Below are 144,179 nucleotides of genomic sequence, written 5' to 3'. Positions count from 1 at the left end.
AATCACGATGGTGTGATCATTCACCTAGAGCCAGACATCCTGGAATGTGAAGTCAAGTGGGCCTTAGAAAGCATCACTATGAACAAAGCTAGGGCAGGTGATGGAATTCCAGTTGAGCTATTTCAAATCCTGAAAGATGATGCTGCACTCAATATGTCAGCAAATTCTAAAAACTCAGCAGTGGCCACAGGACTGGAAAAGGTCAGTTTTCATTCTAATCCCAAAGAAAGGCATTGGCAAAGAATACTCAAACTACTGCACAATTGCACTCATCTCACACACTAGTAAACTCATGCTCAAAATTCTCCAAGCCAGGCTTCAGCAATATGTGAACCGTGAACTTCTAGATGTTCAACATGGTTTTAGAAAAGGCAGAGGCACCAGAGATCAAATTGCCAACATCTGCTGTATCATGCGGAGAAGGCAATGGCAAGCCACTCCAGTACTATTGCCTAGAAAATCCCATGGATGGAGGAGCCTGGTAGGCTGCAGTCCGTGGGGTCGCTAAGGGTTGGACACGACTGAGCGACTTAACTTTCACTTTTCACTTTCACACATTGGAGAAGGAAATGGCAACCCACTCCAGTGTTCTTGCCTGGAGAATCCCAGGGACGGGGGAGCCTGGTGGGCTTCCGTTTATTGGGTCACACAGAGTCGGACACGACTGAAGTGACTTAGCAGCAGTAGCAGCAGCTGTATCATGAAGAAAGCAAGAGGGTTCCAGAAAAATATCTATTTGTGCTTTATTGACTTCACCAAATCCTTTGACTGTGTGGATCACAACAAACTGTGGAAAATTCTGAAAGAGATGGGAATACCAGACCACCTGACCTGCCTCTTGATAAACCTGCATGCAGGTCAGGAAGCAACAGTTAGAACTGGACATGGAACAACAGACTGGTTCCAAATAGGAAAAAGAGTACGTCAAGGCTGTTTATTGTCACCCTGCTTATTTAACTTATATGCAAAGTACATCAGGAGAAACGTTGGGTTGGAAGAAGCACAAGCTGGAATCAAGGTTGCCGGAAGAACTATCAATAACCTCAGATATGCAGATGACACCATCCTTAGGGCAGAAAGTGAAGAGGAACTAAAAAGCCTCTTGAGGAACGTGAAAGAGGAGAGTGAAAAAGTTGGCTTGAAGCTCAACATTCAGAAACTAAGATCATGGTATCTGGTCCCATCACTTCATGGGAAATAGATTGGGAAACAGTGGAAACAGTGTCAGACTTTATTTTGGGGGGCTATAAAATCACTGCAGACGCCGATTGCAGCCATGAAATTAAAAGACGCTTACTCCTTGGAAGGAGAGTAATGATCAACCTAGATAGCATATTAAAAAACAGACACATTACTTTGGAAACCAAGGTCCATCTAGTTAAGGCTATGGTTTTTCCCGTGGTCATGTATGGATGTGAGAGTTGGACTGTGAAGAAAGCTGAGCACCGAAGAATTGATGCTTTTGACCTGTGGTGTTGGAGAAGACTCTTGAGAGTCTGTTGGACTGTGAGGAAATCAAATTAGACCATCCTAAAGGAGATCAGTCCTGTGTATTCATTGGAAGGACTGATGCTGAAGTTGAAACTCCAATACTTTGGCCACCTCATGTGAAGAGTTGACTCACTGGAAAGACTCTGATGCTGGGAGGGATTGAGGGCAGGAAGAGAAGGGGATGACAGAGGATGAGATGGCTGGATCGCATCACCAACTCAATGGCCATGAGTTAGAGTAAGTTCCAGGAGTTGGTGTGGACAGGGAAGACTGGCATGCTGTAGTCCGTGGGGTTGCAAAGATTTGGCACCACTGAGCAACTGAACTGAACAGTGAGAAACACATGTCAAAATATGTGAGAGGCTGAAAGCTGGTCCTCTGATGCTTAACAGTTAGTCAACTTGTAGACTCAAAGGGAAAATTCTTGAAGGAATTTAAAATTGCTCCTCCCTGAAACACACAAATGGTATGAAAGTGCATCAGTGTTATTGCTGATACAGAAAAAGTTTTAATGGTCTAGATAGAAGATCAAACCAACCACAATATTCCCTTAAGCCAAAATCTAATCCAGAGCAAGGCCTAATTCTCTTCAGTTCTGTGAAGGCAGAGAGAGGTGAGGAAGCTGCAGAAGAAAAGTGTGAAGCTGTCAGAAGTTGGGTCATGAGGTTTAAGGAAAGAAGCCATCTCCATAAAAGTGCAAGATGAAGCAATAAGTCTGATGCAGAAGCTACAAAAAGTTGTCCAGAAGATTTTGCTAAGACAAGAAATGGAAGTGTCTACACTAAAGAATAGATTTTCAATATGGATGAAATAGATTCCTATTTGAAAAAGATGTCATGTAGGGTTTCCATAGTAAGAGAAGAAAATCAATACTTAGCTTCAAAGTTTCAAAGAACAAGCTGATTCCCTTGTTAGTAAATGACACAGCTGGGGACTCTCAGTGAGGCCAATGCTCAAAATATCAAAACCGAAGAATTGATGCTTTTGAACCTGTTGGAGAAGACTCTTTGGAGTCTCTTGGACTGCAAGGAGATCAAACCAGTCAATCCTAAAGGAAATAAACCTTGAATTTTCTCATTGGAAAGACTGATGCTGAAGCTGAAACTCCAATACTTTGACCACCTGGTGTGAAGTACTGATTCATTAGAAAAACCCTGATGCTTGGAAAGATGGAAGCCCAGAGGAGAAAGGGATGACAAAGGATGAGATGGACATGACTTCGAGCAAGCTCCAGGAGATGGCGAAGGACAGGAAGCATGGCGTGCTGCATCACAAAGAGTTAAACATGACTGGGCAGATAAACAACAACAAATGCTCGTTTACTATTCTGCATATCCTAGGGCCCTTAAAAATTGTGTTAAATCCACACTCTGCCTGAGCTCTGTACATGAAACAGCAAATATATTGAGACCTGCTTCTCAGCTTCTCAGAAAGAGATCTATTTTGAAATATTACTGCTCATTAACAACATCTCCAGAGAACTCTAGTGGAGATGTGCAGGGAGATTATTGTTGTTTTCATGCCTACTAAAGTAACATCCATTCTTCAGATCATGGATCAAGGAGTGATTTTTACTTTCCAGTCTTTTTATTTAAGAAATACATTTATAACTCTATAGCTGCTATAGTGAGTCCTCTCCTGGATCTGGACAGAGTAAACTGAAAACCTTTCAGAAAGGATTCACACTTCTAGATTCCATGGAGAATATTCATGACTCATGGGAAGAGGTCAAAACATCAACACAACAGGAGTCTAGAAGAAGCTGATTCCAACCCTCATGGATGATTTTGAGGGTTTCTAGACTTCAGTGGAGGAACTAACTGCAGATGTGGAAATACAAGAGAACTAGAATTAGAAGTGTAATCTAAAGATGTGACTGAATTGCTGCAATCTCATGGTAAAACTTTAACGGCTGAGGAGTTGCTGTTCATGAATGAGCAAAGAAAGTCTTCTAGATGGAATACACTCCTGGTAAGATGCTATGAAGATTGTTGAAATGACAACAAAGGATTTATAATATTACTTAAAAGAGTGGCAGGGTTTTTAGAAGATTTCCTCCAATTTTAAGAAAGTTACACTGTACAGAAAATGCTATTGAATAGCACAATACATATTTCATGAAAGGAAGAGTTAATTGATGTAGCAAACTTATTGTTGTCTTTCTTTAAGAAATTGCCACAACCATCCCAACCTTCGACAGCCCCCACCCTGAGGAGTCAGCAGCCATCAGCAACTTGGCAAGAACCTTCACCACCAGAAATATTATAACTCGCTGAAGGCTCAGATGATGGCTAGCATTTTTAATAATATTTTTAATGGTGTATGTATACCATTTTTAATGGTATATGTATAGTATTTTAGGCATAATGCTACTGCACACTTATAGACTACAGTATAGTATAAGCATAACTTTTATAGGCACTGAGAAACCAAAGAATTCATGTGATTTGCTTTATTGTGATATTCACTTTATTGCAGTGATCTGGAATCGAGTCTGCAATATCTCTTAGATATACCTGTGTAGGAATGCAAGAAAGAGTAGCAGATGACATAAATAGAAGGGAATTCCAAGTATAATGGGAAATGAAGGTCACAGAAACAGCAGCTATGTACCAGGCATAGATGACAACAATAAACACTGGAAAGGGCCTTGGGAAAGATCTCTTCAGAAGATAAGATTTATAAATAACTGAATTATCTTAACATTCCTATACATCTTTGGGCCAAATTTATAATAAGTGTTTAGAAAATAAAGATATAAAGACAGTAAAAGACAGAGAAATAAATATTATAGGATTAAAAAAAGAATGGATAGGAATGAAGAAGCAATTGTGGTATATGCTTACCTGGTGATGGCACTTGTACAATTATAATAATATGTAATTGAGTAGGTGGAGTGGGAAGGGTGGTGAAAGAAATAAATCTCCTATTGAGATAGTGAAAGGCAAATGCACAATTCCTAAAACTGAAAAAGTGATACAGAAATAAAAGCATTGTTTACAAAGAAGCAAAAGCAAATATCAAAACAAAAATAAAGAGAAAATAGCTAAAGACAAAGTAAATCAATTCCCCCTGGAGAAGAGAAAATTGGGGAAATGATGGAGAGAGGGATTATTCTTTTCTTAATAAGTTTATAAAACATTTGACTCTTTAAATATGATAAAACTAATTAAAGGCAGTATTTTAATTACCACGTTAATCAATAAAGATGAGTTTGTTAAATGTTCCTCCTACATCTACATAGGAAAAATTCCTTGGAGCAAGCTTACTGTCTTTCTCTCAGTTCAGTTCAGTCGCTCAGTCGTGTCCGACTCTCCGCGACCCCATGAATCACAGCACGCCAGGCCTCCCTATCCATCACCAACTCCCGGAGTACACTCAAACTCATGTCCACAGAGTCGGTGATGCCATCCAGCCATCTCACTCTCCGTCGTCCCCTTCTCCTCCCGCCCCCAACCTTTCCCAGCATCAGAGTCTTTTCCAGTGAGTCAACTCGTCGCATGAGGTGGCCAAAGTATTGCAGTTTCAGCTTTAGCATCAGTCCCTCCAATGAACATCCAGGATTGATCTCCTTTAGCATGGACTGGTTGGATCTCCTTGCAGTCCAAGGGACTCTCAAGAGTCTTCTCCAACACCACAGTTCAAAAGCATCGATTCTTCGGCGATCAGCTTTCTTCACAGTCCAACTCGCACATCCATACATGACCACGGGAAAAACCATTGCCTTGACTAGACGGACCTTTGTTGGCAAAGTAATGTCTCTGCTTTTTAATATACTATCAAGGTTGGTCATAACTTTCCTTCCAAGGAGCAAGCGTCTTTTAATTTCATGGCTGCAATCAGCATCTGCAGTGATTTTGGAGCCCAAAAAACAAAGCCTGACACTGTTTCCACTGTTTTTCCATCTATTTCCCATGAAGTGATGGGACCAGATGCCATGATCTTTGTTTTCTGAATGTTGAGCTTCAAGCCAACCTTTTCACTCTCCTCTTTCACTTTCATCAAGAGGCTTTTGAGTTCCTCTTCACTTTCTGCCATAAGGGTAGTGTCATCTGCATATCTGAGGTTATTGATATTTCTCCCAGCAATCTTGATTCCAGCTTGTGCTTCTTCCAGGCCAGCGTTCCTCATGATGTACTCTGCATAATGTCACCTTGCTTATTTAACTGTCTTTCTCTATGCGCTTCTAAAAACCCTATAAATTCCCCCACCCCGGCCTTAGTGTGCCAGAAAGCAAAATATATGAAATTAATTGCTTGGATGGCCTTGCCTTATTTTATCCATTCATTCATTTTATACTCACTGTGTTCCTTCCCTGTGCCATGCATTGGGCAAGGTCTAAGAAAACCAGACCCTTAAATAGATGGATAAATATATGTGTGTATGGATAGATAGATAATGAATGGGTGATTTCTGTGTATGTGATAAGGTGAAGCAGATGCTCTACGTAACCCACCCATGTGCCTCCAACCTTAGCAATTCTAACGAGTTCAACACTTTCCAGCTGCCAATAACTATTTCTATAACCTGTGTCTTTTTCCAGAATTTTATGAGGCACTCTACCCAGAGTGAGGCTGTTGACACACACATATGTGCACATGTACAGTCCTCAGCCAGTGAATATCAGGAGCTGGTGGACAGATACCCCACCTTGGGTAGGAAAACTCTGAGTTTATTACACTAGCTCTCAGATGTGATGTGGGGTTAAGTTCAAATTGCCCAATGTTGCCTGATATAATAATGCATCTTTAATTGGCTGCCTTTCCTCCCCATCATCCTCACACTTCCCAAATAAACTGTTGGACTTGAGTCTTTGACTTGGAGTCTGTTTGGGTGGAATTCACTGTAAGACAGATATGAAAGTTAGGACAGTAACAGAAGTTCACTGGATGTTCAGAGAGCTCAGAGGAGAGCACTGAACTCATGCTGGGAATGAGGAAGGTGGGGGAAAGTGATTGGACTCAATGACAGCCCTTGGGCATGACTCATGAGTGAGAAATTAAAGCATACTTAGCAGTTCACAGGCCCTCTGCTAGGTACAGGGTATCAGAAGCACACAAATACAGCCCCAACTATGGGGCCTGGAAGGATGGATACTGAAGCAGGTAACCACAAGATGAGAAGCAGTCAGATGGCTCATGCACCACGCGATGTGGGGAGCTGAAGAAGCTACTCTGTAAGAGAGTCCACCTGCCTGGGCTATTTGTCCACTCCCTTCTTCTTCATGCATTCTCTCCCCTAAGCTCCATTCTTCATTTTTTAAACTTTTATGTTGGAGTAGAATTGGTCAACCATGCTGTGCTAGTTAACACTTCTCCTCCTTCCTCTCGAGTTTCTCTATCCCTGCCAGTCCTCCCATGCTGGTTTTCCTGGGGTTTCTGTCCCAGCCATGCTCATGTCTTATTTATGGGTTTTCTCCAGTTGACTCTACTCTTTCCATTACTTCAAATATCATCTATGGGCCAAATCCCAGAGCTATATTTCATGTTCCAAGCACAATTACCCAACACCACTTCTTTCTGAGAAATCTTACCTAGCAGCTTGCTTTATATCATGGCAGGTGCTTGAAATGAATGGCTACTGGAAGGAGCCAGGCATCCAGTCATGGCATCCAGTCCCATCACTTCATGGCAAATAGATGGGGAAACAATGGAAACAGTAACAGACTTTATTTTCTTGAGTTCCAAAATCAGTGCAGATGGTGACTGCAGCCATAAAATTAAAAGACTCTTGTGTCTTGAAAGAGAAGTTATGACAAACCTAGACAGCATATAAAAACCAGAGACATTATTTTGCCAACAAAGGCCTGTCTAGTCAAATCTATGGTTTTTTCCAGCAGTCGTGTATGGATATGAGAATTGGACCATAAAGAAAACTAAATGCTGAAGAATTAATGCTTTTGAACTGTGGTGTTGGAGAAGACTCTTGAGAGTCCTTTGGACTGAAAGAAGACCAAACTAGTCAATCCTAAAGGAAACCAGTCCTGAATATTCATTGGAAGGACTGATGCTGAGGCAGAAGCTCCAATACTTTGGCCACCTGATACGAAGAACTGACTCCTTGGACAAGATCCTTATGCTGGGAAAGTTTGAAGGCAGGAGAAGAAGGGGACGACAGAGGATGAGATGGTTGGATGGCATCACTGACTCGTTGGACATGAGTTTGAGCAAACTCCAGGAGTTGGTGATGGACAGGGAGCCCTGGCATGTTGCAGTCCATGGGGTTGAAAAGGGTTGGACACAACTGAGCAACTGAACTGAACTGAACAGAAAGGAGGTGGGCTTCATGGTGCTCCTCGTGCACAGCTAGCTGTCTTTTAAATCCAGCACTTTTCTTTTCTCTGGTTCCCCATATTGTTCCCTCTCCCTGAAAAACCTATCATGTTATGCCTTAGGGTGACTGAGTTTCTCTGCTCCAGGAGACACCATTCATACACTGTCAAGTGAATTATCTAGGCAAAGCCTAGATTATTTCTGCTTCCATTATTACCTGAAATATACTTCATGATAATGGCTTATCCCAAGTTTTCAACACAAATCAGATCTCTTTAACATCTTTGTACTTTCTTCTCAATAAAACCATCACAATTCACTGTTATATATTTACTTGTGTGACGATATGGGACGATATCTACTTTATTCACTGCCCTATAGAGAACATTTTCCCGGTGTTTATCATATAGTCAATAAATATTTGTGAAATGAACAAAATGAACTGAACTTAACCCTCAAAACACTAAGTGCTTATTCTGCACCTGACAAGCTACATATGCAGTGCTAGAGAGAGGAGGATAGAGGTGATGGAGCCACATGATTCCTGTCCCCAAGAGGCCCACAGTCAAGTGCAGTGTGGTACAGTCCAACCACGCAAATATGCTCAAGATATAAAGATAGCAGAGACATAATGAGAAAGAAGGTGGAGGAAGGAGTAGGTGTGGGTGCCCGTGGCAGAGAAGTAGGAGTGGGAGAGAACATGTGAAGGTTCCCAAGCCAACTTGACTCACTGCAATGTCTCAGGAGTCTTGGGCAGCCCACACTTTCTCTCAGTACATAAAACAGCACTGAATAAATCTGAGTCCTAAGATGCTACAGCATTAATGATGACATCAAGGTTTTATGGGCAACATGAGCAGTGAGGCTGTGACCAAAGTCTCTCAATGACAAAATCAATAGAAACAGAATTGTCATGATAAGAGCAAGCATATCATCAACTTTCAGTGGGACCATTATGGCTATTTATAGCTGCTAAAGAAAAGAGTTCACTTGAAAGTGTTTGTGAGAAACACTTATTTCCTTTTGGAAGTGATTTTATGCTTGAGACTGGCAGAACCATGGTGAGAGAGTCATGAGAATCCTATTGATGACTGGATATAAAACAAGGGGAGTTTATATATTAAATCTGTTATTTCTGGCTCAGATGGGAGATTATGATTATTCCTGAAGCTTTTTGACATGTTGAGGCAAATTTATAAACTGATCCTAATAGGAGACAACACTTTGAACAAATGTATATATAAAATAGATAGTTTTTGCAGCATAACAAACCACAACAAAACTTTGCAACTTAAAACAACAAACATTTATTATCACTCATTATAATGAGTTCCGCTGAGTGTTTCTGACCTGAGCTGACTAGGCTGGAGCTAGATGGTCTAGGGTGGTCTCATTCATATGTACATGTCATTTAAGACAATGGGAACAGATTCTCTGTGTGTCTTTCATCATCCATTAGACTCGCCCAAGCTCACTTGGCGGTAGACACAAGTTCCCAACAGTAGCAAGAAAAATCAAGGTCCAGTGTGTAAACACTTTTCAATGCTTATGACCCATTTGCTATTGATCTTTCAGCAAAGCAATTTATATAGCTTAGTCGAGTCATTATGAGAACAGACTACCTCAGGATGGAAAAAGGAAGGGAAACTGCTTTGAAGCTACTTTTGCAAACAGATCACTACAAAGATAAATTAAGGTTTATCTTGAGGAGTGTTGCACTGGGAGTTTGGTATTAGCAGATGCAAACTGGCATACACAGAATGAATAAACAATAAGATTCTACTGTACCACACAGGGAACTATATTCAATAACCTCTGATAAACCATAATGGAAAAGAATATGAAAAATAATATATATGTATAACTGAGTCACTTTGCTATACAGCAGTAATTAATACAACATTGTAATTTGACTCTACTTCAAGAAAAATAAATTTAAAAAAGGTAAACTAAGAATATGCACAGTGAGTGTGATAGAACATGCTAGGGTCTACATATCTGATCTAAGAAAAAATTATATCCAAAGATCCTCTGGTGCTTGGGATCCTACATACAAAAATAAATTTCATCACCCTGCCAAAATGACAAACACAGAGTTGCTGCTCTGTAATTTTGACTAAAGGCAGCCGAGATTTATCGGAACCTAACACAAGATCATTTTTATTCATCTTTATTCAGAACTAACCGGAAGAAAGTCATAGGAGGAAGTGGAGAACATGGTTGAGGTTTGCTGCCTAAGTGTGCTAGGTAACAAGCCCACAGCCATGTGCCTTTCTGGTGGGCTGCCCCTGAGAAGTCCACAGTACAGAGAAGCATAGAGTGGGATTTTCATAGGAAGACCCTAGAGGGCAAGAGGAAGGGTTGATTTAGGAATACTCAACTGCTTTTTTCAAACTGGCAATTAAGAATCCTCCTCCACTCACTGGGTACTGCTTCCACATCATACCCAACCCCAATAATCATCAGGTTTTATTTTCTTAACATAATGGACATATCATGAACTTGCAACCAGACACTCATGTGACTTTCAATATGGTCTTGACCCTAAAAATGACAATACTTCTTTGTGGACACTGACAGGCCGTAGGCACTTGTCCCCAGGAGACTCCAAAACAGAAGGAAATTCCAAGGCCCCTTAGACCCAAGATTGTAAATGAATTTGGTTTTCCATTTGCCATTCCAAAATAGCTCATCAAAATTTTATAATGGTATTAAAAACCTAGAGATATTCTACTCATAAAATGCCAGCAACATATTGATAGATACCCCAAATTTGAATACAAAATCCCTCTCAATATGAAGTTCCCAGGAAAAATTAAAGTTCAAAGTATAAAGAAGTCAATGAAATTATGAAATTAAAAGATGCAGCCATGAAATTAAAAGATGCTTGTCCTTGTAGGAAAAGCTATGACTAACATAGACAGCATATTAAAAAACAGAGGCATTACTTTGTTGACAAAGGTGTGTCCAGTCAAAGCTATGGTTTTTCCAGTAGTCATGTATGGATGTGAGAGCTGGACTATAAAGAAAGTTGAGTGCTGAATAATTGATGCTTTTGAACTGTGGTGTAGGAGAAGACTTTTGAGAGTCCCTTGGACAGCAAGGAGATCCAACCAGTCAGTCCTAAAGAAAGTCAGTCCTGAATATTCACTGGAAGGACTGATGTTGAAACTGAAACTCCAATACTTTGGCCACCTGATGCGAAGAACTGACTCATTGGAAAACACCCTGATGCTGGGAGAGATTGAGGGCAGGAGGAGAGGGGATGATAGAGGATGGATGAGATGGTTGTATGGCATCACCGACTCGATGCACATGAGTTTGAGCAAACTCTGGGATTTGGTTATGGACAGGGAAGCCTGGTGTGCTGCAGTCCATGAGGTCACAGTCAGACACGACTGAGCAACTGAACTGAACTAAACTGATAAAGAAATCAATCTCGAAAATCTAATTTTGTCCTCAAATTAATGTCCAGACAATTTTAATTAAAAGTTTCCATATGCATTAGATTTGCATGCAGTTGTAGCTAATAATATAGAGAGGTTCAGTGTATCCTTTACAGAGTTTTCTCAAGTGATGTAATCACTTATAAAACAATAATACAATTTCACAATCAGGATATCAACATTGATGCAGTCAAGATACAGAACATTTTCATAACCAGGAGCATCCTTCAGACTGCCCTTATACAGCCACACCCCATTCACCTCTCTTCTACCCTCATCCCCTCTTTAACCTTTAGCAATCACTAATTTGTTCTTAATTTCTATAATTTTATCATTCAAAGGATGCTATATTAGTGGAATCACATATAGTGTGTGGGTTTCCCTTGAGGCAGGTGTAGGGCTGCGCAGGTGGCACAAGTGGTAAAGAATCTGCTTGCCAATGCAGGAGACCGGGGTTGATCTCTGGGTCAGGAAGATCCCCTGGGGGAGGGAATGGCAAGCCACTCTAGGATTCTTGCCTGGCGAATCCCACAGACAGAGGAGTGTGGCAGACATGTGGTCACAAACATTCAGACACGTCTGAAGCATCATAGTACCCAGGCATATAGTGTGTAACATTTTGGGACTGGGATATTTCAATGAACACAATTTTCTGGAGATTCTTCCAAGTCTGATACATGTTTCAACATGGTACATTTTATTGCTGAATAGTGTTCCATGGCATGAAGGCACCACACCTTGTCTAACTAGTCAGTCACATGTTGAAGGACATGAGTTGTTTCTAGCTTTTGGCTATTGCAAACAAAGCAAAACCAAAAAAAAAAAAATTGTTTATACATTTTTTGTGTGAACATCAGTCTTCATTTCTGTGCAATAAATGCCTAACAGCACAATCGCTGGGTCAGTATGTTTAGTATTTAAAAAATTTGAAGACTCTTCCCAAGTGCTTGTACCATTTTATATTCATCCTATTAACAGTGTTTTTCACAAAGCAAATGTTTTTAATCTTGATGAACCCCAGTTTATCATTTTCCCTAGAATTGTTCATTTGATGTCAAGTTTAATAACTCTAACTATCCCTAGGGCCCAAAGATTTTCTCCTCTGATTTTCCTAAAGTTTTATAGTTTTGCACTGATGCCATGATCCATTTTGAGGTGTTTTTTTTTTTTTTTCAAATATTTATTTATTTGTCTGTGTCAAGTCTTTCTGTGGCATGAGATCTTTCATTGCCACACATGGACTCTCTAGCTGTAGAGTGCAGGCCCCGAAGTGTGCAGACTTAGTTTCTCTGTGGCATGTGGGCTGCTAGTTCCCCGACCAAGGATCAAACCCATGTCCCTAGCATTACAAGGTAGATACTTAATCACTGGACTGCCAGAGAAGTCCTCATTTTGAGTTAATTTTTGTATAAGATGTGAGACAGGTAGAAGTTTTGTTTTTCCTGAGTGTCTGATTGCTCCAAAAGCAATCAGATAGTAGTTTTTTGTTGTTGTTGGAAAAGCTAGCATTCCTCCATTGAATTGCCTCTACATTGTCGTGAAAAATCAGTTGGGCATTTTTGTGTGGATCTACTACCGGGTTCTCTATTCAGTCCCATTCAAGTTGCTTCTAGCCTTCCTCCAAGACTATACAGTCTTTTCTAGAGTTATATAATTTTCAAATTAGTTATACTATCTTATTCTCTTCCACAATCATTTTAACCAAGTCCCATTGCCTTTCTATATTTTTTGTAATAACCTTTCTAGCTACAAAAATATCTTGCTGGGACTTGAAAGAACTGGGTTAAAACTATATCTCAATTTCAGGAGACTTTACTATTTGGATCTCTCATTCAAGAATGTCTTCTCTCATCTTGCTTAGATTTCTTTGATCAATTATTTTAGTTTTCAAAATACAAGTTATATACATGCTTTTTTAGATGTATAACTATTTCATTTCCTTTACAGATTTAAACTGTTGTATTTTAAATTTTGGTGTCCATGAGTTTATTGCTGTTATGTACAATACAATTTATTTTTGCATATTTATCTTCATTCCTATGATTTTGCTGAACTCATTTCCTAGTTCTAGTGTTTATTTGTAGATCCCTTGGAATTTCCTACATAGACAATGATGTCATATGCATGTATGGACAATTTTATTTCATTCTTTCCAATCTACATATCTTTTCATTCCTTTTCTTGCCTTATTGCAGTGACCAGAACACAAGCACCTCTTTGAATGAGAGTACTGACAGTAGACAATTTTATGTTTATTCTCAATCGTAGGAGGAAAACATCCAATTTTTCTCCAACAAAAATAATGTTAACTATTGGTTTTTGTAGGTGTTCTTCACCTATTTGAGTAAGTTTTCCTCTGTTCCTGATTTACTGAAAGGCATGCTAATCAGATATAGGTGTTGAATTTTGGCAAACTATTTCTCTGCACTTATTCATGTGCTCATGTGTTTTTTATTTTTTCTTAACACAGATTACTTTTCAAATACTGACCAGCTTTGCATCTTTGGAATGAACCCTATTTTGTCTGGTATATAATTAATTCTTGTTTATATATTGCTGAATTCTGTGTTTTAATATTTGTTAAGAAGTTTGCTGCTGCTGCTGCTAAGTCACTTCAGTCATGTCCGACTCTGTGCGAACCCATAGACGGAAGCCCACCAGGCTCCCCCATCCCTGGGATTCTCTAGGCAAGAACACTGGAGTGGGTTGCCATTTCCTTCTCCAATGTGTGAAAGTGAAAAGTGAAAGTGAGGTCGCTCAGTCGTATCCGACCCCCAGCAACCCCACAGACTGCAGCCTACCAGGCTCCTCCATCCATGGGATTTTCTAGGCAAGAGTACTGGAGTGACTTGCCATTGCCTTCTCTGGGTTAAGAAGTTTGCATCCATATTAATAAGGATTATAGGTCTATAATTTTCTTTCTCTTTTTTAAAATTATCTTTTTCTGGTTTTACAGTCAAGGTAATTTTATCTTCATAAAGATGAATTAAGAAGTGTTTCCTTCTCTTCCACAATCTATGAGAAATGCTCTAGATTTGGAGTTAATGCCTCTAACATCTGGGAAAATCCCCAGTGAAATCATATGATCTTGGAAATCTTTGAGTAGAGGTTTTATGTTTTTAATTGGACTTAATTTCTTTACAACTTTGTTAGTTTCTGCTGTAATGAAGTGAATCAGCTATATATACATGTATCCCCTCCCTCTTTGACCTCTCCCCAGCCCTCCTCCCCCTGCCAAGGGCACTTAGCTGAGATCTTTGAACAGAGTTCTTTAATTAAGAATTCAATTTCCTTCATAGTTATAAAGCTATTCACAGTATCTATTTCATATTGGTTGAGTTGTGGTATTTGTGTTTTTTGAGGAAATAACTTATACCTTTATATATTTATGTCTGGAATTATCTGTGGTATTCCTTCACTATCCCCGTGAGTCTGAAGGAACCGTGATAATATACAGTTTTATTTCTGATTTAGCAATTTGTATCTTCTCACTTTTTGTTAATTTTGGAACATATTTTTCTTTTCTTTTTTCTTTACATTTTTTAAAATTTGTTTATTTTAATTGGAGGCTAATTACTTTACAATACTGTATTGGCTTTGCCATACATTGACATGAATCTGCCCTGGGTATACATGTGTTCCCCATCTTGAACCCCCCTCCCAACTCCCTCCCATATCATCCCTCTGGGTCATCCCAGTGCACCAGCCCTGAGCATCCTGTATCATGCATAGAACCTGGACTGGCGATTCGTTTCACATATGATAATATTATATGTTTCAATGCCATTCTCCCAAATTATCCCACCCTCGCCCTCTCTCACAGAGTTCAAAAGACTGTTCTATACATCTGTGTCTCTTTTGCTGTCTTGTATACAGGGTTATCATTACCAACTTTCTAAATTCCATATATATGCGTTAGTATATTGTATTGGTACTTTTCTTTCTGGCTTACTTCACTCTGTATAATAGGCTCCAGTTTCATCCACCTCATTAGAACTGATTCAAATGTATTTTTTTAATGGCTGAATAATACTCCATTGTGTATATGTACCACAGCTTTCTTATCCATTTGTCTGCAGATGGACATCTAGGTGGCTTCCATGTCCTGGCTATTATAATCAGTGCTGCAATGAACGTTGGGGTACATGTGTCTCTTTCAATTCTGGTTTCCTCGGTGTGTATGCCCAATAGTGGGATCTCTGGGTCATATGGCAGTTCTATTCCATTTTTTTAAGGAATCTCCACACTGTTCTCCATAGTGGCTGTACTAGTTTGCATTCCCACCAACACTGTAAGAGGGTTCCCTTTTCTCTACACCCTCTCCAGCATTTATTGCTTGTAGACTTTTGGATAGCAGCCATTCTCACTGGCGTGAAATGGTTCCCTATTGTGGTTTTGATTTGTATTTCTCTGATTATGAGTGATGTTGAGCATCTTTTCTTGTGTTTATTAGCCATCTGTATTTCTTCTTTGGAGAAATGTCTGTTTAGTTCTTTGGCCCATTTTTAAAGAATCACTTTTATTTCATTGTTTTTTTCTATTATTTTAGTTTTCAATTTCATTGATTTTTGGTCTTTTTTTTTCCAATCTATCTACCAGCTTTGGATGCAGTTTGCTCTTTTTCTGTGTTCTTGAGATTGAGAATAGATCATTGATTCATGATGTTTCCTATTTTCTAGTGTATGAATCTAATGCTATAAATTTACCTAAAAGCATTGCTTGAGCTGTGTCTCACAAGCTTTCATGTGTTGTATATATTTTCTTTCAGTTTAGCATGTTTTTTAAATTCCTTTGAAACACTGATGATGAATTACTTAGAAGTGTGTTGCTTGTTTCCACATTTTTCGAAACTATCCTTTTATTTCTATTGGAGATTTCCAGTGTGGTCAGAGAACATACTTTGTATGATTTCAATTTAAGCTTTGCTGATTTGTCTTATGACTCTAGATAGTGTTTATTTTAGTGCATATCCCATGTGCAATTGAAAAAATAATATTCTGCTGTTGAGCAGAATACTCTATAAATCCTTTTCATTGGTGATGTTGAGTTTTCCTACATCCTTGCTGTCTTTCTGTTTAGCTGTTCTATTAATTGAAAAGAGAAGAATCTTAACATCCCTTAACTATAATTGTCAACTTGTTCATGTCTCCTTTTATTTCCATCAGTTTTTGCTTCATATATTTTGCAGCTCTGTTGCTTGGTGAAACAAATTTAGGATTACTTGGTTGATCTTGGTTGAATGACCATTTTATCACTGTATAATGTCCCTCTGTGTCTTTCATAATTTTATTTTCTCTGAAGTCTACTTCATCTGACACTAACTTAACCATTTATGTTTTCATTTGATTAATATATGTATGCTGTCTATTTTTTAATTTTTTCACTTTCAACCTGCAAAATTCATGTTTGATGTGAATTTCTTGTAGATAGTTTATGATGGATCATATTTTATAATCTATTCTGCTCTTCTAATCTGTATCTTTTAATTGGCATACTTAAACCATTTACATTCAAGATAATTTTTAACACATTAGGATATAAGTCTGTGCCCATTGTGTGGGATTTTCACAAGTCTGTTATACATAAGGTCTGATGTACATTGCCAGTCTGCTCTCTTCTCTCCAGTTCTCAAAATCTCCCTGTTTGCTTTCTATAGAACATCTAATATTTTTAGTTTTAATTAGCAAAAAGAATAAAGAAAATATGTCTTTTGCAATTTCCAGAAGCAAAACATGCAAATAATTTTATGTTATCCCTCTACTTCCAATTATTCCAATTCAGATCTATGGCTCATATTTATCCTCATGCTAAGAATTCCTTAACGTACGGACAGTGTTGGGATTCTTCAGTAGCTGGACTGCCTACAACCAGGAAATTGTGTCACTCCTCAAGCAAGTCCAGAGTTGAGTTGATCATCCCATAATCGCTGGCGTAACTTTTATAATGAGTGAAACAGCTAACAGAACATATCCAGATCTTGTTCACTCCCCCCATTCCCTCTCCCACTCCATCCCTCTACCACCCCCATCAGGGTCCGCTTCACCCCTGGGCCATCAGGAACAGTAAGGAGGTGATTCGGGGTTCTGGCTCCCTTTCATCTGAACAAGGAACAGCAAGTACCACAATATTGGCTTCACACCCACAGATTGAAAGGAAAAAGAAAGATATTCCTCAGAGAGAAACCAGATAGTGTGTGTACCATAGAAAAAATGCCATCCCCCATGTAACACGTGCCTGAAAATTCAATGGAGTCCAAGGGAAGGCAAGTATAGGGGTAAAATTCCTCTTTGTTTCAACCTATCCAGTGCCCTGTGCTGACATCTAAGATCCAGAAGCTGTGCACCCAAATACAATTTGATGAATATGGATAAACATGAGGTACAGTGAGCATAGATTTAGTGAAAATTGTGATATGAGTCAGTTGGAAAGATGGGGGCCTCTGAAGGTAAAGAAGCAGGGAAGAGAGAGCTAAATCCTAACCTCATGTATCAACAAATGATACTTGAAAATGATAATCGCAGAAGCAGTAATATTGGCATTATATTTAGAAATATGATGGTAAAGGAAAGAAGAAAGCCAAAAATCTTGAAACTGAAGTTTGGGGAGTGATGCAGTGAGAGGTCAGCTGTTTTATTGTGTTCTCTCTTAGGGTTGTTTGATCTTTTAAGTACATGCACGCTTTATAGTTCAAGTATAAATACTAACAGATTGATCCTGTGGCAACCCCTCTGCCTGTATCAGCTAAGGAGTTCCCATCTGTTCTTTCCACCCACCTCCTTTTTGTGCATATTGACCTAGCTCACACCATATCCCAGCCACAGTGACCGACAGGCCAGAACACAGGTCAAGATTAGGCAGATTTTCTCATTCTGTCTGGTTCTGATCTTGGCTTTGAAGTCAGCTTTCAAGTCCAATGAAATAAATCAAGTCAAATCCAACCAAATCAGCAAAGGCTCCGGGCACCTCCACTGAGAAGTGTGGAAAGGAGTGTAAACCCATCCCTGATGTATAAGGGGCTGCAGTTACAAAGTAAACATTAAGAGACAAGGATACAAGAGTCTCCGTGAGGCCTTCGCCATGCACATTGTCATAAGAAGTGCCAGTCTCAGAGCTGCAAGTGCGCACTGGAGATGGTCTGGTCCTCCTTTCTCATGTCACAAAGTGGGAAGCTGCAAGCCAGACAGAGAGTGCGCCCTGTACCCAGCCTGCTGTGACTCAGGGCTCTGGGGAGCTACGTAAAAGTAAAACCAAAGCTTTCACACATTCGAAGGGCAGGCCTTGGGGCTGAGTTTAAGAACCCACCTGGATGCCAGATCTGAGTGTGCAGAGCTTCTCCCTGGCTTCAAGCTGCTCAGGAGGCCTGTGGGAGCTCTGCTCTGGCCAAACTGCTCTCTGCATAAACAGATTTTATCTCCTGAATATCTTGCAAATCCATCCTCTTTTCTTCACTGGCACCACAACCATCACCTTCCTTTTCCCCTGGACTACTGCAACTGTCTTTAGACCGGTTTCCTCAAATCTTCTCTGACCCATTGTAGTCAGCTCTTTGAACCACAGACAAAGTAATTATTAAAATAAGCAAACAAGTGTGACAATGTTGATGATTTGCTAAAAGCACTTTAATGGATAAAAGCAAAACAAACAGAAAAGCAACCTTCTGAATATGGGGTTCAAATTCTGCCTGGTTGCATTGCCTCCTCCCCCATCTCCTGAGCCTCCTGGGAGCCTCTCTGTTCCACCCACACACCGTCTTGAGATCTTTCCTAGTCAGCATACTCCTACCTGCCACAAGGCCTTTGTGCATGTTTCTTCCTTTATTCGCAGTGTTTCTCTTCCTCTCTGAGCTTAATTCAGTCAGATATCACCTAAAGAGTCATGTTCTCAGGAAAGCTTCTCTTGACCCCTCCAATGACTACACCAAACACTTGGCTAAAACTTTAAAAAGTTCACACTCAAGTGTATTCTTTAATTACTAGCTATCTCTCCACCAAGCTGATGCTACTAGAACAAGAATCATTTATTTTCTGTATGATGATTATAACCTTAACCTAAGTTCACTATCAATTACTTAGCAGATGGCGGGTTAATATTTTATCAGTGACTGAAAAAATGATTGAATGAAGAATCTGAGACAAACCAGTTTTAAATTAATGAACAAGCCATTACTGAGAACCCTTCCCCAGTACCCCATCCGGGAGAGGGCCAAGAAGGGCCCAAGGATTCCTCAGAGACTTGGCAGACAGAGGCTCTGCAGTGATCTTTCTGAAGTCCTGCCAAGAAACCAAGAAGACCTTACAGGACAAGCTTTCAGAATAGACAGGAGGTACCCACAGAGGCCACTCCTTGCTGGGATGTCTTGGGCTTGAGGGTCCCAGCAGCTGGTGACCAGAGCTCAGCCAGGTAATTGCAAAAACCCTGTCGCCCAACAGCAAGATGGCACAGCACAACAGCATCACAACAGTGACGAAATATTCACAGACATGCCTAAGGCACAGTTTACCAACTGTATGACCCAGATGTGTTTTTGCCTAAATCCGAGTTTTCTTGTCCATAAAATTGTTGTAAAAATATGGGAGCCATCACTGTGAAATGAGATTGCCCATGTACAGCGCTCAGGAAAGCAGCGGGCACAGAGCAGCCCTGAATCAGCGTGGTAAGATACAGACGACAGAGTGGGTGCCTCGAGTTCAAGCACCAGCTGGTTGTCTCAGCACTGAGACCATGGGCAAGTTACTGGAGTGGGAAACTGGCCCTGGTGTTGAAGAGGATTGCAGTGGTGGAGGTGGAGCAGCCAGGCCCAGCCATGTCTGATGGGGAGATCCACAATCAAAGCTGCTGTTTATGAAGCCCGGACTCCGTGCACCTTCCAGGTACTCGCTCCGAACTTTCTATTCTCTCTTGTTAACTGTGTCTCTGCTTGAGTCTGCCTTGTTTTCTTGTTTTCAACAAACAGGAAGTCAAAAAAAAACCACCTGTCCAGGATCCTGAGGCAGCGAAATTCTGGGGAGCCAAAAATCCTCCAACATGCCCCATACTGTTCTCAGGCACAGGAGCCCCTTTCTGTTATCATATCTGCCAGTAGGTTTCTCCATGCCAGTTCCCTTAGACTGCAAATCTCTGGTTCTTGCAAACATTGCAGGAGGGGAAAATAATGAAGAAGGCAGTTTCCTCCCTTTTGCCCAGGCTCTGTCTCTCCTGCTAGAACGGATTCTAAGTGCAAAGACACACAGCTAATTCTGCTCCCCCACTCCGGCAGGAGGTTCTGGGAAGCATAAAAAGTAGGTCACCTCATCAGAGTCATTTGTCCCAAGGGGATACATGACCAAGCAAAAGAAAAATGTGTTAATTTGGCCAGGAAAAAAAAAATCTCTCAATGAATCATTGTTGCAAAAGGAGTTTGAATTCAAGCACTCCAATTTTACATTATTCATTCATCCATTTAGCCATTTAACACACACTTAAAATCAGACCCTATGCAGGACACTGGAAATACCAAATTGAAAGGGACGTCCATGTACAGGAGAAAGTTCACAGAGCTTTAACATCAAACTAACCTAGGTTTGAATTTAAATTCTGCCATTTACCTGCTGAATGACTTGGAGTTAGCTACTTAACATCTCTGATCCTTAGTTTCTTCATCCTTAAAATGGGAATAATAAACAGCCACCATCAAGGGTGTTGTACAGTATCAGTTCAGTTCAGTTCAGTCACTCAGTCTTGTCTGACTCTTTGTGACCCCATGAATCACAGCACACCAGGCCCCCCTGTCCATCACCAACTCCCGGAGTTCACTCAAACTCATGTCCATTGAGTTGGTGATGCCATCCAACCATCTCATTCTCTGTCGTCCCCTTCCTCCTGCCTTCAATCTTTCCCAGCATCAGAGTATTTTCCAGTGAGTCAACTCGTCGCATGAGGTGGCCAAAGTATTGGAGTTTCAGCTTTAGCATCAGTCCTTCCACTGAACACCCAGGATTGATCTCCTTTAGAATGGACTGGTTGGATCTCCTTGCAGTCCAAGGGGCTCTCAAGAGTCTTCTCCAGCACCACAGTTCAAAAGCATCAATTATTTGGCCATCAGCTTTCTTCACAGTCCAACTCTCACATCCATACATGACCACGGGAAAAACCATAGCCTTGACTAAACGAACTTTGGTTGGCAAAGTAATGTCTCTGCTTTTTAATATGCTATCTAGGTTGGTCGTAATTTTCCTTCCAAGGAGTAAGCGTCTTTTAATTTCATGGCTGCAATCAGCACGTGCAGTGATTTTGGAGCCCCAAAAAATAAAGTCTGACACTGTTTCAGTGTTGTACAGTATAAATGTGTCAAATGTCTACACAGCGCTACTATTATTATCGTTATCATGAGTATTGCTGCTACTATTATAAAGAAATAGCAAACTGCCCTTAAGGAAACCAAAAACAAATAAGTCAGTATTGGCATTTCTTATTATAAACTATTATTTTATAGAACTTCTTTCCGGAATGAGAGAGAAATATAAAAGCTTGGAGACAGTCATAATACAAAAACTCAGTAGTCTTTGTATCAGGGGTGCATAGGTTATCTTTTCTCCTGCCTCCATCAGCACCCATCACTAACAATATCTTATTATTTATTATTCAGCTTTGTGGGCTTCCCTGGTAACTCAGTCAGTAAAGAATCTGCATGAAATGCAGGAAACCCAAATTCAATCCCTGGATCAGGATGATCCCCTGGAGAAGGGAATGGCAACCCACTCCAGTATGTTTGCCTGGAGAATTCCATGGAAGAGGAGCCTGGCAGGCTACAGTCCATGGACTTGTAGAGTTGGACATGAGTCTTGTAGACTGAGTCCACAAGAAGCACACTTTCTTGTGAGCCTGAGCAAAAAAAAAAAAGTTTAGTAGGTGACAGGGAATACCCCATTCACACAGGCAGATGGCTGAGAAAGAGGTCAGGTCAGAGTGCACCATGAGCTGTTCAACAGTCAGCAATGGGATACTGTGAATACAGGCTGAGTGTGTGGGAAAGTACAAACGAAACGACAGCCTGTCTCCTCCACTGGGCCCTGAATTGGCCACAAACACATTTTTAAAATAATATCACTAATATACCAGTGAAGTGAGATCACACTTGGGTGCTCATGAACTGCCAGACATATTTGTTATTAAAATAACCATTAAAAATGTTCTATTAGTAACAGAACAGCCCCATTGAGCCCTCATCATCCTCATTTTACAACTGATGACAGATCAGAGAACATGCTGAACTCCCACAGCTGGTGAAACTAGTGTTGGATCATAGAGCTCTCTGACTCCAACCTATTCTGATTTGCTACTGACACAGACATTTCTGCATCGTGGACCATTCTGCTTGGCCATTCTGTTTCATTGGATGAGAGGGGAGGGAGTACTTGATACACCACAAAGGTGCATCCTGACTTGAAAGAAAGAGGTGACCCCTCTTATGGAATATCTCAATTAAAAAAAGAATAGTGACATAATTATTCTGATCCTCACTACTACTAGTTTGAGTGTTTGGGTGGAAATGATGCTTAGAAAATGCTTCAAAAAAGAGCTGTAGTCATCTAACGTACATAAGAAGGATCAGTTATACCACTAATCTTGGTTGTTGCCCAAACTCCTTTTCTTTCATGATTTTTTTCACTTCATTAAAAAAGATGAATTCCAAATCCTACTTGAAAGTGTCTATAATTTTATGCAACTCTATGTTATTGCCCAAGATACCTTCCAAGTTCAGCATTGTATAAACAAAAGAGTGTCCTCACAAACTAGATCAGTACAAAGTTTGTATAAAAAACTGTGGAGCAAGAGTAGCCCCCACTCCATTTTACAGATGAGGAGGTCAAGGTTTATGGGCTTGAATGTCTTCCAGAAGAGATTCAGATCTCATGAATTTGCATTTGAATCCAGAATAGAAAGAACATTTCCACTACCACACAGTCTTCCTTCATATATTACTGGTTTTCTTTATCAGGAATTCTTGATAAAGTCTCAGAGCCATAATGTTCTATAAATACTATTAAACTTGACCTAACTTGTAGTTACACATCCTGCCTAGTAACAGTGACAATCATTGGTCTGACCACAATCCTAAGACACCTCAGGTGGGAGGCAGAGCCCACCTCACCTCTTGGGACCTTTGGGAAAACTATGGCAACTTGACTTTTGCTAACACCCAAGGCAAGTTATATACAGCTGCCAGCTGGGGGGCCGACAACACCTATTAGAACAAAGCCCTCTTTTCTGTGCATTTCCTAGGACAGATTTCAGAATCTCTTGCCCCAAAGCAGCCATGCTTCCTTTGCAATTTCCTCCCCTCTTCTCTCATTCTGGCTCATTGTGGAGTGGGGCCTGACTATGGCCACCCTGGTTATCCATGGTGCTGACAGTCATCCCTGAATTGTATCTCAGGGATATGGATAGAAGTGGGCACTCCGCTTCTTTATGCAGGGCCATGAAGGCTAGCCCGTCCTCCTCAGCGTGTTTTGCTGAGCTGTGGTTTCCGGGGAGCACTCTGCTCTGTTGACTTATTTTTCATAGTTGCCCAAGGAGACTGCAAGGCCCAGAGAGCACTCACCCTCCTCACAAGGACTCACGCACCCCTGCACCCACTGCAAGCTCCCTGTCTCCCTTTCTCTCTCTCTGTGCAGGGCTGTTCTGGAAGGCCTGTTTTGTTGACAGTCCACACTCCATGCTTGCCAGCTCTGCTATCGGAGACCAGACTGGCCAGAAGTTCTCCAGACTGTGGCCCTAAAGGAACAGGGTTCCTTGCAGAGTGAAGGCAAAGTAAAATAAATGTGATGCCCATGCATGTGTGCATGCTCAGTAGTGTCCGACTCTTTGTGACCCCACAGACTGTAGCCTGCCAGGTTCCTCTGTCCAAGGGATTTCCCAGGCAAGAATACTGGAGTGGGTTGGCATTTCCTTCTCCAGGCAACCTTCCCAACCCATGAATCGAACCTGTATCTCTTGCATCTCCTGCATTGCAGGCAGATTCTTTACCGCTGAGCCCCCACAGGAAGCCCAAATAATAAGCCAAAGAATAACTGTGGGAAATATTCATAACTTCATAGGCTGGGGTAGAAGGTGAAGCAACGAAGGGCAGCTGACAGGCCTCAGTCCTGACCCTCCGGGGAAGCAGCCCCTACCCTGAGTGCCTGATGGACTCCACACCTCCAGGTCCTAGTTCACCTCCCTCCCCTCCTTCTGTGAATACAGACCTGTTTTCTCTCTCAGGGCCTTCAGCTCTTTGCTCATGCACTGATGCTCTACTCCCATCTTTCATAGGGGAAGTGTCTTTTTCAGGTGAAGCCAATCCATTTGGCTTTACTTTCTGCCCTTTCTCTCAAAAACAATCATTCCCCAATTAGTTGCTTTGCCACAATATATGTCCATGAGCAGTAAAAAAAACCATATGCTGTGCTGTGTGGAATGCCAAGGCTTGCCCCACAGTGCAGTTCCATCATTATTTATCAGACAATGACTATATGCCAAGACATACCTAATCTTTGCTTGACTATTCAGAGGATCATCAGACACAGTCACTGTCAAAACAAACCAAAAAATGGTCTAAGGTAGGTATCTTAGTCAGCTGGACCCACTACAACAAAATACCATAGACTGTCTCACAGTCTTGGAGGCCGGAAGTCTGAGCTCAGGACACCAGCATGGTGGGGTTCTGGTGAGAGCCCGTGTCCCAGCTGGCAGGTGACAGCACTCACCGTGATCTCACATGTGAAGAGAAAGAGAGGGGGCGCTCCCCGGCATCTGCTCTTGTTGTTCAGTCACTCATGTCCAACTCTTTACCACCCATGGACAGCAGCACGCCAGGCTTCCCTGTCCTTTGCCATCTCCTGGAGATGTGCAGTTGTAACAGAAACGTCACTGACTCAATGAGTCAGTGATGTTATCCAACCATCTCCTCCTCTGTCGTTCCCTTTTCCTCTTGCCTTCAGTCTTTCCCAGCCTCAAAGTCTTTTCCAATGAGTTGGCTTGTTGCATCAGGTGACCAAAATATTGGAACTTCTGCTTCAGCATCACTCCCTCCAATTAATATTGAGGATTGATCTCCTTTAGAATGGACTGCTTGGATCTCCTCGCAGTCCAAGGGACTCTCAAGAGTCATCTCCAACACCACAGTTCAAAAGCATCAATTCTTCGGTGATCAGCTTTCTTCACAATCCAACTCTCACATCCATACATGACCACTGGAAAAACCATAGGATGACACTAATCCCATGATGAGGGCCTAACCTCATGACTTCATCTAATCCTCATTGCTTCCCCAAGATGTCGTCTACCAATGCCATTGTGGTTGGGACTAGAGTGTCAATGTATGAATTTTGAGGAAGCATGAATATTCAGTTTATTATACCCTACCCTCCAAAATTCATGACCTTCTCACATACAAAACACATTCATTCCGTCTCAAGAGCCCCCAAAGTCATTCTAGCATCACCTCTAAAGTCCAAGATCCAAAATCTCATCTAAATATTTTCTAGTAAGACATGGGTGAGACTTGGGTGCAATTCATTCTGAGGCAAATTTCCTTTCTGGCTGTGAACTGTGAAACCAGATGAGTTGTCCCCTTCTAAAATAAAATGGTGGGACAAGTGTAAGACGGACATCACCTTTTCAAAAGAGAGAGAAGCAAGCGAGAAAAAAGAGGTAAATTAGAGAAAAAAAGAGAGAAGGAAGGAAGTCCAAAACCTAGCAAGGCAAATACCATCAGATCTTAAAACTCAGAAATAATCCTCTTTGACTTAACGTTCTATCCCCCTGGCTCCCATTCATTGGCCAAACACAAAACTGCAGTGAGCCAAATTTCAAAACCCAGGACCCCTGTCTGTCAGTAACGCAGAGTATGGGGCTGCCAAGGTGTGCGCCCTTCCTTTGTCAACAGTTGTTCCTGCATTATCTAACATTCACACATTAAAATTCAATTGCATAAACCAGACAAGGAATAATTAGACCAGTATTGAGTAGGCTACCAGTGTAGGTAAGGACGATGCAGACAGCTCAAGGAAACAACGCTGCACAAATGCAAATCCACTCAGGTAACTACCTATCTCTGGGTAAGTCAGAAAGAATGAAGGTGAAAAGAGAGACTTTAACACCTGCTGTCTATCAGCAGGCTTTGTGACATTTCTGTTAGAATTGCACATCTTTGTATACTTCACATCTTGATTAACAGTCAGGGTTGGACTCACTTATGGCATGGACCAAGTCTTAATTGCTTCTAAGTAAGCACATACTCACAGCAACCCTCTGAGTTAGAATGTATTATTAGCATTGTGCGAATAAAGGAGGAAGCAAGATGAAGGCGCTGTTCAAGGTCACATAGCCAGTAAGTGTCTCAAACATATTTTCTTTCTCAAAAGCCAGTTTTCAAACATATACTCCCTGTACACTATCTATCCTGTGAAAATGGACCTATAGTTACTGAATCTCTTCTTTTCTGGTTTTAAAGGGAGCATTAGCATTGAAAAGGCTCAGAAAAGTCCTACAGTAAATACCTCCCTTACCTTTGTTTAACCCAGATCTCATCAACCCCATGTGACTACAGAGAGCCTTTATCACAACAAATGCACCTTGAAAGACTCTGAACCAGTGTCTAGCTGCCTCCCCTTCTTCCCCAGATAAAGTCTGTTTATCTGGTCTGTGAGCATGAAAAAGCAACCCAAGATTTGACCAATGGATGAGTGAAAGACCAGGATTCCATCCAAGGAGAAGCAGTGAGCTCAGGCCAGAATCACCAACCACATGTGGTCATGTGAATGTAACTTTAATGCAAAATTAAATAAAATAAAATTCCTTAGTCACCTCAGCCATGTTTCAAATCACAAAAGCCAGATGTGGCCAGTACCATATTTGACAGGAGATAAAGAAGGTTGGCATTATGGGGTAAAATTCTATTGGACAAATGGAGTTGAAACTTAGATTCAAAGTCTCTATATGGATGGGAGACCAGTTGTAGAATTAGCCCCATTGACCTGATTGTCAAGATTCCGGGCTTTGTCCTCTAAGCTCTGTGGCCAGTCTCAACCATGGAAAGGGCCTAAATGTTGGCTTATTTTCCTTCTCTGAAAATGACACTATTGCCTACATATCTTACTTCTTAAGGGTGATGGGAATAAAATGTGATAATATATACAGAAACAACTTCAATTCATATAATATCTTTCTGGCTAAAATTCAAAAGTATCATTATGTCCCTCCGAGCACTCTACTTTCTCCATATTTAGAAACATAAATATTCAGATACCTATGTAATTCCTTCTGAATGAAGATCAACATTTATAAGTAATGACTTCTAAAAAATCCTACTGCTTTTTACTGGTTCCATTATCAAAATGATGCTTTTATAGCTATCTTATTGGCCAGGCAAATTTTCCTAAAATATCCATTTTCTACACCCTCCCCTGCTCAAAAGCCACCAATGGTTCCCTAGTGTGTTCAATTCTGACTCCTCCTTACTCAGGCTTTTTAACCATCAATATGGTCCACACCCTTCACTCACTCAGCCTCTCTGACCTCTTCTATCAGTTCAGTTCAGTTCAGTCGCTCAGTCGTGTCCGACTCTTTGTGACCCCATGAATCACAGCACACCAGGCCTACCTGTCCATCACCAACTCCCAGAGTTCACCCAAACTCATGTCCATCGAGTCGGTGATGCCACCCAGCCATCTCATTATCTGTCGTCCCCGTCTCCTCCTACCCCCAATCCCCCCTAGCATCAGACTCTTTTCCAGTGGGTCAACTCATTGCATGAGGTGGCCAAAGTATAGACCTCTTCTATAAACAGCACAAAAAAACCAAAGTCATGGACTTTATTCCCTTAGAAGTTCAAGAGTGAATGGGAACCATGTCTCAGAGAACAGGAGGGGAACTGGGGCATGTCCCCAAACCCATGCCCTGTACACAGCCCTCATTTTTGTGATGTTGCCCACGTTTATCAGGCTGCACAGAGAGTGGGTCTGGAAACAGGAAGTCTGAAGGCAAAAAGAGCCATATTTTCTCCAGTTGTCTCCCTAAGGTGTCTTATCAAATATACAGTTTTGCTAAGCGCCAGCCTTCTCAGTTCTAAGGGGTAACATATGTCCTCTTTGCTCTAGGCCACACTTCACACACTCTCAGATTGATATGCAAAATCTCTCTTTGCTCAGGTGCCTTTCTCCCCTTTCATCCTTCAGTAAATTTCCTTGCCCTTCTGGGTAGTCTCAGACTCTGAGCCTGACAGTCAAGGACCTTCCAGGACCTGTCTGTCATGCACATCCCCACGTCTTCTGTTCCTGAAATTGCAGTAAGACTGAGGACTCTTTGTCCCACAGGTTACCTTCCCCCGAGCACACTGAACATCCTCCTCTTTGATTTTCTGCCTCCCGCATCAAGGACTGCACTGGCTTTCTTTATGTGTGTGAATGCTCAATCGCTAAATTGTGTCCAGCTTTTTGCAACCCCATGGACTGCAGCCAGCCATGCTTCCCTGTCCATGAAATTTTCCAGGCAAGAATACTAAAGTGGGCTGCCATTTTCTCTTTCAGGGGACTTTCTTTATACCTAGAATGAAAATCAAGCTCCCAACCATGGCCTTTAAAGCTTTCATGGCTGGGTCCCTTGACTTAATTGGTCTCATTTCATGCAACTCATCACTGCCTTGATCATGAGGACATAGCCACGTTGACCTTTCTGTCCTTGACTGAACTGAACTGTTACCACGTCAGCACCTCAACATTTCCTGCCATCACTGATTGACATGATTCATTTATTGTTTTATTTGTACATGGTGTGTGCTAACCCCCTTCAAAGTTAGAAGTTATAACCTTTGCTGTATCTTAGGCCAGCCTCAGGTACATGATACGTAAGTGCTTAATAACAATGTAATTAGAAATTGAATTAGACTGCAATGGACATGGCAAAGAGCTCCTTTTGGCCTTCATTTACCTATTTAATAAATGCTAAACTCTTCTTAAACCCCTGGTGGCTCAGACAGTAAAGAATCTGCCTGCAATTCAGGAGACATGGGTTAGATTCCCTGAGTCTGGGAAATCCAATAGTGACAGTCATCACAGTAATTATTGGGCTTCCCTCATGGCTCAGCGGTAAAGAATTTGCCTGCAATGCAAGAGACATGGATTCAATCCTTGGGTTGGGAAGATCCCCCAGAGAAAGAAGTGGCAACCCACCCCAGTATTCTTGCTTGGGGAACCCCATGGACAGAGGGGTCTGGCAGGCTACAGCCCATGGGGTTGCAAAAGTGTCTTACATGACTTAGTGACTAATGAGTGCATGCATGCTAAGTTGCTTCAGTCCTGTCTGACTCTTTGGGACCCTATGCACCCTAGTCTGCCAGGCTCCTCTGTCCATGGGATTCTACAGGCAAGAATACTGGAGTGGGCAGTCATGCCCTCCTTTAGGAGATCTTCCCAACCCAGGGATTGAACCCGTGTATCTTATGTCTCCTGAATTGACAGGTGGGTTCTATGCCACTAGGGCCACCTGCGAAGCACAAACAACAACATATTTAGCCCAACTGTGATAGTCATTGCACTACTTATTGCCTGTGGGCACCTTAGACTGAGCGCCTATTAAAGCTAAGACAATGTGCTGGTTCCATCTGCATTCACATTGGCTGCACAGTGCCTGACTCGTAGGAGAGGAGCACGGATCACAAGGTGTATGCTTGAAAGAAAAAATGACAAGCAAAAAAATCAACTATTTTGAAAAGTGACATGGTGGTAGCAAGGATGAGAAAGTGAAAAGAAAGAAGTAGTCATATATAAAAGATGTAAAACTTGATATAATCATATATTATGGATATTTTTCAAATATTAGAGTTTTCATGAGCAAAGTCAATCAGATAAAAGGTACACACTGTAAGAGTCCCTTTATGTAACTGTTAGTTACTCAGTTGTGTTTGATTCTTTGAGACCCCATGGACTATAGCCCACCAGACTCCTCTGTCCATGGAATTCTCCAGGCAAGAATACTGGAGTGGGTTGCCATTCCCTTCTCCAGGGGATCTTCCCAACCCAGGGATCGAACCTGGGTCTCCCATGTTGCAGGTAGATTCTTTATTATCCGATCCAACAGAAATTCCTCCTTTACATAAAGTTCAAAAGTAGGGAAATAAATGTATGGTGTTTAAAATCAGGGTAGCCAGGTAGAAGGAAACTGTCCAAAAATGAAACTCAGTTTACTGACTATCTTTTCTACACAACAAAGCTAATACTTCACACAACCATGTATATAAATCATCAGAAGTGATGGGATAAGAAAGGACAGCCCTTAGCAGGAGCATGCTTAGCCTTATGGAGCAGTGAAGAGTGAAATGTGGAACTGATTCACACAATCACATGTAAAGCTTCTGTACAAATATGGTACAACACTCCATGCCCGAGGCCAAAATCGACATAGTGGTTATGAAGAGTTATAAATATTATGCAATCGTCAGATACAGGAGAGTGATTGAAGAGCAACACAAAAGGTAAATCTAAATGATTATTGACTAATACAAACAAACACAACTCCAAAAATCTGTTTTGAATAACTAAACATTATAGACAATGTAAATACTAAAGAGCTATATAATAAGAGTCAGGCAGAAGGCTGAGTAATCCAAAGTCTCTATACTGTCCACAAAGTGAAAAGAACTAATTTTGTTAATGTCTAGTAAGTCTAGAATTAATATTGTAGTCTCTATGGCAATGGTTAAAGTAATAATTAAAATATTTAACTCACACAAACATAAGATGAAAGTATAACAATAGAAATGAATTTAAAATAAGATTTTAAAAAAAGAGTAAAAAAGAACAGAGATGAAGAAGGAGAATTAGAGGAGCAAACAAAAAGAAGATATATCAAATACTTCAGGTGTTATTATACCAAACATTTCAAGGCAAAGATGATAAGCATGGGTGAAAAATAACAAAAATATGTTGTTTGTAAGAGACTCAAGTTGAATAGTAAGAACGCAAAATGGTTGAAAGAAAAAGTATGAAAAAATGCTATGCAAATATTCAATACAAATCAAGAGAAAGGTGTTATGCCTTTATTAATACCAGGCAAACCAGACCCTAAGGCAGGAAGCATGACTAGAGACAAAAAGAATAGAAGTGTGTTTTAATTCACCAGAAGATATAACAAATGCAACTCTGTATGCACCTAATGTCCTAGCCTCAAATACATGAAGTTAAAACCAACAGACCTAAAAGTAGAAACAGAAAAATATATAAGTATACTGACATCTTTCTCAGTAATGGGTAAAACAAATAGATAAAAATAATCAACCAGTATAGAGTAAATTTCAACAAAATTACCAAATTTTGATTCAAGAACACAGAATACTAAACAGAGTTCCATTCAAAATTAACCATTAAGTGAGCCATAAAGCAAGTCTCGATCTTATACAAACTCTCTCAGAAAACTGAAGAAGAAAGGAAGACTTCATCCCAACTAATTTTATGAAATAATATACCCTGGATGCCAACATCTGACAAGGACATTATGAAAAAGGAAAATAACAAGTAAATATCTCTCATGAACACAAATACAAAAGTCCTAAGCAATGTACTTGAAGACCAAAATTAATGAAACATAAAAAGGAATTATTATAACAATGGTAATTTTATTCCAGCAATGCAAAAAAAAAAGTCAAATTTGATTCATCATTCAAAAATCAGTTTAATGAACTACATTAAGAAAATAAAGGAAAATAATTATATAATGTCTATAGATTTGATAAAATTCATCATTTATGATAAAAAAAATTCTTTACAAACAAGGAATAGAAGTGAAAATAATGTGTCTGATACTTTGTACAGAAACCTTGCCCAGGTATATTATTTATTAGTGAAATGTCAAAATTTGGGGCTTCCAAGTGGTGCTAGAGGTAAAGAACCTGCCTGCCAATGCAGGAGACATAACAGGCACAGTTTCAATCCCTGGGTCTGGAAGATCCCCTGGAGTAAGGCATGGCAATCCACTCCAGCACTCTGTCCTGGAGAATCCCATGGACAGAGACCAGTGGGCTACAATCCATAGAGTCGCACAGAGTCAGACACGACTGAAGTGACTTAGTGCACACATGTGTATGATATCAGGAATAAGTCAGGGATTCTTGCTATCTAACATTACATGAGGCATTCCAGTTAACAAACTTCAGGCAAGGAAAGAAATAAAATTATAGGAATTTGAGAAGAGAAGAGAAGCAGTCATTATTTGCAGATGGCATGACAAAGTAACCAACAGATAAATGCACAGAATTTATAAAGTAAGCTGAGCATCAAAGAATTGATGCTTTTGAACCATGATGTTAGAGAAGACTCTTGAGAGTCCCTTAGACAGCAAGGGGATCCAACCAGTCCATCCTAAAAGAAATCAGTCCTGAATATTCATTGGAAGGACTGATGCTGAAGCTGAAATTCCAATACTTTGACCACCTGATATGAAGAACTGACTCACTGGAAAACACCCTGATGCTGGGAAAGATTGAAAGCGGGAGGAGAAGGGGACAACAGAGAATGAGATGGTTGGATGGCATCACTGACTCAGTGGACATGAGTTTGTGTGAAGCTCCAGAAGTTGGTAATGAACAGAGAAGCCTGGAATGCTGCAGTCTATGGTGTCGCAAAGAGTCGAACACGACTGAGTGACTGAACTGAACTGACTGAAAAATAAATTTAGCAGAACAATGGGATGGATTTTGTAAATAATTAAAATCAAGTGTATTTCTCCATACTAGAAAAGTTATAGTACACAATGAGTATACTGTAATTTTAGAATATTACCATAAAAATAATATTAAAAGACATAAAACAGATAGATATAAATACAGCAAAATATCTGCAAGATCTAAAAACTGAAAATTAGGAAACATTCAGGGAAATTAAATGCTTTATCAGTCTGTGTTTGACTAAAGAAACAGAATTGAATATATCTTTGATGCATTATAAGAAATTGGCTTATGCAATTGTGACTAAACAAGTCCAAAATCTGTAGAAAATGCAATTAAGAAAGGAAGTTCATGGGCAGGGCTGAGGCTATCATAAAGTTAAAATTTCTTCTCCCTAATGGGGAAATGTAAGCTCTGCTTTTAAAGTCAAAAAAACATATCCAGATTATTCATGATAATGTCCCTGACTGTCAACTGATTAGGGCTTTAATCACATCTGCAAAATTCTTTCACAACAACAGCTGGACTAGGCTTTGAATATTGGAAGACTGCAGTTTAGCCAAGTTAATAAACAAAGTGAACACAAAAGACCAAATAAATAGAACTCCACTCACAGATTGGAAGATTCTGTATTGTACAAATATCCATTCTCTTCAAAAATAGATCCAAAGATATCTTAATATTCTTGCAAGATCTGGAAACTTGCAAGTTGATTCTAAGAAATTTATATGGTAACTTAAAATAACAAGTCTAGCTGAGTCAATTTTGAAAAAAGAAAAAAATGGAAGATTAAAACTAACAGCCAAGCTTACAGAAAAGCTACAATAATTATGTTGTAGATAAACAGACCAGTGAAACAGAATAAAGAGTCAAGGATAGATTGACACACAAAGAATTGATGTATGACAAAGTAGGCAACAAAGAACATTTGGAAATGGGAGGTTTTATTCAGTGAATACTAATGGATAAACAGGGTAACAATACTCCCACTTCATACAATTTACAGATATAAGCCTAAATGCGAATAATATAATAATAATAATATTTCTAGAATATAATACTAAGGAAAATAGCTTCATGACCTTGAGGTAAGCAAAGAATTTCTAAATAAGATTAAGAATAATCTTATTAAATGTAAAGGATAAAACATAAAATTGGATTTAATTAAGACTAAGAAATTAGAGTCATCAAAAGAAACCACTGAGACAATAAAAACTGAGGTCACAAAATGGGAAAAATTATTTGCAACATGTATGACAAAAGCAGTCTATATGCAGAACGTGTAAATAATTTGTAAACACACCCAAACGGTGAATAGTCATTTCGCTAAATGAAATACTAAAAAACTACAAAGAACATGAAAGTTGCTCAATGTTATTTATCCTCAACAAAAGCAATTAAAAGCATAATTAGATACCAATACACAGGAATTAGAATGCCTAACTCTTCTGCTTCATTGACTATGCCAAAGCCTTTGACTGTGTGGATCACAGTAAACTGTGGAAAATTCTGAAAGAGATGGGAATACCAGACCACCTGACCTGCCTCTTGAGAAACCTGTATGCAGGTCAGGAAGCAACAGTCAGAACTGTACATGGAACAACAGACTGGTTCCAAATAGGAAAAGGAGTGTGTCAAGGCTGTATATTGTCACCTTGCTTATTTAACTTATATGCAGAGTACATCATGAGGAACGCCGGGCTGGAAGAAGCACAAGCTGGAATCAAGATTGCTGGGAGAAATATCAATAATCTCAGATATGCAGATGACACTACCCTTATGGCAGAAAGTGAAGAGGAACTCAAAAGCCTCTTGATGAAAGTAAAAGAGGAGAGTGAAAAGGTTGGGTTGAAACTCAACATTCAGAAAACAAAGATCATGGCATCTGGTCCCATCACTTCATGGGAAGTAGATGGAAAAACAGTGGAAACAGTGTCAGGCTTTGTTTTTGGGGGCTCCAAAATCACTGTAGATGCTGATTGTAGCCATGAAATTAAAAGACGCTTACTCCTTGGAAGGAAAGTTATGATCAACCTTGATAATATATTAAAAAGCAGACATTACTTTGCCAACAAAGGTCCGTCTAGTCAAGGCTATGGTTTTTCCCATGGTCATGTATGGATGTGAGAGTTGGACTGTGAAGAAAGCTGATCGCCGAAGAATTGATACTTTTGAACTGTGGTGTTGGAGAAGACTCTTGAGAGTCCCTTGGACTGCAAGGAGATCCAACCAGTCCATTCTAAGGGAGATCAATCCTGGGTGTTCACTGGAAGGACTGATGCTAAAGCTGAAACTGCAATACTTTGGCCACCTCATGCGATGAGTTGACTCACTGGAAAAGACTCTGATGCTGGAAAGGGTTGGGGGTGGGAGGAGAAGCGGACGACCGAGAATGAGATGGCTGGATGGCATCACCGACTCTGTGGACATGAGTTTGAGTGAACTCTGGGAGTTGATGATAGACAGGGACGCCTGGCGTGCTGTGATTCATGGGGTCGCGGAGAGTCGGACACGACTGAGCGACTGAACTGAACTGAACTGAAGTGATTCATGGGGTCACAAAGAGTCGGACATGACTGAGCAACTGAACTGAACTGAACTGAACTGAAAGTTTAAAAAGACTGACATCATCCAGTGTATCAAATATGTGGAGCAACTCTAGACAAGCCTATTGGGGGTGTAAATCTGTACAAATTTGGGAAAATATTTGGAAGAACTTTTTAAAGTTGAACATACTGTATCAGTTAGCAGTTTAATCCCTAGGTGTGCATTCACTGAGATACATATGCATACAGAAAAACCCATCACATGTGATCATAACAGCGCTATTCCCAAGACCTTCAAACTGGAAACTAGCCAAATGACTCAACCAAATGGATAAACAATTAAATATTATAAATATGAATACCTCATTAATATAAAGCTGAGAGAAAGAAGGCAGAGACAAGTATGACCTGATTGTTTCATTTGTGTAAAGTCCACAAAATTTAAAATTAATTTGTCTTGTTAAAAATCTGTTAAATGGTTACCTGAAAAAAGGAAGGAGGTTAAGATCAGAATGGATTGTGGAGAAGGCAGCTGAGTTGTTGGAAATGTTTATTTCTTGTCCAGAGTATATGTGGATTTACTTTTATTTAATTGACAAATATATTGAGATAATTATAAATTCACATGTATTGGAAATAAGATTAATTAGCAAATAATACATAAGAGATCAAATCTCAGGTGCCCTTTACCTGGTTTCCCTTAATGGTAACATCTTGCAAAACCATACTACAATGTAACAGTAGATACCTACACTGGTACAACCCCCCTTTCAGATTTTCCCTGTGCATGTATTTTTATTATTTGTGTTTGTGTGTGTATGTTTGTGTGTGTGTGAGTGTTGTGTTTTAATTCCATACATATTTACCATTTGTTGTTAACAGATTTAACATCTAGAGGTTTGTGTGTCCATCACTTCAGTAAAGACACAGGACAGTTCCATGACCATAGACACCCCATTTCCCTTTCATAACAAGAGCCACTTCCGTCCACCAAAACTCCCCTAGCCCCTGGCAGCCACCAATCTGTTCTCTATTTCTAAAATTAGGTAATTTTAAAATGTTATATGAATGGAATCGGGCAACATGCAACCTTTTGGAGTTGGCTTATTTCTCTTTCTGAGAGAGCATGATTCCTTTGAGACACATCCAAGGGTCACTAGCTCTTCCCCTTACACTTCCTTGCCTCTACTCCTCCTGCCTCCTACTCCACTTTCTTCTTTTTCTGAGTACCGCAGTTTGATTTTTCTTAACCACTCTACCTATTAAGGGATGTCTAGCTTGTTTCTAATTCTTACTATTATGAATAGAGCTTTTATATCATTAATGTACAGATTTTTGTATGAATATAACTTTTTACTTTAAAAATATTGTAATATCTTTTTTCTATTTTCCATGTGTTCTAATTAGATATTCACTTTTATTCAAATTTGTGTTACTCTAAAGATGCTGCAAGGAGATCCAACCAGTCCATTCTAGAGGAGATCAATCCTGGGTGTTTATTGGAAGGACTTATGCTAAAGCTGAAGCTCCAATACTTTGGCCACCTCATGCGACGAGTTGACTCACTGGAAAAGTCTCTGATGCTAGGAGCGATTAGGGGTAGGAGGAGACGGGGAAGACAGAAAATGAGGTGGCTGGATGGCATCACCGACTCTATGGACATGAGTTTGAGTGAACTCCGGGAGTTGGTGATGGACAGGGAGCCTGGCGTGCTGTGGTTCATTGGGTCGCTAAGAGTCGGACACGACTGAGCGACTGAACTGAACTGAATTGAAAGATGATGTATAATTTCTCTCCAGCTACTTTTAAGATTTAAGTCTTTAAATTTTGGATTTTAATTATTACCTGTGTTGGTATGGGTTTTCTAGAGTTTATCCCATTTGGGATTTGCTCAGCTTTCTGAATATATTGGTTTGCGTCTGTCACTAAATTTAGTAAGTTTCAGCCGCTTTAACTTTGAATATTTCTTTGTCTTGTCTTTGTTTTCTTTGTCTTTCTCCCCTCTTTCTGGGGCTTTGCATCCTTGTCATGATACAAGGATAGATCTACTATTATTTTTGCTATTATTATTGTTATAATCATTGTAATTATTATTACTCTTATTATCGTCCCACATGTCCCGGAGGCTTGGGTTATTTATTTGTTAGTCTGTTTGCCATAAGTCATTTAGATGGAGTAAATTTTGCTAGAAGGCGCCCAAGTTCTCTGACTCTATATTCTGTCATTTCCACTCTATTCTAAGCCCCATCAGGAGGTTTTGTTTTACATTTCTGTTATTTTATTTCTCATATTATTTTTCCCAGCTTTATTGACGTACAACTGACAGATCAAATTGTATCTACTTAAAATGTGCAATGTGATCATTTCCATTTGATTATTTTTTCATAGTTTCTATTTCTTCACTGAAGTTTTCATTTGTTTCAAGATAATATTTTTGAAATTTTTTAAATTATGGCTACCGTAAGATCTTGTTCAGATCTTTCTACTATCTGATTTGTTCCTGTTAGTATCAATTGATTGTCTTTTCTCATTCAAGCTGTGATCTGTCCTAAATGTTGCTATGGTGGGTGGTTTCCTGTTGTATCCTTGAGATTGTAACTGCAATGTAGAAGACTGGATTCTATTTAAATTGTATAGTTTAACACTGTTTAGATTTGCACACAACTACTAGCTACTTTGTGGGCTGTGGTTCCACAGATAATTTAATGACCAGAACCTTTGGGATGTTTCTTTGGCCTGCCTGATTTAAATGGGACCTTTGGGGCAGCCACTTGGCAGCCTGAGAGGTCAAACCGGATTTCTGCAGGACAGACTACTTGATGTCTTTGCGAGGAGAAGTAGAATTTGAAGCCCACAGGAACCAAGATTTCCCTGGCTGGGTGTTTGTTGTGGTTGGTTCCACCTTGCCTTGGGGGGACTGGAGAGCATCCTCTGTGCTGGGCACGTCATGCAGCAGGATCCCACCCGCAGATGTCCCTTAGTTACCCTGATTTATTAATTAACTAATACTGGCTCTGATATGCTAACAATATCTAGTGATGATAGGCACTATTTAAGTGGAAAAGTTGCAGGTTAAACACAAGATACCCTGACACAAGTACAATCTATTAATCGTATCAGAACACGTGTGTCTGCTGCTGTTGCTGGTGTTTCCTACGGACATCTTTCTGAGAATAAAAGCTTGAAGTCAGGAAGACAAACCCTGCCTTTCAGCACTGCTTAAGAGAGTCTTATTCCACTGAAACTTCAAGACTTGGTGGCAGACTGCTAAATTTGAGACTAATTTAGTTATCTTTGATAAACATTTTTCTCTGAGTTTTGATAGAGTATCCTCTTCACTTGAGACTCACTATACAATATCATTATTTAATGGACTAGAGGAAAGAAAATACTTCCTCTCCTCTCCTATCTCATAGTATAACTAACATCAGCAGGGACTGACCACTTGCTACTTGGACAGCCCTGTGCTGTTCCTTGCACCCAGCCAAGCACTGATGAAATCCCCCAGAGAGCTGCACAGACCCATATTCCCTGTTTTAAGGGGTTCACTCAGTGATTAGAAAAAGAGAAAATGACATCTGGCCAGGGGACAAGCTGACCTTTGTGGAAGTGGCTGGGCTTCAGCTGGATGCCGGCTCTAGCTTCCTTCTCTGGGCCAAGTGTTTTATCTTCCTGCTGTGTTAGAGAAACAAGCATGCTCACATTAAAGAGTTAAATAAAATTGTAAAACAGTCCATCAGTAAAGAGTTCAGAAGGGAGCTGTAGTTTGATTTTTGAAATATCTAGATAACACACACATACGCATGCACACACACACACACACCATTTAGATATTGTGTGTAGTATGAAAATGCTTATTTAGTTAAGCTCTATTATAAAGTATGTTCAGTTGTCATAAGACTCTTTCAGTGGTACTTTTGTCTAGTTGGTTTTCACAGAGAAGTTTGGAGGCAAAAGTCCTGGGTTTGGGATTCCATCCAACCTGCCTCTTAATAACCACGTGGTCTCAGGTAAATCATTGAAGATCACTGTACCTCAATTTTCTCCCTTGTGAAGAGGAACATTAGCACATGCTTTGTCAATATTACAAAGTGTTGGCAAGCTCAAATCTGCTAATTCAGGTGTAATCTCTTAATAAATTATTAGATAAATCATAGTAATTTATCATTGCTCTTCCTAAACACCCAATTCCAACATCATTGTCTTGTTCTCTAGTTTTCTAGGATAGAAAGGAAAGATTGACAATTTGAGTTCTGAGTCCTGGGTTGCTATCTGGTCTGGTATTAAGGAAAATACTACTATGTCACTATAAAAGTAGAGTGGGGACAGTTTGAGGTGCTTCCATGCATGCATAGCAATGCTGGGAGCCTTTTAGTATAAATGAAGAAGGAGAAAATAAGTGAAAGTGAGACATTTCCAAACATGTTTTCTTCAAAGGAAGAAATCACAAAGCCTGGCTGACAGCTGTTGATCTTCTTACCAGAGCAGTAGATCTTCCCTACTAAATCCCAGTATAAATGTTATGAATTTAGCCCAAATAGAGACATACCAGTGACAGCTCAGTACAAAAATTGTTCTTTCACTCTCCGTGACTCTCTGCACTGAGGCAGTAAAGAGTATTATATCACCTGCAGTGGTCCTGCACTGCTTGGCAAGTATAAAATCAAAGCGAGTCCGACAACTGCGTACATCACTCCACAAAGAGCAGGCTGTCTTGGCAGTAATCTGGGAAAGCAGTTTGAGTGGCTCTGCTGTGTCCTGCAGGGAAACCACCGGCTGCTTCAGGGAGCTTGGACAATGAATCATGATTTTCTCTGGCACCTATTTTACTGTCCTTTGGAGCAGGCTCTCAGTCACCCTGCACCATCATTTATAGAGTCCTTTACAGCTCATTAGATAGCTCTGAGAGCAAATCCTATGCAATGCTGCCTTATGACCCAGGTGCCTTCTAACTTGGGATGCAGTGAAGGGCAAAGATAAATAGGCTGTAGAAGGCCCAGCTTCTGCCATACAAAGAACTATGGTGTGGGGGTGGGGAGGAGAGGCTGGGCGGACATTAGGCCCAAGTTTCACAGGCAAGGCTTTGGGTAGAACCAAAGTAGTCTACAAGTAAAGTGTGGTCTGCACAGGAAACGGCTCCCAGGATCCCTGAGGGCAGCTCTTCTCTTTATCCATCGCCCTCTTTCCTCCTCTTCAGGCACCTCATTCTACCTTCCTGACAGCTTCTCAGGTGGCTGCCATGTGCTCAGCCTCACACCCAGAGAATCTGAAGGCACGTCTCAGTCCATCTAGTGTTCCTGAGTTATTTTCATAAAGTTAGTTGTCAGTTAGCAGATAACCAGCTTCATGTCCTGTTTCTCCACCTTACACACCTTCTATACTACAGACATCTTCTTGCATATATGACAAGATGAAATGACTACTGTGGATTGTTCAGATTTTGGCCTCCCCCCAATCCTCTGTGAAAATATTGAAATTGTTGGTCTAATTTTCCCTGCCCCTTTCCCTCCCCTACCTCTGCCTTTCAAAGGACTCTTGCTCTCTAGCACCTGTTGTGTGACTTTGATCCCTCAGGCTTATAGGATGGAGACGTTCAGCAAGAGTGTTCAGACAGGAAGTTAATACTGCAGGAAGGTAGGTCAATGCTCCCAGCACAGAAACATGAGATGGAAGAACACCCAGAAAGTAAGGTGCCCTGGCTGTGGACACCAAGGAGATGACTTTTACATTTTATATGGGAGTGAGTTTGGTGAGTGGAATGTCACTGGAGACAGTAAGGTTTAGAAAATAGAGGATTTTTAAAAGGAAGGATACATGGAAAATACTATGGTAAAGAACTTTTACTCCTCTTAATACTCTTGAAAAGGAACTGAATGGGAAGTTTTGTGTTGCTCTGCATTACAAGCTGAGCTGCTTTGACCTTGATACCACTCAGGACAGAGTACTGAGGTCTCAGACCTACATTTTCTATGCAAGTGGTAGTATAGGTTTGGGAAGACGCAGCTCTCTCAGCTGAGTCCAGACAAGAAGGGTCTAGGACAGTCTCTGAGGGCCCACATCACCCCTGCCTACAAGGAACTGCCTAGGCTGGAGATCGCCTTTCACTCAGACTTGAAGTCTCTTCACTGGATCTCCAGCCTTCTGACCTATCTTACAGATTTGGGACCTGCAAGCCTCCATCAGGGCATGAGTCAGTTCCTTAACACACATTTCTTTCTCCTTCTCCATCTCTCTCAGTGCCGGAGGTCTCAAGTCTGCAATCAACCTGTTGGAAGCGTTGGTTCTTCCTGAGGCCTCTTCCCTGTGTCTCCACCTGTTCTTCCCTCTGTGCGCGTCTGTGTCCTAACTCCCTTTTCTTCTAAGGGTACCAGTCACGTTGGATAAAGGTCCACTTCAATGGCAACATTTTAACTTAATCACTTCTGCAAAAACCCTGTGTCCAAATACGACTGTGCTGAGGTGCTGGGGGTTAAGGCTTCAACATATGAATTTGGGGGAGACACAATTCAGTCCATAACAGCAACTTTTTCAATAATCCACAGCCTAAAGAGGTTGATGCTTGTTAGTATTTGGACAGCTGCTGAGCAGTACAGGAGGACTTGAGCCAGCCGCCCAGTCTTTGCAGAGCTGTCCATGGTCTTTCTCATAGCTGCCTTACTTTGCCTCTTTCCAACTCCTGACCTGGTTGCATGAAGGCTCCTGTTGTCATTGGTCCTGCAGAGAATAGTTGTAATTACTAGCTTCTGAGTTAGCCCAGAACCTGTAACTGCACAGACCACTCCAGCCTCTGGTGAGAACCTGTTTGGTGCTTCTCCTGATGACCTCAATGAGAGATAGAGACCCAAGGCCCTGGTGGAGGAAAGACTGCACAGGTCATGTGAGGTATCCATAGCGTTCTTACAACTGATTTCTCCAGTTTTGTTCCTGTCTCAATCTTCCCCTATTTCTTTCTTTTCTCACTCCTAATTCAGTAACCATGACAGTCCTTCCAGCACCCTTGCCCATCCAGCAGAACTGGGACTCTAACCTTCCCCCAGTAACCTTGACAGGGTGACACCATAAGATAGAGATCAGCTTTCACCCAGGCACAACCATCCTCCTGGCCCCATGCACAGCCCATCTAGCATACAATGGCCTTTGGGCCGCATGCAGCACTTGTGTTTGTGTTAGCAGCCCCACAAAGAATAGACCTAATTTACAGCCTCATGAAACTTTGCAAAAGGACTTCCAAATTTCAGCCAGTCATATTCCAGACTAATGAGAGTTTGGGAATGTTAATCATTTTAAGACATACGCTGGTGTCCTTGCTACTATATTATCATTACCATGTGGTGCATATGACAGGGCTACAGGGCATTGCTCAGAAGCAGCCCTGCTTCATGTGCTGACTGGTGCAAACAGGTGTCATCTTTCCTCTGCTGTGGTGGTGGTGGTTTAGTCACTAAGTCACATCTGACTCTTGCAACCCCATGGACTGTATCCTTCCAGGCTCCTCTGTCTATGGGCTTCTCCAGGCAAGAATACTGGAGTGGGACACCATTTAAAAACAAGTATTGGAAACTAAGAGTAGAAAAGGACTTATGTTTTAGCAACATCTACAACACTTTCGCAATGTGATGATTTGTTGCCCTTTGCTGTGGAGTAGGACATCGCTCTCCATCTCCTCTAGCTCTTCCCTAAATATGCGCAGGAGGTGAGAGAACTGTCTGGAGTCACAACCTGAAATTTACTTCTCAGAGCCTGAGATAAAGACAGAAACACATTTGAACCAGCTTATCCATGGGGGATACACTGTCCAGTTGCTATTGTTAAGACTTAATGAGTACATTCCAAACAACTCTCTGGCAATTATTTATCAATGATGTATGACAAGTTGCTGTTTGTACAGGCTTATAAAATTCTACAGAGTTTCATTACTTTGACCTTCATTAGCTATGTAATTTTGCTAATGATCTCATCTACACAGTGCATTCTGCTTTCAGAGATGCCAGCTCACTGACAGAGACTTATGGCCAGCAGCACATTCTGCCTTTGCCCATATGACTCTGGACATTGCTCAGCCTTGATGCCTCCCCCCAGCTGTTTTCCAACTAATTCTTCAAAGTGGAGCAATCTTATATTGATAAATGAATAATAACCTCACATATGAAATGAAGCTGTACATTTATTAGAAAGGTAGGAATTATAAGATTAGCAAACCTATTAACTGTGTGTGACTGCCTGAGTAACGAGGCTATTTGTCATTTATTGCCTTTCCTCCAGCCTGGCTCAGGCGCATCTTTGCCATCAGCATGTCTGCTTTGCTGATCCAATTTGACAACACTGACAGTGAGGACCACTGACCTCAGAGGAAGGAGCAGTGGGGGCAGGAGATGTTGGGAGGAGCAGGGTGTTGGAAAATGCACAGAACTGAGTGAAGAATTATACCATCCTGGGGAGAATTTCTGGACCTGCTCCTTGCTGGATGACTACATGGGTCATTTTGCATTTTTTGAATCTTTGTTTACTCATTTTGGAAATAAAGACAGGATTACACTTTTCACAGGAATGCCACACACTTAAATGATATAATTATGGAAGGTACTTGGTAAAGAGCAGAGACCAACAGCAGTAACTTGGCTCTTCATTATTGGGGTAGAAAAAATAAACAGTGAATCTAGTCCCTGAAAGCAAAGAACCAAGGTGGGAGCAGCCTGGTGGGGGTAAAAGGTAAGCTTCTCATAAGTCCCCAAACCTGAAATACAAATAAAAGCCTTTTTTAAAAATTGATTCTTCATTAAAAAAAAAAAGATTCCCCCCAAAAAATGAAACAAGGTCAGCTCTGTTTGCAGACCCTTACCTGTAACACATGATTGTAACCCTCCCATCACCAGGTGGCCTGGAAGCACTGGTCTCAATGGCAGCACCGGTTGACCCCCCGGGAGATGGCCAAGAGCATCCCTGAGGTCAGCTGAGTTCAACACACATTCCCTGAGTTTTGGACTGAGTTGTGGGTGGAGGCGGAGCTCAGCCTTCAGCATGCTCTCAGTCTGCCCAGAGGGACACACGCATGGAGGATCACAGACTGCTGTGACAAAGGAGCAAGCACTGAAAGTGTGGAGCAATGTGCACAGAGACAACCAGCCCAGCTGTCAGGAGAGGACAGGGAGCCTGCGGCAGGAGCAGGAGGACGGCAGAGTGAGGGGCGCACATCGTGTGTGGTTCTACAGGAGACTCACACGGTGAAAGCACAGGTGCTCTCTGAGGGAGGCTGTGGACAAAGGTGAGGCTGAAGGGGGTGGCTGGGCCACATCACAGGGATTGGCGTGCCCACCACAGCGGCCGGCTTCATCCTACAGCAGCCGGTTTCCTCTCTTCTCTTTCCTGGGGCTTGTTAGGAAGTATCTCAAGCTATCGAAAAGTAAGGTGAGTATGTGACAAACGAGTGTTGACATATCTCTGTCAGATTTGCTTCATGTTCTATTTTACGTGTACAAACACCTTAAATTTTTGCAATATCCTTCACACACCTACCATATCTTTTACATGTCCTCTTCCCTCTTCCTTGGGGGAGTCACTATAAAGTTAGTGTTTTTACACTGGAAATCAATCCAGAATATTCATAAGAAGGACTGATGCTGAAGCTGAAGCTCCAATACCTTGACCATCTGATGTGAACAGTGATTCGTTGGAAAAGACGTTGATGCTGGGAAAGATTGAGGGCAGGAGGAGAAGGGGACTACAGAGGATGGCATCACCGACTCAATGGACATGAATTTGAGCGAGCTCCGGGAAATGGTGAAGGACAGGGAAGCCTGGCGTGTTGCTGTCCATGGGTGGTAAAGAGATGGACATGAGTGACTGAACAACAAGAGCAGATGCCGGGGAGCGCCCCCCCTCTTTCTCTTCACATGTGAGATCACGGTGAGTGCTGTCACCTGCCAGCTGGGACGCGAGCTCTCACCAGAACCCACCATACTGGTGTCCTGAGCTCAGACTTCCGGCCTCCAAGACTGTGAGACAGTCTATGGTATTTTGTTGTAGTGGGTCCAGCTGACTAAGATACCTACCTTAGACCATTTTTTGGTTTGTTTTGACAGTGACTGTGTCTGATGATCCTCTGAATAGTCAAGCAAAGATTAGGTATGTCTTGGCATATAGTCATTGTCTGATAAATAATGATGGAACTGCACTGTGGGGCATTCCATGGGGTCATAAAGAGTCAGACATGACTGAGCGACTGAACAAGGACCCCAATTATAGGAATTAGTAAGCAGCAGATAACATTTTTTGGAATATTTTAAATTTACAAAATGGTATACTCTGCTTTTTCAGTAGCAAGCCTTCTATCATTTGGTTTTATTTTCTGAGACTCATCACTGTGTATCTAACTGTACATTTAAGCCTGCATGACATTTAATTGTATTAATACATTACAACTTAATTTTCCATTTTCTTATTGATAAACATATATATATATATATATTTACTTTATTTCAAACAAGTCTCCAATGAGCCTCTTTGGCATGCCTTTGACATGCAAGAGCATCTGGAGAATATTTCCCTATAATTAGAGTAGAAGAGATCGCCGAAGAATTGATGCTTTTGAACTGTGGTGCTGGAGAAGACTCTTGAGAGTCCCTTGGACTGCAAGGAGACCCAACCAGTCCATTCTAAAGGAGATCGATCCTGGGTGTTCATTGGAAGGACTGATGCTAAAGCTGAAACTCCAATACTTTGGCCACCTCATGTGACAAGTTAACTCACTGGAAAAGACTCTGACGCTAGGAAGGATTGGGGGTGGGAGGAGATGGGGATGACAGAGAATGAGATGGCTGGATGGCATCACCAACTCGATGGACATGAGTTTGAGTGAACTCGGGGAGTTGGTGATGGACACGGAGGCCTGGCGTGCTGTGATTCATGGGGTCGCAAAGAGTCAGACAGAACTGAGTGACTGAACTGAACTGAGAGTAGAAGAGACCTAAGGAAAGTGCATTTTACTGTTACAGACATTGTCAACTGGCTCTCTAAAGCAGTTAGACCAATTTTCATTTCACCAGAAGAACCCCGCAGGCCTGCATTCTCCCTAACACATTAAACTATCAGAGTTGCTGTTTTGTTTTGGGGTGGGGTGTTGATTTCCACTCTGATGAGAATGAACTACCACCCTTACTTTGTTGTTTTCACTGAGCTTTCCTGGTTTCTAAGGAGGTGAAGCGTCTTACTAACTGTTGGTGGAGCAAATGTTTTTCTCTCCTGCATATATTTTCTAACATTCTCTTTGTTGTACTGTTGGTTTTTGTCTGGATTTGCAAGAGTTCTTTATGTATTCTGGCCACCAGAATTTGCTTGGCAAATATCTCTTCTTACCCATAAGCTTTGCACTTATTTTGACTTTTTTGGAGCCTAAATATTTTGTTATTCTAGTAAATAAAATTTATCAGTCTCTTCCTCTATATTTTATTCTATTTTGTAGCTTTTAAGAAGCTGTGTCCTACTCCAATGTAGTAAAGATGTATTTTCTTTTAAACTTTAATGCTTTTATTTTTTCCATTTTTTATATTTAAATCTTTAGCCCATTAAGACATATATTTTGTGTAGAGTGCACTTTTTTTTTTCCAACCAAAAGCAAGTCAACTGTCCCAACACAACTGAAGAGGCTAGACCTTTCTCCATCATTTTGCAATGCTGTGTTTTTACATTGTCTATATTCCTGGGAGTATTCATCAAGCTGGGATTTTTGCTAAGCTCTAGGGTGCAAGGAGATACAACCAGTCCATTCTAAAGGAGATCAATCCTGGTTGTTCATTGGAAGGACTGATGCTAAAGCTGAAGCTCCAATACTTTGGTCACCTCATGAGAAGAGTTGACTCCCTGGAAAAGACTGATGCTGGGAGGGGTTGGGGGCAGGAGGAGAAGGGGACAACAGAGAATGAGGTGCCTGGATGGCATCACTGACTCTATAGGCATGGGTTTGATTGAACTCCAGGAGTTGGTGATGGACAGGGAGGCCTGGCATGCTGTGATTCATGGGGTCGCAAATAGTTGGACATGACTGAGTGACTGAACTGACTGACTGACTGAGGGTCCTATAAGGTGTCTTTCAAAATCCATGCAGTTGGAGTGAGGTCAGCGGAAAGACAGGGTTAATGATGGGCCTTTTTTTAGTTAAAATAGCTGCAGGCACTTCTGTCTGTCTTATTTATCATAACACAGAGGTGGCAACCATGTGAAAATCTTCAGCCTCTGTTCCTCTCCCTGTCAGGGGGCTTCAGCTAATCCCTTTCTCCCAACCCCCGAGAAAGGAGAGATTTCCCTCCTAAACTGGTTATTTTAACTTCTGTGAAGTAGAACGGGGAAGCAAAGAGAAGATAAGAGGGACAAAAGATGTTTTAGATGAGAGCTGACTGAAGAATGTTTCTGCATTTGGAAGAGTGTATGTAGCCTTAGAAATGGGAGTAGAAGAGAAAGGAGAGCATGAGAGGTGTTGAGGAGCAGGTAAGTGATCATGACCATTTGTCACTTGATGCCCTCCAAGAGGCGCAGATGAGAAACAGAGTCCTTTAAGATTGTTTCATTACTTGTTTTTGGTGGCGGATTGCACTTCAAGTGCAACAATGCTTTGGGTCTGAACCACATGAGAGGTTGATTCCATGGAAGATCTCATTTAGAGGAAAAGTCAGAAGATGACAGATCCGAAGTATAGTTCTGTAGTAAAACTAGCCACCAGCAAGCACAGATGACTGGACTTATACTGTAACACACTAAAAAACTGCAAGAATTTGTGACTAATGAGAAGAATATACCATTCTAGAATATCTGGAAGGTGCTGAAGGTCTCAAATATTCATCTTGTTCCCACAGCCCAGAAGCCTGCTGATCATGAAAACTTGCATAGTAACCCCAAAACTGAAGAGACACAAAGTGAGTAGTTTGCCTTCTCATATTCCCCTTGTTCTTAAAGCAAATCGATAGTAGGGTGGGGAGAAGTGAGTTAGGAGGAGAGCAGTGCAAAGCCGGACTAGCTCTGTCTGGACACTGAGGCCCCGGTGAGCTCTCCCTCATGGGAGTGGGATTTACACCTCAGATGGCGGGCTGAGGGATCTTAGTGTGAAACATAAAAGAAACTCACAGGGAGAGCTACACCTAGGCCACCCAGCTAAGGCTGTCTACAATTGGAACCTAGATCCCTTCAAGTGCTCACCATACCTCCAGGCTACCAAGATCTGCCAGAAATCTGAGCACCCAATGCCTGCCTTCCAGTGGTTACAAGGAAAAGGAAACAAGCTGGCCTCAGACACTGTGTGGCGAAAGGGAATGAACCATTCACACTACACCATGGAAAAGAGCAGGAGAAAAAGAGTCAACATGACAAGTATGCAAACTCACTAAAACCAAAATATAGATAGATAGATGGCATCATGCCAAATCCAAAGCAACCTAAGCAGAGAAATACAGGAAAACATGTTAATATACCTTTACTCTGTGGAATAGGTTAATAAGAACAGGAATTCAAAATTCAAAGAAGAGGTGATAAAAACCATAGAATGAGGCCAAAAGTAAGACTGCAGACCTACGTTAAATTGAGAACAAAAGTACTACCATGATTATACTATCTCAGACCCAGTGAAAAGAATTGAATCATCACCACTGGCAACTAAATTTCAAGCAGAAAGCCTTGATTTTAAAATAAATAAATTAACTAGAGAGAAAATGATCAATGTGAAAGAGAGACAAAGATATACTCTAAGGGTGACTAGGTCATTGAAAAGGAACCTCCAAGAAATAGAACTAAACACACAAACTTGTACACAAGAAGAAACTTTCCCAGAGAGAAAACTGTTTTAATTCTGAGGATCAAACAATTTACCTCATTGTAGCTTTAATCTGCATTTCTCTAATAGTTAGTGTTGTTGAACATCTTTTCATGTGCCTCTTGGCCATCAGTATGTCTTCTTTGGAGAAATGTTTATTTAGATCTTCTGCCCACTTTTTGACTGGGCTGTTTGTTCTTTTGTTATGAACTGTATGAGATGTTTATATATTTTGGAGATTAAACCCTTGTCAGTTGCTTTGTTTGCAAATATTTTCTCCCATTCTGAGAGTTGATCTTTTTGTAACAGTTATGGTTTTCTGAATGAATAAAGAAGATGTGGTATATATGTACAATGGAATATTGCTCAGCCGTAAAAAAGATCAAAACTGGGTCATTTGTAGAGACATGGATGGATGTAGAGTTTGTCATACAGAGTGAAGTCAGAAAACAAATATCATATAATACATATATGTGGGATCTAGAAAAATGGTACAGATGAGCCTATTTGCAGAGCAGGAATAGAGACACAGGTGTAGAGAATGGGCATACAGACATGGCAGGGTAGAGGGGGCGGGGGCTGGGATGAACTAGGAGATTGGGATTGACATGTATACACTATTGTGTGTAAAATAGATAGCTAGTGGGAATCAGCTGTACAGCACAGGGAGCTCAACTTGGGGCTCAGTGATGGTCTAGAGGGTGGAATGGGCAGGGGAGTGAGAGGAAACTTCAAGAGGGGTGGGATATCCATTTACATATAGCTGATTTACATCACAGTACAGCAGAAGCTAACACAACATTGTAAAGTGACTAGGTGTACTAAGTTGCTTCAATCATCTTGATTGAACATGCGTCTCATGTTTCCTGCATTGGCAGAGGGCTCTTTACACTAGCACCATCTGGGAAGCCCAAAAAGCAACTATACTCCAACAAATATTAATAATGATTTTATCAGAATCCAAGAAGGTCAAGTAAGCTAATGGATATCCATTCCCTTCCCAAATACCCCTTTGTAAGCAATCTCCTTCATGTTAAGTAGTTGACACAGTCTGAGCACTTTACGTGAACTAACCCGTTTACAACCCTTGGCCCACCTGTTGCAACAGACCCTGCTTTGCAGAGATGATCACACCATTGCCTCCCCTCCCATTAGTAAGTGTAGCATGAGACTTTGATGTTCCTCCCTTGAAGAGGTGGCATGTCCTTGAGATTGGGGCTGTTGTGACTTCCATCAACAGAGTCTGGTGGAGTGACTTCTGAGGCTGGTTCTCTGAAGACAACACAACTTCCACTTTGCTTGCTAGAATACTCCTCAAAACCTTTAGCTGCCTTATTAGCAGCTTGACTGCCATGAGGTCCCCATGAGAGATAATATGAGAAAGCTCTGAGGCTTCCTGGGGAGATATTTTCAAGACACTTTGTGAACTTTTTTTGACCAAGTTTTGGTGGTTTAGTGTCATTACATAGAATCCTGATTTTTTTTAACATAACCAGGATTTCACTGTATGTCATTTTCAACTGAAGTATGACACTTCATTAATGTATTTCAGTATAGTCATTCATTTTAAGCTGTACATAGGATAAGGACAGATCTGATACATGGACATGTCTTAAGTAGGTTGCTGTATTAGATTTAAACATTTTTTTTTATTTTTGGAAAGTGTAATGTGGACCTTTTGCAGACTTGTTTAGAACCAAAACCACCACCATGACCTGGTTTTTATAGTGTCTGTATATTTGTGATGCAATGGACTTGTGAAGGTTGTTACTGAAAACTACCATTAGCCAACGTGTATTGTATTAAAGTTGCAGGAAACCAAAGACAAAGAAAAAGAGTAAAAACCCAAAGTAGAAGCAGGATGCTGGAGGGGATTATATACAGAAGAACATGGATAAGAATTACAGTGGGTCCTCTGGGAAAATCTGGAGGGATAGGGTGGGGAGGGATGTGGATGGGGTTCAGGATGGGCTTGCACATGTATACCTATGGCTGACTCCTGTTGTATGGCAAAAGTCATACATTATAAGGTACCACCACTACATGTGAGGTGCTACGCTGCCATTTATTTATTTATTTACTTGTTGCTATACTGTCATTTAAAACTAGACTTTTATCAGTTAAAAATGTATATTGTGAACTCTACTGTCACCACAATTTTTAAAATAATGTTTGACATAGCAAGACATGACATAAAATGAATTTATAAAAAATGCTCCAAACAGAAGAAATCAAAAGGAGAAAATAAAACAAGAAATAAATGCAATCAATAAAAAGCAGTTACAAATATAAACATTAATACATCAAGACAAAAGTTGTCAGAGTTGAACAAAAAATAAGACAACTGTAAGTTGTCTGTAAGAAATCCACTTTAACAGACAGGGCAAAAGTAAAGAAATGGTGAAAATATGCCATACTAACACTAATCAAAAGAAAACTGCAGTAGCTTTATTAATTTCAGACAAAACAGACTTCAGAGCAAGAAATATTATCAGGGATAAAGAGGCTTATTACCTAATGACAGAGGATTTAATTCACGAAACAATAATAATAATAAACATATTTACTTAAAAATAAAAAGCAAAAAAATACATGAAGTTAAAAACTTATACATCTGAAGCAGAAATAGACATTCCACTATTATAGTTAGAGAGCACGACATCTCTTTTTATTTTTTTCCCCATCTCTTTTAAAGTAATTGAAAATGATGCAAACAGTAAATCTGTAATGATATGTTGAAAGTTGAAAGTGAAAGTCATTCAGTCAAGTCTGACTCTTTGCAAACCCATGAACTACACAGTCCATGGAATTCTCCAGGCCAGAGTACTGCAGTGGGTAGCAGTTCCCTTCTTCAGGGAATCTTCCCAACCCAAGGTTGGAACACAAGTCTCCCACATTGCGGATGAATTCTTTACCAGCTGAGCCACCAGAGAAGCCCAAGAATACTGGGGTGGATAACCTATCCTTTCTCTAGTGGATCTTCCCCACCCAGGAATTGAACCAGGGTCTCCTGCATTGCAGGCAGATTCTTTACCAGCAGAGCTACCAGGGAAACCCCAATGATATAGCTGAACTAAATGTCAATGGTTGAACTAGATGGCAACATCAATCAGTCAGATCAAATTGACATTTATAGAACAGTTTATTCAACAATGTCATAACATATGTTACTCTCAAACTCCAGTGAAATATTCACCAAGATCAAACACACTTTAACAAATTAAGAAGAATAATATCATACAAAGCATGCTCTCAGACCACAGTGGAATTACACAAAAAAATCAATAACAAAAAGATAATTGGAAAATTCCTCAAATATTTGAGAAGTAAACACATGTATTAATAATATATGAGCAAAATAATTTTCAAAAATACTCTAAACTACAAAAAAAATGAAAAATAACTTATCAAAATTTGTAGTATGAGTGAAAATAGTACTTGTAGGGAAACTTACAGTGACAAATATATATATCAGAAAAGAAGAATAACTAAATTAATAAAATAAGTTCCCACCTTAGGAAACTAGAGAAAGCCGAATATAGTGAAAAAATAAATAAACAACTAGAAAAAATACAGCAGAATTCACTAAAATTGAAATTAGTACAATAGAGAAAATCAATAAAAGGATTGCTTGAATAGATCAAAGTATTAACATCTTGCTAGGTTAAGTAAGAAAAAAATAAAGAATTTGCAAATTTTAATATTGAAATGAAAAGGAATCATCATAACTGATTGCATTGCCATTAAAAAAATAATAAAGAAAAGCTATGAAGGTCAGGAAGCAACAGTCAGAACTGTACATGGAACAACAGACTGGTTCCAAATAGGAAAAGGAGTACATCAAGACTGTATATTGTCACCCTGCTTATTTAACTTCTATGCATCGTACATCATGAGGAACGCTGGGTCAGAAGAAGCACAAGCTGGAATCAAGATTGCTGGGAGAAACATCAATAACCTCAGATATGCAGATGACACCACCCTTATGGCAGAAAGTGAAGAGGAACTCAAAAGCCTCTTGATGAAAGTGAAAGAGGAGAGGGAAAAGGTTGGCTTGAAGCTCAACATTCAGAAAACGAAGATCATCTGGTCCCATCACTTCATGGGAAATAGATGGGGAAACAGTGGAAACAGTTTCAGACTTTATTTTTTGGGCTCCAAAATCACTGCAGATGCTGACTGCCGCCATGAAATTAAAAGACGCTTACTCCTTGGAAGGAAAGTTATGACCAACCTAGATAGCATATTAAAAAGCAGATACATTACTTTGCCAACCAAGGTCCGTCTAGTCAACGCTATGGTTTTTCCCGTGGTCATGTATGGATGTGAGAGATGGACTGTGAAGAAAGCTGATAGCCGAAGAATTGATGTTTTTGAACTGTGGTGCTGGAAAAGACTCTTGACAGTCCCTTGGACTGCAAGGAGATCCAACCAGTCCATTCTAAAGGAGATCAGTCCTGGGTGTTCATTGGAAGGACTGATGCTAAAGCTGAAACTCCAATACTTTGGCCATCTCATGCGACGAGTTGACTCACTGGAAAAGAGTCTGATGCTGGGAGGGATTGGGGGTGGGAGGAGAAGGGGATGACAGAGAATGAGATGGCTGGATGGCATCACCGACTCGATGGACATAAGTTTGAGTGAACTCCGGGAGTTGGTGATGGACAGGGAGGCCTGGCGTGCTATGATTCATGGGGTCGCAAAGAGTCGGACACAACTGAGCGACTGAACTGAATTGAACTGATGATGTCTCAAGTTTTGTAATTTAACTGAAATGAAACAATTTCTTGAAAGATTCAAATGACCAAAATGCATACAAGAAAAAAAAGGAATAGCCCTTTATCTATTAAAGAAATTGGATTAGTAACTAGTCACTATCAAAAGTAAAATTACAAGACTGAGATGGTGAACTCTTCTAAATATTCAGCTAAGATATAATTTTCATAATTATATTCATAAAGTAGAAGCAAAGGAAACATTTTCTATTTATCCTATGAGGCTAACATTACTTTAAAACTAAAATCAACAGTTCGGATGCCTACCAACAGTTCGGATGCCTACCAAGACTCTGAGAATAACTACAAGGAAAACTCCTTGTGGTGAAGGTTCTAAGACATGGGATCGATTCCAAATGAGGATCCACAAGTGACTCATTGACCTGCACAGCCCTTCTGCGATTATCAAGCAGATCACTTCCATCAGTATTGAGCCAGGAGTTGAGGTGGAAGTCACCATTGCCGATGCCTGAATAAACTTTTTTAATAAATCGATAATCAGTTATTAAAAAAAAAAAAAAACCAAAATCAGAAAACATTCAAGGAAAGAAAGCTATAAACATTATCTCACATTTGAAAATTCTCAACAAAATATTAGCAAATTAATTCAACAGTGTAAAAAAGAATATGGACACATATTACAAGAGTGCAAACCTGGTTCAACATTCAAAATCAATCAGTGCAGGCTGCAGGCTGTTTGACATCACTGAAATAGCAGAGTAGGAAATAATCAGTTTTGTACCCACCCATCTTCCCAAAATAACATAATTAGACAGTTTTCCATAAACAAAAATAAACCAGGTGGGCTCAAATGTGCCACTAAAAGCATACAAAAACATAGTAGAAAAAACAAACAAACAAAAATACAGAATAAACACAAAGAAACAATCACTGCAGAGTCTAGCTTTACTGAGATATTTAAAGATAAATGCTAGGAACAAAGAAATATGCAGATTGTTCATGTCAGTTGTTCAGTGTGTGCTAATGTGGTCCTCCAGGGGGCTGCTCTACAGAGGACCCAGAAAACTTTGCTGCTGAGGACCTCAGCATCCTTAAAGATGGCCATGAATTAATTCTCCACAAATTTCATAGTAGAAGACTGAGTAGTGTATCTCAGCACAGACCCCAGCAGCCTGCTCCACGTAGGACACCAGGAGCTTTTGCTGGTGAAATAACTGACACCCCATAATCCAGATTCTAACTCTGCAATTGGGCCATGCACACACATGTTTCAGTCTGTAATTCTATGCTTGCTCTACTTGCACCTGTGTTTCAGGTACCTGAGCCACCACTTCTGGGGGCTGATCAGCTTCCTAAGTCCAGAGCTCCTGTTTCCTCACATGTATCTATACTTAAGACCCTGGCACTTAGTTCCACATTGTTCACCTTCATTACTCATGCCAATCACCACGGCTATTAACTCGAGTTTAACTCATTAACTTGAATTTCAAACCGTATTGCTCTGCAAGTGCCCACACTCCTGTCCCTGACTCCATGAGGTTTCAAGCACTCAGGCACTAGAGGCATGATTGTTACAGGCTAATCAGTACCCAATATCCCTGTAAATCAGATACCATTACTACCACCAACATAACATCATCTGTAAGCCAGATCAGATGCCAGGAAGGATGCCCTCAGCCACAACATCCCCCATGAAAGTAAAAATGATAAAGTGATTCCCAGGAGTCCTGCCACCAAAGAAACCAACCATTTTCACCTCTACTGTAGATTGCCTGTAGCCTTGGTTATTGAGGATCCCTGAAATATTTGTCAAACTTTGACTCAGCAGAATAAGCTTCATGGAGACTCTGATGCTGGGCCTCCTTCAGATCTGTGACCACCATACCCCACCCAGTCATTACCCTTACAAACACCCATAGGCAATCATCCTTCCCCATCAAAATAAGTTTGCAAACACTGGAAGTGTTGGTTGTTTAATCATATGCACAAGCACTGATGCAAGTCTAAAAGAAAGATCAAAAATCAAGGAAGCAGCAGACTATAGAAGAAATACAATGATTTTTTAGTAACCACGCCTTAATAAATAGACCACAACATGTCAGGAAAATGATTCAAAGAAATTGTTTTAAGGAAACTCTAAAAGAGAGCGTGGGCTTCCCTTGTGGCTCAGCTGGTAAAGAATCTGTCTGCAGTGTGGGAGACCTGGGTTTGATCCCTGGGCTGGGAAGATCCCCTGGAGAAGGGAAAAGCTATCCACTCCAGTACAGAGAAAACTCAATGAAGTCAGGAAAGTAAGAATAAAATAAGAAGTCCAATGAATAAATATAAATAATTAAATTTAAAAAATGATCTGGAGCTTAAAATACAATGAATGAAATGAACTATGTAATGGGAGCATCAACAGCAGTCTTGGTCAGCAAAGGAAAATAATCTGTGAACTTAAAAGACAAGTTATTTGAAATTATCCAATTAGAGGAGAAAAAGAAAAAAAGACTAAAGAAAGCCTATATTAATTATAGAATATCATCAAATAAAACAATATTTGTATTGTAGGAGTCATAGAAGGGGAAGAGAAGGAGAAGGGCAGAAAGCTTATTTAAAGAAATGAAGGCTGAACTTACCAGATCTGGGAAGAAATGTGGACATCCAGATTTGAAGCTTATAGGTCTTCACACAAATTCAACCCTGCAAAAAAGACTTCACTGAAACACATTGTAATCAAACTGTCAAAAATCAAAAAGAGAGATGAAATTTTGAAAGCAGCAAGAAAAAAATTATCTCATAAAAGGGAATCTCATAAAGCTATCAGTGGATTTTTGAAGAGTAACCTTGCAGCCAGGGAGAGAGTGGGATGATATATTCAATATGCTGAAATTTAAAAAAAAGAAAAAGAAAAAGGAAACAAAAACTACCAACCAAGACTGTTTTACCTAGCAAATCTGTCCTTCAGAAATGAAAGAGAAAATAAGACTTTCCCAGTTAAACAAAAGCTGAGGCAATATATCACCACTGTCCTGTCTTACCAAAAATTCTAAAAAGAGTTCTTCAAGTTGAAATTAAAGGACACTAATTACTAAGATTCAGCTCAGTTCAGTTCAGTCACTCAGTCATGTCTGACTCTTTGCGACCCCATGAATCATAGCACGCCAGGCCTCCCTGTCCATCACCAACTCCCAGAGTTCACTCAAACTCATGTACATCGAGTCGGTGATGCCATCCAGCCATCTCATTCTCTGTCGGCCACTTCTCCTCCCGCCCCCAATCCCTCCTAGCATCAGAGTTTTTTCCAGTGAGTCAGCTTGTCCCATGAGGTGGCCAAAGTATTGCAGTTTCAGCTTTAGCCTAACTCCTTCCAATGAACACCCAGGATTGATCTCCTTTAGAATGGACTGGTTGGATCTCCCTGCAGTCCAAGGGACTCTCAAGAGTCTTCTCCAGCACCACAGTTCAAAAGTATCCATTCTTCCGCAATCAGCTTTCTTCACAGTCCAACTCTCACATCCATACATGACCACAGGAAAAACCATAGCCTTGACTAGACGGACCTTGGTTGGCAAAGTAATGTCTCTGCTTTTTAATATACTATCTAGGTTGGTCATAACTTTCCTTCCAAGGAGTAAGTGTCTTTTAATTTCATGGCTGCAATCAGCATCTTCAGTGATTTTGGAGCCCAAAAAAATAAAGTCTGACACTGTTTCCCCATCTATTTCTCATGAAGTGATGGGACCAGATGCCATGATCTTTGTTTTCTGAATGTTGACCTTGAAGCCAATTTTCACTCTCCTCCTTAACTTTCATCAAGAGGCTCTTTAGTTCCTCTTAGCTTTCTGCAATAAGGGTGGTGTCATCTGCATATCTGAGGTTATTGATATTTCTCCCAGCAATCTTGATTCCAGCTTGTGCTTCTTCCAGCCCAGAGTTCCTCATGATGTACTCTGCATAGAAGTTAAATAAGCAAGGTGACAATGTACAGCCTTGATGTACTCCTTTTCCTATTTGGAACCAGTCTGTTGTTCCACGTACAGTTCTGACTGTTGCTTCATGACCTGCATACAGGTGTCTCAAGAGGCAGGTCAGGTGGTCTGGTATTCCCATCTCTTGAAGAATTTTCCACAGTTTATTGTGATCCACACAGTCAAAGGCTTTGGCATAGTCAATGAAGCAGAAATAAATGTTTTTCTGGAACTCTCTGGCTTTCTCCATGATCCAGCAGATGTTTGCAACTTGATCTCTGGTGCCTCTGCCCTTTCTAAAACCTGCTTGAACATCTGCGAGTTCACGGTTCACATATTGCTTAAGCCTGGCTTGGAGAATTTTGAGCATGACTTTACTAGCATGTGAGATGAGTGCAATTGTGTGGTAGTTTGAGCATTCTTTGGCGTTGCCTTTCTTTGGGATTGGAATGAAGACTGACCTTTTCTAGTCCTGTGGCCACTGCTGAGTTTTCCAAATTTGCTGGAATATTGAGTGCAGCACTTTCACAGCATCATCTTTCAGGATTTGAAATAGCTCAACTGGTATTCCATCACCTCCACTAGCTTCGTTCGTAGTGATGCTTTCTAAGGCCCACTTAACTTCACATTCCAAGATGTCTGGCTCCAGGTCAGTGATCACGTTATGGTGACTATCTTGGTTGTGAAGATATTTTTTGTACAGTTCTTCTGTGTATTCTTGCCACCTCTTCTTAATACCTTCTGCTTCTGTTAGGTCCATACCATTTCTGTCCTTTATCGAGCCCATCTTTGCATGAAATGTTCCCTTGGAATCACTAATTTTCTTGAAGAGATCTCTTGTTTTTCCTATCCTGTTGTTTTCCTCTATTTCTTTGCATTGATCACTGAGGAAGGCTTTCTTATCTCTCCTTACTATTCTTTGGAACTCTGCATTCAGATGCTTATATCTTTCCTTTTCTCCTTTGCTTTTCGCTTCTCTTCTTTTCACAGCTATTTGTAAGGCCTCCTCAGACAGCGCAGATGCGAGAGACGCCGGCCCCGGCGGCACAGACGCTAGAGACGTTGGCCCCAGCGCAACCGACCACGCAAAGAGGCAGAGCCGTGAGGAGCTACCCCATGCCTGAGGCCAGGGCCGGCGGCCAAGAGGAGCTACCCTACGTCCAATAGGTGGTGGCTGCGCGGGCGCAGGAGGGCCAAGAGGAGCTACTCCACGTTCAAGGTCAGGAGGGGCGGCCTTGAGGAGATACCCCTTATCCAAGGTAAGGTGCAGCGGCTGCACTTTCTTGTAGCAGCTGTGAAGAGATATCCCACGCCCAAGGTAAGAGAAACCCAAATAAGACGGTAGGTATTGCGAGGGGGCATCAGAGGGCAGACACACTGAAATCATAATCACAGGAAACTAGTCGATCTGATCACATGGACCACAGCCGAATGTGGTCCACTGGAGAAGAGAATGGCAAACCACTTCAGTATACTTGCCTTGAGAACCCCATGAACAGTAACAAAGGGCAAAATGATAGGATACTGAATGAGGAATTCCCCAGGTCGGTAGGTGCCCAGTATGCTACTGGAGATCAGTGGAGAAATAACTCTAGAAGGAATAAAGGGATGCAGCAAAAGCAAAACCAATACCCAGTTGTGGATATGACCGGTGACAGAAGCAAGGTCCGGTGCTGTAAAGAGCAATATTGCATAGGAACCTGGAATGTTAGGTCCATGAATCAAGGCATATTGGAAGTGGTCAAACAGGAGATGGCAAGAGTGAACATAGACAGTCTAGGAATCGGTGAATTAAAATGGACTGGAATGGGTGAATTTAACTCAGATGACCATTATATCTACTACTGTGGGCAGGAATCCCTTAGAAGAAATGGAGTAGCCATCATGGTCAACAAAAGAGTCCGAAATGCAGTACTTGGATGCAATCTCAAAAATGACAGAATGATTTCTGTTCATTTCCAAGGCAAACCATTCAATATTACAGTAATCCAGGCCTATGCCCCAACCAGTAATGCTGAAGAAGCCGAAGTTGAATGGTTCTATGAAGACCTACAAGACCTTTTAGAACTAACACCCAAAGAAGATGTCCTTTTCATTATAGGGGACAGGAATGCAAAAGTAGGAAGTCAAGAAACACCTGGAGTAACAGGCAAATTTGGCCTTGGGACACGGAATGAAGCAGGGCAAAGGCTAATAGAGTTTTGCCAAGAGTATGCACTGGTCATAGCAAACACTCTCTTCCAACAACACAAGAGAAGACTCTACACATGGACATCACCAGATGGTCAACACTGAAATCAGATTGATTATATTCTTTGCAGCCAAAGATGGAGAAGCTCTATACAGTTAGCAAAAACAAGACCAGGAGCTGACTGTGGCTCAGATCATGAACTCCTTATTGCCAAATTCAGACTTAAATTGAAGAAAATAGGGAAAACCACTAGACCATTCAGGTATGACCTAAATCAAATCCCTTATGATTATACAGTGGAAGTAAGAAATAGTTTTAAGGGACTAGATCTGATAGATAGAGTGCCTGATGCACTCTAGATGGAGGTTCGTGACATTGTACAGGAGACAGGGACCAAGACCATCCCCATGGAAAAGAAATGCAAAAAAGCAAAATGGCTGTCTGAGGGAAGCCCATGGCTGTACTAATATTAGACAAAATAGACTTCAAGGAAAAAAAAAAAAAGTAAAAGGGGACAAAGGGATCAGGAGAAGCCCTATACAGTCAGTAAAAATGTGAGCTGCCTGTGACTCAGATCTTGAGCTTAAGGATCTTGAGCTCCTTATTGCAAAATTCAGGTTTAAATTGAAAAAAGTGGATAAAATCACTAGGTCTTTCAGGTATGACCTAAATCAAATCCCTATGATTATACAGTGGAGGTGATGAATAGATTCAAGGGGTTAGACAGAATGCCTGAATAAAAGTCAACAGAAGTTCATTATATTGTATAAGAGGCAGTGACCACAACCATCCCATAGAAAAAGAAATGCAGGAAGGCATTTTTTTCTTTTTGTCTGCAGACACTTTCCAAATATCTGAGGGAAAAAGAGAAATGAATGGCAAGGGAAAGATATACCCAATGGAATGTAGAGTTCCAGAGAAAAGAAAGGAGATATAAGAAGGCCTTCTTAAAAGAACAATGCAAAGAAATAGAGGAAAACAGTAGAATGGCAAAGACTAGAGATCTCTTCAAGAAAGCAGGAGAAATCAAGAGAACATTACATGAATGATCACGATAAAAATAGAAACAGTAAGGACCTAACAGAAGTAGAAGATATTAAGAAGAGGTAGCAAGAATACACAGAAGAACAATCCAAAAGAGTCTTTATGTCCCAGACAACCATGATGGTGTGGTCACTCACCTAGAACCAGACATCCTAGAGGGTAAAGTCATGAGGCTTAGGAAGTATTACTACTTAGGAAGAAAGCTACTGGAGGTGACAGAATTCCAGCTGAGATATTTAAAAATCCTAAAAGATGACGCTGTTAACGTGCTGCACTCAGTATGTCAGCAAATTTGGAAAACTCAGCAGTGGCCACAGGACTGGAAAAGGTCAGCTTTCATTCTAGTCCCAAAGAAAGGCAATGCCAAAGAACATTCAAATTATCATACAAATGTGTTCGTTTCATGTTCTAGTAAGATATGCTCAAAATCCTCCAAGATAAACTTCAGCAGTATGTAAGAAGAAGTTCTTCCAGATGTACAAAGTGGGATTCAAAGAGGCAGAGGAGCCAGAGATCAAATTTCCAACATTCACTGGATCATGGAGAAAGCAAGGGAGTTCCATAAAAACATGTACTTCTGCTTCATTGACTATGCTAAAGCCTTTGACTGCATGGATCACAACAAACTGTGGAAAATTCTTAAAAAGTTGGAATTATCAGATCACCTTACATTTCTCCCAAGAAAACTGTATGTGGACCAAGAAGCAACAGTTAGAACTGGACACAGAACAACTGACCAGTTCAAAATTGGGAAAGAAGTACTACAAGGCAGTGTATTGTCACCCTGATTATTTAACTTCTACGCAGCGTACGTCATGAAAAATGCTGGGTTTGGTGAATTACAAGCTGGAATCAAGATTTCTGGGAGAAATATCAACAACTTCAAATATGCAGATGAAACCACTCTAATGGCAAAAAGTGAAAAAGAACTAAGAGCCTTTTGATGAGGGTGAAAAAGCAGAGTGAAAAAGCTGGCTTAAAATGCAACATTCAAAATACTAAGATCATGGCATCCCGTCCTGTCACTTCATGACATATAGAAGGGGAAACATTGGACACAGTGACAGATTTTATTTTCTTAGTCTCCAAAATCACTGTGGATGGTGACTGCAGCATTGAAATTAAAAGACGCTTGCTCCTTGGAAGAAAACCTATGACAAACCTAGACAGTATATTAAAAAGCAGAGGTATCACTTTGCCAACAAAGGTCTGTCCAGTCAAAGCTATGGTTTTTCCAGTGGTCATTTACAGATGTGAGAGTTGGTCCGTGAAGAAGGTTGAGTGCCAAAGAACTGATGCTTTCAAATTGTGGTGCTGGAGAAGACTCTTGAGAATCCCTTGGACTGCAAAGAGATCAAACCAGTCAATCCTAAAGGAAATCAACCCTGAGTATTCATTGGAAGGACTGATGCTGAAGCTGAAGCTCCAATACTTTGGCGACCTAATTCAAAGAGCCAACTCTTTGGAAAAGATCCTGATTCTGGGAAAGATCTAAAATGAAAGAATAAGAGGACAGCAGAGGATGAGACAGTTGGATGGCATCACTGACTCAATGGACATGAATTTGAGCAAACTCTGGAAGATAGTAAGCACAGAGGAATCTGGCATGCTACAGTCCACAGGGTAACAAAGAGTTGCACACAACTTAGTGACTGAATAGACAGCAACAACATATAGGAATCAAATCATCCAGATAATATACACCTGTAGGTATATATGCAAGCAACATCATAACATCTAAATATATTAAACAAATATAAGCAATTTAAAGCAGAAATAGACAGCATAGTAGTAGTAATGAATCAATATCCACTTCACTTTCAATACAATTAATTTCTCGCCTTTGCCAGCTTCTAGAGCTGCAATTCTTTCATTCCTTGGCTTTTGAAATCTTCTTCCATCTTCAAAACTAGCAGTGCAACATCTTCAAACCTCTCTCTGCTTTTATGTCATTTTCTACACTGTAGTTAATTTTCTCTCTTTCTCTTGTAAGACACATGTGATTACACTTAGGATTCACCCAGATAATCCCAGATAATCTCCTCACTTCAGAATTCTAGCTTGATCACATAGAAAAAGTCCATTTTTCTGTATAAGGTATTATTTTGAATTCTAGGGAATAAGCCTTGGTTATCTTGGAGTAAATAGGCAAATGGTGGATATTCATAATCAGAAACCACGCAGTGAAATAAAAGACAAGCTATCAAGTCTTGCAAGGACATGATAAATTTAATACATATTTTTAAAGTGAAAGAACTCACTCTGAGAAGGTTACATAGTGCATGACTCTATTTATATGGCAAAATGAAAAACTACAGAGAGGCTATCAGTGTTCACCACAGATTCAGGGAGATAAAGGTTCAATAGGAGATGCACAAGAAATTTGATTATTTTGGTGAAACAATTTTGAATGACACCATAATGATGGACATGTGAACCCATAAAATTCTACAACTGGACGCATGAATATTTATGTATGCAAATGTTAACAATTAGGTCATCAGACTCCAAAATGGAATGCAGAGCATGACAAAATAAACTAACTTTTATTATAGAAAAGAATGTGAGAAAAATTACTGACCTATGTAACTCTGGCAATGTGGGGTCTATAAACTCAAAGTAAAAGAATCTGCACATTAAAACAAAGTAATTGATAAAGTAGCTTCATATCAGGTATGGATTAAATAATTTTGTAATGTCAGCTAAACATATGCACAACTTGAGAGTTGCATGTTAAGTTGTATTTGGGGCAAAGTGAGGACTGCAGCCCAGGAGATGGCACATCCGTTAGCTCTGGGAGACTGCTCCAAGGAGGCAGAAGGAGAAGTCATGCTATACACAAGTTTGTAACAAAGGGAGGAGACAATCTCAACATAAAGATAAGGTTTCAAGTTAAGGAATTCAGCATTTTGTGTATGGGAAGATGCAAGCCTCTGGGCTCACTAATACATTCCTTTCATATGCACCTCAGCTATCTGGGGCCAAATCCTATTTCTTTGTTCACCTTAAGGAGTGGCAGATGGTTGCTTCTTGTATTCCCCCAGCTCCTCAGCAATCACCATGGTGGGGTGGCAGTATCTGTTGGATGGCAGTTTTGGGAAGGTTCATTCACATTTGAGGCCAGAAATCACTGATGGCTGTGATAGTTCTTGTTTAATTATATGACAGGTCGCGGAAGAATTGATGCTTTTGAACTGTGGTGTTGGAGAAGACTCTTGAGAGTCCCTTATACTGCAAGGAGATCCAACCAGTCCATTCTAAAGGAGATCAATCCTGGATGTTCATTGGAGGGACTGATGCTAAAGCTGAAACTGCAATACTTTGGCCACCTCATGCGACGAGTTGACTCACTGGAAAAGACTCTGATGCTGGGAAAGGTTGGGGGCGGGAGGAGAAGGGGACGACCGAGAATGAGATGGCTGGATGGCATCACCGACTCTGTGGACATGAGTTTGAGTGAACTCCGGGAGTTGGTGATGGACAGGGAGGCCTGGCGTGCTGTGATTCATGGGGTCATGGAGAGTCGGACACGACTGAGCCACTGAACTGAACTGAACTGAACTATATGACAGGAGATATTTTCATTGCACAGTAACCTCTATAAATGTGTACTGGAATTGAAAAATTAAATAAATTTACAGAAGATAAGGAGAGCCAAGTTTCTCACTGTTGAAGAGGAAAGTTACAGATAAGCAGGGGGAGGAGGGTAGAATGATTCACATGGTAATGAAATGGAGTTGAAGACATTAATGAATTCATGTTTATTTTTATACAGATTGTAAGGTCGGACCTCAGTGGCCATTGTTGGACTTCTCCTCCCCATCTTCCCTTTCCCGCCAGCCTCTGACTATTGCGCTCTATTCTCTCATTCCCTCCCCCACTACTGGAGTGTCCTGGTAGAAATCAACCCTCTCCTAACCTCCCTCTCCTAACCTCCTGTCCAGAAACAGCATTCTGCCCAGAAACAGCGAGAACTATTCCGCTCCATCAGCACAACCTTGACCAGACCGGGCAACCAACCCGGTCTTGTCCCCCGGCTAACTAACCTATGAGAGACCACCACTCCAAATCCTGCCTAAAGTTATCTAAGTTGCCTCTTGCCTTTGTTAGGCATGGACTTCCCCGACCTCGCTCTGTTAGGCCCGGGAATCCCGCCCGGGGGTGCCTAGCCATTAAAGCCTGTTACATTATCTATTTGGCGTCTGGGTTCTTTTATTTAACATCATGGGGTCGTTTTGACCTTACACAGATATGTATCATAAAACAGATATATGTATTGATATGGGTATATACACAGATTAGTACACATGCACACATATTTCCTTCCTCTGTCAGTTGAGAGAGCCTAGAAACAATAAAATATTAGAAGTAATGAGCACAACTGGTGCTCAGATCTTGGTTTCTAATATCAATCTCCAATAAAAGAAACTAGGGATCCTTGGGAAAATGGATGGTTCTAGGAACAAATGAGGAAATACATAAGGTGTATATGAAGAATTCAAAATTGAGAAAGTGCTCAAACTACAATGATAGGGATATGTCAAAGGGACAAAGTAGCCAACAAAAAGTGTTAGTTGCTCAATTGCATCTGACTGTTTTTGCCTCTACAGACTATAGTCTGCCAGGTTCCTTTGTCAATAGGATTTTCAGAAGTGGGAAATGTAAGGCAAGTGCACAGAAAAAGAGTGTGAGCTGGGCAGTCAGGCAAAAGGGAAATTTATTAGAGGGAAATGAGAGGGTGACTGGCCCTTAAGGAGAACCAGTGTCCTCCCTTTCTGATGGGGTATTTCTTATACCCTGGCAATGAAAAATTCTCTGAAAGGATGGTTAATTTTTAGGCTGTAGTTGAGTCCTGTGATCACGTAGCCAGAGGTCTGGAATATGGCAGTTTTGTAGCCTTGAGAAGGCAGGCTCAAGTAAGAAAACAAAATGTTGCTTGGGCAATTTGGTCAGTCTCAAGGATCACTGTAATTTTATTCTTTGTTTGCAAAGTCAACATAATGAGCCATTTCTACCATGAGCCCCCATGTGGGCCCTATCATTCCAGCCTTTTTGATTTAGGATGAGGGCCAAAGGTCAATCTTCTGTAACTGTTCCCTATGGGACAGGGGTGTCATGGCGGTGAGATAAGAAAGGGCTGGAATGTGGGTCAAGGGGATTTGTGTGGGGTCGAAGTTTTTGATAATTTGAGTGAGTTAGAAGTAGTTCATGGATAGTTGGTTGGTGAAGGCTTGTAAGTGGTCCTGAAGAAATTTTGAAAAAAGATGCGTTAAACATGAACTGAAAATTAGAATGAGGGTAAGTAGAAGGAGAGGGCCTAGAAAAGGTAGGTCACAGGGCATCCAATTCCAATTGCTTAACCAGTTTTCTATGAATTACTGAGATGTTGATGTATTCTCGAGGCCCTGTTTATCAGATTTCTTGCTGCTTCCTTTATAATGCCTGATTTATTGGCATAGAAGCAGCAGGCTTCCTCCAAAAAATAGGCATAGGCCTCTTTTTTCTGCTGTGAGGAGATCTAATCCTCTTCTGTTTTGGAGGACCATGGCTGCCAGGGAATCTAGCTGGTTTTGGATAAAGCTGTTAGCTATTTCTTCTAGGCTCTCAGTGAGGTCTTTAGAAAGGCTTTGATAGTACCTTAAAGAAGTTGTGAGTCCCACTGGGACTAAATCTGTCCCAATCCCAGCCATTCTTCCTAAACTGATTAATATAGGAATGAATTGAATTCCCCATCTGGGTCGATTATGAGTTAGTCGGATAAGGAGGGTCTGGTTGTTAGGAGCAATAGAAATAACTGGGACCAGATACACCAGAGTGCATATTCTTCTCCATTTAGTGGAGAGACATAAATAGGAGGTGGCTCCACATAAGAAAAATATTCCAGGAGTAAGAAAACAGCAGCTGAAATCGATAGCAAATAGGAGTCTTTCTGGGAACAGGTTAGTAGTCTCTGAAACAGACAGTATACTCTCCAGTGTAGCCCCTACAAGAGGAGTATTTACACCATATGCATAAGGGAGTCTCCCTGAGAAAGGAAGAGAATGTCCCACAGTTCCAGAGACATGGTAGACAGATTGGCCTGAAGGGAAGGACAGATGTGAATTGTGATTACAGAGGCGTGGCAGTATAGTTCCTAACTGGGGGTAAGACTTGTTTATAGAGTTTTTTCTGGAAAAACAGAAAGAAGCCTGTTGTTGTAGATCAACATCAGAGGTGGTGAGTCCTCCTACAGCTGGTCCCTTATGAGTAGAAGCGAGATCTGTAAGGAGGGAGGTCAGTATCTCGTCAGAATTGTGACTTTTATCAATTGAATATAAATAACATGTATGATTTTAAAAAAAAAGAGATTATCCTGTATATGTGTGAAAAAGAGAAGTGTTTGAGTCCATTGATCTGTGGATCTGGACGAGGAGATGGATAAGCAAATCCAACAATCACTGTTCAGGGTCGGGTTTGAGGTGTTGAGTAAACAATGGGTCAGATTTAGAGTTCTGAATAGGCAGACAAGGTTTAGGGCAGGGTGAATTATAGGCAGGGTATTAATGTGAAGTTTGGGCTGTAAAAGAACAGGGAGTAAGAGTAAAATCATGATGTAGTATCTCATGTCTAAGGGGAGAAAATGATAAAGAACCCAGGTGTAGAAATCAGTTTGGGTTGGTGTGAACTCTATGAAATCTGCCTGGAGCCAAAGATCGGTTATAAAGTCAAGGAGTAAAGGAAGATCAGTAACAGTGGTGTTTCTAGGAAAGGTAAAGGCTTGTGTTACTATGTGAAGGAAAGTGGGTAATAGATTCACCTAGGCTGATCACAGTAAGAAGAGGACCACACCCCAAAAAACAAGAACTACGGAGAAGTAGGCAAAACAGAGGGAAAGCTTTTGAATGATAGTCCACTTGGGGGATAAGCAAAGTAAAATTCTATTGTGAATAGGGTAAGTAGGGGAAATCCCAATCCAGTTAGCAACCAATACATCTGTTTTTGTTTTACTTATTGATGTTTCTTTTTTATTATTCTCCTTCTTTAGGAATTCAATCCAGTTGAAGCCTGGTGGGTTGTAGAACAGTGGTGGTGAGGTGAGGAGCGTCTGAGTGAGGAATGTTTCTTGGCAGAGCTGGAGAGTCTCCTTATCTAGAGATGTGTAACCTGCTAGTTGAGCAGTTGTTGGTGTGGTTAGAACAACCTCAAACAGACCAGTCCATCGAGGCTGGAGATCCTTATGGTGTAAAGTTTTAAGAAGGACTCGATCACTGGGTATAAGTGTTAAATCAGCTGGATTTTTTTTTTTTTTTATGAGGCTTTGGGAGAGAGCGATCTTCACATTCTCTCATGAGGTGTCTAATAAGGTTAAGGGTGGGAAGATAACTTCCCAGTAGGGAACTGATCTAAGAGAAAAGGGTGTCCATATATGAGCTCAAAAGGACTGAGGAAAGATGGGCCCTGTAGAGTAGTGCTAATGCAAGCCAAAGCCATGGGAAGGAGTTTGGTTCATGGCCTCTGTAGTTCTACAGAGAGTTTGGTTACGTGTGTTTTGAGAACAGAATTTGTCTTTTCTAGTTTTCCTGAGAATTGGGATCTATAAGGAAAATATAGTTTCCAGGTTATGCCAAGGGATTGTGCTACTTACTGAGTGATTTGGAAGATAAAAGCTGGCCCATTATCAGATTGGAGACAGAGTGGGAGGCTAAAGAGAGGGATGATATCTCATATGAGAAATTGTGCTACCTTTGAGGCAGTTTCTGATCTCATAGGAAAAGCCTCAATCCACCCTGAAAAAGTGTCTACTAGAGTGCGTGTGAGTTTTATTTTTTGTGTTGGAGGCATATGAGTGAAGTCAATTTGCCAGTCCTCTTCTGGGATATGTCCTGGAGCCTGATGTGTTGGGAATGAGGAAATAGGCTTTAGGGCTCCCTGAAGGGAGACTAAGGAGCAGATAACCCAACAGTGAGTGATTTGTTGTAGGAGTGAAAGAAGGTTCAGTTCTGTTCAGTCACTCAGTCGTGTCCGACTCATTGCGACCCCATGAATTGCAGCACTCCAGGCCTCCCTGTCCATCACCAACTCCGGGAGTTCACTCAAATTCATGTCCATCAAGTCGGTGATGCCATCCAGCCTTCTCATTCACTGTCGTCCCCTTCTCCTCCTGCTCCCAATCCTTCCCACCATCAGGGTCTTTACCAATGAGTCAGCTCTTCACATGAGGTGGCCAAAGTATTGGAGTTTCAGCTTCAGTATCAGTCCTTCCAATGAACACCCAGGACTGATCTCCTTTAGAATGGACTGGTTGGATCTCCTTGCAGTCCTTGGGAATCTCAAGAGTCTTCTCCAACACCACAGTTCAAAAGCATCAATTCTTCGGGGATCAGCTTTCTTCACAGTCCAACTCTCACATCCATACTTGACCACTGGATAAACCATAGCCTTGACTCAGTTCAGTTCAGTTCAGTTCAGTCGCTCAGTTGTGTCCGATTCTCCACGACCCCATGAATCACAGCATGCCAGGCCTCCCTATCCATCACCAACTCCCGGAGTTCACTCAAACTCATATCCACAGAGTAGGTGATGCTATCCAACCATCTCATCCTCGGTCGTCCCCTTCTCCTCCTGCCCCCAACCTTTCCCAGCATCAGAGTCTTTTCCAGTGAGTCAACTCGACACATGAGGTGGCCAAAGTACTGCAGTTTCAGCTTTAGCATCAGTCCTTCCAATGAACACTCAGGATCGATCTCTCTTAGAATGGACTGGTTGGATCTCCTTGCAGTCCTTGGGAATCTCAAGAGTCTTCTCCAACACCACAGTTCAAAAGCATCAATTTTTCGGTGGTCAGCTTTCTTCACAGTCCAACTCTCACATCCATACATGACCACGGGAAAAACCATAGCCTTGACTAGACGGATCTTTGTTGGCAAAGTAATGTCTCTGCTTTTTAATATATTATCAAGGTTGGTCATAACTTTCCTTCCAAGGAGCAAGCGTCTTTTAATTTCATGGCTACAATCAGCATCTGCAGTGATTTTGAAGCCCAAAAAAATAAAGTCTGACACTGTTTCCACTGTTTTTCCATCTATTTCCCATGAAGTGATTGGACCAGATGCCATGATCTTTGTTTTCTGAATGTTGAGCTTCAAGCCAACATTTTCACTCTCCTCTTTCACTTTCATCAAGAGGCTTTTGAGTTCCTCTTCACTTTCTGCCATAAGGGTAGTGTCATCTGCATATCTGAGATTATTGATATTTCTCCCAGCAATCTTGATTCCAGCTTGTGCTTCTTCCAGCCCAGAGTTCCTCATGATGTACTCTGCATAGAAGTTAAATAAGCAAGGTGACAATATACAGCCTTGACGTACTCCTTTTCCTATTTGGAACCAGTCTGTTGTTCCATGTACAGTTCTGACTGTTGCTTCATGACCTGCATACAGGTTTCTCAAGAGGCAGGTCAGGTGGTCTGGGATTCCCATCTCTTGAAGAATTTTCCACAGTTTATTGTAATCCACACAGTCAAAGGCTTTGGCATAGTCAATGAAGCAGAAATAGATGCTCTTCTGGAACTCTCTTGCTTTCTCCATGATCCAGCGGATGTTGGCAATTTGATCTCTGGTGCCTCCGCCTTTTCTAAAACCTGCTTAAACATCTGGGAATTCACGGTTCACATATTGCTGAAGCCTGGCTTGGAGAATTTTGAGTATGACTTTACTAGCCTGTGAGATGAGTGCAATTGTGCGGTAGTTTGAGCATTCTTTGGCATTGCCTTTCTTTGGGATTGGAATGAAGACTGACCTTTCCCGGTCTTGTGGCCACTGCTGAGTTTTCAAAATTTGCTGGCATATTGAGTGCAGCACTTTCACAGCATCATCATTCAGGATTTGAAATAGCTCAACTGGAATTCCATCACCTCGACTAGCTTTGTTCGTAGTGATGCTTTCTAAGGCCCACTTGACTTCACATTCCAAGATGTCTGGCTCTAGGTCAGTGATCACGTTATCGTGACTATCTTGCTCATGAAGATCTTTTTTGTACAGTTCTTCTGTGTATTCTTGCTACCTCTTCTTAATATCTTCTGCTTCTGTTAGGTCCCTACCATTTCTGTCCTTTATCAAGCCCATCTTTGCATGAAATGTTCCCTTGGAATCTCTAATTTTCTTGAAGAGATCTCTTGTTTTTCCTATTCTGTTGTTTTCCTCTATTTCTTTGCATTGATCACTGAGGAAGGCTTTCTTATCTCTCCTTGCTATTCTTTGGAACTCTGCATTCAGATGCTTATATATTTCTTTTTCTCCTTTGCTTTTTGCTTCTCTTCTTTTCACAGCTATTTGTAAGTCCTCCTCAGACAGCCATTTTGCTTTTTTGCATTTCTTTTCCATGGGGATGGTCTTGGTCCCTGTCTCCTGTACGATGTCACAAACCTCCGTCCAGAGTTCATCAGGCACTCTATCTATCAGATCTAGTCCCTTAAATCTATTCCTCACTTCCACTGTATAATCATAAGGGATTTGATTTAGGTCATATCTGAATGGTCTAGTGGTTTTCCCTATTTTCTTCAATTTAAGTCTGAATTTGGCAATAAGGAGTTCATGATCTGAGCCACAGTCAGCTCCTGGTCTTGTTTTTGCTAACTGTATACAGCTTCTCCATCTTTGGCTGCAAAGAACATAATCAATCTGATTTCGGTGTTGACCATCTGGTGATGTTCCACGTATAGAGTCTTCTCTTGTGTTGTTGGAAGAGGGTGTTTGCTATGACCAGTGCGTTCTCTTGACAAAACTCTATTAGCCTTTGCCCTGCTTCATTCCGTGCTCCAAGGCCAAATTTGCCTGTTACTCCAGGTGTTTCTTGACTTCCTACTTTTGCATTCCAGTCCCCTATAATGAAAAGGACATCTTCTTTGGGTGGTAGTTCTAAAAGGTCTTGTAGGTCTTCATAGAACCGTTCAACTTTGGCTTCTTCAGCGTTACTGGTTGGGGCATAGGCCTGGATTACTGTAATATTGAATGGTTTGCCTTGGAAATGAACAGAAATCATTCTGTCATTTTTAAGATTGCATCCAAGTACTGCATTTCGGACTCTTCTGTTGACCATGATGGCTACTCCATTTCTTCTAAGGGATTCCTGCCCACAGTAGTAGATATAATGGTCATCTGAGTTAAATTCACCCATTCCAGTCCATTTTAATTCACTGATTCCTAGAATGTCTATGTTCACTCTTGCCATCTCCTGTTTGACCACTTCCAATATGCCTTGATTCATGGACCTAACATTCCAGGTTCCTATGCAATATTGCTCTTTACAGCACCGGACCTTGCTTCTATCACTGGTCACATCCACAACTGGGTATTGGTTTTGCTTTTGCTCCATCCCTTTATTCCTTCTAGAGTTACTTCTCCACTGATCTCCAGTAGCATACTGGGCACCTACTGACCTGGGGAATTCCTCATTCAGTATCCTATCATTTTGCCCTTTGATATTGTTCATGGGGTTCTCAAGGCAAGTATACTGAAGTGGTTTGCCATTCCCTTCTCCAGTGGACCTTGTTCGGCTGTGTTCCATGTGATCAGATCAACTAGTTTCCTGTGATTATGATTTCAGTTTGTCTGCCCTCTGATACCCCCTTGCAGTACCTACCGTCTTATTTGGATTTCTCTTACCTTGGTGGTGGAAAATCTCTTCACAGCCGCTCCAGCAAAGTGCAGCCGCTGTACCTTACCTTGGGTGAGGGGTATCTCCTCAAGGCCGCCCCTCCTGACCTTGAACGTGGAGTAGATCCTCTCGGTCCTCCTGTGCCAGCGCAGCCACACCCTGTTGGACGTGGGGCAGCTCCTCTCGGTCGCTGGCCCTGGCCTCAGGTGTGGGGTAGCTCCTCTTGGCTGCGCCTCTTTGCCTGGTCGGTTGCGCTGGGGCCGGCGTCTCTCGCGTCTGCGCCGCCGGGGCTGGCATCGATGGACCTTTTTTGGCAAAGTAATATCTCTATTTTTTGATATGCTATGTAGGTTGGTCATAACTTTCCTTCCAAGGAGAAGGCGTCTTTTAATTTCATGGCTGCACTCAACATCTGCAGTGATTTGGGAGCCCAAAAAAGTAAAGTCTGACACTGTTTCCTATGTTTCCCCATCTATTTCCCATGAAGTGATGGGACCAGATGCCATGATCTTAGTTTTCTGAATGTTGGGCTTCAAACCAACCTTTTCACTCTCCTCAATCACTTTCATCAAGAGCCTTTTTAGTTCCTCTTCACTTTCTTCAATAAGTGTGGTGTCATCTGCATATATGAGGTTATTGATATTTCTCCTGGCAGTCTTGATTCCCACTTCTACTTCTTCCAGCCCAGCGATTATCATTATGTACTCTGCATAGAAGTTAAATAAGCAAGGTGACAATATACAGCCTTGACGTACTCCTTTTCCTATTTGGAACCAGTCTGTTGTTCCATGTCCAGTTCTAACTGTTGCTTCCTGACCTGCATACAGGTTTCTCAAGAGGCAGGTCAGGTGGTCTGGTATTATCATCTCTTTCAGAATGTTCCACAGTTTATTGTGATCCACACAGTCAAAGGCTTTGGCATAGTCGATGAAGCAGAAATAGATGTTTTTCTGGAACTCTCTTGCTTTCTCCATGATCCAGCGGATGTTGGCAATTTGGTCTCTGGTTCCTCTGCCTTTTCTAAAACCTGCTTGAACATCTGGGAGTTCACGGTTCACATATTGCTGAAGCCTGGCTTGGAGAATTTTGAGCATGACTTTACTAGCGTGTGAGATGAGTGCAATTGTGCGGTAGTTGGAGCATTCTTTGGCATTGCCTTTCTTTGGAACTGGAATGAAAACTGACCTTTTCCAGTCCTGTGGCTACTGCTGAGTTTTCCAAATTTGCTGGCATATTGAGTGTAGCACTTTCACAGCATCATCTTTCAGGTTTTGAAATAGCCCAACTGGAATTCCACCACCTTCACTAGCTTTGTTCGTAGTGATGCCTTCTAAGGCCCACTTGACTTCACATTCCAAGATATCTGGCTCTAAGTGAGTGATCACACCATTGTGATTGTCTGGGTCGTGAAGCTTTTTTTTGTACAGTTCTTCTGTGTATTCTGGCCACCTCTTCTTAATATCTTCTGCTTCTGTTAGATCCATAATTTTTCTGTCCTTTATCGAGCCCATCTTTGCATGAAATGTTCCCTTGGTATCTCTAATTTTGTCAAAGAGATCTCTAGTCTTTCCTATTCTATTCTTTCTGTCTATTTCTTTGCGTTAATCGCTGAGGAAGGGTTTCTTATCTCTTCTTACTATTTGGAACTCTGCATTCAGATGCTTATATCTTTCCTTTTCTCCTTTGCTTTTCACTTCTCTTCTTTTCACAGCTATTTCTAAAGTTTCCTCAAGCAGCCATTTTGCTTTTTGGCATTTCTTTTCCATGGGGATGGTCTTGATCCCTGTCTCCTGTGGTGTCATGAACCTCCATCCATAGTTCTTCAGGCACTCTGTCTATCATATCTAGTCCCTTAAACCTATTTCTCACTTCCACTGTATAATCATAGGGGATTTGATTTAGGTCATACCTGAATGGTCTAGTTTTTCTCAGTATTATAGTGTATAAAGGGGCGAGAATGGTCAGGAAGTGTAAGAGCTGGGGCTGAGAGAATGGCTTGCTTATGAGTGTTAAAGGCTGAACGGATATTTTATTTTAGCTCTAGGACTTCTGAAATACCGCCTCAGGTGGCTTGATATAGAGCTTGTGCCAAGAAGGTGAAATTAGGAATACAGAGGTGTGGGTATCCAGCTAACCACAAGAACAAGGTCTCTGTCCTTTAGATGTAGGGAGTGGTAGGATGGATATAAGGGACTTTCAATTGGTACAAATATATCTTTTTTTTTTTTTTGGTGTTAATAGGACTCTGAGATAGGTGACTCTAGGAAGAGAAAGCTGGACCTTGGTAAGAGATATTCAATAGCCTCTATCAGCTAGAAAATTGAGGAGTTGTATAGTGTGTTGTTGACAGTGTGTAAATGAAGGACTACAAAGGAGGAAATCATTCACATACTGGAGGACAGTACTTGGAGTAAGGTCAGGAGAGGTTAGGTCTGATGCTTGAGCTTGGCCAAAGAAATGAAGGCTATCATGAAAGCCTTGTGGGAGAACTGTCCATGTCAGCTGTTGGAAACAATAATTGTCTGGATCAGTCCAGGTAAAGGCAAAGAGGTCTTGAGAGTCTGGGTGTAAAGGGATGGTAAAGAAGGCATCCTTGAGGTCTAGAACAGTGAAGTGGGTAGTGGAAGAGGGAATGAGAGAGAGAAGAGTATAAGGATTTGGAACTATTGGGTGTATGGGGATAACAGCCACACTGATAAGTCTCAGGTCCTGGACCAGGCGATAAGAGCCATTTGGCTTTTTGATGGATAGGACAGGGGTGTTATAGGGATAAAGAGTTGGGTGCAAGAGACCGACCGTGATGTAGGATTTTAGTGATGATAGGATTTAACCCTTGTTGATGTTTTTGGGAGATGGGGTTTTGTGGTTTATTGGGGAATTTAGAGGGGCACTTGAGATAGATTTGAATTGGAGCATGGTGAGTGGTGTGTATGTCCCAACATATGGGGTTTCCAGATGAGAAGGGCAATGGGGTGGGGGAAGAGGATGTGAAGTTGAGGAGCAGTAGCCAGTTTAGATCAGAAGGTGGACTTGGGGCAGTAATAGAGGCTTTGAATTTTGAGAGATATTCTCTCCCAAGAAAAGGAGTGGGGCATTTTGGGAGGATGAGAAAACAATGGGAAATGGGGTATCTTGAAGTGTGCAAGGTAGAGGCTCAGTTATTCTTGGTGTAGATATTAAACCATCAACCCCCATAACAGAGGCCTGAGAGACCTTGGTTTTTCCAGAGTGGGCAGGCACAGCAGAGAAAGTGGCCTCCGAGTCGATGAGAAAAGAGATCAGCTTACCCGCCACTGTAAGAGTTACTCAGGGCTCCGTAGAGGTGATGAGAGTTGGGTTCTGGGGCCCTGGACACCTTCAGTCTTCAGTAGCAAGTCCAAGGAGGCTGGACAGAGCTGGGTTGGAGTACTCGTGCTTGGACCAGGAAGGGATGTCCAGATCCCTAGAGGGGAATTTGGGCAGTCATCCTTCAAATGTCCCTTTATGCCACAGTTGGGACATGGACCTGGAAGGGGCCTTGACTTTAGGCATGAGCAGGCCCAGTGACCTTCTTTGCCACATCTGAAGCAGGGCCCAGGGGACTTCATTTCTTTGTTGGTTGGTGGAGGCTTGGAACCATGTAGAGCAGTGACTAAAATGTGGCATTTGGCCTGATCTCATTGGGCCTTCTCTAGTTTTACCTGTTTTTCCCAGTTATTGAAAATCTTCAAGGGTAAATTTAAAAGGTCTTGTTGAGGGGTTTGAGGACCTTTTACTGCCTTTTTTTACTTTCTTTTGGATATCTGGGGCTGATTGGGAGATAAAATAGGTGTTAAGGACAATGATGCCCTCTGCTGAAGTGGGGTCTAAATTTGTATATTTTTGTAGGGCTCCCATCAACCCGGCTAGAAATTGTGCTGTGTTTTCACCTAGTCTTTGGGTTATTTCCCAGAGCTTATCAAAGTTTGCAGCTTTATACCATGCCTTTTGAAGGCCCACAATGAGGCAAGCAACCATCTTGGGGACACCCATTGAGGCTTAGTGTCTTCAGGCCTGTGTATCTCCTCAGCATGTTCCTGAGAGGCTTGCCATGCTTGTTCCTTCTCTTCTTGGAGAAGAGTGGAGGAAAGTATGATGTAAATATGCCAGGTTAAGTCAAAGACTGGAAAAGGTACTTGAATTATTTTAGATAATTATTAGGGTTTGAGGGGAAGCAGCCAAGATGCTTTTCAACTTGAGACAGATGGTGAGGGAGAATTCAACATGAACCCAAACAATGCCTTCTGCTCCAGCTACTTCCTGCAAAGGGAGGAGTGGAACAGGGAAAGGAGCAGGGTCCTGCTGTGAAGTTTCCTGTTTTAATGTTTTGGGGGGCTGGGTATAGGGAGGGGATCTAGGGAGGTCGGGATAGAGCCCTGGGACCCTTGAGGTAGAGGGTGGGGATGAGGTCTCAGCTGTCCTCTGGCACAGGCAGGGGACGGGGGTCGGGAGCTACAGAAAGAGGGAAGGAGGTGGGGGCATGAGGTGGAGGTTTTGTAACTGGATCTGGAGCTGCTGCAATGAGATTGGGAGCAATAGGGAGTGGGTCGTGGTCAGAAGGGTCGAAGGAAGAAGAAAACTCTGAACAGGGATCGGGAGAGATTGGATTAGAAGGATGTGGCCCAGAGTGGGCTAAGAGTGTTTGAGAAGTAGAACAGGATTCACAGGGAGCAAAAAGTGAAGAAAGCCTAAACATAAGGGATTTCTAACCACATGCCGTTGTGGTAGCAGAAGTTATTGAGGTCCCATAGAGTATTAATTAATTATAATCGATAATTCTGTTTTCTGGCTTTCGGGACATATTATTAAGTCTGTATTGTGGCCAGAGAGTGTTAGAATAGTAACTAAGTCTTTTTGGTCTTATCTCCTCTTGGAAGCCCAAGGCTTTTAGGTTTTGGAGAAGGCATCCTAGAGGAGTAAATTTTGAGGACTGGAATTGAGAATTTCCCATTGCAGCTGAATGGCGAGGTTAGACAAGCGCAAGGGAAAGTGAGGAGAAAGATCCAAGGGAATAGGCGTCCCCATTCTCAGGATTTTCTCAGAGAGTAATAGTAGTCTGTTTTGAAATGGGCATCCCCTATTTCAAAGTCAGACGGGGCACAAGGCTGAGGGCACAAGGGCCGTGGGTGTCCTCCCACCTAGCGCTAGTACTTGGAAATGGGGCGAGAGAGAGAGGATCCAAGAGAGTGGGATTTCACTCATCCTTGTAACCAATGGATGCCATGTGGGCCAGTGTGTGGATGTCAGTCCATCAAGGCAAGTGGAGAGTCCCATCCTAGAGCTCATCTCAGTTTCTAGGCAAGGTCCAAGGGAGGGTACCACCAGAGGTGGACTTGTGAGAGGAGCCCATCCAGTTGCAGTGGATCTTCTCTCCTGGGTTTCGGCACCAGAATGTAAGGTGAGTGCAGAGAGAAAGGGAGCAAGCCGGGCAATCAGGCAAAAGGGAAATTTATTAGAGGGAAATGAAAGGGTGACTGGCCCTGAAGGAGAAACAGTGTCCTCCCTTTCTTATTGGATCTTTCTTATACCCCACCAACTAAAAATTCTCCGAAGTGATGATTAATTTTTAGCCTGTAATTGAGTCCTGTGGTCACGTAACCAGAGGTCTGGAATCTGGCGGTGTCCTAGCCTTGAGAAGGTAGGCGCCAGTGAGAAAACGGAGTCATTTGGACAATTTGGTCCATTTCAAGGATCACTGCGATTTTATTCTTTGTTTGCGAGGTCAACATAATGAGCCATTTCTACCATGAGCCCCCATGTGGACCCTATCAGTTTCCAATAATCAAAGCTGAAGTAAATTGCTGCTGCTGCTGCTAAGTCACTTCAGTAGTGTCCGACTCTGTGCGACCCCATAGACAGCAGCCAACCAGGCTCTGCCGTCCTTGGGATTCTCCAGGCAAGAACACTGGAGTGGGTTGTCATTTCCTTCTCCAACGTGTGAAAGTGAAAAGTAAAAGTGAAGTCGCTCAGTCGTGTCCGACTAGTAGCGACCCCATGGACTGCAGCCCACCAGGCTCCTCTGTCCATGCGATTTTCTAGGCAAGAGTACTGGAGTGGCTTGCCATTGCCTTCTCCTGTGATCAAGATTAGCTTCAGTTAATTGATTATCTTACTGATAATATACAGTCTTGATATGATATGATTAAAATGATATTTTACATCTGTAGTCTTCCCCTCAAAATCTCATAACTCCATCCTAATATGAGAAAAATACCCGAAAAATCCCAATTAACAAGTACATGACCAGTATTTCTAAAATCTCTCAATGTCACAAAAAATAAGTATGTCTGAAAATCTATCACAGACAAGAGTATCCTGAAGTGACTTGATGACTTCATATAATGTGTTATTCTGGGTGGAATCCTGGAAGAGTAAAGGAAAAATCAAAGAATTCTGAATCAAGTATGGATTCTAGTTCATAATAATGTATCAGCTGTAATTCACTGCTGTAAAAGTTTGCCATACCAATGTAAATATTAATCATAGGAAAACTGGGTCTATATTATATAGACAATGTATGTAATCTCTTTAAACTTTTCTGTAAGTTAACATCTATCATAAAATTAAATTTATGTCATTTATGTCATATTTTATAAATTTATTATAAAATAGTCTCTCAACAATTAAAAAAATTGTAGCTTTATTTTAAATTTTCTGAGCATCCCAAGTAATTCACATTAGATCTAAAATAACTGCCTTCCCTGAAAATATAGTTGGAATCCATATTTCTACAATTTCCCAGTTGGATCTCCCGGCTGCTCTGAGATAACTCTGCAGTGAATATCTGCACTCAGCAATCCTTTCTCTCTATCGAAGATCAACCCAGTACCAGAATCTAATTAAAAATCCCCTTTCAGGTGACTCAGCAGGACTTGAGGCAAGAGTATTTTTTCATTATGTGTCCAGGGTGACCATACAGGGAATAATATATCATCCATGGATATAAAAGCTCATTTATCCTATTGGTTTTCAAACACAGACTGGTACATGGAGAATGTAGCAAGAGGTTTCATTAAAAGTTGTGATTTTATGTTTTCCAGTAAATACAATAAAATAGGAAATATCTTTGAACAAACTAAAAATATTGCTCTTCTAATCATAATTGCATATATGAGGATAAACAAAGGGAAGGTATTTTACCCATTTATTCATGTGCTAATTTAATTTTAAAAAATTGAACTGAGCTTAAAACAATCAAGTTTGGAGGTATAAAATTCAAAAATGTTACGATAAAGAAAGGAATTTAATTGAAAGAATCAACCATATTTACCTCAGGTGTTTTCAGAAACTACCAATTCTATTCTGCTAGTTTTAGAATACAATAATACTATAATTACTTTACCAACAAAGGTCCATCTAGTCAAGGCTATGGTATTTCCAGTGGTCATGTATGGATGTGAGAGTTGGACTGTGAAGAAAGATGATCGCCGAAGAATCAATGCTTTTGACCTGTGGTGTTGGAGAAGACTCTTGAGAGTCCCTTGGCCTGCAAGGAGATTCAACTAGTCCATTCTAAAGGAGATCAATCCTGGGTGTTCATTGGAAGGACTGATGCTAAGACTGAAACTGCAATAGTTTGGCCACCTCATGCGACGAGTTGACTCACTGGAAAAGACTCTGATACTGGGAGGCATTGGGGGCGGGAGGAGAAGGGGACAACAGAGAATGAGATGGCTGGATTGCATCACTGACTCTATGGACATGAGTTTGAGTGAACTCCGGGAGTTGGTGATGGACAGGGAGGCCTGGTGTGCTGTGATTCATGGGATTGCCAAAAGTCGGACACAACTGCGTGATTAAACTGAACTGAACTGAGTACTATATTTGTATAGACTGGCCCCCAAAATTGTAAAATAACAATGATTGATTTGACTTCTGGGTATTAGTATAATAGGACACTACACACTGGAAATTTCTTACTACAAACCTTTATGAATACTAGAATATTTAATAAACATTACATTAAATGCAAAATTTAGCTTGTATAAAAGAATATGACTAATGGAGAAATCCTCAGATTCCAAGAGAATGAGACAAAGACCAATAAGTATAAGTACAAAGACCAACCACCCTAGAAGAGGGATAGGCTAAGAGGGTTCCCAGTATCTGCAACTGAAGACATATAATTTAATGTCTTCTCAGTTCATTTCAGTTGCTCAGTCATGTCCGACTCTTTGTGATCCCAGGAACTGCAGCACGCCAGGCCTCCCGGTCCATCACCAACTGCTGGAGTCCACCCAAACCCATGTCCACTGAGTCGGTGATGCCATGCAACCATCTCATCCTCTATCAGCCCCCTTCTCCTGCCCTCAATCTTTCCCAGCATCAGGGTCTTTTCAAATGAGTCAGCTTTTCACATGAGCTGGCCAAAGTATTGGCGCTTCAGCTTCAGCATCAGTCCTTCCAATGAACACCCATGACTGATCTCCTTTAGGATGGACTGGTTGGATCTCCTTGCAGTCCTTGGGACTCTCAAGAGTCTTCTCCAACACCACAGTTCAAAAGCATTAATTCTTTGGCACTCAGTGATAATAAAAAACATCTTAGGGGAGTATTGGATAGGGAATTGGAACTAAGACCATTATATATATCTGCATAATTAGTAAATTATTTAATTTGAAATATTTCACCCATGAGCATAAGATTAAAGAGAAAAAAAAACTAAGAACAACAAAACTTAGCTCATTTTACTGGTGTTCAGAATATAAGATTAAAGAATTATCCTCTAAGAATACATAATATAAGCTCTTTCACTCTTGTTAATTGAGATTTGAATTTACTCTGTCATCACGGTCCGTGATGATTAATTTTATGTGTTAATTTGACCAGGCCAGATATTAAACATTAATCTGTGTGTTTCTGTTAGTGTGATTTGGGATGAGATTAATATTTAAATCAGTATTTGTGAGTAAAGCAATTCCCCTTCATAACATAGATGGGCCTATCCAATCACTCAAATGCCTGAATACAGCAAATGATAAATATTTTCTCAAGTAAGAGAATTCTGCTGTCTAATGGCCTTCAAACTGGACATTAGCTCTGCCTGGCTCAACATCAGTCTCCTGGCCTTGGATTCAAAGCAAGATAACTTCTCCAGAAGTGGCTTCAGACTCAATGAGGACATTGTCTCTGCAGATTTTGCACTGTTTTTGCCAGTTTTCATAACTGTAGTAGCCAATTTATTATAATACATCTCTTTGTATATAGCACATAATGATAATGACATAGATAGACAGATGGATATATAAACAATAAATTATCTTATCAGTTCTGTTTTTCTGGAGAACCTGGAATGATACATGATCACAAGACATTAATATGAAAATCAGTGTCAGGCCAGTGATTCTCCTATAGTGACTTGCAGAACCAGTTAAAAAGTTTGGTAGTAAAGTCATAAATGCAGGTTATAAAGGATTCCTACAGGTAAAGCAAAATTTAAAAATGAACTCACAATCCAAAGTAATAAAATGAATTAGAAAATGATGCTGCATGATCCTCAAGATCAAAATAAATAGAATGAATCCCCTAAATCTCACATAATGAGTATAAATTAGCATATTTAAAATCATTAAACATATTTAAAAAAATCATAATAAAAAATAAGACATCAAGAAAAGGTATATCCAGAATTGTTTAAAAATCCAGAAATTAAAACAATTTTCAAAAACATACTGAAATGTTGAGTTAAAAGATATGCTTATAAGATCCAATTTATGTCACACATGAATTCCAGAAATATAGAATGAACAGGTAGCAATATTTCAAGAGAAAATAAATTGGATTTCCCAAATTTGATTAAAAGCACACTCTCTCACATTTAAGAAATGCAATGGATTCCAAATCAACTAAATAAAACAATGATACATAAATACATTACAGTAAAATTGAAAAATGCTAAAGGCATTGAGATCCTAAAAGATGCTGCTGCTGCTGCTAAGTTGCTTCAGTCGTGTCCGACTCTTAGTGACCCCATGGACTGTGGCCTACAAGACTCCTCCATCCATGGGATTTTCCAGGCAAGAGTACTGGATTGGGTTGACGTTACCTTCTCCTAAAAGTTGTTAGTTTCCTTAAAAGTCATATTCAGTTCAGTTCAGTTCAGTCACTCAGTCATGTCCGACTCTGTGAGACCCCATGAATCACAGCACGCCAGGCCTCGTTGTACATCACCAATTCCTGGAGTTCACTCAAACTCGTGTCCATCAAGTCGGTGATGCCATCCAGCCATCTCATTCTCTGTCGTCCCCTTCTCCTCCTGCCTCCAATCCCTCCCAGCATCAGAGTCTTTTCCAGTGAGTCAACTCTTCGCATGAGATGGCCAAAGTATTGAAATTTCAGCTTTAGCATCAGTCCTGCCAATGAACACCTAGGACTGATCTCCTTTAGAATGGACTAGTTGGATCTCCTTGAAGTCCAAGGGACTCTCAAGAGTCTTCTCCAACACCACAGTTCAAAAGCATCAATTCTCCTGTACAATGTCACTAAACTCCATCCATAGTTCATCAGGCACTCTATCAGATCTAGTCCCTTAAATCTATTTCTCACTCCCACTGTATAATCATAAGGGATTTGTTTTAGGTCATATCTGAATTGTCTAGTGGTTTTCCCTACTTTCTTCAATTTAAGTCTGAATTTGGCAATAAGGAGTTCATGATCTGAGCAACAGTCATCTCCTGGTCTTGTTTTTGCTAACTGTATAAAGCTTCTCCATCTTTGGCTGCAAAGAATATAATCAATCTGACCAGTGTTGACCATCTGGTGATGTCCATGTGTACAGTCTTCTCTTGCGTTGTTGGAAGAGGGTGTTTGCTATGACCAGTGCGTTCTCTTGGCAAAACTCCATTAGCCTTTGCCCTCCTTCATTCCGTGCTCCAAGGCCAAATTTCCCTGTTACTGCAGGTGTTTCTTGACTTCCTCCTTTTGCATTCCAGTCCCCTATAATAAAAGGACATCTCTTTGGGGTGTTAGTTCTAAAAGACCTTGTAGGTCTTCATAGAACCATTCAACTTCGGCTTCTTCAGCATTACTGGTTGGGGCATAGGCTTGGATTACTGTAATATTGAAAGGTTTGCCTTGGAAAAGAACAGAGTTCATTCTGTCATTTTTGAGATTGCATCCAAGTACTGCATTTCAGACTCTTTTGTTGACCATAATGACCAACAAATGACCATGATGGTAAAAATCATATTACCTGTAATGAAATAAAAATTAGGCTGACTGCATACTTACAGTAGCAAGAAAATCCAACAGAGCACATTTTTCTTCAATGTACAGAGAATATAGGATTTTCTGGTAGCTCAGTTGATAAAGAATCTTCCTGAGTGTGGGAAACCTGGATTCCATCCCTGGGTTGGGAAGATCCCCTGGAGAAGGGAAAGGCTACCCACTCCAGTATTCTGGCCTGGAGGATTCCATGGAGTTTATAGTCCATAAGGTCACAAAGAGTAGGATAGGACTGAGTGACTTTCACTTTCACTTTCTTTCACAAAGAATATATGTAATAGTCAAACTAAAGTAATATGCCTAACTAAGCTATTATTCAAGAATATGGGCAAAATTAAGATATTTTTGAACAATTTTTGAGAGGTTACTACTCATAAACTCTCATCAAAATAATTACAGGAAAATGGTGTGCATGCTAAGTCACTTCAGTCATGTTAGACTCTTAGACACCCCATGGACTGTAGCCCACCAGGCTCCCCTGTCCATGGGATTCTTCAGGCAAGAATACTGGCGTGGGTTGCCATTTCCTTCTCCAGGATACTGGCATACCTTGGAGTTATGGTGGGCTCAGTTTCTGACCACCCAATAAAGCAAATCACATGAATATTTTGCTTTCCCAGTGAATATAAAGTTATGTTTACATCATAGTGTACTCTATTAAGTGTGCAATTGCATTATATCCTTTAAAAAACAATGTACATACTTAAATTTTAAAAAAGCTTCATGGCTAGAAAAATCATCATCTAAGTCTTTGTTAAGTCCTAGAAGTAACATCAAAGATCACTAACCACAGACCATCATCAGAAACACAACAATAATGAAAATTTGAAAAATTGCAAGAATTATCAAAATGTGACATACAGGCACAAAGCAAACACTGTTGGAAAAATGATGCTGATGGATTTGCACCGTGCAAGGCTGCCTTAAACTTTCAATTGTAAAAATCACAGTATCTGCAAAGAGCAATAAGATGAAGCATGAAGTCGAGAAGAAATTTGTCTCTCAGCGGAAAGATCATATTGTGGGAAAATAATGAGAGAAGAAATTGGCAGAGCTGAATAATTGCATGTGATTTATAACAAGTAACAACAATAGTTCCTAATACTTCCTAATTTGAGAGATATAAAATGACATGAAAATAATATGATAAAATGTATGAGAGGAGAGAATAATAATCAACCACTCCATGTCTTTGTCTTATTCAAGAATTGGTAGATATTATTAATTAATGATAGAGTTGCCTGGGTCAAGTGTGAATGTTGGAAATACCGCAGTAGCTATGGAAGGCAATTAAGTAGAAATAGCAGTTGTGGAAATAAGTAGAAGTAGAAAATAGAAGTATAGAAATGTAGAAGTATGGAAAGTAGAAGAAGTAGCTATGAAAGGCAAGAAAGTAGAAGGGCAGTGAGGTATACAGGCAGAAAGGAAAATAGGAAAGACAAGGATAATTTCCAAGTAGATAAACATTTTAAATTGAAGAGGAAAAAAGGAATTTTAAAAAGAAGAGGAATAGATTTTAAAAGCCAAGAAAAAACATTTATAGGAAAATAAGAGAAAATCAAACCTAGTCAGACAGGGTTGTGAGTTTATGTCTTAATCTCCCTTTCTGCCCCTCTGTTTGCTCTAAGTACACAGAAAAGGCAAACATTTGTCAAAATTTTTTTAAACAGGAAAATAATAATAATGAAACAATTTTCATGAATTGCAACTGAATAATACTTTTAATAAAAAGAAAATTACAGTGCAAGCTAAAAGGTAAATGTGTCAGGAATCCCTTAAGATTACCCTCAGACTTGATTTTCTAAGACTCCAGGACTCAGAAAAGATGTTATAACCGTAGTAATGGCTGATCGCAGTGAAAGGATACAGAATAAAATCATCAAGGAAAAAAATGTACATGGGTGAAGTCCAAGAGTTATATGGACCTCTTTTGTTCTCCCAGCAATAATGTGTGGTAACACATGTGAAATTCTGTCAACCAAGGAAGAGCACTCAAACCTTGACATTATATTGGGGATCATTTATAAGAGCATACATCTGCATGACTGACCTCAGCTACTAAGACTCTAGTCCTTCAGAACAAAAACCTTTACACCATAAACTTCACTGTTAGTACAAACTATTGATCAAACTAATATAATATGGCTGAAGGCCTCAAGCAAACTGTAATCATATCAGGATTATACCTGGAGAATCCCATGGACAGAGGAGCCTGGCGGGCTACAGTCCTTGGGATTGCAAAGAGTCATCATGAGGAACGCTGGGCTGGAAGAAGCGCAAGCTGGAATCAAGATTGCTGGGAGAAATATCAATAACCTCAGATATGCAGATGACACCACCCTTATGGCAGAAAGTGAAGAGGAACTCAAAAGCCTCTTGATGAAAGTGAAAAAGGAGAGTTAAAATGTTGGCTTGAAGCTCAATATTCAGAAAACTAAGATCATGGTGTCTGGTCCCATCACTTCATGGGAAATAAATGGAAAAACAGTGGAGACAGTGTCAGACTTTATTTTTTGGGCTCCAAAATCACTGCAGATGTTGATTTCAGACAGGAAATTAAAAGATGCTTACTCCTTGGAAGGAAAGTTATGACCAACCTAGATAGCATATTAAAAAGCAGAGACATTACTTTGTCAACCAAGGTCCGTCTAGTCAAGGCTATGGTTTTTCCCGTGGTCATGTATGGATGTGAGAGTTGGACTGTGAAGAAAGCTGATTGGTGAAGAATTGATGCTTTTGAACTGTGGTGCTGGAGAAGACTCTTGAGAGTCCCTTGTACTGCAAGGAGATCCAACCAATCCATTCTAAAGGAGATCAATCCAGGGTGTTCATTGGAAGGACTGGTGCTAAAGCTGAAACTCCAATAATTTGGCCACCTCATGCGATAAGTTGACTCACTGGAAAAGAGTCTGATGCTAGGAAGGATTGGGGGTGGGAGGAGACGGGGACGACAGAGAATGAGATGGCTGGATGGCATCACCGACTCGATGGACATGAGTTTGAGTGAACTCCGGGAGTTGGTGATGGACAGGGAGGCCTGGCGTGCTGTGATTCATGGGGTCGCAAAGAGTCAGACACGACTGAGCGACTGAACTGAACTGAACTAAGACACAAATGAGTGACTAGTGCTTCCACTTTCCATATAAATATACACATATACCTATATCACTTCTTTATCTATTAGTTTGCTAGTAGACATTCAGATTATTTCCATGTCTTAGCTTTTGTAAATAGTGCTTCTATGAATATAGCAGCTGTGCTATGAGCACGTTGTGTTTATGCACTCAGTCATGCCCAACTCTTTGCCACTCATGGACTGTAGCCTGCCAGGCTCTTCTGTCCATGGGAATTCTCCAGGCTAGAATACTGACATGGGTTGCCATGCCCTCCTCCAGGGGATCTTCCCAACCCAGGGATCAAACTCATGTCTCCCACATTGCAGGTGGATTCTTTCCTGTCTTATCCACTAGGGAAGTCCAAGAATACTGGAGTGGATAGCCTATGCATTCTCCAGAGGATCTTTCTCACCCAGGAATCAAACCAGTGTCTCCTACATTGCAGGTGGATTCTTTACCAGCTGAGCTACCAGGGAATCCCATAGGGATACATAAATCTTTACAAATTATAGTTTTGCATGGGTATATGCATGTCCAGGAGTGGGACTGCTGGATCACATGGCATTCTATTTTTTAGTTTTTTGAGGAAGCTCCATACTGTTTTCCTCAGTGGCTGCACCAATTAACATCCCCAACAACAGTGTAAAAGGATTACCTTTTCTCCACACTCTATTCAAAATATATTATTTGTAGACATTTTATGATGGCCATTGTGACCAGTATGAAGTGGTAACTCATTTTGATTTTTGTTTGCATTTCTCTAGTAATAAGTGATGATGAGGATCTTTTCATATGCCTATCACCCATCTATATGTCTTCTTTGGAGAAATGTCTTCTCTTCATTATTATATTGGGTTGTTTCTTGTTATTGAATGTGTGAACTATTTGTATATTTCAGAAATTAAATTCTTGTCAGTTTCATCATTTGCAAATATTTTCTCCTAGTCCATAGATCGTCTTTTTGTTTTATGATTTCCTTTGCTGTGCAAAAGCTTAGAAGTTTTATTATTTCCAGTTTGTTGATTTTTTGCTTTTACTTCTATTGCCTTGGGAGGCTGACCTAAGAAAACATTGATACAATTTATGTCAGAGAATTTTGCCTATGTTCTCTTCTAGGAGTTTTATAGCATCATACCTTATATTTAAGTATTTATGCCATTTTGAGTTTGAATTTGTATATGGTGTTAGGTGTGTTCTAACTACATTGGTTTGCATGTAACTGTCCACCATTCTCATTATTACTTGCTTAAGAGCCTGTCTTCTCCCCATTGTATATTCTTACCTCCTTTGTCAAGAGTAACTGATCATCGGTGTTTGGGTTTATTTCTGGCCTCTCTAATCTGTTTCATTTATCAATATGTCTGTTTTTGTACCAATCCCATGCAGTTTTAATTACAGTAGCTTTGTAGTGTTCTCTGAAGTCTAGGAGGGTTATGCCTCTTGCTTTGTTCTTTTTCCTCAGGATTACTTTAACAATTCTGAATCTTTTATGATTCCATATAAATTTTAGAATAATCTGTTCTAGTTTTGTGGAAAACGTTATTGGTATTTTAATAAGTATTGTATTACCTTAAATATGTAGATTGTTTTCAATAGTATGGCTATTTTAACAATATTAATTCTTCCAATCCAAGAGAACAGGATATTTTTCCATTTCTTTAAATCTGGCTCTATTTTCTTTATTAACTCTCAGCATAAGTCTTTCACCTTCTTGGTAAGGAGTATCTTATCTCTTATCTTCCTAAGTATCTAACTTATTTGATGCATTCTTAAAGTGGATTGTTTGCCTACATTCCTTTTCTGATATCTTATTGTTAACATTTTTTTCTATATGTTAATCTTTTATCCTTCTGAGATAACATTTCTTAACTCATTCTGTGAGGCCAGTATTACCCTTATTAGCCAAAGACACTGAACACAAAAAATAAATAAACTTTAGGTTAATTTCCTATGAACATAAATGGAAAATCTTCAACAAAATACTGTCAAATTGAATATAGCAACACAGTAAAAGTAATACTACCCCATTACAAAGTGGGTTCTCTAAGGAATGCAGTGTTTCAATACATAAAAAATCAATGTAATACATAATGTTAATAGAATAAAGAAAAAAGCATATGATAATCTTGACTCATACAGAAAAGACATCTGAAAAATCCAACAGTCTTCCTCTATAAAAACAGTCAACAAAGTTTATCTCTATTAACTAGTGATAGAAAGGAAGTTTCTCAACATGAAATATCTATATATGACAAACTCACAACTCACATTATACTTGAAATACCAAAAACTTTCTCCTAAGGTTGGGATTATGACAATAATGCCTCCTTTTGCTTCTTCAATCAACTCTGTACTAGAAGTTCTAGCCAAGTCATTCAGATAAGGAAAAGAAACAGTTGATATGCAAATTGGAAGGAAGGAAGTAAAACTAACTCTAGGTACTGATAAAATTATTTTACATAGAGAAAATCCTCAGGAATATACACACACACACACATATATACTAAGCAACATTTTAGAGTTAATAAATGAATTTAGCAGTTTCAGGATAGAAGATTAACACATGAAAATCAGTTGTAGTCCCATACACTAGCAATAAACAATCTGAAAACATTAAGAAAGCCATTAATTTACAATAGCATTTGAAATATAAAATGCTTAAGAATTAACCAACAAGGCTGACTTTAAAGTACAAAACATTGTTGAAATAAAGAAGACTGAGATAAACAGGACAATCCTGTTTGTAAATTCAATGAATTAATATTGTTAATACAGCAAATTCCCCCAAGCAACCTATGAATCAATGCAAGCCCTATCAAAATCTGAATGACCTTTTGTAGAGAATTGAAAGACTAATATTAAAAATCCATATGGAAGTTCCAGACCCTCAGTAGAAAAAACAGTCTCGGAAAACTTTTGAGAGGGTAACAGGCAAGAAAGTCAGGAGTCTCCAAATGGAGGAAATAGGCTGCAAGTGTCATACATTTATCTCTCTCTTAAGCAGCAAAAGGAAACAAAATAGTGTTATGTTTTTTCCCCTTCTCTATACAAACATAAAAAAAGTTTCTCTTAAAATTCTGTTTTGCCATAATGACACCTTATTCCACTTGAACTTAACGTTTCTCAAACCTTGAGCTAACCAATGCATATTTCTTATGGAAATGTTTGTCTTAAGCTATATTAATGTACTATGTATTTACCCTAGACTCTGTCTTTAAGTCAGTTATCTTAAAGGATCAGAACCAGCTTGACAAACTGGTATGTTATATTCATACATTGTTCTCCTAATTTATGTTAATAAACCTATATATCTGTATGGAAATCTGCCTTTCCTCAAGATTCACGTCAGTCGTTTTATGGCCCAGGATGACTCACCTGATGCCAGTGTTATCTCTAAATGCATGATGTGAGTGAGGGGCCTGGTGCCATTCTCTGAATTTTGAGCGATTTTCTTTTTTTAATTAGCAGACTGCTAGCATGACATCTGGTCTCATCACTTCGTGGGAAATAGATGGGGAAACAGTGGAAACAGTGTCAGACTTCATTTTTTTTGGGCTCCAAAATCACTGCGGATGCTGATTGCAGCCAGGAAATTAAAAGACGCTTACTCCTTGGAAGGAAAGTTATGACCAACCTAGATAGTATATTAAAAAGCAGAGACATTACTTTGCCAACAAAGGTCCGTCTAATCAAGGCTATGGTTTTTCCCATGGTCATGTATGGATGTAAGAGTTGGACTATGAAGAAAGCTGAGCACTGAAGAATTGATGCTTTTGAACTGTGGTGCTGGAGAAGACTCTTGAGAGTCCCTTGGACTGCAAGGAGATCCAACCAGTCCATTCTAGAGGAGATCAATCCTGGGTGTTCATTGGAAGGACTGATGCTAAAGCTGAAACTCCAATACTTTGGCCATCTCATGCAATGAGTTGACTCACTGGAAAAGACTCTGATGCTGGGAAGGATTGGGGGCAGGAGGAGAAGGGGACGACAGAGAATGAGATGGCTGGATGGCATCACCGACTCGATGGACACGAGTTTGAGTGAACTCCAAGAGTTGGTGATGGACAGGGAGGCCTGGCGTGCTGTGATTCATGGGGTCTCACAGAGTCGGACACGACTGGATGACTGAACTGAACTGAGTAGCTATATAACATCCAGCTAAAGACTAGCAAGGGGGCACTCTTTCTGCCCCCTCTTGACATCTATGTCAGAAACTTTCTCTATCTCTTTTATACCTTAACAAAACTTTATCACACAAAAGCTCTGAGCGATCAAGCCTCGTCTCTGGCCCTGGATTGAATTCTTCTCCTCTGGAGGCCAAGAATCCCAGCCTCTTTCATGGTTCAGCAACAACTTTTCACTTTCAGATTACAAGTTGGATTACTGACACTTCCAAATTTCAAATTTTATTATTACAAAGCTACAATAATCAATAATATGTGATGTTGGTGCAAAGATAGACATATACACCAATTGAATAGAGTCAGGGTCCAGAAATAAACCCATGTATGCATGACCAGTATGTATAATTTACCACAGTATATGCAAGAGAAAGTGGTATCCAAAAAATACTGGCTAATATTCACTCCAACTCAGAAATTACCTAGCTCAGTGTGGGAATAATAGGTATACTTTAGTAACCAATAGATATGAAAAAAAGAAGATAAGATGACAAGAGTACAAGTACTGGGAAATTAAGGAGAAAGCTACATATGAAAAAATAAATCCTCCTTGTGACAATAAGGAGAAAACTTTACTTGAGAAAAAGGGAAAGTGACCTTAAATACCTCAACAATACGATTGTTCTACTAATAAGTGAGCCAGTTCATTCAATTATTAATACCAAAAAATGCCATATTATTTTTAAATTTAAAAATAATTAAAATATAAAATCAGAGGCTATTAAAAGCAAAATAATACTTGCCAGAAAATACCACCGTAAATCAGAGGAGACTAGCAAAATAATATTTCAACATATTTTTTTGAGTGAATGAATTTAAGAAAGAAGGTAATAAAATGCTTTAAAAAAAAACACTTAGAGAATAAATGGACATGCAATAGGAAAATGTTGGAAACTCACAGAATTCATAAAACAAATGGGAGAGACAAGATCATGTCAGGAATGAAACTGGATTACACAGAAAACAAAGAACAATTGACACCATTGAATAATTTATGTAAAGTCATATGAAGGATATATAAAAATTTCCTGGAAAAGTGAAAATAAATGAGGAAAAGAATTACCCCCAAAGTAACAAATATAGAAGAAGTCAAATAATATAAAAAACGTGCAATCACTGGTCTTGGTATCAAAAATAAAGCAGGGAAGAGAACAAACACATAAAATCATAAATCAAAAAACTACATTGAAGGTCGGGAGAAAGGGTATTAATTTATGTAACTTTGGAAATGAGTGGAGTCTGTAAAACTAATTGTAAAAGGAACTACAAATAAGTTCTGCATTCTGCACAGTACTTTGTTACATGTGGAATATGGATGAATCATTCTACTTACAGTGAAATGAAAAGTTTAATAAGTGAATGGCAGATATGGCCATGTTTACACTGATGGAATGTGATATTACAGACAAGAAAAGGGGATACAGATACCAGTATAAACATGTTTATTGCAATGTAGATACAGAAGACTACCTATATAAATATGTATATATCAGTTAGTATATAAACATATTTCCTTTATATGTCAGCTGAGAGGACCTAGAATCAGTGAAACTCCAACAAAAAGTTAGCACTTATTGTGCACTGGATGCATGTACACTTGTTTCCTAATACCGCCTATAAAATGAGCCATGGATCCTTCGAGAATAGGCTTATTCTAAGCTTAGGTACCGGGAATTTACAATAATAGCCTAGAGCATAGCATAGTTCCAGAAAGTATGGAAGTCCCACCCTATAAAGGAGGTATGGCAAAGGGGCACAAGAGCCAACTAGAAAAGCTGTTATGGTCAAGACTGAAAAAAATTACACAAAAGTATAATATTGAATTATAACCCATAGGGGAAATTACATGCCCATGGATTCATACTTATGTTATTTAATTACTAAATAAATACAAGAGTGGAGAAAAGACTAATATCCTGTGCATAAGAATTATAAAGCAACTGACATAGAAACTGCCCTCAAGGACATTTAGCATAACTTCCCATTTCTTTTTTTTTTTAAATTAACTTATTTATTTTAATTGGAGGCTAATTACTTTACAATATCCTGGTGGGTTTTGCCATGCATTGACAGCAAAAGAGACACAGATGCAGCTTCTCATTTCTTGAATCAGAGCTGCACGTTCTGACTTCCATCAAAGAGCACAGTACTGAAAGGAGGTAAAATGGTAAATTTACACTATCTCAACTCAGCAATTTAGAAGTAGAGAGGAACTTCCTCAATTTCAGTTTTTAAAAAGCAACAAAATCCAACAGTTAGCATCATACTTAAAGGCAGAAAAGACAACAGGTTCCCACAAAATCAGAAACAATGAAGTGTATAACTTTTCAACACTCTTATTCAGTATTGAACTAGAAGTCATAACTATTTCAAAAAAACAAAAAGATAAAAATTACATATTGAAGAGAAATAAACTGTCTTTATTCACAGATGACCTGGAAGTCATGTAGATATTTCCACAGAATCAACAGATATTTTTGAAACAAACAAACAAGTATATCAAGATTGCAAAATACAAGCTAAATATAAAAAAATAAATTATATGTATATAAGCAATAAAAAAGTAATTTGAATTACAGAATGACTTTCACATACATTATCAACAAAAATTGAAATTCTTATATATGTTTAACAAAACATTTATAAGGTCAACAAGTAGAAAAAACCTTGATAAAAATCAAAAAGATCTAAATAAATGGAAAGATTTCATGATCATGGACTGGAAACTGCTAAGATATCAATTATTCTCAAGTTGATCTATTAATATATATTCAACATAATTAAGATCAAAATCCCAGCAAGCTTTATTTTTTTAATTCTGGTTCAGTTCAGTTCATTCGCTCAGTCATGTCCGATTCTTTGCAACCCCATGGACTGAAGCAAACCAGGCCTCCCTGTCCATCAGTAACTCCAGGAGTTTACTCAAACTCATGTCCATTGAGTCAGTGATGCCATCCAACCATCTCATCCTCTGTCATCTCATTCTTCTCCAGCCTTCAATCTTTCCCATCATCAGGGTCTTTTCCAGTGAGTCAGTTCTTTGCATCAGGTGGCCAAAGTATCGGAGTTTCAGCTTTAGCATCAGTCCTTTCGATGAATACTCAGGACTGATCTCCTTTAGGATGGACTGGTTGGATCTCCTTGCAATCCAAGGGACTCTCAAGAGTCTTCTCAAACACCACAGTTCAAAAGCATCAATTCTTTGGTGCTCAGACTTCGTTATATATAGTCCAACTCTCAACATCCATACATGACTACTGGAAAAAACATAGCTTTGGCTAGATGGCCCTTTGTTGGCAAAGTAATGTCTCTGCTTTTTAATAAGCTGTCTGGGTTGATCATAACTTTTCTTCCAAGGATTAAACATCTTTAAATTTCATGGCTGCAGTCACCATCTGCAGTGATTTTGGAGCCCCCCAAAATAAAGTCTATCACTGTTTCCACTGTTTAGGAGACTTGTCATGGTTTATACACTCTTTGGCCCAATGTCCCGCCTGGCTTTGGCCTCCTTCTCGTGACCTCTGTTATGAAAGGTATTGGTGGCTGTCTGGACCATCTCAGCTAAAGAGTCATCAGGGTCCTTTTCCTGTAGCTGTTGTAACTTTATCCCAATGTCTTATCCACATCGAGGCAGGATTTGTCCTTTAAAATCACCTGTCCCTCGTAAGAGTCTAAGCCCAGATCGGTAAACTTTTGGAGGGCCTCTTTTAGACTTTCCAGAAAGGGAATGGGGTTTTTGTTGGGCTCCTGAGTTATTGCTGAGACTCAGCACAGTCCCATAAGTAATAGGCTTCCTTCTGTTTCCATGAGTGAACATCCTTAGGTGTGAGTCTTTCTGAAGCATATCCTACCCAGTACTGTTGCAACCTGAGTCCCTGTGTCCCTGGGTCAGGGTGGAGATCCCCAGGTAGGCTGAGGCATGACAGCCTCCTGGAGATGAATCCCTGGGCAGGTCGAGGCATGTCATCCTCCTGAGAATTGTGTCCCTGGGCAGGTCAAGACATGTCGACCTGCTGGAACCGCTGGACTGGCAGATCCCTGAGCAGGTTGAGGAGTGACAACCTTCCAAGGACCAGATCCCTAGGTAGGTTGAGGCAGGTCGACCTCCTGGGACCCCCGGACTGGAGTTTGGCATCCCCAAGGTCTCCAGAGTGACCAGTGCTGGGTAGGATTAAGGGGTTGTAATCTTAACTCATTGCTGGTTTTTCCACAGCAGATAGGAATAGATACCACGATGTAAAGTCATCCAAGTTTGTGCCCTGAGACTGAGAACCTGGTGAAACAGCCATAAGCATTATCCTCTTATTGTTCTGAGGGGATGTAAGTCACTGGTTTCTTCCTTTAGTCCTTCATAAGAGCAATTTAGGGTGTTTCCAATGGTAAACATTTCATTGTCATAGACCCACTTTAGGTAATAACAGAAGTAATGACAAAGAATCAGGTTATCTGGTCCTGTTAGGGGCATTAGGAGTATTTTAATAATAATAAGTAGAGCAGATCCATGTTGCCTACAAGGGGGCAGGGTCCTGGTTATAGGAGTTAGTAAGTGGCTTAAGAACAAACTGATAAGAAGCAACAGACCAGATGTTCCATAAAAGCGGAGTGGAGATTTGATCTGGGGGTATGTTGTAACTTTAGGAGAAGGGTGCAAGGGTTTGGGCCTAAGCTGCCTGCAGGGCTAACTCCCAAAGTGGCAAACATTATCCTTGGAATCCCAATTGCCCTTGAAGGGATGCCACCAATAGATGGACTTCTAGCAGACATTGTGTACCTGTCACCCACCCTAGCAGGTTCACTGAGAGATGCTGTTGTTGCACGTGTTGTAGGAAACATGGAAGATGAAGGCCTGAATATCTAGAAGGATTGGATACTATACAGTATTTCCCTCCCCAGGGCCAGCTATTTTCTGGTTGTCCCACCAGAAGATTGTAGAGGCAATATTGTCGGCCCAGACGGTGCTCAGGAAAAGAGCAAGAAACAGGCAGGAAGGGAGCAGGACACAACTTTTGAAAGAATCACACAGCCCAAGGGCATAACATAAGCCAATTAAAACTCAAATGGGTCCAAGATGACAAGTCAAATTCAACTAAACCTTGATCTTCATCTGCAAGCTAAATGCCAGAGATGCCAGGACAGTTCTAAGGCACTGTCAAAAGACTAAAGGGTGGGTGGTTCCCCAATTGTTGGAATGATCCTCCCACTCATTAGCATATGAAATCACCCAGCTAGAGAAAACTAACCACACTACATTCCATGACCACCAGTGCAATGGCCCGCACCCTGTGAAGTGTGCTTCTCTAAATCCAAACAAATCCACCTCTTACCTATGGCTGTGACTCTCACTGAATTTTTAGCAATGAGATATCAGGAGCCTGAGCTTCATTAGGTCCTAAAACCAGGTACTGTGGGTTTTGGCTGGGCTCGTGTCGCAGTTGGATACAACTGAGTGATTACGCATAGCACAGAGTCCCTGCCACATAGGTTTGAGTCCCAATCTTGGGTAAATGGCTTCCAACACAACTTTCAGAAGTGGAAAGATGATGACCTGCCCAATACTTTGTAAGCAGTGGCATAGTTGGAGAGAGGAGCTGAAAGACGGGAGGAAAAAGCAAAAACGTGCTGAGGAATCCCCTTCACAACCTGCTGGAAAATCTGCTAAATACCTGACCTGTGCTCACAGTTTTCATTGGCTTGATCCTTGGCACAAAGAAGATTAAGGAAGAAGAGCCCCCACCAGCTTGGACAACAGCTACTAGAGTGCAGAAGATAGTGGAGCCTTCAGGACACACTGGGGAGTAGCCTCTCCAGAGTCCGTCAATTGCACCCACAGCTGCTCGCCTGTCCGTGGGGGTTTCAAAGAAACAAGAAACGAGAGATTGTAAAGGAATTAAGGTTTTGTTAGTTGTATGTCCTTCCAGCTATAGGGGTGAGGACTTCCTACGCCAAGCGGAGGTCTGGAATCTGAGACTGAACCGTGTGAGCTTTCTGCCGAGTTTGTTTTCGCTGTCCCTATTTCCAGCACGGTGGGCTTCTTGTCACTTCCACTGCTCCGGGTTTTCTTCACATTCAACTTCCACTGTGGGAACTTTCGCTAATTTAGGCTACTGCTGTGCTTGGCCTCCACCTTGTGGGGGCTGAGCCGAGGTTGTTTCAGCCAGGTCAAATCTGAGTCACGGCACCATAGATGTCGGGGGAGAGTATAATTTCCCTGGTTGTCTCGCCACAGCAAAAATTTGAATCAAAGGACTAACCAATGTTATAGCTCAGTTTTATTGGTAAGCAAAGGAAAAATCCTCGAGACGTGAAGGCAAGCTGACCCAAAAGACACAAAGAGAAGAGAAGCCCCTGGCTCAATTTCGGCTCCTCTTTTTATATGTTTTTTTCTCCTCCTCTTGAGCCTGCCCTATGTAAACTGGGCTAGCCAGGAAGGCCATTTGTTTTATGTGAGGTCCTCCCTCTGGTCCTCAAACCTTCCTTTGTTATATTTTCACTTCTTGGTATTCAGCCACTGCCATTATGGACTTCTTTTTCCTATTCTATAACACATCTGTCTAATGTGTTAGTTAAGGCTTGTGTTTCCTTATTAACTTTCTGTTCTGATGACCTGTCCATTGGTGTGAGTGGGGTGTTAAAGTCCCCTACAGTTATTGTGTTACTGTCAGTTTCTCCTGTTATGTCTGTTAGTGTCTGTCTTATGTATTGAGGTGCTCCTATGTTGGGTGCATAGATATTTACAATTGTTGTCTTCCTTGTGGATTGATCCCTGATAATTATGTCGTGTCCTTCCTTAGATCTTACGGTATTCTTTATTTTAAGGACTGTTTTGTCTGACATGAGGACTGCTATTTTTGCTTTCTTTTGATTTTCATTTGTATGCAATATATTTTTCCATCCTCTCACTTTCAGTCTTTATGTGTCTTTAGGTCTGAGGTGGGCTTCTTGTAGACAGCTTATACATATGGGTCTTGCTTTTGTGTTCATTCAGTCAGTGTCTTTTGGTTGGATCATATAATCCATTTATATTTAAAGTAATTACTGATATACATGTTCCTATTGCCGTTTTCTTAATTGTTTGGGATTTGTTTTTGTACATTTTTTCTTCTCTTGTATTTCCTGACTATATAAGTCCTTTTAACATTTTTTGTAAAGCTGGTTTGGTGGTACTAAATTCTCTTGATTTTTGCTTGTTTGTTAAGTTTTTGATTTCTCCATCAGTTTTGAATGGGATCCTTGCCATGTAGAGTATATCTTAGTGGTAGATTTTCCCCTTTCAGTACTGTAAGTATACCCTTAAATATTAAGTACATCTTGCTATTCCCTTCTGGCCTGCAGAATTTCTGTTGAAATATCAACTGTTAAATGTATGAGGTTTCCCTTGTATATTACTTGTTGCTTTTCCTTTGATGCTTTTAATATTCTTTGTGTTTCAGTTCAGTTCAATTCAGTTCAGTCCCTCAGTCGTGTCTGATTCTTTGCAACCCCATGAATCACAGCACAAGAGGCCTCCCTGTCCACCACCAACTCCCGGAATTGATTCAAACTCAAGTCCATCGAGTCAGTGATGCCATCCACCATCTAATTCTCTGCCGTCCCCTTCTACTTCTGCCCCCAATCCCTCCCAGCATCAGAGTCTTTTCCAGTGAGTCAACTCGTCGCATGAGGTGGCCAAAGTATTGGAGCTTCAGCTTTAGCATCAGTCCTTCCAATGAACACCCACACTGATCTCCTTTAGGATGGATTGGTTGGATCTCCTTGCAGTCCAAGGGACTCTCAAGAGTCTTCTCCAACACCACAGTTCAAAAGCATCAATTCTTTGGTGCTCAGACTTCGTTATATATAGTCCAACTCTCAACATCCATACATGACTACTGGAAAAAACATAACCTTGACTAGTTGGACCTATGTTGGCAAAGTAATGTCTCTGCTTTTTAATATGCTATCTAGGTTGGTCATAACGTTCCATCCAAGAAGTAAGCGTCTTTTAATTTCATGGCTGCAATCAGCATCTGCAGTGATTTTGGAGCACCAAAAATTAAAGTCTGATACTGATTCCACTGTTTCCCCATCTATTTCCCATGAAGTGATGGGACCAGATGCCATGATCTTCGTTTTCTGAATGTTGAGCTTTAAGCCAACCTTTTCACTCTCCTCTTTCACTTTCACGATGAGGCTTTTCAGTTCCTCTTCACTTTCTACCATGAGTGGTGTCATCTGCATATCTGAGGCTATTGATATTTCTCCCGGCAATCTTGATTCCAGCTTGTGCTTCTTCCAGCCCACTGTTGCTCATGATGTACTCTGCATATAAGTTAAGTAAGCAGGGTGACAATATACAGCCTTGACGTACTCCTTTTCCTATTTGGAACCAGTCTGTTGTTCCATGTCCAGTTCTAACTGTTGCTTCCTGATCTGCATATAGGTTTCTCAAGAGGCAGGTCAGGTGGTCTGGTATTCCCATCTCTTTCAGAATTTTCCACAGTTTATTGTGATCCACACAGTCAAAGGCTTTGGCATAGTCAATAAAGCAGAAATAGATGTTTTTCTGGAACTCTTTTGCTTTTTCCATGATCTTTGTGTTTAATCTTTGTTACTTTCCTGAGTTGAGAAGATCTGCTGGAGAAGGGATAGGCTACCCACTCCAGTATTCTTGTGCTTCCCTTGTGGTTCAACTGTTAAATGTCGGACATCTGGGTTCGATCCCAGGGTTGGAAAGATCCTCTGAAGAAGAGAAAGGCTACACACTCCAGTATTCTGGCCTGGAGAATTCCATGAACTGTATAGTCCATGGGGGTCACAAAGAGTCAGACATGACTGAGTCAGTTTCACTTTTTGTTAGTTTGATTAGTATTTGTCTTGGCATGTTTCTCCTTGAGTTTACCGTGCTTGGGAATCTTTGCACTTCTTGGACTTTATTGACTATTTTCTTTCCCATGTTTGGGAAATTTTCAATTACAATCTCTTCAAAAATTGTTTTCATACTCTCTTTTTCTTCTGGGACCCATAGAATTAGAATGTTGGTATGTTTAATATTTTCCTAGAGGTCTCTGAGACTATCCTCAGTTTTTTTCATTCTTTTTACTTTATCCTGCTCTTCAGCAGTTATTTCCACCATTCCATCTTCTAGCTCACTGATCCATTCTTCTACCTCAGATATTATGCTATTGATTCCTTCTAGAGTAATTTTTGTTTCATTAACTTTATTGTTTGTGGAGAAGGAAATGGCAACCCACTTTAGTATTCTTGCCTAGAGAATCCCGTGAACAGAGGAGCCTGGTGGGCTGCTGTCCATAGGGACATGCAGAGTCGGACACGAGTGAAGTGACTTAGCATGCCTGCATTGTTTATCTCTGTTTGCTTTTGCTTTATTTCTTCTAGGTCTTTGTTAAATGTGTTAATTGATTCTTGCATTCTCTCCATGCTATCTTTGAGGCTTTGGATAATCTTTACTTCCATTACTCTGAATTCTTTGTCGGGTAACTTGCCTATTTCCTCTTCATGTATTTTGACTTGTGTGTTTCTAGGCTGTTCCTTCATTTGTGCAGTATTTCTCTGCCTTTGATGTTGTTTTTTTTTTCCTCTTAACTTATTGTGCTTGATGTCTACTTTCCCCAGGCTTCAAGGCTGAATTCTTTCTTTCTTTTGGCTTCTGCCCTCATAAGTTTGGTCCAGTGGTTTGTGTAAGCTTCATGTAGAGTACGACTTGTGCTTGCATTCTGGTGGGAGGAGGTTAGCTTTTTGCTTTCTTTTTTCTCTGATGGGCAGGTCTGTTTGCGGTGGCAATCTTGTCTGCTGATGATTGGGTTTATATTTTGTCTTGTTTGCTGTTTGGATGAGGCATCCCACACAGGGTGCCGGTGTCAGTTGGGTGATGTCAGTTGTTGCATTCAAGTGGTTGCCTTTGTGAGAGCTCTCATTAACTGATACTTCCTAGAGTGAGAAGTACTCCACTCGTCTAGGGTCTTGGAGCCAGCACTCCCACTCCAAAGCCTCAGCACTTGATCTCTGACTGGGGAACGGAGATTTCACAGGAGGTTTTTATGGGATTAGATGGGATTAAAATAAATACACAAAAGTGAAAGACAAAAGATGCACCCCAGACAAATGGCAATTACAAAATCAGGCAATAATAGCTAAAATAATGAAATATACACATATGCATACACCAACAGACAAAACCAAAAAAGTCCAATAAATAAATAAAGAAGAATAGATTGACCCAGCAAAAAAAGAAAAAGAAACCAAAAATGATATCTACAGTTAAAAACAAAACTAACTAAAGCACAAATTGGAAAACAAAATTAAAGCAAGGTGCCAACTGGTGAATAAAATAATGAAAACAAAACAAACTAACAAACAAGGTGAGAAAAAGGAGGAAAGAAAGAATAGAAATGAAAAGTTACATGCTGCTGCTGCTGCTGCTAAGTCACTTCAGTCGTGTCTGACTCTGTGTGACCCCATAGACGGAAGCCCACCAGGCTCCCCCGTCCCTGGGATTCTCCAGGCAAGAACACTGGAGTGGGTTGCCATTTCCTTCTCCAATGTGTGAAAGTGGAAAGTGAAAAGCGAAAGTGAAATCGTGTCCGACCCTTAGCGACCCCACGGACTGCAGCCTACCAGGCTCCTCCATCCATGGGATTTTCTAGGCAAAAGTACTGGAGTGGCTTGCCATTGCCTTCTCCGGAAAAGTTACATAAAGGTAGATAAAGAAGATTTATATATGTTATAGATTAACTACAACAGGAAAAGAACAAACAGCCATACATACCCCAGAAGTAAGTCTTTTTTCTTTTGTTGGAAAGCAAACAAAAGGATAAATGTAGGAAAAAAATAACAATTATAAACATAGAAAATTTAAAAATTAGAGTTGAAAAAAGAGACAGAAAAAAAGAAAAACAGAGAACACCACAAAACCACAACAGGTCCAATGTTGAGGCAGGAGTATATAAAAGAAATAGAAAGTGTGATTTTAAAAAAATTCTCAAAATGATCTTTGTGACCCCATGGACTGTAGCCTACCAGGCTCCTCCATCCATGGGATTTTCCAGGCAAGAATACTGGAGTGGGTTTCCATTTCCTTCTCCAGGGGATCTCCCCAACCCAGGGATCGAACCCTGGTCTCCCACATTGTAGGCAGACACTTTTATCATATGAGTCACCAGGGAAGTCTAAATAGATTTAATAGTACTAATAAAATCAACAACTACAACAATAAAGCGGGAGAAAAGGTAAAAGGATAAAGAAAATCCACAAGCAACTACAGAAAAAGTCAAAATATAAGAATAATAGATGTTTTTATTGAACATCTGCTGTCAGCGTCCTTTCCCTTGCTGGGAGACACAGTCCACCTCACCTCCCTAGGATGCCTTCCATCACTGGGCTAGTCTCTGGGCCTGCTGTGGAGACAGCTCAGATTCTAATTTGATCCTAATTCTGTGAGTTCTTGCCTCCAATGTTCACAGTTGTCAGAACTAGTGTGTGTGTTTTTTTGTGTGTGTGGGAACTACCATTGTCCTTTTGTATATTCTATAGACAATGGAATAGTTGATCATCTAGATTTAATCTGCAGCTTCTACAACTGGTGGAAAAGTTTTGAGTTCTCTTCCTTAGCCACACTGACCGTGGGTTTCAATTGTGGTTTTATCTCCACCTCTGCATGTGGGCTTCCCTGATAGCTCAGTTGGTAAAGAATCCACCTGCAATACAGGAGACCCAGATGAAATTCCTGTGTCTGAAAGATCCGCTGGAGAAGGGATAGGCAACCCACTCCAGTATTCTTGTGCTTCCTTTGTGGCTCAGTTGGTAAAGAATCCGCCTGCTGTACGGGAGACCTGGGTTCAATCCCAGGGATGGTAAGATACCCTGGAGAAGGGAAAGGCTACCCACTACAGTATTCTGGCCTAGAGTATTCCATGGACTGTATAGTATGTGGGTTGCAAAGAGTCGGACATGACTGAGTTACTTTCACTTCACTGCATGTGAGCCGTCCACAGGGGTTTGCTCCTGAGTCTGCCCTGGAGGACTTGGGTCTGTCCCAATGAAGTCCAGGTGTGGAGGTGGTGCAGCTGCTTGTGTCTCAGGGACTCTGGCAGCACCAGGTACTCAGGGGAGCCATCAGCTAGGGTAGCAGGACATATGGCGCCCTACCCATTACAGTATCCTTGCCTGGAGAATTCCACAGACAGAGAAGTCTGACAGGCCACAGTCCACAGACTCACAGTGTTGGACGTGACTGAAGCGATGTAGCATGCATGGATGAAGGACTTTTTCTAGCTTTTGGCAGTTCTGCCCCACTTAGGATCATGCATGAAGGTGGCGCAATTGTTTGGGTCATGGGAACCCTGGCAAAGCTGACTAAATGTGAGCACTGGTGGCTATTGTCACAGGAGCTATGACGTTACTAGGACTTTTTCTAACCTGTGGCAGCTCTGCCCCAGTGAGGACTGAGTGCAACAGTGGTGCAGCAGCTTGGGTCTCAGGGACCCTGGCAGTGCCAAGTGTGCTGGGACACTGACTCCCTCAGGTGCAGGAGCTATTGCCCTATCAATCTTTCTCTAGCCTCTGGCAGCTGGCAATCAGAGGGCCTCTTTGGCACTTGAAGAGCCCACTGGCTGGGGTCCTTCTCTGTTGCTGGGTACTTCAGGTACATAAAGGGGACCCCTGACTGGAGTTCTACTCTGTTGTTCAGCATATCAGGCATTTAAAGGGCCAGGCTTTCTATTGTTCAGCTTCCAGTGGTCCTGGCATTTGGGGAGAGAGAGGCTGCAGTGATGGCTACACCCCCTACATATGACTCAGCGGTATTGCCTTGCTTCCATGACTGTCAGGTTTTCCTTCACAGGTATTTTCCACCACAATTTCCTCCCTCACGTTCCCTCAGGCCATTTCCCTGCAGTCAACAGCAGACCTTGTCCTGGGATTGCTCCACTATCCCTACACTCAAGCTTCCAGTCACTGTGCCCTCTAGGGGACCCACATCCCTGTCTGAGGTACATATGCCTGTGGTAAGGATTGTCTGTGTGATTCTTATTCCATTTAGACTGTTGCAGAGCAGCTGCTTCACTCTCTCTGCCTCAAATGTTTCTCCTCTGTCCCAAATAATTGCCCCAATGTGGGGATCAGATCTTTGCTTCACTTCCCCCACCCACCAAGGGCAGATCCAGTCCTACAATTTTTCTCTTTTTCCCCTTACTTCCTTCATCCTACCGAGTTTTGTGTGGTCATATACATTCTTATCCAGTGGTCAGGTACATCTGCCCTCTTCTAGCTAGTGTTCTGCAAGCTCTTCTGTGTCCATAGGTGTATTCCTGATGTATCCGTGGAGAGAGATGTATTACACGTCCAATTCTCTGCCATCTTGTTCTCCTTCCCACTGTGGTTTTGATTTATATTTTCCTAAAGACTAATGATACTGAACACATTTTCAACTGCTTTGTAGATATTTAAAATTCTCCAAGCCAGGCTTCAGCAATATGTGAACCATGAACTTCCAGATGTTCAAGCAGGTTTTAGAAAAGGCAGAGGAACCAGAGATCAAAATGTCAACATCCATTGGATCATGAAAAAAGCAAAAGAGTCCCAAAAAAACATCTATTTCTGCTTTATTGACTATGCCAAAGCCTTTGACTATGTGGATCACAATAAACTGTGGAAAATTCTGAAAGAGATGGGAATACCAGACCACCTGACCTGCCTCTTGAGAAACCTGTATGCAGGTCAGGAAGCAACAGTTAGAACTGGACATGAAACAACAGACTGGCTCCAAATAGGAAAAGGAATATATCAAGGCTGTATATTGTCACACTGCTTATTTAATTTATATGCAGAGTACATCGTGAGAAATGCTGGGCTAGAAGAAGCACAAGCTGGAATCAAGATTGCCAGGAGAAATATCAATAACCTCAGATATGCAAATGACACCACCCTTATGGCAGAAAGTGAAGAGGAACTAAAAAGTCTTTTGATGAAAGTGAAAGAGGAGAGTGAAAAAGTTGACTTAAAGCTCAACATTCAGAAAACAAAGATCATGGCATCTGGTCCCATCACTTCATGGGAAATAGATGGGGAAACAGTGGAAACAGTGTCAGACTTTGTTTTGGGGGGCTCCAAAATCACAGCAGATAGTGATTGCAGCCATGAAATTAAAAGATGTTTATTCCTTGGAAGTAAAATTATGACCAACCTAGACAGCATATTAAAAAGCAGAGACATTACTTTGCCAAAAAATGTCCGTCTAGTCAAGGTTATGGTTTTTCCAGTGGTCATGTATGGATGTGAGAGTTGGACTGTGAAGAAAGCTGGGCACCGATGAATTGATGTTTTTGAACTGTGGTGTAGGAGAATACTCTTGACAGTCCCTTGGACCACAAGGAGGTCCAACTAGTAAATCCTAAAGGAAATCAGTCCTGAGTGTTCATTGGTAGGACTGATGTTGAACCTGAAACTCCAATACTTTGGCCACCTCATGCGAAGAGTTGACTCATTGGAAAAAAATCCTGATGCTGGGAGGAATTGGGGGCAGGAGGAGAAGGGGACGACAGAGGATGAGATGGCTGGATGCATCACCGACTCGATGGACATGAGTTTGGGTGAACTCCAGGAGTTGGTGATGGACAGGGAGGCCTGGCGTGCTGGGATTCATGGGGTAGCAAAGAGTCGGACATGACTGAGCGACTGAAGTGAACCAAACTGATATAACTTCTTTGAAGAAATGTCTATGCAAGATCTTTGGCCAGATTTTAATTGGGTTGTTTAAGAGTTCTTCATATATTTCAGATGCCGAACCATTATCAGAAATATTATTTGCAAATATTTATACCACGTTACAGATGAACTTTTAACTTTTTTGATATTGTCCTTTAATGAACTTTTTTTTTTTTTTTAAGGAAATCCAAAGTATTCTTTTTGATTTTGTTTCTTGTGTTTGGTTATCATAGTTTAGACTCAATTGCAAATTCCAAAGTCAAAATAATACTCCCATATTTTCCTTTAAGACGTTTATAGTTTTAACTTTTACACTTAAGTGTTTTATCTGTTCTGATCAATTAATTTATATATATATGTGACATAGGAAAACTCATTGAATTGCATGTGGATATGCAGTTGTCCTAACACAAGTTGTTTAAAAGGCTGTTCTTTCTCCATTAAATGGTTTTGGCACACTTGTTTAGAATCAATTGGCAATAGATATAATGATTCTGGCATCTTGATTCTATTCCACTGGTCTATATGTCTAGCTTTATCTCAGTATCAAACTGTTATGATCACTGTAGCATTGCAGTATTTTTTGAAATCAGGAAAAGTGAGTTCTCCAACTTTCTTATCTTTCGAGATTGTCTTGGCAACCTGGGATTCCTTAAAATTCTATGTGGTATAAAACATTTTTGTAGAGACCAACAATCAAATTCTAAAGTGTATCTGAAAAGTCAAAAGACATAGGGTAACTAATACATTAGTGAACAGGAAGGAAAATGTTGAAGACTCAACTGTCCGAGATCCACTGTATTACTATTACTATTTGAGGTTTCAGTTCAGTTCAGTTCATTTCTGTCGCTCAGTCGTGTCCAACTCTTTGCAACCCCATGCACACCAGGCCTCCCTGTCCATCACCAACTCCCAGAGTTCATTCAAACTTATGTCCATCGAGTTGGTGAGGCTATCCAGCCATCTCATTCTCTGTCGTCCCCTTCTCCTCCTGCCCCCAATCGCTCCCAGCATCAGAGTCTTTTCCAGTGAGTCAACTCTTTGCATGTGGTGGCCAAAGTATTGGAGTTGCAGCTTTAGCATCAGTCCTTCCAATGAACACCCAGGACTGATCTCCTATAGAATGGACTGGTTGGATCTCCTTGCAGTCCAAGGGACTCTCAAGAGTCTTCTCCAACACCACAGTTCAAAAGCATTAATTATTCGGTAGTTAGCTTTCTTCACAGTCCAACTCTCACATCCATACATAATGACTGGAAAAAACATAGCCTTGACTAGATGGACCTTTGAGGCTTACTACAAAGCTAATCATGACAATTTGGTGTCAGGGAAAAAACAGACATGTAGATTAATAGAGCTAAATAGAAACCCCAGAAATAGACTCATCTATAATCAAATGATCTTTGAAAAGGAGGAAAGACTATTTTAATGGAAAAGATATTATTTCAAAAATTATTGCTTCAATAATTAGACATTGCCATGAAAAAATACCTACACACAGGTCTTATGATTTTCACAAAAATTAATTCAAAACACATAAAATGCAAAATCACAAAACTTTTTTTTTTAACTTATTATTTTGCATTGTGGTATAGCTGATTAACAATGCTGCATGTTTCAGGTGAACAGTGAAGGGACTCAGCTATACATATACATGTATCCATTCTCCCCTGAAACCCTCTCCTATTCAGGTTATCACAAAGCATTGAGCAGAGTTCCATGTGATATAAAACTGGTCCTTGTTGATATCCATTTAAAATATGGCAGGACATACATGGCCATCCCAAACTCTCTAATTATACATTCTCCTTAGCAACCATAAGATCATTTTCTACACTTGTGAGTCTCTTTCTGTTTTGTAAGTAAGTTTATTAGGATCATTTCTTTTTAGATTACACATATAAGGAAAGTCAAACAATATTTCTCCTTGTCTGACTTAATTCACTCAGTATGGCACTCTCTAGGGCCATTCATGTTGCTGTAAATGGCATTATTTCATTTTTTAATGACTGATTAATATTCTGTTGTATATATGTCCCACAAGATTTGTATCCATCCCTGTGTTGTTGGACATTTAGGCTCTTTCATGGGGTCGCGGAGAGTTGAACATGACTGAGTGACTGAACTGAACTGAACTGATACCATGACTATTGTAAACATTACTGCAATTAACTCAGTGGTGCATGTATCCTTTTAGATCATGTTTTCTCTCAAAATATGCCTAGGAGTGGGATTGCAGAATCATATCGTAGCCTTATTTTTCTATTTTTAGCTTTTTAAGGGAGCTCCATACTGTTCTCCATAGTAGCTGTATCAATTTACATTCCTACCAAGAGTGTAGAAGGGTTCCCTTCTGCCATGCTTTCTCCAGCATTTATTGTTTGTGGATTTTTTTTTTTAATGATAACCATTCTTACTGCTGTGAGATGATATTTTGCTTTAGTTTTGATTTGCTTTTCTCTAATAAATAGTGATGATGAACACATTTTCATGTGTGTCTTGTCCATCTGTATGATTTGTTTGGAGAAATGTCTATTTACATCGTCTGCCCACTGGTTGAGTGGGTTGCTGTGATGCTGTCATGAGCTGTTCGTCAATTTTGGAAACTAATCCCTTATTAGTCACATCATTTGAAAATATTTTCTCCCAACTGATGTGTCTTCTTCTCATTTTGTTTATTGTTTCCTTTGTGGTTCAAAAGTTTTTCAAAAAGGTCTCATTTTTTATTTTTTCTTTTATTTACATTATTCTGGTTGTTCTTGTTGTTCAGTCACTTAATTGTGTCCAACTCTTTGTGACTGCGTGGACTGCAGCACGTCAGACTTCCTTGTCCTTCAGTATCTAATAGAATTTACTCAAACTCATATCCGTTGAGTTGGTGATGCCATCCAAATATCTCATCCTCTGTACCCTCTTCTCCTGCTGCCATCAGTCTTTCTCAGCATCAGAGTCCTTTCCAGTGAGTCAGCTCTTCACATCAGGTGGCCAAAGTATTGGAGCTTCGGCTTCAGCAACAGTCCTTCCAATGAGAATTCAGGACTGATTTCCTTTAGGATTGACTTGGTTTGATCTCCTTGCAGTCCAAAGGACTCTCAAGAGTCTTCTCCAACACCACAGTTCAAAAGTATCAATTCTTCAGCACTCAACTTTCTTTATGGTCCAACTCTCACATCTATACATGACCACTGGAAAAATCATAGCTTTGACTAGATGGACCTTTGTCAGCAAAGTAATGTCTCTGCTTTTTAATACACTATCTAGGTTTGTCATGGGCTTCCCTGAGAGCTCAGCTGGTAAAGAATCTGTCTGCAATATGGGAGACCCTGGTTCAATTCCTGGGTCAGGAAAACCCGTTGGAGAAGGGTTAGGTTACCCACTCCAGTATTCTTGGGCTTCCCTTGTGGCTCAGCTGGTAAAGAATCCACCTGCTATGTCGGACATCTGGGTTTGATCCCTGAGTTGGGAAGATTCCCTGGGGAAGGGAAAGGCTACCCACTCCAGGATTCTGGCTTCGAGAATTTCATGGACTGTATAGTCCATGGGGTTGCACCAGGACCCAGAGACTTCAAAGAGACTGAGCTAGAGCTATGTTTGAGTCTCCTGCAGAGATACAGGTCAGCAGTGGCCTGCTGCAGGGGCAGAGACTCTGGGAGAACATACCTGAGTGACACAGCCTGTGGCATAAGCACTCTTGGGGGAGGTTGCCATGAACCCCACCATGGATCCACTGGGCAGACGAGCCATGAATTGCAGAACAATGACACCAAAGAGATCCTCACACTGTTAAGAGAGTTCTAGGACCCACAGTAGATTTCCCAACCTGGGGAATCTGGAAAAGAGATTGAGAACCACCAGAGACTTTGACTTTGGAGGCCAGTGGAGTTTGATTAGAAAGCCTACACAGTACTGGGAAACAGACTATTAGAGGGCACAAGCAAAATCTTTTGTGCACCAGGACCCGGGAGAAAGGAGCAGTGAAACTCAGAAGAAGCTGACTCAGGCATGCCTGTGAGTGTTCAGGAGTCTCTGGTGGAGGCGTGGGTCAGCAGTGGCCTGCTGCAGAGTTGGGGGCACTGACTGCAGCAGTGATGCATGGGACATTTTGAGGAGGTCACCATTATCTTCATCACCTCCACCATAGTTTACTCTCAGATTAAACAAAAAGGAGGGAACCCAGCCCCACTTATCCACAAAAAATTGAATTAAATATTTGCTGAACATGGCCCTGCCCATCACAACAAGACCTAGCTTCCTCCACAGTCAGTCTCTGCCAACAGGAAGCTTCCATCAACCTCTTACCCTTACCTATCAGAGGGCAGTCAGTCAGTCAGTTCAGTCACTCAGTCGTGTTTGATTCTTTGAAACTCCATGGACTGTAGCACACCAGGTCTCGCTGTCTATCACCAACTCCTGGAGTTTACCCAAACTCATGTCCATTGAGTCGGTGATGCCACCCAACCATCTCATCCTCCATCATCCCCTTCTCCTGCCACATTCAATCTTTCCCAGCATCAGGGTCTTTTCAAATGAGGCAGCTCTTCACATCAGGTGGCCAAAGTATTGGAGTTTCAGCTTCAGCATTAGCCTTTCCAATGAATATTCAGGACTGATTTCCTTTAGGATGGACTGGTTGGATCTCCTTGCAGTCCAAGGGACTCTAGAGTCTTCTCCAACACCACAGTTCAAAAGCATCAATTCTTCAGTGCTCAGTTTTCTTTATAGTCCAACTCTCACATCCATACATGACTACTGGAAAAACCGTAGCCTTGACTAGATGGACCTTTGTTGGCAATGCCTCTGCTTTTTAATATGCTGTCTAGGTTGGTCATAACTTTTCTTCCAAGGAGCAAATGTCTTTTAATTTCAGGGCTTCAGTTACCATCTTCAGTGATTTTGGAACACAAAAAAATAAATTCTGCCACTGTTTCCCCATCTACTTGCCAGAAGTAATGGGACCAGATGCCATGATCTTTGTTTTCTGAATGTTGAATTTTAAGCCAACATTTTCACTCTCCTCTTTCATTTTCATCAAGAGGCTCTTTAGTTCTTCGTCACTTTCTGCAATAAGGGTAGTGTCATCTGCGTATCTGAAGTTATTGATATTTCTCCTGACAATCTTGATTCCAGCTTGTGCTTCATCCATTCCAGCAATTCTCATGATGTACTCTGCATATAAGTTAAATAAGCAGGGTGAAAATATATAGCCTTCATGTACCCCTTTCCCAATTTGGAACCAGTCTGTTGTTCCATTTCCAGTTCTAATTCTTGCTTCTTGACATCCGTACAGATTTCTCAGGAGGCAAATAAAGTGGTCTGACATTCCCATCTCTTAAAGAATTTTCCACAGTTTGTTGTGATTCAGTATACTCATAATGTGATACAGTATTACTAACTATAATATAGATTTTTTTCAAATTTCACAAAGTTTTATGCCAGTGTCCATTTTGTGTTTTCATGTCTTATTCAAGATTCCACATTGTATTTAGTTGCATTAAGCATCTTTAGCTGCATGCAACAAATTGATAAACTCTCTTGTCATTTTTATTCAGTTAAAAATATCTTCAATTTTTTTCTTATGGCTTTTTAGATACACCCATCATTTAAAAGTGGGTATTTAATTTATAAATACATGGAGTTTTTAAAGTATCTTTGATACTAATTTCTTGTTTTGACATTAATTTCTCATTTAAATGCTTTCTTCTCTGAAAACACCCTCTATGCTCTTTTAATCTTTTAACTGTTAAAGTTTTCAGTGGCTTTGTCAAAGATCTGTCTTGGTAAATGTCACATTGTACTTGAAAATATTAGGATTATTTTCAAATATCTTTTGATATTGGTTTCTAACATACTTCCACAGTGATAAGAGGACAGATTCTGTGTGATTTCAATACCTTTAGACCACGAAATTTTTGCACCTCATGTTATGTCCCTGAATATGTTCCAGTGTCTCCTAGGTTATAGTCTATGGGAACTTGAATAGATTTTTGATCCCGATGTTATGTGATAATTGTTCATGTCTTAATTATGTTGAATTGGTTCATAGTTCTTTTCAGGCCTACTATATATCTTTCTGCTTTCTGTCTATTCATTCTATTGGTTTTTTGAGTTTGATATTGAAACTCCAACTAAAAATCTTAATTTACCTACTTAAAAAATGTAACTGAAATACATAGTGGCATTACAGGTACATTTGTTCTATATTTTCAAAGTCTCCTGAAAATGTATTACCATACTTTTGTAATCTAAAAAAGGGGAAAAAATCTCTAAAAAATGGATAAAAGATTTGAATAGACTATTATACTATCTTCTATTTGAATAGAAGATATACAGTAGACAAAAAATAAGCATATAAAAAGACACTCAAAATTTTTTGGCATTAGTTAATTTCACATTGAAATGAAGTACCATTACACACTTATTAGGATGATTAAAATCCCCAGAATGAAAATGCCAAATAACTTATTTATTAATTGGGAAATTAAAAATGGTACAGGTACTTTGAAATATATTTTTGGCATTTTCTTACAGTGTTATGCATGGTTTCAAACAAGTCAATACTAAAGGAAATCAACCTTGAATATTCATTGGAAGGACTGATGCTGAAGCTAAAGCTCCAGTATTTTCACCACTTGATGCAGAGCCAACTCATTGGAAAATACCCTGATGCTGGGGAAAATTGAAGGCAGGAGGAGAAGGGGACAACAGAGAATGAGATGGTTCAGTGGCATCATTGACTCAATGAACATGAACTTGAGAAAATTCTGGGAGTGGTGAAGTACAGGGAATCCTGGTATGCTGCAGTCCATGGGGTCACAAATTGTCAACACTGCTTAGTGCCTGATCAACAATAAAGGCATAGTTTTACCATTCATTTATCATACAAGAACCATGACCCTAGGTAATAACCCAGTTGATTTGAGAACTTATGTCCACATAAATACCTGCACATGTGTGGCTTTATAGCAGCTTTATTCATAAATGCCAAAAACTGAAAGCAACTAAGATAATCTTCAGTGAGTAAATGGACAAGCAGACTGTGGTGTAGTCATCAAATGCATAACAAGAATCAGCACTTAAAATACGCAAGTCTTTAAGCAATGGAAATACATAGATGAATCTTATATACATATTATTAACTGAAAGCAGGCAGTCTGTAATTATGTATAATATGATTTCATGATATGACAGTCCAGAAAAGGCAAAAGTTCAGAGACAATAAAAATCAGTAGTTGGTGGACAATTAGATTTAGGAGGCAGTGGAATGGGTGAAGCATATGGGATTTTTTAAGATGATTTTGTATGATACTATATTAGTAGATATTATGAACTGAATTGTATCTCCACAAAATTCATATATTGACGTTCTATACCTCAGACAGTGAACATATTTGGAGAAAGAATTGCAAACAGTCAATTAAATTAAAATGGCAACATTAGGGTGAGGCTAATGCAATATGATTGGTCTCATATAAGAAGAAAGAATTAGGACACAGAGGTATGTAGAAGGAAGATTCTGTGAAGACACAAGGATAAGATGACCGTTTCCAAGTCAAACAGAAGGACCTCAGAAGAAACCATTCCTGCTGATACCTTAACCTTGGACTTCCAGCTTCCATAACTGTGAGGAAATAAATTTCTGTTGGTTAAATCCCTCTTTTTGTGGCCCTTTTGTTACAGCCACAAAGGCTATGACAAACCAATACAGTGGATTCATGATGGTATTCTTTTTTCTAAAACTGCAGAACTTTACCCCACAAAGAGTAAACCTGAATATCAGCAAAATTTTAGAAAATCAGGAGATTGGATGACTGGTATGAAATGTGGAAAGTGACCAACAATCTAATTCTATTGCAAATGTATGCAACAACCTCACTGACAGAAGTGGATGGAAAACTGTCGACCTAAGTAATTTTGGGAATGTGTGCAAAAGAAAATGCATATAGCATGGAACTCTTAATTATAATATTTTTTTTCCACAGGAATGACCAAGACAACCGTCAAGTTTCCCTCAAATTGACCCAACTTTAGACAAGCTTCTTTCTGTCTGTAGGTCCCTGATCTCCCTTTCTTACAGCATTTATTTAAAAAACTTGTGACTGTAAATTCTGTCTCTGTCCCTTTTAAAATGTATATAAATTTTTTCCCAGCATCTTGTTAGTTCTAAAACCAGGGGAGCCATCCCTTTAAAATGCAGTCATCAAGGAAGATAGTGCTCCTTTCTCTGTGGAAGAGAAGGAGCCCAACTTTGATGCCAATTAACAAACACAAGTGGCCTAATCACAAACAAAAACATTTGTAAACCCATACATAAAGCAATACTCTTCACACATCTCATTGATCAACCATCCCCCAACCTCATCCAGTACTTTTCTATTGGCTCACCAGCAGTGGGACACCCCCCCCCACCTTATGTTTCAGGGGAGTTGAGTTCAGCCCTTTCCCCCTGTTGCAATAACCTTGAATAGAGTCTTCTCTAGCTTGTCTGAATGTGCCCAGTGCATTTTTACTTTGACAAGTGTTTAGTTCAGTCATTCAGTCGTGTCCGACTCTTTGCAACCCCATGCACTGTAGCACACCAGGCATACCTGTCCATCAACAACTCCCGGAGCTTGCTTAAACTCATGTCCATCGAGTTAGTGATGCCATCCAACCATCTCATCCTCTGTCATCCCCTTCTCCTCCTGCCTTCAATCTTTCCCAGCATCAGGGTCTTTTCCAATGAGTCAGTTCCTCGCACTAAACTATTTGAGTTTGAGCTTCAGCATCAGCATCAGTCCTTCCAATGAATATTCAGGACTGATTTCCTTTAGGATTGATTGGTTTGAAACTATACATATCACTGTAAGGAAATGCCAAAATATATTTCAAAGTGCCTGTACCATTTTTAACTTCCCCATCAATAAATGAGTATTTGCTCCATATTCTTGATAGTATTTGGCATTTTCAGTTTGGGGGTTTTACGATTCTGATGTTATTCATAAGTTGACTAATTAAGCACATAAATAAATAAATGGTGGATGGTGGGAGCCAGATTCCTCACTGTTAGAGTGAAAGTTTATAGATAATCATAGAATGATCCATGAGGTAAATGGATTAGGGTCATAGAGATTGCTGTGAACTCATATTTAGCATAATATACACTTAGTTGTGTAGGAATATATATGTGTGCATATACATGTATATATTTCATTATTACATGAGAGGGACTAAAAGCAGTGAAATCTTTATAGCAATGAGCATGCCTAGCTCTAGACCTTGGTTCCTAATACCATTCTCTAATAAAAATAAGCAGGACTCCTCAGAGAAATGACTGATTCTAGAACTAGGGCAAGAAATCTATGAAATGAACCTGGAGCATGTTGTAGTGCCAGAAAATGAGAAAGTGCTACAAACAAACAAACAAACAAATCCACCATGGTGGGAAATATTTCAAAGGGACATAAAGCTTTGAGTGCCAAAACAAAACACAAAAAAAAATAGGCAAAAATAAGTAAGGGAGTATTGGATTATAGCCCAAAATAGAGCATACATATCCATGGGTCCTTACTGATACAAATAAGTGATAGAATAAATAAGTGGAAGAGGAGCAAAATCTACTGAGTTACAGAATTTCAAATAATTTATGTAACTAATGTGCCTCAAAGAGCTAAAAGACAACTCTAAACTGGCCACTATTTAGTGACACTTTTTCCAAAGAGCTCAATAAGAAAGCAGAGATTAAAAGAGTAATTTTATAGTAAAGAAGGCAGACAAACACTTGTCAGCCAGATGTTCAAGGTTAACATCAACAGTAAGTCATTTAATATGATGTGATGTAATATATTTTATCTCTGAAGTTTTTTTCCCCAAAACATATGACCTCAATCTAATCATGAGAAAAACATCAGACAAATTCTAATTCATGGTATATGGGAACTGTCTATACTATCTTTACAATACTTTTGTAAATGTAAAAATGTCCTAAAGTAAAATGTTTATATTTTTTAATTCCATTAATATTTTTGTCAAAATTTTTAATTCAATTTGAAAACTTTGCCTGGAAAAAAAATGTGCTAAAACAGCACAATAATTTTGAAAATAAAAAAGTGGATGAGATTACCCTCTCTGACAATGTGACATGTGCTCAGTCATGTTTGACTCTTTGTGATCATATGGACTGTACCCTATCAGGCTCCTCTGTCCATGGAATTTTCCAAGCAAGAATACTAGAGTGGGTTGCCATTTCCTCTTCCAGGGTATTTTCCCTACACAGGGATCAAATCTGCATTTTCTGTGTCTCCTGCATTGCAGATGGATTCTTAACCCATGGAGCCATCTGGGGAAGCCCGCTAAGCTATCATAACCAAGACTGTAGTACTGGAGAACTGATAGACTCATATATTAATAGAATAGAGTTTAGAGAATAATCTGGATTTAGAACAGAGAACAAGCTGAATTTAGCAATACATGGACTGAGATGTATAAGCTGGATTTTAAAAAGGCAGAGGAACCAGAGATCAAATTGCCAGCATTCACTGGATCATAGAGAAACAAAGGGAATTTCAGAAAAATATCTACTTCTGTTTCATTGACTACACTAAAGCCTTTGACTGTTTGGATCACAACAAATAGTGAAAAATTCTGAAGGACATGGAAATACCAGACTACCTTATCTGTCTCCTGAGAAGCATATATATGTCAAGAAACAACAGAGCTGGACATGGAACAACGGACTGATTCCAAACTGGGAGAGGAATATGTCGAAGCTGTATATTGTCACCTTGTTTATTTAACTGACATGCAGACTACATCATGCAAAATGCCAGGCTGGATGAATCACAATCTGGAATCAAGATTGCTGGTGAAAATGTCAATAACCTCAGATATACGGATGATACCAATCTAATGGCAGAAAGTGAAGAACTAAAGAGCCTCTTGATGAAGGTGAAAGAAGAAAATGAAAAAGCCAGCTTAAAATTCAACATTCAAGAAACTAAAATCATGGTTTCTGGTCCTATCACTTCATGGCAAATAGAAGGGGAAAAAGTGGAAACATTTGGACTCCAAAATCGGTGCAGATGGTGACTGCAGCCATGAATTTAAAAGATACTTGCTCCTTGGAAGAAAAGCTATGAAAAATCTAGACAGTATATTAAAAAAACAGAGACATAATTATGCTAAAAAATGTGTATATAGTCAAAGCTATTTTCCAGTAGTAATTTTCAAATGTGAGAATTGGACCATAAAGAAGGCTGAACACCAAAGAACCAATGCTTTCAAATTGTGGTGCTGGGGAATACTGTTGAAGAGACTCCTTGGACTGCAAGATCAAGCCGGTTAATTCTAATGAAAATCAACCCTGCATATTCATTGGGAGGACTGATGCTAAAGCTTCATTACTTTGGCCACCTTATGAGAAGAGTTGACTCATTGGAAAAGACCCTGATGCTGGGAAAGATTGAAGAAAGAAGGAGCAATGAGTTACAGAGGATGAGATGGCTATATGGCATCACTGACTCAATGGACATGAGTTTGAGCAAAGTCTGGGAGATAGTGAAGGACAGGGAAGCCTTGCAGGCTGTAGTCCATGGGATCTCAAAGAGTCAAACAGAACTTAGTGACTAAACAACAGCAAAGTCATACCTATGATGTCTAGATAGAATAAAAAATCAAAACATAAGATCCTTGTAAAATTCTTATATCATAAAGCAAATGTTCCAATAAAATATCACAACTAAAGAGAGAGATTAACAAGCTTGCTAGATATAAGAATATACAATAAAAAATATATCTGTATTTCAGTAATTACCAAATATAATATATAATGAAAAAATTTTCAAAATGGTTACAAAAACTACCAACAGTCATAGAAATAAGTACATGAAAGACAGTTTTAGGGAAACTCTAAAATCACGACTGAAAGTCATTGCAGATGGCCTGTATATATGAAGACATATGATATGTCCGTAGATTTAGAGGTTCAAAATCATTAAAATGTCAATTATTCTAAATTTTATAAACTCAGTGTCATTCTAATACAAATTCCATAAATATTTTGATGAATTTTTACACAATCATTTATTTTACAAAGGGACCAAAGGGACAAAGAGAACCCAGATAGTTGTGAAGAAGAATGTGGTACCTGACTAAAGCAGGACATACAATGAAATTAAGACAGTGGAATACTAATGTAAGGTCAGATGTAGACTCAGTGTGAGAACAGAAAACCCAGACACAAAATCATGCACACATTCTACGTGACAAGTCAGTGGAGAATGCATAGGCCATTCAATACATGAAACGGAGTTGATTAGTTCTTTAAATATTTAAGAAGAAAACATAGGGAAATATTTTTCTGACATTGTAGGGAAGTGTTCCTTAAGAAGTTTCCAAAGGAACAATCCATTAAACTGAAGATTTATCAAGAAGATTGATCATTATGAGGAGAGAGTAAATTAGCCAAGATGGTATGTTCAGGCTCTCTCACCCCACCTTTTGTAAATAATGACTGTGTAACAGCTGAGGTCATTTATAGCACTGTGCATGCACGTCACAAAGAACTTGCTTGGTCATGGGCTGTTTTGTGCTGTACAGATATATGAACTCCACCTAGAAAGCAGAGTCATTACTGCTGTGTCAGGGCCATGTCCACTGGGTCAGCCATGAGTGGAAAGAGGTTGTGCTGTGTTAAGTTATGTTATGGCTGCTGCATCAGCCAGGAGAGAGGCTGTGTTATGGCTGCCATGCCAGGCAGGTCTGCAGTTCTTACGGCTCCTCGAGTCTCCTTCCAGTCTCTTAACTTGCACCTTGCCTATACTGTGTTCAACGATCCATGCAGACAGTATGAACAGGGAGACATTTGTCATCAGGAACAGGATGACAAGTGATACAATTGGTATAGTTGGCAGGATACCCAGCAGGTAGGGAGCCTGAGGCTCCACAGAAGAAGAGTTGGCAGGACACTCAGTGGGTAGGGGAGCCTGAGGCTCCACTGCATGGAGGAAGTCAGTGGTCACCATATAGCATGTGGTACCATGTGGCCATGATCCTGAAAGATTGTTACTAAATCACGAAAGACGCCGGGATTCTTGGCCTCCAGAGGTGAGGAATTCAATCCAGGGCCAGTGACGAGGCTTGATCGCTCAGAGCTTTTGTGTGATAAAGTTTTATTAAAGTATAAAAGAGATAGAGAAAGCTTCTGACATAGGCATCAGAAGGGGGAAGAAAGTATGTCCCCCTGCTAATCTTTAGCCAGATGTTATATAGCTATTCAATTCAGTTCAGTCACTCAGTCGTGTCCGATAGCAGCACGCTAATTAGAGAAAGGAAATGTCTCAAAACTCAGAGAATGGCACCAGGCCCCTCACCCACAACATGCATTGAGATAACATTGGCACCAGGTGAGTCATCCCGGGCCATAAAACGATTGAGTCTTGAAGAAAGCTAGATTTCCAAGCAAATATATAGTTTCATTGACATAGATTAGGAGAACAAGGTATGAGTAAAACATATTGGTTTGTCAGGTCGGTTCTGAGCCTTTAGGCAGAACTGACTCAAAAACAGAGTCTAGGGGAAATACATAGCACATAAACATCAGTCAGTTCAGTTTAGTCGCTCAGTTGTGTCCAACTTTTTGCAACCCCATGAATCACAGCATGCCAGGCCTCCCTATCCATCACCAACTCCCGGAGTCCACCCAAACCCATGTCCATCGAGTCGATGATGCCATCCAACCATCTCATCTTCTGTCATCCCCTTCTCCTGCTTCCCTCAATCTTTCCCAGCATCAGGGTCTTTTCCGATGAGTCAGCTCTTTGCATCAGGTGGCCACAGTATCGGAGTTTCAGCTTCAACATTAGTCTTTCCAATGAACACCCAGGACTGGTCTCCTTTAGGATGGACTGGTTGGAGCTCCTTGCAGTCCAAGGGACTCTCAAGAGTCTTCTCCAACAACACAGTTCAAAGCATTAATTCTGCGTTCAGCTTTCTTTATAGTCCAACTCTCATGTCCATACATGACCACTGGATAAACCATAGCCTTGACTAGGTGGACCTTTGCTGACAAAGGAATGTCTATGCTTTTCAATATGCTGTGTAGGTTGGTCATAACTTTCCTTCCAAGGAGTTAGCATCTTTTAATTTCATGGCTGCAATCACCATCTGCAGTGATTTTGGAGTCCAGAAAAATAAAGTTTGTCACTGTTTCCACTGTTTCTCCATCTATTTCCCATGAAGTGATGGGACTGGATGCAATGATCTTAGTTTTCTGAATGTTGAGCTTTTAGCCAACTTTTTCACTCTCCTCTTCCTCAAACTTTGAGCTAGAGAATGCATTTTTCTTAAGGAAATGTTTGTCTTAAGTTATGTTTATGTGAGAGTTGAGAGCACATAAACATAGCTTAAGACAAACATTTCCATAAGAAAAATGCATTGGTTAGCTCAAGGTTTGAGAAAAGTTAAGTTCAGGTGGAACCAAGTGTCATTATGGCAACACAGAATTTTAAGAGAAACCTCTTTTTATATATGTATAGAGAAGGGGAAAAAATATAACACTAGTTTGTTTCCTCCTGCTGCTTAAGAGAGAGATAACAAATGTGACACTTGCAGCCTATTCCTCCATTTGGAGACCCCTGGCCTTCCTGCCTGTTACCCTCTCAATCCTCTTGGCATGGGCTCTTGCAGAAGACTGGAAGGCAGCGGAGGATTCACTGGTTAGCATTGAAAAGGCATTATGGGTGGCGCCTTGCCAAACAAGGCAGCATGAACAGCCACTGGCATCGCGGGGTGGATTTTCCTGACTGCCCTGAATGCGAATATGGATAGTTCTCTCTGCAGTGCTGCACCAGTGCACAATGTGCAGAAACTCTTGGAAGGACTAGAGCAACATACACTGGAATAAAACAAGAATCCTGTAGCCTTGAGGAACCCAACATCTCTAACGAGGCAGTAAGTGACTGCAATGATGAACGTTATGAGACTGCAGGTCTCTGCTTGGCAGCGAGACCTGTTATACAGCAGAAAGTAAAGCATAAGCAGTCTATGGCCCAGGGTGACATCCTCAAGGAGCCCCCAGTGTGCCTGAGTTCACAACGCATCAACTATATATACTCAGGCGGAGTTGGTCAACTTGAGTAAGCATTTTCAACAAATGCAGCTTGGCAGCTTGGCTTTTGTGACTCTGGGACACAGGGGTGGGCCCTGTACCTGTAGAGTGCTTGTGGGTCCTTACTGAGAGAAGTAGAGGAATGGCATGTGAGATGCCATTTTGAAAGTGTGGAGACCCTGAAAAGGGCCCAAGCTGGCACGGGTACTATCCAGGTTACACGGGCACAAACGTGGGCTGATTCATGAAGAGTAAAGTGTAAGGGCTCTGTCCTATGATGAGGGTACTGTAAGAATTAGAACAGTGTAGATGATGTAGATTTATGACAGTGCACTGCAGAGGCTATGTCCTCAGATTTACAAGAGTGTAACCATGTGGGTGGGCTGTGAATGCCACAAAACCCCCTCCTTGAAGGGGTGGGCCCAGCGACTGTTTGAGGGGGTAGGGTGTGGGTCTTTAATAAAATCCCCACGGGGTGAAGTTGCCCCTGTGGAGGCTGTCCTGCAATTTCACAAGAACAGTGGGCTGGACTTGGCTGTGGAAGATAAAGGCACTCCACATGTGATGATTGGCTCTTCTAGCCCCATGAGGGCAAGGACTGCAACATGAGTTCCAGGTGATACCTGGCATTGGGTTTTGTTATGTATTTAGGATGTAATTGTTTGTTGTTGTAGTTACTACTGTTGCAAAATGTAAATCCAAGGGTCAGTGTTACTCACCAAAGGAACATCACAGAAGATGGACTGCATATAGAATGTGAGGCCAGAGACCCTGAATAGGGTGGAGTGTGGGGAGAGAGCAAATTAGCCAAGATGGCGTGTTCAAGCTCTCTCACCCCACGTTTTGTAAGTAATGACTGTGTAACAGCTGCGATCGTTTATAGCACCGCACATGCGAGTTACAAGGTACTCTCTTGGTCACAGGATGTTTTGTGCTTTACAGATATATGAACTCCACCTAGAAAGAGGGGGCACTATTGCTGCATCACAGCTGAGTCTGTTGGGTCAGGCACAGGAGGAAAGAGGCTGTGCTGTGTTAGGTTATGTTATGGCTGCTGCTGTGGCTGTTGCGTCAGAGCCAGGAGAGAGGCTGTGTTACAACTGCCGTGTCAGCCAGGAGAGAATAAACATGTCTGTAGTTCCTACAGCTCCTCAAGTCTCCTTCCAGCCTCTCAGCACACACCTTGTCTACTCTGGGTTCAATGAACTACGTGGACAGTGAGACAACTGGTGTCATGAACAGGATGGATGGTGATCTATCAATTTTGACGTGTTAAAATAAAAACTTACACAAAAGACATAATAAACAATCTGAAATGACAAGGTAGACAAGGAGAAGAAAAGTGATTCGTGTGACTGTAAAGGAATTCATGTCAAATATAAATGCCTAATAAATCAAATGGGAAAAAGCAAACAATTCACTCAACAAATGAACAAAAGATACGAATAGAAAATTTGAATGGGCAATGAATATGGCAAAATGCTCAGCCTGTACCACTAATCCGTGAAGAGCAAATTGAACCACAATGAGGTACAATTTCCTACCCAACAGACTGGTTAAAAAAAATCTTGAGGAAGAGTATTAAAACTGACCAGACCACTTTGAAGGTTAACCTGGAGCTATCTGGCAATTTGAAAGGTGATCAATGTAATCATCAAATCATTCTAATTTAGTTAACTAGCATCTTGGTTTCTAAATGCTTCTTACCTGGCTCCATGTAGAAACCCCATTTGTTTACATTTTGGGTCAATCTAAGAAGCATATAAGTGTGTATGATATATATATATATATATATAATCTGATATATGTGTATATCTGTGAGTGTGCCTCCATGATAAATACACATACTTCTCCCATATGATGTACTGTGGTAGTTTTTTTTTTATTCTATCATGCCACCTTCTTTGAAATTCTGGCCTTAACTGACTTCTTGATTTTATGATTCACTAATAGGCCAAGACTTGCTATTTGAAAGACTTTCTACCCCACAAAGCTCTTATTCACACATACTAGGAGACATGTACAAAATTTTTTACCATAATTATTTTTGTAAGAAGCATTTGGAAAAATCTTACATGTCTTCAACAGAATAAATGTCAGGTTATTACCGTACATACACATCTGCAGTGTGAAAAATGTTAACAGGTAGTAAAAGTTTGAAAACATGTTTGGGAATGCAGAAACAGCCAAAGTTGGAAAGCAGATACTTATGGTGGCCAGGGAGGGAAAAGGCACTCACAAGAACTTCAAATGTATATCTACAAAGTTAGGGCTTACAGAGAATACACCAAAAATATGCCAACCATTAGCAAAGTGTATTTTTCTCTACATTTTCTATTTTTATAATTTTAATAGAAGCAAGAATACACATAAGCTTAGTTGCAAATGTGGAAGAGAGGCTTGGGGTAGTTGGAATAGGACAAATACCACACAACTTTTTGTGTGCTGTTCTGCTTTGTTCTTGTCTGGAAGGCCTGACCCTTGCCCCGCAACCCATGTGCTAGTCATTTCCCATTTATTCTATCTGTTTAAGCTCCTACAGCGATCATGACTGATGAGGATTATCACTCCCATCTCACAGATTAGGGAACTGAAGCTCAAAATGTTGAGTATAACAACTTGCCTCCGGGTTTGGAACTCAAAGTGGTGGAGCTAATGTGCAAGCTCAGGGCCTAGTATGGCCTTCTCACTACATATCCCTTTCTCTAGATATCAGAAAGAAGACTGGGGCTCAATGTAGGTCTCAGCACTGAGGTCACACCATAGTGTACCAGCATGCTCCTATTCTTAAAACACAAATATGTGAGACATCATCTTCTTCAGCTCAGAGGAAAATTCACATTTTCCCAAGTTGATCCTTGGCATCAGAGGATTCAGGGAAACCCCCGGCCTCATTGCCTTAGGCCCAGGTGTTCCTAGTGAAGAGTATCCATGGAGTGGGACCCAGAAAGTCAACCTGACCATCAAATCCAGTGGCTAAGAGGAAGACCTATGACAGAAGGGACTTGAGCCTGGTCAGCAATCTAAGGATCTGGGGATCCACTGGCCTCCTGAGACTGGTTTTCTCCTGTGTAAGAAGGGAATGATGCTGTGGGTGCTGTCTCCCAAGGAGACTTGATTTGATGAGGCAACAGGTATAAAATCACTCTGTGAACTGTGATACATATTTGTAAGATTGTTATCTTTCACTATGTTTTGCAGAATTGTTCAGTAAGAAAAACAACCAAAAAATGTGAATCTGTGCCCTCTGAGAACCACAGTTACTTGGCCCCATTGCCACAGTAACAAAGTGCTTAGTCCCACCAAGCTCCACCCAAGACAGACTCAGCCCATCCCAGCCTCCCTGGCACAGGGCAGATTTCTGAACAAACTCTAGCTCCTCCATTGCCTACACTTCAGAGCACTGGGCCATCACTGGTTCCTCTGCTTGTTTTGGTCCCAGCAATGAGCCATCATAATGGTCTCAGTCCAGAGTAGCTCAGGCTTCCTCCTTCAGGCCCACCACTGAGAGACAACATGCCAATCATCTCTGTATATCCCTCTTCCCACAATGGGACTATGGGCAGAACAAGAAGCTGACTGTCTAAAACAGATGAGTGTGAATTTACAAACTGCAGACCCCAGTGGCTGGGTCCAAGCCTAAAGGGCCAAGGCCACACTCAACAGTGAGAATGATGTGAAGTATGTCAGTAGTATTTCCTTATATTTTCCAACAAGGTCAAGCTTCCTCTCGTCCTTTGGAGCCCAAACCATTTTCCCCAAATACCAGGACACTTATCAGCTACTGAAACATGAGCACATCTGCTAAAAGATGCTACACTTTCTTCATAGCCCTTCTGTTGTAGGGATCTGCTATTATGCTACAGACTGGGGAGCTTAAACGGATATTGTTTTTGCATGGTTCTGGAGGCTGGAAGTCTAAGACCAAGCTGTCAGGACACACGCTTTCTCCTGAGGTCTCTGTCTTGGCTTACAGATGGTTAACTTCTCCCTGTGCTTTCACACGGTCTTTCTTCTGTGTGTCTGTGTGTCTGTGTCCTGATCTCTTTTTCTTATAAGGACTCCCGTTATATTGGACTTCGGCCCACACCAATAACCTTATTCTAACTTAATTACTTCTTTAGAGGTTTTAAGTCCAAGTAGGGTCATATTTTCATGTGTTAGTGTTGGGACTTCAGTATACAAATTCTATAGGAGATACAATTTAGCCCATCCCAGTACAACTCTGCCTGTGCCCTGACCTCTCCATCTGGGCTAGCTGCGCCCCCTCCCCCCAATCCCCTGCCTTTTGCCTCCTAACACCCTTTTGTCTTCCCACAAGGTAGCACTTGGAATGTTCTGAAGGCACTCTTGCTTTGTCTGCATCCAACCCTCCAATGCCCCCTGCCACAGAACACCAACCACTTGTCAGCAAGGTGCTCTCCTCTGCTTGCTGCTCATAAAAGGTTGTCACAGTCAGTGTGCTGGTCAGTGTGGAAGGCACTGCTGTATCTGTCTGCAGTGTCAACCCTCCCCTACCACCCAGGCAACAAGGGCTGCTTGCTGTCATTGAAATATTAAAGCAAGTTTGAACTTTGAAGTCCTGTTCCTAAAATTCCATACCACATTCTCATTGGGAAAACCCAAGAGAAGCCTGCAGATTTGGACATATCTACCTTTTCATCTCTCTAAGCTCAAATAAAAGTCAGAGAGACTATTTCCTGCTACCTGCTTTTAAAGATCTCTTGTACCTGTCACATTCCCTGAGTTCCTGGATCTCTGACTGATGTCAACAAGGCTCAGCTCAAATGCCATCTTCCCTGGGATTTTTTCCCAAGCCAAGAATTCTTCCAGCATGCATCCTATATTTATTAATGGGATATATAACTCTCAGGAATCTGCAAGCCTCTTGAGAAAAACTCCCAGATTTATCTCAATATGACCAGAAGACAGCATAATTCTCAATTTAGTTCAGTTGCTCAGTTATGTCCAACTCTTTGGAACCCCATGGACTGCAGCATGCCAGATTTCCCTGTGCAGCAACACCTCCCAGAGATACTCAAACTCATTTCGATCGAGTCAGTGATGTGATCTAACCATCTGATCTTCTGTCAGCCCCTTCTCCTCCTGTCTTCAATCTTTCTCAGCATCAGGGCCTTTTCCAATGAGTCAGTTCTTCACATCATGTGGCCAAAGTATTGGAGCTTCAGCTTCAGCATCAGTCCTTCCAATGAATATTTAGGACTGATTTCTTTCAGGATTGACTTGTTTGATCTCCTTGCAGTCCAAGGGACCCTCGAGAGTCTTCTCCAACACCACAGTTCAAAATCAACAACTCTTCAGTTCTCAGCTTTATTTTTGGTCCAAATTTTATATCCATACATGACTACTGGAAACACCATAGCTTTGACTAGATGGATCTTCATTGGCAAAGTAATGTCTCTGCTTTTTAATATGCTGTCTAGGTTGGTCATAGCTTTTTTTCCAAAGAGCAAGAGTCTTTTAATTTCCTGGCTGAAGTCACCATCTGCAGTGATTTTGGAGCCCAAGAAAATAAAGTTTCTTACTGTTTCCATTGTTTCCCCATCTGTTTGCCATGAAGTGATGGGGCGACATGTCATCATCTTAGTTTTTGAATGTTGAGTTTTAAGCCAGCTTTTTCACTCTTCTCTTTCACTTTCATCAAGACACTCTTTAATTACTCTTTGCTTTCTGCCATAAGGGTGGTATCATCTGCATATCTGAGGTTATTGATATTTCTCCTGGCAATCTTATTCCAACATGTGTTTCATCCAACCTGGAATTTTGCATGATGTACTTTGCATATACGTTACATAAGCAGGGTGACAATATATGGACTTGACATACTGCTTTCCCAATTTGGAATTAGTCCATTTTTCCATGTCTGGTTCTAACTGTTCTTGACCTGCATACAGATTTCTCAGGAGGCAGATAAGGTGGTCTGGTATTCCCATTTCTTGAAGAATTTTCCACTCTTTGCTGTGATCCACATAGTCAAAGGTTTTAGCATAGTCAATGAAGCAAAAGTAGATGTTATTCTGGACTTCTCTTGCTTTTTCTGTGATCCAGTTTTGATGTTGGCAGTTTGATCGCTGGTTTCTCCAACCTTTCTAAATCCAGCTGAACATTTGAAAGTTCTTGGTTCACATACTACTGAAGCCTTGCTTGGAGAATTTTGAGCAGAAGTTTGTTAGCGTGTGAGATGATGCAACTGTGCAATAGTTTGAACATTCTTTGGCATTGTTTTCCTTTGGGATTGGAATGAAAACTGACATTTTCCAGTGGCCACTGCTGAGTTTTCCAAATTTGCTGGCATATTGAGTGCAACACTTTAATTCCCTCATCTAGCTTTGTTCACAGTGATGCTTCCTAAGGCCAGCTTCACTTCACACTCCGTGATTTCTGGCTCCAGGTGAGTGATCATACTATCATGATTATCTGGGTCACTAGGATCTTTTTTGTATAGTTCTTCTGTGTATTCTTGCCATATCTTCTTAATATCTTCTGCTTCTGTTAGGTCCATACCATTTCTGTCCTTTATGCTGCCCATCTTTGAATGAATGTCTCTTTGGTATCTCCAATTTTTTTGAAGAGATCTCTAGTCTCTCCCATTCTATTGTTTTTCTCTGGAGATACTCAATAGTTGATGGAATTCCAGCTGAGCTATTTAAATCCTAAAAGATGATGCTGTTAAACTGCTGAACTCAATATGCCAGCAAATTTGGAAAACTCAGCAGTGGACACAGGACTGGGGAAGGTAAGTTTTCATTCCAATCCCACAGAAAGGCAATGCCAAAGAATGGCAGACTACCATACAGTTGTGCTCATTTCACACGCTAGCAAGGTAATGCTTAAAGTCCTTCAAGCTAGGCTTCACTATTACATGAACTGAGAACTTCCAGATGTAAAAGCTGGATATAGAAAAGACAAATGAACCAGAGATCAACTTGCTGACATCCACTGGATCATAGAAAAAGCAAGGGAATTCAAGAAAGTTATCTACTTCTGCTTCATTGACTATGCTAAAGGCTTTGACTATATGAATCACAATAACAATTAAAAATTCTTAAAGCGTTGGGAATACCAGATCACCTTACCTGCCTTCTGCCAAACCAGTATGCAGATCAAGAAGCAAGAGAATCAGAGATGGAAAAACAAATTTGTTCCAAATTGGGAAAGGAGTGTGCCAAGGCTGTATATTGTCTCCTTGCTTATTCAACTTCTATGAAGAGCACATCATGTGAAATGCCAGGCCAGATGAATCAAAAGATGGAATCACAATTGCCAGGAGAAATATCAACCACTTCATAAAGGCAGATGATACCATTCTAACGGCAGAAAGTGAAAAGAAACAAAAGAGATGAAAGTAAAAGAGGAGAGTGAAAAAGCTGGCTTAAAACTCAACATTCAAAAAACTAAGATCGTAGCATCTGGTCCCATCACTTCATGACAAATAGATGGGGGAAAAATGGAAACAGTGAGAGTCTATTTTCTTGGGCTCCAAAATCACTGCAGTTGGTGACTTCAGCCAGGAAATTAAAAGACTTGCTCCTTGGAAGAAAAGCTATGACCAACCTACACAGCATATTAAAAAGGGAAGACATCACTTTGTCAACAAAGGTCTATCTAGTAAAAAAAAAAAAAAAAATTTTTTTCCAGTATTCATGTACTGATGTGAGTTTTGGACCTTAAATAAGGCTGAGCACTGAAGAATTGGTGCTTTGAGTCTGGTTCTGGAGAAGACTTGAGAGTCCATTGGACTACAAGATCAAACCAGTCAATCCTAAAGGAAATCAACTCTGAGTTTTCATCGGAAGGACTGTTACTGAAGCTGAAGATCCAATACTTTGGCCAACTAATGTAAAGCTTCAACTCACTGGAAAAGACCTTGAACTGAGAAAGATTGAGGGCAGGAGGAGAAGTGTGGACAGAGAAGAGATGGTTGGATGACATCAAGGACTAGAGGAATAAGAGTTTGAGCAAACTTCTGGAGTTTCTTAAAGACAGGGAACCCTGGTGCATGACTTAGTGACTGAACACTGAACGACAACAATAAAAATTGTTTTAGTGGTGAAAGGGTGAGTGAGTTTATATGTGAAAGAAAAAGCTGGAACCAAATTTGTCTTCTCTTCTAAGCATGCTCTGTATATTTCTACCTTATAACTTTATTATCTCCATCTGCCTGCCACGAACTCACCGAGCAACTGAACTGAACTAAATTGAATGAATAAACAGTTACACAAATGCTAAAACTTACTCAAATGTTTTTCTTGAATCTAAAACATGATCTGGTACACATGGTTCTCAGCAGAGAGGTAATGAATTACCTGGTTGTGAAGTAAAATGCTTCCTTAAATCACTGCAGACTCGTCATCCCATCATTACTCCTTCCTCTCAGCTACAGTGGGACATAAAAACATGCACTCATTTGCTTATCCATTCATTCATTCAAAGTAGTGCCCTCATTTAATCCTGAGCTACGAGAGATGCAGAAGATGTTGTCCTTTTCTTCAAGTCACTTCCAGGGATTTGAAGATTGTATTGTGTAAATGAACAAAATTGTATCCACAAAAGTCCACAGTTGCTCTGGGATCAGTGTCTAAAGAACCAGGAAATACATGGTAAGATTTTCCCACAGTCGAGAGGATGGTGGATAACATACCCAGGCCAAAGTCAACCATAAGCTCAACAGAAAAACAGTGAAGGGGGGAAGTGATGACTATAAAGGCAGGAGATGTGCCCTCCAGGCATGTCTGAGGGCTCCAGGAAGTCAGGATGGCAGGAGTATTGAGGGTTAGGGAAAGGTGACAGCAAAAAGGTAGAAAGCAAGCTGTGGTTAAATCATAAGGGGTTTGTGCCTAACCTGCTTATGAACCTGCAATTCTGGTCAACGCTGCCTTCATCCAGCTGCTTCAAATGCACAAATGCACTTATCAAAGTAGGTCATAGAGGCACTAAAGAGTTCCACAGAGGAGGCTTCCCTGCTACCCCACAAAAAAGGCATGCAGAAGAGTAGGCAGAGTCATGTTGAAGGTGAGCTGGGACCAGGAGAAGCTAGACTCTGGCAGAAATGGTCAGAAGGCCATAGCAGGAATCCAGAGGGCAAAGGACAGATGTGAGTTAGGGCAGAGTGCAGGGGAGACAGGTGTGGGAGTCTGTGTCCAAGACTCTATGGGAAAGGTGTAGTTTCACAAAGCTTTCTATATTTTTTCCAAGTGTTTATTCTTCTCATGATACTTATTTGACACTCCCATGTTAATATCTGTAAACTCCTCCCTGTGGTAAATATTTGGAGGGCAGATACTGTGTTTTATTCATCTATAATTATCAGCACTCTAGGGATCCCAATAAAAACATGTTGAATACATGTGTAAATGAGTCAGTGAATAAATAGTATCATGTTAGAGCTTATTTTCATTCAGTCTCTTCCTAATCTAAGTACCAAGAAGCTCTTGAATTCTACGCAGACTCCTAAATCAGGTTGTAATTGATACCAACAGGGCCAGAGAAGATTCCCAGCAAGTAGGAGAAAGATTTGAAAGTGAAGCCAAGACAAACAATATTAAACTTTCATTGTGAACACATAGAGGGCCAAGGTCAGATCTCTTGGAGGTGTCTGCCATTTAGCACATTCACTGTTACATAAAAGGAAATTAATACTTGTGAGTGGTAAATATTTGAAGGGCAGGTACTGTGTTTTATTCATCTATAATTATCAGCACTCTAGGGATCCCAATAAAAACATGTTGAATACATGTGTAAATGAGTCAGTGAATAAATAGTATCATGTTAGAGCTTATTTTCATTCAGTCTCTTCCTAATCTAAGCACCAAGAAGCTCTTGAATTCTACGCAGACTCCCAAATCAGGGGGTAATTGATACCAACAGGGCCAGAGAGGATTCCCAGCAAGTAGGAGAAGATTTGAAAGTGAAGCCAAGACAAACAATATTAAACTTTCATTGTGAACACATAGAGGGCCAAGGTCAGATCTCTCGGAGTGTCTGCCATTTAGCACATTCACTGTTACATAAAAGGAAATTAATACTTGTCTATTGCATGAATGAAAAATGCATGAGTCAGTGAAACTGATATGTTAGAAATAAAGAAAGTGTGACAGATAAGCAGATTTTAGTACCTGTCAAAGTTTTCTGGATATATTATTAATACATGGTCACCTAAATACAACAGAATAGGAAAAGCAAGAGATCTCTTCAAGAAAATTAGAGATACCAAGGGAACATTTCATGCAAAGATGAGCTCGATAAAGGACAGAAATGGTAGGGACCTAACAGAAGCAGAAGATATTAAGAAGAGGTGGCAAGAATACACAGAAGAGTAGTACAAAAAAAGATCTTCACGACCAAGATGGTCATGATGGCGTGATCACTGACCTAGAGCCAGACATCTTGGAATGTGAAGTCAAGTGGGCCTTAGAGAGCATCACTACGAACCAAGATAGTGGAGGTGATGGAATTCCAATTGAGCTATTTCAAATCCTGAAAGATGATGCTGTGAAAGTGCTGCACTCAATATGTCAGCAAATTTGGAAAACTCAGCAGTGGCCACAGGACTGGAAAAGGTCAGTCTTCATTCCAATTCCAAAGAAAGGGAATGCCAAAAAATGCTCAAACTACCGCAAATTGCACTCATCTCACACGCTAGTAAAGTCATGCTCAAAATTCTCCAAGCAAGGCTTCAGCAATATGTGAACCGTGAACTTCCCATGGCTTCCCATGCACTATTCCTGGTTCAAGCAGGTTTTAGAAAAGGAAGAGGAACCAGAGATCAAATTGCCACATCCGCTGGATCATGGAGAAAACAAGAGAGTTCCAGAAAAACATCCATTTCAGCTTCATTGACTATGCCAAAGACTTTGACTTTGTGGATCACAAGAAACTGTGGAACATTCTGAAAGAGGTGGGAATACCAGACCACCTGAACTGCCTCTTGAGAAACCTGTATGCAGGTCAGGAAGCAACAGTTAGAACTGGACATGGAACAACAGACTGGGTCCAAATAGGAAAAGGAGTACGTCAAGGTTGTATATTGTCACCCTGCTTATTTAACTTATATGCAGAGTACATCATGAGGAACGCTGGGCTGGAAGAAGCACAAGCTGTAATCAAGATTGCCAGGAGAAGTATCAATAACCTCAGATATGCAGATGACACCCACCCTTATGACACAAAGTGAAGAGGAACTAAAAAACCTCTTGATGAAAGTGAATGAGGAGAGTGAAAAGGTTGGTTTGAAGCCCAACATTCAGAAAACAAAGATCATGGCATCTGGTCCCATCACTTCATGGGAAATAGATGTGGAAACAGTGGAAACAGTGTCAGACTTTATTTTTTTGGGCTCCAAAATCACTTCGGATGCTGATTACAGCCATGAAATTAAAAGACACTTACTCCTTGGAAGGAAAGTTATGACCAACCTAGATAGCATATTAAAAAGCAGAGACATTACTTTGCCAACAAAGGTCCATCTAGTCAGGCTATGGTTTTTCCTGTGGTCATGTATGGATGTGAGAGTTGGACTGTGAAGAAAGCTGATCACTGAAGAATTGATGCTTTTGAACTGTGGTGCTGGAGAAGACTCTTGAGAGTCCCTTGGACTGCAAGGAGATCCAACCAGTCCATTCTAAAGGAGATCGATCCTGAGTATTCATTGGAAGGACTGATGCTAAAGCTGAAACTCCAATACTTTGGCCACTTCATGCGAAGAGTTGACTCACTGGAAAAGAGTCTGATGCTGGGAGGGATTGGGGGCAGGAGGAGAAGGGGACGACAGAGAATGAGATGGCTGGATGGCATCACCGACTCTATAGACATGAGGTTGAGTGAACTCCGGGAGTTGGTGATGGACAGGGGGGCCTGGTGTGCTGTGATTCATGGGGTCACAGAGAGTCAGACACGACTGAGCGACTGAACTGAACGGAACTAAACACAACAGAAGAACATGACTTTCGAAGTTTAAACCTGTATGTGTTTCTGATGTATAATTTATCTTAATTTATTTAAAGTCCTAAGTTCTTGAATACTGGTTCTTGTCTCAGTTATTATCTACTGTGCTATAATTAGTCCCTTGCTAATGGCTTCCCATGCACTATTCCTGGTTCAAGGAGTGGAACATTGTGGTTGAATAGTGATGGCAAATATTGGCACATGCAGAAATGGTGGGAAACAGGACATGAGATTTTGTCAAAACTGTACTAAGCCTTCTGAGGTGCTAAGAGCTGGGAAATCGTTTTGTATGTCAACTGTTGGCCCAATCACTTAATCTAAAAACACAATCTACTCATTATGCCATCAGGGAGTAATGAGAAAAAATAGATTAGGCATGAATTCCAACTTTGCTACTCACAAACAGGATAATCATGCATAAGTTTAAAGACTCTGGGTCTTATTTTCTTTCTCTGAGACGTGAGCATCCTTATCAGTCTGTGAAAACAGTGTATCTATGGCATGGAGCAAAGTGTCTATGAACAAAGTATACTCAACAAATGCATACACATCTTCAACTCACATTTCATCAATCTGCTCTGGATCTATACACAACTCCTATAAGAGTGGGTGCTGAAAATCAGTGACTTCAGGTTACTTCCTTCTTAACAGCCCCACACCATCATTCTGTGTGCTGATCAGAACTCAAAAGGGTTCCAAGGTCTCCAGGGGTCCATTCCTACTTAATCAAAATTGATGTAGGTGTTGCTGTGGAGGGATTTTACAGTAAAAGTAAGTTTCCAAATTGGTTGCTGCTGCTGCTAAGTCACTTCAGTCGTGTCCGACTCTGTGTGACCCCATAGGCGGAAGCCCACCAGGCTTCCCCTTCCCTGGGATTCTCCAGGCAAGAACACTGGAATGGATTGCCATTTCCTTCTCCACCAAATTGGTTGAGCTTAAGACAATCTTTTTTTTTTTTTTTTTTGCATTTCTTTTCCATAGGGATGGTCTTGATCCCTGTCTCCTGTACAATGTCACGAACCTCCGTCCTTAGTTCATCAGGCACTCTATCAAATCTAGTCCCTTAAATCTATTTCTCACTTCCACTATATAATCATAAGGAATTTGATTTAGGTCATATCTGAATGGTCCAGTGGTTTTCCCTACTTTCTTCAATTTAAGTCTGATTTTGGCAATAAGGAGTTCATGATCTGAGCCACAGTCAACTCCTGGTCTTCTTTTTGCTAACTGTATAGAGCTTCTCCATCTTTGGCTGCAAAGAATATAATCAATCTGATTTCGGTGTTGGCCATCTGGTGATGTCCATCTGTAGAGTTTTCTCTAATGTTGTTGAAAGAGGGTGTTTTCTCTGACTAGTGCGTTCTCTTGGCAAAACCCTGTTAGTCTTGCCCTGCTTCATTCCGTGCTCCAAGGCCAAATTTGCCTGTCACTCCAGGTGTTTCTTGACTTCTAACTTTTGCATTCCAGTCCACTATAATGAAAAAGACATCTTTTTTGGGTGTTAGTTCTAAAAGGTCTTGTAGGTCTTCATAGAACCATTCAACGTCGGCTTCTTCAGCATTACTGGTTGGGGCATAGGCTTGGATTACTATAAAATAGAATGGTTTGCCTTGGAAATGAACAGAGACCATTCTGTCGTTTTTGAGATTGCATCCAAGTACTGCATTTCAGATTCTTTCATTGACCATGATGGCTACTCCATTTCTTCTAAGGGATTCCTGCCCACAGTAGTAGATATAATGGTCATCTGAGTTAAATTCACCCATTCCACTCCATTTTAGTTCACTGATTCCTAGAATGTCTACATGCACTCTTGCCATCTCCTGTTTGACCACTTCCAATTTGCCTTGATTCATGGACATATTATGCCAGGTTCCTATGCAATATTGCTCTTTACAGCATCGGATCTTGCTTCTATCACCAGTCATATCCACAACTGGATATTGTTTTCGCTTTGGCTCCATCCCTTCACTCTTTCTGGAGTTATTTCTCCACTGATCTCCAATAGTATATTGGGCACCTACTGACTTGGGGAGTTCCTCATTCTGTATCTTATCATTCTGCATTTTCATACTGTTCATGGGGTTCTCAAGGCAAGTATACTGAAGTCGTTTTCCATTCCCTTCTCCAGTGGACCACATTTTATCAGACCTTTCCACCATGACCTGCCCATCTTGGGTGGCCCCACACAACATGGTTTAGTTTCATTGAGTTAGACAAGGCTGTGTTCCATATGATCAGATCAATTAGTTTTCTCTGATTATGATTTCAGTGTGTCTGCCCTCTGATGCCCTCTCACAATACTTACCGTCTTGTTTGGGTTTCTCTTCCTTGGTCGTGGGGTATCTCTTCTCGGCTGCTCCAGCAAAGTGAAGCGAAAAGCAAAGGAGAAAAGGAAAGATATAAGCATCTGAATGCAGAGTTCCAAAGAATAGCAAGGAGAGATAAGAAAGGCTTCCTCAGCGATCAATTCAAAGAAATAGAGGAAAACAACAGAATAGGAAAAGCAAGAGATCGCTTCAAGAAAAGTAGAGATACCAAGGGAGCATTTCATGCAAAGATGGGCTCGATAATGGACAGAAATAGTATGGACCTAACAGAAGCAGAAGATATTAAGAAGAGGCGGCAAGAATATACAGAAGAACTGTACAAAAAAGATCTTCACGACCAAGATAATCACGATGGTGTGATCACTGACATAGAGCTAAACATCTTGGAATGTGAAGTCAAGTGGGCCTTAGAAAGCATCACTACGAACAAAGCTAGTGGAGATCATGGAATTCCAATTGAGCTATTTCACATCCTGAAAGAGGATGTTGTGAAATTCTGCACTCAATGTGCCAGCAAATTTGGAAAACTCAGCAGTGGCCACAGGACTGGAAAAGGTCAGTCTTCATTCCAATCCCAAAGAAAGGCAATGCCAAAGAATGCTCAAACTACCCCACAAATGCACTCATCTCACACGCTAGTCAAGTCATGCTCAAAATTCCCCAAGCCAGGCTTCAGCAATATGTGAACCGTGAACTTCCAGATGTTCAAGTTGGTTTTAGAAAAGGCAGAGCCACCAGAGATCAAATTGCCAACATCTGCTGGATCATGGAGAAAGCAAGAGAGTTCCAGAAAAACATCTATTTCTGCTTCATTGACTATGCCAAAGCCTTTGACTGTGTGGATCACAATAAGCTGTGGAAAATTCTGAAAGAGGTGGGAATCCCAGACCACCTGACCTGCCTCTTGAGAAACCTGTATGCAGGTCAGGTAGCAACAGTTAGAACTGGACATGGAACAACAGACTGGTTCCAAATAGGAAAAGGAGTACGTCAAGGTTGTATATTGCCACCCTGCTTATTTAGCTTATATGCAGAGTACATCATGAGGAATGCTGGGCTGGAAGAAGCACAAGCTGGAATCAAGATTGCCGGGAGAAATATCAATAACCTCAGATATGCAGATGACACCACCCTTATGTCACAAAGTGAAGAGGAACTAAAAAGCCTCTTAATGAAAGTGAATGAGGAGAGTGAAAAGGTTGGCTTGAAGCTCAACATTCAGAAAACAAAGATCATGACATCTGGCCCATCACTTCATGGGAAATAGATGGGGAAACAGTGGAAGCAGTGTCAGACTTTATTTTTTGGGGGCTCCAAAATCGCTGTAGATGCTGATTGCAGCCATGAAATTAAAAGATGCTTACTCCTTGGAAGGAACATTATGATCAACCTAGATAGTATATTAAAAAGCAGAGACATTACTTTGCCAACCAAGGTCAGTCTAGTCAAGGCTATGGTTTTTCCCGTGGTCATGTATGGATGTGAGATTTGGACTGTGAAGAAACCTGATTGCCAAAGAATTGATGCTTTTGAGCTGTGGTGCTGGAGAAGACTCTTGAGAGTCCCTTGGACTGCAAGGACATCCAACCAGTCCATCCTAAAGGAGATCAATCCTGGGTGTTCATTGGAAGGACTGATGCCAAAGCTGAAACTGCAATACTTTGGCCACCTCATGCGATGAGTTGACTCACTGGAAAAGACTCTGATGCTTGGAGGGATTGGAGGCAGGAGGAGAAGGGGATGACAGAGAATGAGATGGCTGGATGGCATCACCGACTCGATGGACATGAGTTTGAGTGAACTCTGGGTGTTGGTGATGGACAGGGAGGCCTGACCTGCTGTGATTCATGGGGTCGTAAGGAGTTGGACAGGACTGAGTGACTGAACTGAACTGAAGATAAAAATTAGCTTTGGTGGGTCTGGTCTGATCAGATGAGTCTTTCAAAGGTACTGGGCTCTTCCTTGTTAAAGAGGTCCCTGTCATGAGAGGAAGTCACCCTAAGGGATATCTTATCCTATTGACTTTGAAGATGTGGGTGTCCTCTAGGACTGAGAGAAGCTCCCAATTACTACTAGTAATAAAATAGCCACAGGATTGAATTTTCACAACCATATGGGCTTAGACGATCCCAAGCTCTAGGTTAGACAATAACACTGCCAACACTTTAATTTCATCTTCACAAGACTGAGTATGGAGTTCAGTCATGCTGTGCCCAGACTTTCAATCAACAGAATTGTGAGGTGTATTCTTTAAGCCACTAAGTTTGTGATCATTTGTTATGCGTCACCAAAAAAATTGAATGCACCCTAGTCCTTTTGCCAGTTTTTCTTTCTTAAACTTTAATAGCATTCTCATTTTAAAACTGCCATAAAATTAGGGTTCTTGCAATGTGACATAACAGAACCCAACTATCCTTTAATATTCTACCAAGTGTAGCTGTAGTGAGGCTCAAGACAATCCCACCGAGTTGTGTCCTTCTCTATTTTGTGATGGTCAGCATATTACTTTACTTTTATAATAGTGCTTAAACTCAGTTTTCTGAGAATTAAATTGATATGTGCTTAGAGAAAAGTTTGAAGACACGAAGAAGCAAAATAAGAAAATATAAATCATCAATAAGTTCACTCTCAGAAGCAATTAAATGTGTTGACAACAATCTTTATACAGTTAACAATAACAAGCTTAGGTGAGGATATGGAGAAAGTATATATATATATAAAGCTAAAAACATAATACATACTCTTTCTCAGATTCATTTGATTGACTACAACCCAATAACATTTTTTTATTATTTGAATTATTAAAAAAAGTTTCACAAAGCAATACATTTCCTTGGTGGTGATGGCTTAGTAACTAAGTCATGTGACTCTTTGTGACCACAGTGGACTGTGGCTCACCAAGCTCCTCTGTCCATGGGATTTTCCAGGCAAGAGTACTGGAGTGGGGTGCCATTGCCTTCTCTGAATATATATATATGTAAAATTTGCATTCTACTAAAATGATTGCAATACCCATTAATGTGTTGTTTACCTGTACTTTAAAAACATTGCTATGTGTAATTTTGTATCCTGACTTTCTACTTCTCATCATTTTGTAAAAATTCCCAATACCATTAAAATTATTTAAGCATATTTTCAAACACTTTATGATCTTAAATCTTACTGAGATATCACTTATTTTATATTCCTATTCTGCTACATTTGAATATTGTTTCCTCAAAATTTAAATGAACATTTTTATTGACTATTTCTTAACACTAATAGCAAGAAGTGAACTCACCGGAAAGTATGCATCTCCCTTCTAAATAATGTGGATGAAACCAGGCAAAGAAATATAAATCACAGAATTAAGTCATTTCATGCCCTTTCTCCTTGCACCCACCCCTCCCCTGCACTTATCCAGTCTGCCGGGGAAAATAGAGTGTAGAGAACACTGTGGTTCTCAGGCATCACTGGCCTGAAGGCTAGATTCCTTGGATGGTGCACTATGCTGTGCTGTCTGGTCTAAGTAAGCAAGACAAGAGGGGCCTCCACCACAGGCACCTGAGCAGTACCACAGTCGTCAGCTCACAGCTGCCAGATTGCTCTCATTGCTCATTAACTGTTAGCACTGTTAGTTCTAATAAACTGTGATTTTCATTGCAGCTAAAGCAGGCTGGCATCCTCTCCTCCCCAACAGACTGCTCCCCAAGCAACTGACATCCACAGTAAGTACCCCCACAGGAGCCAATATGCTTGCTCTACACGCCCATCTGCCTCTCCAAACCTGCCTCCTGCCCTGCAGAGCTTACAGGCAGCAGAAGACCTCTCCACTCTCCTCTCCCCCTCCCTCTCTCGCCCCCTCCTTCTCTCTCTCTCTCTCTCCCCCATCTCCACCCCTCCCTCAATTAATCCAACAGTTAAAGCAGAAAACGTTTTTCTCTCTGCACTATTTCAGTATGAGTGTAAATCTCCTGAAATAAGCAGCTGCTGGGTTGTTTCTAGGGGAGCACCTGCCCCTGTGTTTGTCACATGGTGACACCACCTGCAGGCAGGGCTCATCTTACACAATAAAGACCTCTGCAGAAGCCCCACACATTTTCATCCAAGGTTGCAAAGGTGGCTCTGACATTAGGGTGCAGGAAGGATGCAGGGAGGGGGATTAGGCATGTGCGTATGAGTCCAAGTCAGCACGTCTGTCCATTCACAGGAATGTTAAGGGATTACATTATTTCACCGCTCAGTGCTTTTAACTTTGTGCCATTCTTTCCTTTCTACTTTAGGGTAATTTCTATTTAGGCTATAAGACTCAGTCCAGTTGTCTCCCCTGGAAAATTTCCTCTAACCTGTCTTCTAGGCTTCAACGACACCCTCATGCACCAATCACAAGGGAGTGCTGTCCCTCCTTAGCTTTTCTCAAGATAGCATCTTAATTCACTTTTGTATCTGCAGCTTACATACTTTTGTATCCCCATCATGGCACTTTCCTGGTGGTTCAGAAGGTAAAGAATCTGCCTGCAATGCAGGAGACCTGGGTTCAATCCCTGGGCCAGGGAAGATACTCTGGAGAAGGGAATGGCCACCCATTCCAGTATCCTTGCCTGGAGAATTCCATGGACAGAGGAGCCTGGCAGGCTACAGTTCATGGGGTCACAAAGAGTCAGACACCAGACTGAGTGACTAACACTTTCACTTTTATCCACAGCAAATAGTTCCTGTCACATAGGATGTGCTCAGTAAATGTTTACCACAGTGAATTGAAAAGGTACAGAATCATCTGTTCACAAGGTTCCAATAGGAAAATGGACACTGTTGCTATTTTTCCTTTAATTTTGACTTCTAGGTGTTAAAGGTGTCATTTGTCATAGTAAGACACAGTAAGATTTGCTGTAAGAATCACTGGGTTTGAGAAAATAAAGACTGGAAGCTGAGTTTTTACCCATTTCCTCTGCATAACAAAGTTGAAAATGGTTAAAGAATATGAAACGAGATTCATGGGTTCCCTGTAAATACCAGTTCCCATGTAGTGACCATTTTACTCCTGACTCAGTGACATCAGATGGGGTATTTGCTATTTGAAATAATCTGCAATTTCAACAATATTTTCTCTGCCTGAAGACAATCAGGAGAAAGACTCTTGAAAAAAAAAATCTCGAAGAAAAAATTGAAAAGTGAGAAAGAAGTATGTCTAAAAACCAAGTCAGAAGAATCATTTGCATCAAATGAGCCAAATAAGCATCCAGTTAAGATGTCCTTCCTGAACATGCAGAATTACTCGAATCATCTGCCTTGGTAAAGCCACCAGATCCAAAACCAGAAAATGTACATACAAAATAACATACTAACTCTTAGTCCAGTTAAATAAGATACCAGAAAACCAGAATCCACCTTGTAAACATTAGTTAACCATGACATGGATATAGGTGGTTTTCACACATTTTTTCAGACTCTAAATCCTACGACTATTACTTTAACAACTTCAAATTCAGAGGGTATTCAGCAGCCTTTGGAAACCCAAGAAGTGCTTGAAATAATTACCAATTATCTTGCTAACTCACACTTTACAAATGATTCTGTGGAAATTAAGTCAGCACAGGAAAATGCATTCAAATTCAGCACAATTACCCCAACAGTGAAGAATTAAACAGAAAAAGAATCTGTTATTGCCATTTTTGTACCTACAGAAAATTCCAAACCTACAATTAATTATTTTATACCTTCCCAAGAAACAGTGGAAACAGTGGAAATGGACATTAAAGACCTAGACATTGAACACTCAAATAATGGTATAGACTTTGAGACAGATGTTTTACAGATTGAGCGGGTTTTACTGCAGACCAATGTAAATAAGGAACATCCTTGGCAGAAAGTCTAAACTACATTCAAAGATAACTCCTTGAGTTACAAGAACAGCAAACTCTAGGGAGATTGAAGTCTTTGGAAGCTCTTAAAGCTAAAAAGGAAAATTTGCTATCTGAAGAAACGTATAGAAAATGATTTCACAACATATGAAGTTATTATATAGATTGGAGAGGTTTTAAAGTTTATGACTTTTACATAAGTTTTTTTCTGGTCCAACCAAATTATATGTAAAGTGAACTTATTCTTGTGTAAAATTCTTACCTTGATGAAGCTAAGAAAGTGCTCTAATGTCATGAACTTCATCCTGTCTTTGTTATTTTTTGTTCATTTTTGAGAAAAACTAGAGAGTTGTTGGGTAGAAGACATTTCATCACTTCTTAACATTCCAAATTTAAAGTAAAAATGTAGTGAATAAATAATATAACTAAGTCATAAACTGAGAGAACACAGATATGGTAAACAAGATCCCAGAATAGAAGTCAAGTACAGGAATCAGTCCTGGTTCTGCCATTTAGATGTGTCTTGGACAAGGTACTTATTGAGTCTCAGTCTCTAATTTGTAAAAGGAGGGCAGATAACTAAATCTCCAACATAGGCAGTTTCTTTTATAGTTTCTTCCCTTTCTAGAAGATGCTTTTAATAGAACAAGTTTTCTGTATGATAATCTTATCCTTACACAAAAGTAAATGCTGGCTAGAGGTTTATATTGTTAACTCATATTCTTCTCAATATTTATTGAATTCCGTGTTGCCTGATGTAGCGCTGATCATCCTGCTTGTGAGGCCAGTGGTCTTGCTGTGCACACTGCTCATTGAACCCAGGGTAGGCAAGGTGTGAGCTAAGAGGCTGGAAGGAGACTAAAGCCAGGAGCCCCACAGCTGGAAGGAAGCTCCTCCCCAAGGAGGAGCTAAAGACACGGTTATACTCTGCTGGCTGGCACAGCAGCCCTACACAGCCTGTGGTGCAGCAGCCATACCACAGAGCTGTCCTCTTGTGGCTGGCCCAACAGACACAGCCCTGAGGTAGCAGCAACTCCCCCCAGTTCAGGGGTGGAACTCACACATATGCATACCACACACAACCCATGACCAAGCGAGTACTTCATGACATGCATGCTCAGTGATACAAATGATCTCAGCTGTTACACAGTCCCTATTTAGGAAACATGGGGTGAGAGAGACTGAACACGCCATCTTGGCTAATTTGCTCTCTCCCCACATTTGATCTTTGGGCTATAATTTTTTGTATTATACAGCTTTCCTGGTGGCTCAAATGATAAAGAATCCACCTGCAATGCAGGAGACCCAGGTTTGATCCCTGGGTTAGAAGATCCCTTGGAGAAGGGCATGGCAGCCCACTTGAGTATTCTTGCCTGGAGAATCCCATGGACACAGGAGCCTGGAGGTTCAGAACCCCTACAGTCCATGGGGTCACAAAGAGTTGGACACAACTGAGCGACTAATACTCTGTCATAGTAAAGAGCACTGAAAACTTCTACTTTGTTTTATACATTTTCTTCTTTGGTTTAAACAGTAGAAATTTACTGTCTCACACTTCCAGAGGCTCCAAGTCTGAAAACAGGGTGTCGGCTCAGTGGATTTCTTCTGAAGCCTGTGAAGGAAAAATCAGTTCCCGACTTCTGTCTTGATTTGTAGGCAGCTGTGTCCTCCTCTGCCTCTTCACAGTGTCTTCCCTCTATGTGTATCCATCTCTGTCCAAAATTCCCCTTTAAATTAGGACCCCAGACATATTTTATTAGGAACCTGTCTAATGACCTTGGACTCAGTTTCAAGAACCTGAGCAATAACACAATGTTCCTAATTACACAACTTCATCACACGCATTTAATAACCACATTTACAATAACCCTATTTAGTAACAAAATAAAGTCACATTTCAAGGTACTGGAGTTAGGACTTAAACACAGATTTTTAGGGGGAAAGGACACAGTTCAACCCATAACATATTCCAAATCATGACAAAGCAAAATTATTCTACAGGTCCTCAACTCTAAATCCAGTCCAGTCAAGTGCTTACTGCATAGACAGAAGATTAATGGCAGTACAATAGAAGGAACACTCATTTCTCTGCTTTTGAGGATCTAAGGGTGGGATAACAGAATAATAGCACCTGGCACACAGGGGCATCCTATAAATACTTAAAGAATGTTGGTATTGCTCTGGGAGTCAAGAGCGCTAGATTTTAGACTGCTGTTTTCACCATTTGTTTGCTGTATAGCAGGAGCAATCCACTTCCAGCCTCTGGGGACCTGTCTTGTAATCTAGATCAAACAAGAAAAATATAATTACAGTAGGGTACAATGCAACTGAAACAACCACATGCCTAAGGAAAGAGCACTCTTGCCTGTGACATTATTCAGTTTGTGGGTCATGTTTCCTAAACAGATTCTAATTTCCTTCTGCCAAATCAAGTGAGAATTACTGTTTTTCATCACCATTTTTAGGAAGCAGCATTTCTATGATTTCCCTTAAGCTATGTTCTTGATCACAGGCATTTTTCTATTGTTTAGCCTGAAGAATAATGTGTCAAATAATGTCCAAGTACCAAAAGTCGATGGAGCTCATTCAGTATGTGGAAAAACTGAGGCCACTGTTTCACAGGTGATATCATGATTTGACCTTCCAGTGGTACTGGAAGCCCCACTCATCAATATGACTTACCAACATTTTTCTTGTTTTGTCTCCCTGATTGTCCCTGCCACATACAACTAAGCCTCTCTCAACCATGAGGCAAAAGCACTCTCAAACAGGGATTTCACGTGTCATGGAAGGGGAAGATATGATCACTCCAAAAGTAACATAAGAAAGACTTTCAACTCTGGTTATCATGTACACATTCACATCATATTAATCTTCCCATTATAACAACTAAAAGACAATAAATTAAAACACTGTATTAGAGAGGAATTGCTGTAAAGAAGCC

General features: G+C 40.6%; 1 pseudogene; it reads left to right on the top strand.

Moving 5' to 3' along the window:
- The first annotated feature begins 140,292 nt into the window (after positions 1-140,292).
- On the top strand, positions 140,293-141,399 carry LOC129538048 (THAP domain-containing protein 5 pseudogene; annotated as a pseudogene).
- Positions 141,400-144,179: the final 2,780 nt, after the last annotated feature.

Source organism: Moschus berezovskii, chromosome 2, assembly GCF_049115385.1.
Source record: "Moschus berezovskii isolate FMDL1 chromosome 2, NW_MosBer_1.0, whole genome shotgun sequence".
Taxonomy (NCBI): domain Eukaryota; kingdom Metazoa; phylum Chordata; class Mammalia; order Artiodactyla; family Moschidae; genus Moschus; species Moschus berezovskii.
This window is presented reverse-complemented; position numbering and strand designations above follow the sequence as displayed.